This window comes from Cupressus sempervirens, chromosome 7 (assembly GCF_028749045.1).
Source record: "Cupressus sempervirens isolate cs-2001-9-10 chromosome 7, ASM2874904v1, whole genome shotgun sequence".
NCBI lineage: Eukaryota > Viridiplantae > Streptophyta > Pinopsida > Cupressales > Cupressaceae > Cupressus > Cupressus sempervirens.
This window is the reverse complement of record NC_143124.1, coordinates 378,099,685-378,243,863: the sequence shown is the minus strand read 5'-3', so window position 1 is coordinate 378,243,863 and position 144,179 is coordinate 378,099,685. Positions and strand designations below refer to the sequence as shown.

General features: G+C 32.4%; 5 pseudogenes; all 5 read left to right on the top strand.

Annotated features, from left to right (window-relative positions):
- The first annotated feature begins 45,398 nt into the window (after positions 1 to 45,398).
- On the top strand, positions 45,399 to 47,072 carry LOC149547041 (aldehyde oxidase GLOX pseudogene; annotated as a pseudogene).
- Positions 47,073 to 66,405: 19,333 nt separating this feature from the next.
- LOC149547040 (aldehyde oxidase GLOX pseudogene) lies at positions 66,406 to 68,079 on the top strand (annotated as a pseudogene).
- A 19,673-nt stretch (positions 68,080 to 87,752) lies between these two features.
- Positions 87,753 to 89,426, top strand: LOC149547039 (aldehyde oxidase GLOX pseudogene; annotated as a pseudogene).
- Positions 89,427 to 109,099: 19,673 nt separating this feature from the next.
- Positions 109,100 to 110,773, top strand: LOC149547038 (aldehyde oxidase GLOX pseudogene; annotated as a pseudogene).
- Positions 110,774 to 130,452: 19,679 nt separating this feature from the next.
- LOC149547037 (aldehyde oxidase GLOX pseudogene) lies at positions 130,453 to 132,126 on the top strand (annotated as a pseudogene).
- The last annotated feature ends 12,053 nt before the right edge of the window (positions 132,127 to 144,179 follow it).

Sequence of the window (144,179 nt, the reverse complement as noted above, 5' to 3'; positions counted from 1 at the left end):
GTTCCTAATTTCCTTCAGAATATGTGTCTTCCCATTAACTTTAAACTTCATCTCTATCTCCTTGAGATTAAGAGTGTACTCACCAATATTATGCAACCAACTCATCCCAAGGACTATATCTATATTTCCCATGGGAACAACATAGAAATTTTCCTTAAAGGCATAATTATTAACTTCTAATGGGAGTCTAGTGATCTTATGATCACAATTGAGGACATAGCTGTTAGCTACCCTCACTATAATTCCCCCAAACTCCTTTGTTTGTATGTCATGCCTCTCCACCAACCTAGCATCAATAAAATTATGAGTGGCACCAGTATCAACCAAAGTTATATCTTGATGTCCAGCAAGTACTCCTCTCATTCGAAATGATCCTTCTTGCTTAATACTAGTGAGATGAGCTTCCCTAAGTTGCCCATCTCCTTCCCCATCCTTGAACTCCATTTTAGACAAGCTTTCAGCCTTGTCTCCATTTTTTTCACCATCTATTTCCTCCATATTAGATTTTTGGTCTAAATTATCTAATTCTAATTCCTCATAGTATGCCCACATAACTCTGTTAGCTATTCCCTTTGGTCTAAGAGGATAGTCATGGTTTGCATCATAAGTTCCCTTATAGTAGAAAGATATTTTTTCTTTCTCAAATCATTTAATGTTCCCCTGTCAAAAGGTGCTAGAGTTTTATCTTTAGAAGCATTTTAAAAATCCATCCTCTCTAAGTTTTTATAAAATGGTTTGTTATCCTTACTAGAAGATGCTCATTTGGATTGAAAATTTTTTTTGGGACTACATGTTCCATACTTTTTTTCTTTTTCATAGCTTCCTATACTGGTTCTTCTATAACAAAGGTAGGATGTGTGGGCTTGTCTATTGTTTTGGAAAGAGTTCTATGAGCTCTAGGTGATCCCACTATACTCTATTATCCTCTTGTTCGTGATTCTATCTATCCTATGGATTCATGTGCTCAACCATGGTGGTGAGTGTCTACAAAGCCTAAGCCATCTGCTCTTGTCCTATATCCATTACTCCATAAAATTCCCTTATTTCCTGATCCTCATTTCTATTGTCTCTTGGGGGGCTACTCTCTTGCCTATCACCTAGGGTATCTGGTTGCTTGTAAAAATCTTGTTCCCTATCAAATAAAGCTTTCCTATGAGTGGAAAATCTATGAGAGCCAACCCCAAGTGGCTGCATGTGATTGCTAAACCCCCAGGATAGCAGGATTTAGCTCTGATACCAATGTAATAACCCCAATAGGTTATAACTTCTTCAAACATCAAAATCTTCTATAGTTCAGTTGTTCGACATTTTTGTCAAACACTTTGCAAGCAAGCTTTGATACCAATGTAATAATCTCAACAGGTTATAACTTCTTCAAACACCAAAATCTTCTCTAGTTCAGTTATTCAATATTTTGTCAAACACTTTTCAAGAAAGCTCTGATACTAATGTAATATCCTCTTACAAGGAACTAATATGAAAGTGCAATTCTTTTGGTATTTTCAATGCAAATACATGGAAACTAGATATGAAATTGAAAAAAATTGACATATAATAATGATTATAGTAATGCAAAATTTGATTTTGAATTATCAAAACAAAATCATATTCTTATGAAGTAATAGTTACAAGAGAAACCTGATAATAGTGATGCCAAAGAATGGAAATGAATCAAACATAGATACTACAATGTGACATCATGCATGTGTATTGTAGTAGCCCAAAATCTATTCTCCAATTTAAGCACAAATAGAACTCCTAAATTGAAGCTTTCTTGAATACCAAATTCAATGGATATTTCACCACCTCAAATGGTTGCAACACTAAAGAGTTGACATTCTCTAATGGTTGGCTAAAATCGGAAACCTTAGTTTCTTCTCCCAACATAATATCAAATGCAATTCACAATAATTGGATACAATAATTATATGATAAACAATGAAGCTCGCACCTCTATTTATATTTTTCCTTCACCCTTCTACAAGGAAATAAAATATTGAATAATTGAATTCTCTAGAAGTTTCTCCCTTTTGAATAATTAATGTGCTTTTAGGAAATTAAATTACTAGAAGTTTCCCTCTTCGCATAATTAATGCACTCTCAATTAATCAAATATAAAGTCACCTTTTATTTTAATTTATTTAATGACTTTATAAGAAATTAATTTAATCAATTTCTCCTTATTTCTCCACTTAGCCTTCAGAGAATGTTAAGGCTAAGAACTCCACTGAGATGCTAAAAAAATGGGGACATTATAGCTATCCAGCCCCATTGTTTGCCATGACTAGATTTCAGATGCCATCATCCATACCATATCTATGCTTGTGTGTATATACAATACCGATGTCTTTTCCTCATCTTTTTTTCGTGTTGTGTTAGGGTTAAGATGATTAAGGTACAAAAATATTAGATGTAGACATAGATTTCAAGTCATAGTGAATGCATATTTAATGGCACTGTTGGGACTTCTAGAGGTTTGACGTTACAATTGTAGGGAAACGAGTCATCAATACAATTGGAGGGATTTCGAGCAATAAATTTGAGGGAATGAAGAGAATGCATCACTATTGTAGTTTTTAAACCTTGCTTCCTCTATTCTACCTAGATCGACCTATGCACAAGGTAATTCTTATCTTCTTTTAGATTTTTTCTATAGGATTTACATCGCAAATTAATAGTATATATATATTTAAACTTAGATTTGCATTCTAAACTCTTAGTTAATAGTATAAAATAATCAAAATATAGTTATTTAAATTTAGCTAAGATTGCATTTTTTTTATAGAATCTGATATGGCAAAGGACACCATCTAAAATAATCAAAATATAGTTATTTTTAAATTAGTTAAGATTGCATATTTTTTACAGAATCTGATACAATAACCAACACCATCTGCTAAAGTTTCTCTATGTTCTTAAAGGTATGTAGACCCTCCTCTTCTCTTCCATAAATATTCAAATTTAATCCTCCTTTTCAAAAATTTGGTAATAAAGAAGAGTTAGATATCACATCTCTTTAAACATTATCAGTAAGTAGAAATAGTTAGATATCTCTTTAATTTTTTGTCATTAAAATTTTCATAGAAAAGGCCATAATGAATCTTAAAACCAAACAAAGCTCAAAAAATTCCCTCAACCCTTGGATTTATTTTTGTATGCATAATCACATAATCACCTCACAAAAATTATGAAGCATTCTAAGAATCAATATAATAAAAGGTATAAGTAAAATTTTGTTTTTTTATTCAGAGTGGAAGAGTTTGGTTGTTTATGAAATTAGGAAAAACAATTTATTCAACATTCAAATAACACCTTCATAGATCTATTAAAAGATAAATACAATATAATAAGTTTTATTTTATTAAATAATATTAAACAATGAAATGTTTTCTTTTTATTATATTAGCCTACATTTTATATTTAATAATTATGAACTTCAAAAGCAATCAAATTTCTATAAGTTCAAATATATTAAAAGATATAATTAATATTCTCATTATTAAATATCCTTGTATTAGCATTAATAAAAAAATCATTTTGTAACATCAAAGGTATTATGTATTTAATTTTTATCTAAAATGAAAATATAATTTAAAAGAATATATATCATATTTATGTGTTTAATTGATTTTAACAATTAAATTTTAAAATATTTAATTATCTATTTAATATTTAATAATACTCATTTTGTCCAAGTGAGTGTTTATGATTATGCAAGGTCTTTGTATGTCAAGAGGCATTCTATACAATGGAAGCACAAATTCCCACAACAAGATTATGCCAAAAAAAATTCTTCATCGATAAAAAAGAATTGGGAGCAGTTACAAACTTTTAAATCATAAAATACAAAAAACATTCCTGAAATAATAGCTCACTCAAATAACACAAATCTAAACGAATTTAAAGTAAAGTAGAAATAATAGGTGGTCAAATATTAGAAAGCCAAATGGCATGCCTGGATTAATAGGGCCCAAAATAATAGGCCTTCAAAAATTACTTAAAATAAGAAATAAAACTAATAAAAAAAATTAATAGTACAATTTAGGCCACCTATAAAATAATTTAATAATAAAAATATTAATATTTAATGAAAAATGTGTGTGTATATATATATATATATATAATTAAATTAAATTAAATTAAAATTAAAAAATTAAAAAAAAGAAAATTAAAAACAATATTCAAATTATTGAAACCCACAACGACTGTAGGGGTTATACCTTGCATGTCGTGGGTGATGACAGATTGTCACTACTGACAACAAAAGTAACTGTCGCCACTGATATATGTCAGTGGCAGTAGTTACTATCACTGTCAATAGTGATAGTTCTACCAAGGTGGGGTGTGCATGTAGTGATGGTGGGTGTGCGAAGGGTGGTGGGTGTACATGGCACTGCCATGGTTTTTATTTTGTTTCCCATTCACATTCCCTCCTTCATGCATGTGTTATTTTGTTTCCACTTTTTCCAAGATTATGTATGTTTATTTAATGCATTTTATTTTATTGGCTATTCAATTTTTAATAAATGAATATGCCATGCAAAATATTACATGGGGTAGGAGACAAAAAGTTTTTGTGGGGGAGAGGAAGAGTTAGTTTCACTGATTATATAAGAATGTTTCCATTTCATTATTATGTTGCAAAGAAGAGTGCATTTACAGATAGTACAATAGAGATTAGAATTTTTTTTGGAGAGTTTGAGTAGGATAGAAAAGAGAGACAGTGAGTAGACTATAGATTTTTTGTGAAAGATTACAGGTTGCTGAAGAAGAGAAGAAATTTAGAGAAGAAAATTGCATATTTGGAGATCATGATTCAAGAGTCACATCAAATACAAAAGTAAGTTTCTTCTTAGATTTTTAAAATTTATTTTGGATTATGATTGTTTTTTATTGGTAAGAGGCTAAAGCCAAGATTAATTATTATGTGCTGTGATTAATTATTATCATTATTTATTAAGTGTGAATTGATTCAAACTCAAGACCTCTTCGATAAGAGGCTCACAATTTACCATTATGTTGTAGGCTCTTGCCTGATTACGATTGTATTTTATTTAGATTGGTATTTTGATATATAAAAGTAGATATATTTATATTATTTGTTAGATTTACATTACTATTTTCATTTATAATAGTCTTTTAGTTTAGATTACTATTTAGATTTTGAATAATATTTAGATTTACAATAGTATTTTGATTTAGATTATTGTTTACATATTATTTTTATTTAACTTTTATGCAATAATGTTTGAAAAGTGGAAGGCAATGCCACCATTTTTCTCATATTATATTGCTAAGTATTTTATTGAAATATTTTTTATGCATAAATTAATTTAATGTTTGAAATGTGGAATTCAGTGCTACCATTTTCAAAATTTACAATGTAATTTTTTTATAGAATATTAGAATGTAATTTTTATGCATAAATAAATTTAATGTTTGAAATTTCGAAGACAATGTCGCCATTTTCAAACATTACAATGAATTTTTTTCATAGAATGTTAGAATTTAATTTTTATACATAAATAAATTTAATGTTTATGATGTCAAAGGAAATGCCACCATTTTTGAACATTGGAATGTTATTTTTTCTAATGCATATTTCAGTACTAACTATTTCTTTATAATCTCATTTTGAACTAAATACATGTAATTGAAAAGCTTTTATGTATTCTATTTATGTTAAAGGTGAACGTCATGAATTTTAACAATGGAATGAAAGTGAAAGTTTTCTTAGACGATGATGGCTTCTAGGGAGCATGGTTTCCTAGCACCATAATAGGTTGAGTGGAAAATGCTCAAAGGCCAACATTTGTTATTCAATATGATCATTTTATTATAGATGAGTTGACTCGAGAACCTCTTAAAGAGGAGATTTTTCTGATCATGTTAGACCTACACCACCAATTGTTTGACTACCAGGATACATTCCATTAGATTTGGCTGTACATGTCTTTGAGAATGATTGTTGGTGATCTAGTGTGGTTGTTGACAAGTTTCAGTCCCTATTAAGTCAACAATAGCTCTTTTGAAATCTACTTTCCACATACCCAAACTCTTGAAGCCTATTCCTGAGCTCGCTTGCGTCAATCTCATGATTGGGTTAACAAAAGGTGGATATTAAGGTAGTGGTATTAAATATGCTCTTGATTCATTTTGTGTGGAGATCCACATGTGTTTTGGCAATTACTCTACTCTATTAGAAAGTGAATGTTTACTATCTTCTAAAGTGGACTTCCTATTATTTTTGGTATTGGTATTTTGTATCGTAAAATGGTACATCATGTAATTATCTATTTTGTAATAAAATGATTTAATAAATAAGATTATTTATTTCCATGATGTAATAATTTTTTGTGACTATTTATCTTGATGTTGTATATTTCATAATAAAGCTCTACACTTCCATAAATCTTTTAATTTAATTTTTTTTTAAACATTCTTCATGCTCTTTTTTCTTCTTTATTAATATATATTTTAACAATCTAATAAAATTTCTTCAATTTTTCTCTTCATTTATGGATACTCTATGCATACATTTTGATGCTTATATAATCTTATTGATCTACTTGCACAATAACTTTCTCCAATTTTTTTTCTACATTCTAATAGTAAGGTTCATTTGTTGTGTATTTCTCATTTATATACAAACATATGTTACTTTTCCAAGGTTTTTTATCTTCATTCAAGCATACATTATATTAAAAAATTTAATTCACATTTAATGATATTTATTGGTGAAATATTTGTCATCTATATATAGATTAATGTTACTTCATTAATGGTTTTTTTCTACTAGCTATGTTGAGACCTAGGTTCAATTTTGAGATGAAGGAGGAAAGGAGAGAATACAAAAGAGAGTATCATAGAGAATATCGTAGACATCAATAAGAACAAGAAATAGAACCTGAAAGAGAACAACAAAGAGTAGCAAAAAATCAAGGGCATAGGAGAAGATATACTAGAAGAAGTGCAGAAATAATGGTTGAACAATTGGAAACTAAAAATCAAGATCTGGAAAATGTAGAAAGAAACAATCGTCGATTTACTTTTGAGAGGTTTCTTCCTCAAAATGTAGAAAGCTACCAAGTTCAACATCCTCAAGCCCAACTAAGTCACATATATGACCATCCTCCAAATACAAACAATCAACTAAATATTAAGAATGTATGCTTGTCATCCATAGAACATGTACTAGAAACACCACAACATGGAAGTGACATACATGTTGATTTAGAATTGAAAAATGAAAGAGAAAAAATGCCCAATTCAAAAGGTATGCTTCAAAATAATAGAGAAAACATGCCAAACCCAAATTGTATGCCTCAATTCAAATCTAGAAGATTCCAAATACAATTTAGTTATCAGATCTATTTTGAAAACACCAAATATGTGTTATCTTTGTTAGGAATCATATGCAGGAATGAAATTATATCGCACCAGTGAGTGTCCAACATGCAATAGGTATCATCAAGATACACGAATTCATAGGTTTTCATCTTCAAATAATATGGATCCAGGATGTCAAACACAAGAGTTTGCAAATTTAACTCAGGTTGAAGAGATGTTGATTATACGTGTAAACCTATATTGTGACTTACACATGTAACTACCAGTCAGTATAAGTATAAAGTGTTAAACTAACCACCAGCATTTAGCTTCAAGATTTGTGACATGGCTTAACCACCTCATGTGTGTTCTATAAGTCTAGTGGGTAGTATCAGGCATTAATAGGTTGATTTTTTGGTGCAATGACAACTCTAGCTTGTAACAAGTGGTATCAGAGCTTGGTCATAGGTTTGAATCCCCTTGGGTAACATTGAGTGAGGAATTGTTGGACTAACCACCCGTCTTCCCCTTTAGGATTCATAATTCTAAGTGTATTATATAAGTCTTCTTACACACAATTGGTATTAGAGCTTCAAATCCTTGAAGAAAAAGTTTAACAACTTTGAGAGATCCATGGAAAATTTGTTCAGAAAAGAAAGTTTGAGATTTGATGGCACAAACATGAAAGCTAGAAGGAAAAAATGAAGACTCATCTCTTGTGCATGGGTCCAGGATATTGGCTTGTAACCAAGGCATCTTAAAACATTGCAGAAGAAGACAATCTTGAAATTTGTACTGAGGAACAAAGAGAAGTATTCATGTGCAACATAATGGCAAGAGAAGCAATACTATTTGCTCTACCTGAAAGTGAGTAGAACTAGGGAAAACAACTCAAAACCTCTCATGAAATTTGCAAAACCTTAGAAGCTAATTATGAGGGTGATACACATGCAAAAAGGTTTAGATTACAAAATTTGTATTTTGCATTCCAAGATTCTAAGATGATGGAAGATGAATCTATGGGAAACTATATTGGAAGAATATCTGAGATTGTTCCAGGAATCACATCTCTTGGTGGAAAGGAATCTAATGATGAAGTAGTATGGAAGATCTTGAAAAGTCTAACACCACCTTTCAAGACAATAACATAGATGATTTGGGTAATGTTACCTTAAACAACTAATTTCACCAAAGAAGCATTGCTTGGTAGAAAACTATGAAGAATTGGTCAAAATTTCCACCAATGTTTGGTCAAATTTATATTATAATTGGTGGAAATTTTGACCAATTCTTGGTAGAAAACTATCAAGAATTGGTCCAAATTTCCACCAATGTTTGATCAATTTTTTTTAATGCTATATCAAGCAATTGTTTCTTATCGAAGCCATTTAATTTGCAAAATTTTAAATCTCTACAAAGATAAAGTTGGAGCAGGAGAATTTTTCTTCTCAAAGGTGCCTTTGATTGTAAAGCATCCATTCCATTATTTGTTCAACAAACAAGACATATCTAGTTCAACAAATAATGGAATGGATGCTTTACAATCAGAGGACACCTTTGAGAAGAAAAATTCTCCTACTCCAACTTTATCTTTGTAGAGATTTAAAAGGTTTGAAATTAAATGGCTTGGATAAGAAACAATTACTTGATATAGCATGGAAAAATTGGACATTTATGCATAGGGCACCATCAATTATGTAAGTGATGCAAATGTAGCCAAATTTTTTGGGGTCAAAGCCACCAATTAATATAAGGTTTCTAATCTCCATGAGGTTTACATTGTGATTGTAAGGGCTACGGAGAGGGCACTTCTTCATTGTCTGCTTCATCATTAATTAACTTGCACCATAGACTGGCAGTCTTCATCTTTGTTGTGGGCTCATATCCCCTATGTGAGTGCTGATGTAGAAGTTGAAGCAAAAAAAATAAGTGAAAGTGTGTTGAATAAGGTTTCTAATCTCGACTTGGTCAACATTTTTGATTTAAGGGCTATGGACTAGGCAACTCTTCAATGTCCAATTAGGGGTAGCATTGTATCCTCTTTAACTATTACATGTATAGCCCCAGGAGGAAATAGGTTGTTGGCTACTTCTTCTAGCCTTGTAATTTCTTCTTTACCATTTTTTCTTAAACATAACTCTACATCCATCCCCAGTTTCAAGCGATTTGGCAATGCATCTATTTGCTGCAAAAAACAATACCCATTTCTTGTTTTAGTTTCTGATAGGTCTTGCTTAACTCTTTCATTTAGAGAGAAGGTTTTTGTCATGGAAACAGTACATAAAACATCTCAAGGTAAAACTGAAGATGAAAATGAGTACAAGCATATGGTTGACTTACCTCAAACAAGCTTCACCTTTAGAGATTTTCAACTATTTGTTTGAAGATTTATAAGTGTATTTAAAGTCTATGTGTTGTCAATATTCATGTATATTTTCCATTTACAAGTATTTGTTCATTTTTATCACTCATGTACCAATATTATTAATAGTCTTGTGTTATTAATAATTATTCAAATTTTATTTTAGTTACAATTATTTATTTCCTAGAGAGGATTAATTATTTTAAATATAATTATTTACTTTTGAGGAAGTTGCTCCTCTTGTAAGCACAAGAAGATCATCCTTCCAATGATGGTTGATCCAATGTTGCATTGTTTTGTTATTGTCCTTTGGGAAAATTAATGAGGAAAACATAGTGGCAATATTATTTTCTAACAAGGAGAAGGCTCCATTTGAAGAAGACATCAAAAGGAAAGATCAATTGGGAGAATAACATACTATTTTCAAAAACCAACAATGAAAAGTGGTGACTCAGATCTTATGAAGGGTGGTAACCCTTTCACTTGCAAATTATAAAGGGGAGATCATTCCAAGAAAAAATTAATACATCATCACTCATCAATGCATCATCCAATCAAGTAATTTATTAATCAGCAAAGGCTGAATCAAAAAATTTATCAATTGACAAAGATCAGTTCAACAAAGTGTATAAACAAGTAGTCAAATCATCATCATTCAATTCACATCTTTGAACCAAAACACAATCATTTAAGCATCACCCTATCAAGCCCACAATCATTCATTAAATTATTGAAAGGAGAGGATGAGACATAATAAGAGGCATAGATTATAAATTTAGAACTACAACCTAAGTATGAATATTGCGTGAAATGTATATTACATGAAAAATCTATTTGTGACTATCTTGATTGAATTATGATAAATCATGATTGTTCATACATAGAGTCTAGATGCATAGAAATAAATGTGGAGAGATAACCTACATAATTCTAGTTTAATATATTGCATTTCCAATTCAAGAATATTTTATTACAAGATCTTTTTGACTGTTGTAATTAGCCAGGCTAAGGAAAATGAGGGGATCACAAACTAGGGGAATGATGATGAGGTCACATATTAAGAATGTCACTTCATGGTATATATCTAAGAAGGAGTCCCATGGGGCCAAAAGTGGACAAAGGGTTTGCCTTTGGGCTTAGAAAGGAGGGACTATCTAGGCACCTGATTATGAATGTTTCTCATAACCTCTATCATGGTAAATAAATATATAGAGATGCTCATTGGAGGTAAAATAGAAGTAACAAAGATAGGAAATGGTGATAGGATACAACACTAGGTACGCCACCTCATTTAGCTGGCATAGGCCACATGATGCAAAGGGGGATGACATATCCACTGTTGGAACTATGGTAGGGGGTCAATAGGACACCTCATCCAGTCATCCTAGCTTGTAACTTTTATGATTGAGAGATTGAAATATCTTAAATCTGATCCAAGAAAATCTAATGATTTGCTCTGCATTATCAATGAATGTTTAATTCTAACTCAAGAATATATAGTTATGAATTATGTTTACAAATGATTTCTAACATTCTTGCAGGATCTCAATTAAAGAAAAAATATCATCTTGAAACCATACTTGCCTCGAAATAAAGATTGTAATATAGGACAAAATTTGGCTTCTCATTATTTGGGGACATTACAACTTTATGAGGATGTAAAGAAATGTGCAAGGTTGTAGGTCCTACAAGTCCTAAGGTTGGGAGTCCCAAGTCAAAAAAGGCCAATATTGACTTTGCAAAAAGAAAATTTAAAGATAAAATGAGCCCCTATCTATCTTAAATCCATCATCTCCACTAGCACCTCAAGGACTGAAATTTTTAATTCGCACACATCAAGCTTTTCACTACTACTCACTTGTGAAGGCCATTTATCATTGAAAGATTCATTGGGTGATTTTAAGGCCTGCCTTATTTTATTTTCTTTTTTCCTTTATCTTTCTCAACCATTAGGTTCTAAAACTTCAACTCATATCTTGCATTTTTAGGTCTCCTAACTCATATTGGCAAACTATGGTTGACCCCTTTATCATTCTAACTTGCTCCCATCTCCACTTTCAACTCTAGGACTAAAACCAAAATATGTAGCTTGATGACTGGAATATGTCATTTGCAGCCCCCATCAAATGGTTTTTTATTGCTCACCACTAAGGGAGACTCTTTATTGAAGGAGTCCTCTCTAGTTGATGACACCCTTTGTCAAGAGAATTGCTTGATTAGAAAGATTTACTAGATGACTTTGCGGAATTCTGTCTCAAACTTTTCATTTCTAGCCATTTTTCATTTGTGCATGTAGTTATAAAAAATTCATGACCCATTCAAGTGATCTCTTGAAGGCATATTTCTAATCAACTTTCTTTCATCTCATTGTTTTAAACTTTTTTCTCATTCTTTTCTGCTCTACCCTTCTTTTTCGTCTATGCTTCCCCATCCTCTCACCACTTTTTTGAATTCTCCTCTATTCTTATTCATCTTCTAATTTTCCTTTCATACTTTTTTCATTTTTCTCCTTTTTCTTTCTCCAACTTTAATTTCTAAAAATTCTAGATGATGCAGCCATCATGTAGTGCCTCTCCCATTTGACTTCTGTAAGTCATCCTGATGGATGCAACCTTGTTGATCTTTTGTTGTGATGGATCATGATTGTGACCTTGAGTGGTCTACACCGTCAAGGTGTTTAGATTTATATTTTTGTATCAGTTGCTTTATTTATGCTTTTGACTGATCTATGAGATTATGATGTGATTTTTGGTTCACTGAGGTTTGTGCCAATGGTTACCAGGATCGATGTGGTATCATGAGGTTGTTTTGTGATTACCTTGAGATGTGTGCAGAGATTGCACTATGTTCTTTTACCATGCTACACTGGACTAGGTTCCTATAGCAGTGGTTAGTCATGTTTATAACTATGGTTGTTTATATGTTTTAAATGCCTTTTTAATGCAAAGTAATCAATCATTATTAAACGTGTAAGTAATTAAATGGATTGTTCATGTGAGATTATTTGGTTATGTGTTGCAGACATTTACCTTGTTTTATTTTGACCTGAGAGATATTTGTTACTCATGTTATGTTTACATTTGAAAGGACCCGAGGGTCAGATGTTACACTTTGATTCCAGTATCATGGATTTTAGACTACTATGCTATTTAGTTAATCATATTGCATGATGATGCCATTTTGAGATGACAGTGTGTTTTATGACGATATCTGGTTATCTGGTATTTGGATATACCTCTGATTTTGTTATGTGATGGATTTAATGCTATGGTTATTTACTTCATTCCTGCATTGTTATGCTTTATGCGAACGTGAGTGATGTAAATAGATTATTTTAATATAATTAAATAAATGGTTAAATTAGGTGATTAAATACATTTATTGCTTCGGCTATGTTATTATATGCAATTGCACTTGATCATGTTGTTTAGTGTGCAGGATTTATATCCCTGGCAGTGGCACATGGATTTAGTGATTCAGCCTTTCATATTTTACCAATGTTGTCCTTATATGGTCGACGTATCTTTAATTAAATGTTTAATTTAAACCTTTCGGTGATTATTAAATTCGAACTCATTGCATTATGTGATTAGACTAGTAAGCGTGTTTGTGCATTTAGAGGTTCGCATTGTCGCAAAAGTTATTAAGGAGGTTTATGTGTTTTTGGGTTTTTGGGCTTTTTAATTTATTTATTTTATATTTCTGGCAACTTTGCCATAGATGAATTCCTATTTATAGGAATAGCCTATTTTTGTTTGGGTCGATTCGGGGTTTAACTAGATTGGCTAGTTAAATGCCCTAATCGATTATTCACCCAAAAAGTGAATAAGTATCCAAAGAGGAATTTAATTCCTCACTTCTCACTTTCAAATTGGAAAGTTGGAGAGTAAAACCCAAAAATCCTCATCATGAGGATTTACTGTTTTGTTCATTGTGGGAGCTATGAGCGTGGGATCCTCGTGAGGTCGGGCTTGTTGGATCCGGCTCAGGGAAACCTTGGATTGCCGCAATTTTCAACTACTTCTGCATGATATTTATTTTATGGTTCAGATTCCCGTTTTCCCCTTTTGGCTGTGAGGTAGGGCTTTCCCGTTTTACTGTTTCTGCTCCATTTTAGCTTTTGGTTTTGGTAATTGTTTGTTTGGAGGCTGAGAACTAGTGTTCCCCTCCGTTTCTGTATCTTAGTTCTACCCAGTTGGGTGGGTATGAACATTTCCCTATTTTTTGGGATGACGGTTTGGAGTTTTGCACCATTATGCTGGCCGTTTTTGCATACAGTGTCTGATTTCATTTATTTTTGGATTTTTGGAGTTTTTGAACCCAAAGGCCAAATGGGTTTTAATTTTGAAATTTTGCAATTTTTTGGAGTTTTTACCTCGTTTTGCGTGCTACCCTATTTTCGCGGGTTTTCTTGGCACAATGTGGGTCGTGGACCTAGATGATCTATTTGGATATCAGTCAGACCACTTCTACACTTTTATGTTGCATTGGGATGTGTGTCACACCTGTACTTCTGACTTTGTGTTCGGTTGAGTGATTTGTTACTTGTTATGATTTCTTTTGAACCTTTGCCTTTTGTTCGTGAATGATAGGATTCGTGTAGAATCCATACTCTCGGATTGAGGTTGGTTGAGTGAGTTCATGAAGTTTGGTCTTGTTGCATCATTGGGATTTGTGTAGAATCCATACCCTCGGATTGAGGCCGATTGAGTGATTTAATGATGTATGGTTTTATTGGCTTTGGGATTCATGTAGAATCCATCCTTCCCGTGTTGCCTTCAGTTGGGTGTTTTCTTTGCATTGTGTTCTCATTCCTGTCCTTGTGTTATGATCTTCGTGATGGTGGTGCGCCACACACGAGTACGTACGCGTACATTTATTGGGTGACTTGCGAGGCCCGATCTTCCGTGGATTTGCCGAAAGTTATGATCATTGGGGTTGGGATGGGAGTATGCATGCCCACGGGCACTTGTCATAGGATGAGCTTGGGTAGGGTAGGGTAGCATATGGAGGGGGCTTCTATCTCGCAGCCTGGTGACCTTAGTCCCATAGGGTTGGCAGAGGAAGTTTTAAATAAGTGATAATTAAAGAAAATGTGTGATTGTTAATAAAACTTAAGATAAGTAAAATGTGTGAGCACCCGTTTAAGTTTGAGGACACACGATCCAAGCTTGGGCTTTTTGATGCCAAGCGACTCTCCAAGATGTCAGCCCCTACATAGTAGCCTATTGAGTGTCTGACTAGGACCTTTACTCCTTGCATTGTCTTAGGTTCTTGGTTCAGCCATCATACTGTCTAGCGTGAGTGTTAGCCTTGGATGTTGTGCTTTACGTGTATTTGTGGTTGGATCATTATCTCCATCAGCACGGCGGGTGTGGACCTACGGGTGCCACGTGGTTGGGAGGCGTAGCTACCTTCACCACTGCTAGGGACTGGTGTATAGAGACGGTCTCTTATCCTAGTGCGACCATTGCTAGATGTTTTCACTTGGTACTTCGAGTTCCAGAGTATGCTTTCTTGTTATTTATGCTTTCATTGGGATGCTTGTATATCATGTTTAGATGATGTTATTTTATTTGACGCATTCCCTTATTATGATGTTTAGCATATGATTAGATGATGTTATTTGATTTAGTAGTATATCTATTGCTTATTGTTGTTTAGCATGTAATAGGAGATGTTATCTACTGTAGGATTATCTTATGCTTTTCTACTAGCATGTTAGATTTCCTTATGCTTATATGGTTGCATGATTTTAGTAGTGACGTCCCTATTACGACAATACTGACGACCTATTCGGTGGCTTGGGATGTTACACGCAGGGGATGGCTAGGATCCACGATGGTCTTATGATGCTATTGACGGTTGGGAGGAACCGCGCACTTAGTTTGGTTGTTCAGTTCACTGCGATGTTTATTTCAGTGTGTTCTTTGCTACTGTAGTTTAGATGGATAGATGTTCTCCTTTCTATGTTGTTCTTGCACTCGAGTGTTCATTCCTTGAGCCTTTCTGGGTCTAGTACTCCCTGGTGTGGAGGTTCTTTGCTCTAATTTTGGTCTTTTTTGCTTCTGGGAGTGTTTTCATGTTTCTATGGGCGACATTTGTTTAGCATGGTACGACACTTTAAAAAGTATCGTACGCCCATGCAAACTATGTCGTACGACACTGTAAAGTATCACACGCCTTCTTGAGAAATGTTGTACGACACTGGAAGAGTGTCGCACGCCTTCTCGAGAAATGTCGTACGATGCTAAAAAGTGTCGCATGCCTTCTTGAGAAATGTCGTATGACACTAGAAGAGTGTCACACGCAGTAAGGGAGAAGTGTCGCCCTCCCTTAGTGCAAAGTGTCGCACGCCTTTTGGATAAAACCTGCGCGTGCCAACAACGGGCACCTTTTGTTGTGTTCTAATCTTTTTGAGAGTTGATCTGGATACCCTTCTGGGTGTTCTTCAAGCCTATGTTGTTGCATTTTGAATTCAGGAGGTTTCTTTTGAATTTCAGTTTTTGGGTTTCTGTTGTAGTCGTTCGGGGTTTAAAATATATTGTTTAAGTATAAGTTGACGTATATTTAATTCCTTCTTAAGATATATTTTAGTATATGCGAAAAATCATTTGAGATAGGTTTCAGACCTCTCAGAGATAAGTTATGGATTTTAGGAAATTTCAGGACTACAGAAATCCAGACTTAGCCAATTTTTTGGGCTTCAGGATTTCAAGCTTAGCCAAATTTCGGGATTCTGCATTTTACCCCAATTTGGTGTTTTGTTGATTAGTGGTCATTTCTTGTGCCCTCATCTTGTGGTGGTGGTTGTTGGCTTTTGTTTGGGTGTGTTAGTTAGGTAGTGGCATTCGGAGATTCATTGGTTGCCGGGATTGTGTTGAAGTCTTCTGTTGCGATCTTTGTGATCCTTGTATGATGTTGTCTTGTGCATTCATACTTGTAATATATATATATATATATATATATATATATATATATATATATATATGTATATATATATATATATATATATATGTATATATATATATATATATATATGTATATATATATATATATATATGTATATATATATATATATATATATATATATATATATATGTATATATATATCTTGGCTTGATTTGAATCCTTGTTGACAAGGATCTCCGGGTGGGGCATTACACATCACATGAGATCTTATATGGAAGAATGGCTTTTTGCAATAAAAAAATGGAATTTAACATAAAACTATGATAAAATTGTACATTGAAGCCTTAACTGCCTAAAATACTAGCTTGAACACATACTAGGCAAAACAAATTGTCCATGCAAATATGCCGACTAGAAGGCAAAGAGAGATTAGAAGGATTTGGGAAGGAGTAGAAGATGGAGATGGAGGAGTCATTCTCTCTTCATCTTCCATAATATTTAGTGACTCAATCTTCTTATATCCATCATTGGGACCTTGAGTATTTAGATGGTATAGGAATAAATCCATTTATGGTCACTCATTCTAGTCTTGGTTCTCAATCCTCTCTTTAAACTATCAGTTGGAATAAGGAGAAACACAAGGCAGCACAGAGTACAATTAGATCTTTATCGTGGGTAAATAGTTTCTAGATGGCATGTCCTAAACTATGATTTACAAATGTTTTCTTTTAGTAATGAATAGATTTTTGAGCATTTTTTAGTCTTCTTAATCATTTTAGCTAGAAATAGTTGTTCCCATTACAATTCTAACCTGTTCCCATCTCCACTTGTAGCTCCAAAACTAGAACATGTAATTTGTAGCTCCAACCAAACATAAAGCAGGCCTTTAAAATCACCCAATGAATCCTCCAATGATAAATGGCTGATTATTGTATATGAACCCCCTAGACTTGGACTTGTAACACATTAGGGGGATGTATAGATGAAAATCTATGCCTAGAAATGAATGTCCTGAACCTGAATTCCCCAAATCATGCAGTATTCTTAGGAGCAAGGCTCGTCCAAAAGGTTGTTGTCATAGCTCTTACCATGGTAATGTTATTCTCAATTTTCAAATTATATTTTTGCACAAACTAGTGTGTGACTTACCTATTGGCTAAAGGCCTACTTAGGAGTCCTCTACACCAACTAAAGCTGAGGGCCTAGAGCTGTGCAATAACCAACGAAGATTTGAAAACATCTTTTAATGGGGAAAATGAATTATAATGAACCAAAAAATGAGTAAAAAATAAAATAGAACTAATCTATAAAGTATAAACTAACCTAAATTAGACAAAAGAGACTAAGAAAACCCCATTATACTCATATTGCTAGTTAGCAACATTTACAAATTTGGTATCAACTAGAAAACTATATTATCAAAACAAGGTAAAAATGGGTAGGAAAGTAGCAAATACATAGTAGGAAAGAAAAAAATTCAACAAAAAACAATATGATGACTAACTACTTTAAAGAATAAAAACTTTAGTTTATTTGCACACCAGATATGATAAGTGCTCATTGACTAGCACCCAACGTTATCTAATTTCATTCTAGACTCAACCTAAACATCATAAATTTTGAAAGTGTAAACAAGTATAAAGGCAATCCTAACAACTAGTGGTGAGCAGAGCATGTAAAAATTTGTTAGTATGGATAATCATGCATTTCAAACAAAAATCATACTCATTCTCAATTCAATTCCCAAGCTTACCACATAATTCAAAAATATTGAAAGATTTCATTGGAGAAAGGAAACATTGTTCATTTACTTGTAAGGACAACTGCCCTTCAAAACACATAGAAAGTGCACTTTTCAAGGTTAACCAATTACTATGGAGGAAAGCCAAATCATTATCAACATGGGCTAGTTAAATCAAAGCATACGAAATGAAAGATTAGATATCAAACAAAATGCACCATAACTGGGATGAGAGAAACCTTAGCAAACATACTTAGTTTCTTGTAATAGCTTCCAACAATGAATCTTTTTCTTTGTAAGAAGGGAGGCTTTTTTAGAATTTTAGCATCTTTTGGCCTTTAGACATTTCTTGTATAACAAAATGATTTAATTCATCTTTCCACAATATAACCTTGTCATATGTCATTGTCATATTATTCCATGTTCCAAGTTATGGATATGTGCAGTATCATAGCATGCCAAAAAGTGGCGATGTAAAAAACATGAAGTTTTGAAATGCCTAAAAGTGTTTAAAAATGTGCTTTTACTTTCTTCACACCCATCCTAGTACCAAACCAAAAATGTAATACATTGCCTGATCGCGTATTAGATTTGAGAATAGGTATTTGATTTAAGAACAAGTATCTGATTTGAGAATGGGATCCGATTTGGGAATGGGTATCCAATTTATGTTCTCAAATTATGGCACCAAATTCAAATGTAAAGGGAGTGAGGACCAATTTTTAAGTTGTATCAAGTCCTAGTATGATATAGTTATAGCATAATTGGGGGGGACCAATTATTATATCTATTTACTAAGATTGATTATATAGTATTAAATAATAATTATTATTTATTATATAATTATTTATATATAGTTATTACTTATTATATATTATTATATAATTATATATCATATATATTATATATATTACTATTATTTTATATATAGTTATTACTTATTATATATTATTATATAATTATATATCATATATATTATATATATTACTAACCTAAGTTAACAAACTATATGATGATGTATGTTCCTAGGGGTCCCCTTAGGGACATGCATGTCTTCCAATAAGTCCAAATGGGTCATGGGATACCCTAATGATATATCATATATATTATATATATTAGCAACCTAGGTTAATAAACTATATGATGATATATGTTTCTATATGTCTCACTAGGAATATACATGTGTTCCAATGAGTCCAAATGGGTCATGGCATACCCTATGATCCATTTTGACCCATTATATGACAACATATCTTCTTAAGGATTAAATGATGCCTAAGGATATATATCTTGTATCTAAATGGGTAGAAAGGGGTTATGGAGTATCCTATGACCCCTTTCAACTTAATACATGATAACATATGTTCCTAGGGGTCCTAGGACCCTTGTAGACATATATGTTGTGTCCCAATGGGTTGAAAGGGTTCATAGAGTATCTTATGACTCTTTCAAACCATTACATGACATGTTCCTAAGGGTCATAGAACCTTTGGGAACATATGTTGTCATTTAATGGGCCAAAAGGGGTCATACAATATCTAATGACTTCTTTTGACCCATTGGAACACAACATGTATGGCCCTAGGGTATTAGCACGCCTAAGAATATATGTTATCATGTAATGGGTCAAAATTTGACCCATTGGAGCACAACACACATGATGATAAGAGTCCTAGGACCCCTAGCAACATATGCTCCCATGTAATGTGTCAAAAGGGGTCATAGAATAGCCTATGACCCCTTTCTACCTGTTGGAATATAAAAGGCATGTCACTAGGGGCTCTAGGATACCTAGGGACATAAGTTGTCATGTATTTTATTGAAATGGGTCATAGGATATCCTATGATCCCTTTCAACCCATTTAAACACATGTTTGTCCCTAGAGGTCATAGGACCCACAAGAATATGTTTTGTCATGTAAAGGGTCAAAATGGGTCTTAGGATATCATTTAACCCAATTCAACCCATTGGAACACAACATGTATGTCCCTAGGGATCCTACAAATCCTATGAATGTATTTTATCATGTAATAGGTTGAAATGTGTCATGGCATGCACTATGACCCTTTTTTAACCATTATAACACATCATGTATGTCCCTAGGTGTCCTAGGTCCACTAAGAACATACATCATGTGTTTGAATGGGCCTAAAGGGGTCATAGGGTTCCCTATGACCCCTTTTGACCCATTAAATGATAACATATGTTGATAGAGGTCATATAACCCTTAGGAAAATATATCATGTTTTCAAATGAGTCGAAAGGGGTCATAGAGTACCCTGTGACCCTTATCAATACATTAGATGACAATATATGTTCTTAGGGGTCTTAGAAACCCTAGGGACATAAATCATGTGTTTGAATGGGTTAAAAGGAGTCATAGGGTAACCTATGACATATTTTGACGCATTAAATGACAACATGTGTCTCTATGGGTCCTAGAGACATATTATAATCTTTCATATGGGTCAAAAGGGGTCATAGGATAACGTATGACCCCTTTCAACACATTTCATTACAAGATATGTTTCTAGGGGTCCTAGGACCCCTAGAGATATATTATAATCATTAATATGGGTTGAAAGGGATATAGGATAACTTATAACCCCTTTCGACATATTTCATTACAACATATGTCTCTAGGGGTCATGAGGCCCCTAGTACATATTACATTCATTTCTACCATTTAAGGGCGGTCATTGTAAAACCTATGACCCCTTTCAAGACATTTCAATACAACATATGTCTTTAGGGGTCCCAAGACCCCTAGGGACATATTATAATCAATAATATGGGTTGAAAGGGTTTATAGGATAACCTGTGACCCCTTTCGACATGTTTCATTACAACATATTTCTCTAGGGCTCCTACCACCCTTAGGAACATATTATAATCATTTATATGGGTCAAAAAGGGTCATAGGATAACCTATGACCCCTTTTGACACAATTCATGACAAAATATATCTCTAGGGGTCCCAGGAACCTAGGAACATATTATAATCATTTATATGAGTTGAAAGCAGTCATAGGATAACATATGACACCTTTCGACACATCTCATGACAACATATGTCTCTAGGGGTCCCAGAACCCCTAGGGACATATTACAATCTTTTATATGGGTCGAAAGGGGTCATAGGATAACCTATGACTCCTTTCAACACATTTCATTATAACATGTCTTTAGTGGTCCCAAGACCCCTAGGGACCCCCTAGGGACACATTATAATCATTTATCTGAGTCAAAAGGGGTCATAGGATAACCTATGACCCCTTTTGACATATTTCATGACAACATATGTCTCTAACAACCCCTACGGACATATTATAATAATTTATATGGGACAAAAGGAGTCATAGGTTACCTATGACCCCTTTTGACAAATTTCATGACAACATATGTCTCTAGGGGTCGTAGGATCCCTAGGGACATATAAGAATCATATTTCATTACAACATGTCTCTAGGGGCCGTAGGACCCATATAGAAATATTATAATCATTTATATGGGTTGAAATGGGCCATAGGATGTCCTAGGACCCCTAAGAACATATTATAATTGTTTATATCGGTTGAAAGGAGTCATAGGATAACTTATGACCCTTTTCGATACATTTCATTATAACATATGTTTCTAGGGGTCCTAGCACCCCTAGGGACATATTATAATCATTTATATGGGTTGAAAGAACTCATAAGATATCCTTATGACCCCTTTCAACAAGTTTCATGACAACATATGTCCCTAGGGGTCGCAGGTACCCTACGGACATACTATAATCATTTATATGGATCAAAAGAGGTCATAGGATAACCTATGACATCTCGCAATGCATTTCATGACAACATATGTCTCTAGGGGTCCCAAGACCCCTAGGGACATATCAGAATCATTTATATGGGTTGAAAGGGGTCATAGATTATCCTATGACCCCATTCAACATATTTCATTACAACATATGTCTCTAGGGTTAATAAGACCCCTAGAGACATATTATAATCATTTCTATGGTTTGAAAGGGGTCATAGTATAAACTATGACCCCTTTCGACACATTTCATGACAAAATATGTCACTAGAGGTATTAGGACTACTAGGGACATATTATAATTTTTTATATGGTTCGAAAGAAGTCATAGTATAATGTTATGACCCCTTTCAACATGTTTCATGAAAGAATATGCACCTAGGTGTCTTAGGACTCTTAAGAATATATTATAATTATTTATATAGGTCAAAATGGGTCATGGGATAACCTATGACCCCTTTCAACATATTTCATTACAACATATATTTTTAGGAGAATAGAACATTTAGGAATATATTATAATCATTTATATGACTCAAAAGGGGTCACAAGAAAACCTATGACCCCTTTAGGCACATTTCATTACAACATATGTCTCTAGGGATCTTAAGACCCCTAGCGACAGATTATAATAATTTATATGGGTTAAAAGTGGTCATAGGATAACTTATGATGTCTTTCAACATATTTCATGACAACATATGTCTCTAGGGGTCCCAAGACCTATAGGGACATATTATAATCATTTATATGGGTCGAAAAGGGTCATAGGATAACTTATGACCTCTTTCTACATATTTTCTTACAACATATGTTTCTAAGGGACATAGTACCCCAAAGGACATATTATAAGTATTTCTATGGTTGAATGGGGTCATAGTATAATCTATGACCCTTTTTGACACATTTCATGACTACATATGTTTCTAGGGGTCCTAGGACACTTAGGGACATATTAGAATCATTTATATAGGTCAAAAGGGGTGATAGAATAACATATCACCCCTTTCAACACATTTCATTACAACATATGTCTCTAGGGGTCCCAAGACCCCTAGGGAAAAAAAGGTCATAGGATAACCTATGACCTCTTTCAACACATTTTATCACAACATGTGTCTCTACGGGTGCTAGGACCTCTAAAGACTTAATATAATCATTTATATGGGTTGAAATGGGCCATAGGATAACCTATGACCTTTTTTGACACATTTCATGACAAAATCTATCTCTAGGAGTCCCAGGACCCCTAGGAACATATTAGAATCATTTATATGTGTCAAAAGGGGTCATAGGCTATCCTATGACCCCTTTTGACATATTTCATTACAACATATGTCTCTAGGGGTCCCAAGACCCCTAGGGACATATCATAATTAGTTATATGAGTTGAAAGGGGTCATAGGATAACTTATGACCCTTTTTGACACATTTCATTACAACATATGTCTCCACGGGTCATAGTACCCCAAGGACATATTATAATCATTTATATTGGTCAAAATGGGCAACAAGATGTCTTATGACCCATTTTGACACATTCCATGACAACATATGTCTCTAGGGTTCCTAGGACCCCTAGAGACATATTATAATTGCTTATATGGGCCGAAAGGGGTCACACGATAACTTATGACTCTTTTCGACACATTTCATTACAACATATATCTCTAGGGGTCCTAAGAGCCCTAGGGACATATTATAGTTGTTTATATAGATCAAAAGGGGTCATATGATAACGTATGACCCCTCTCGACATATTTTATTACAACATATGTCTCTATGGGACATAGTACCCCTCAAACATATTATAATCATTTCTATGGTTTTAAAGGGTTTATAGTATAACCTATGACCCCTTTTGACACACTTCATGACAACATATGTCTCTAGGGGTCCCATGACCCCTAGGGACATATTAGAATCATTTATATGGGTTGAAAGGGGTCATAGGTTATCCTATGACCCCTTTTGACACATTTCATTATAGCATATGTCTCTAGGGGTCCCAAGAACTTTAGGGACATATTATAATCATTTATATGAGTTGAAAGGGGTCATAGGTTATCCTATTACCCCTTTCGACACATTTCATTATAGCATATGTCTCCAAGGGTCGTCAAACCCCTAATGACATATAATAATCATTTATATGGGTCAAAATGGACCACATTATGTTCTATGACCCCTTTCAACATATTTTATTACAACATATGTCTCCAGGGGTCATAAGACCCATAGGGACATATTATAATTGCTTATATGGGTCGAAAGTGGTCATAAGATAACTTATGACACCTTTCGACACATTTGATTAAAACATATCTCTCTAGGGGTCCTAAGACCCCTAAGGACATATTATAATCATTTATATGGGTCGAAAGGGTTCATAGGATAACCTATGACCCCTTTTGACACATTTCATGACAACATATATCTGTAGGGTTCCGAGGACCCCTAGGGACATATTAGAATTGTTTAAATGGGTTGAAAGTGGTAATCGGATAACCTATGACCCCTTTTGACATATTTTATTACAACATATGTCTCTATAGGTCATAGGATGCCTAGGGACATATTATAATTATTTGTATTGTTTGAAAGTGGTCATAGTATAACATATGCCCACTTTTGGTAAATTTCATTAGAACATATGTCGCTAGAGGTCTTATGACCCCTAGGGACATATTATAATCATTTATATGGGTCAAAAGGAGTCATATGATAACCTTATGACCCCTTTCGACATGTTTCCTAAGACTCCTAGGAACATATTATAATCATTTATATGGCTCATGGGATAATTGATGACCCCTTTCGACATATTTCAGTATGACATGTTCCTTTCGACATATTTCAGTATGACATGTTTCTAGGGGTCCCATGACCCTAGGGAGATATTATAATCATTTATATGGGTCAAAAGAGGTCATAGGAAAATTGATGACCCCTTTCAACACATTTTATTACAATATATGTTTCAAGGTGTCCTAGAACCCCTAGCGACACATTATATTCATTTATATAGATCAAAAGGGGTCATAAGTTCAACACATTTCATGACAACATATGTCTCTAGGGGTGCCATGACTCTAAGAACATATTATAATCATTTACATGGGTTGAAAGGGGTCATAGAATAACCTATGACCCATTTCGACACATCTCATGACAATATATGTGTCTGAGGGTCCTAGGACCACTAGGGACATATTTGAATCATTTATGTGCGTCAAAAGGGGTCATAAAATAAACTATGACCCCTTTCAACACATTTCATTACAACATATGTATCTAGGAGTCCCAAGATCCTTAGAGATATAGTATAATCATTTATATGGGTTGAAAGGGGTCATAAGATAACCTATGACCACTTTCAACACATTTCATTACAACATATGTCTCTAGGGGTTGTAAGACCCTTAGAGACATATTATATTCATTTATATGGGTCGAAATGGGCCATAGGATGTCCTATGACCCCTTTCAACACATTTCATTACAACATATGTCTCTATGGGTCCTAAGATCCCTCGGGACATATTATAATTGTTTATATTGGTTGGAAGGGGTCATAGGATAACTTATGACCCCTTTCAACACATTTCATTACAAAATATGTCTCTAGGGGTCCTAGGGGTCCTAGGACCCCTAGGGACATACTATAATCATTTATATGGGTCAAAAAGAGTCATAGGATAACCTTATGACCCCTTTTGACATGTTTCATTACAACTTATGTCTCAAGGAGTCCTAAGACTCCTTGGAACATATTATAATCATTTATATAGATTGAAAGGATTGTTGGGATAATCTATGACCCCTTTCGACACATTTCATTACAACATAAGTTTGTAGGGTTCTAGGACCCCTAAGGACATATTGTAATCATTTATATGGGTCAAAAGGGGTCATAGGAAAACCTATTCATGACCCCTTTCCACACATGTCATTACAAAAAATGTCTCTAGGGGTCCTAGGACCTTAGGAACATATTATAATCATTTATATGAATTGAAAAGGGTCATAGGACAACCTATGATCCTCTTCGACACATCTCATGACAACATGTCTCTAGGGATCCTAGGACCCCTAGGGACATTATAATATTTTATATAGGTCGAAAGGGGTCATAGGATAACCTATGACCCCTTCCGACACATTGCATTATAACATATGTCTCTAGGGATCCAAGGACCACTAGGGATATGTTATAATCATTTATATGGATTGAAAGGGGTCATAGGATAACCTATGGACCCTTTCAACATATTTCATTACAACATATGTCTCTAAGGGTTCCAAGACCCCTAGAGACATATTATAATTATTTATATGAGACAAAAGGGATCATAGGATAACATATGACCCCTTTCAACACATTTCATTACAACATATGTCTTTACATGTCCGAAGACCCCTGGGGACATATTCTAATCATTTATATGGATTGAAAGGGGTCACAGGATAAGCTATGATTACTTTTGACATATTTTATTATAACATATGTCTTTATGGGTCTTAGGACCCCTAAGGATATATTATAATCATTTATATAGGTCAAAAGGGATCATAGGACAACCTATGACCCCTTTCGACACATTTGATGACAACATATGTCTCTAGGTGTCCTATGATTTCTAGGGACATATTATAATCATTTATAAGGTTCAAATGGGTAGGACCACATATGTTCCTAGGGGTCCTAGGACCCCTAGGGACATATATTATGTCTTTGAATGGGTTGAATGGGATTATAAAGTTCCCTATGACCCCTTCTAACTCATTAAATAAGAAAATACATTCCTAGGGGTCTTAGGAATATATATTATGTGTACGAATGAGTCGAAAGGGATAATAGAGTATCTTATGACCCCAAGCACACTTGATGTCATCAAATGGGTTAGAAGGGGTCATAGGATATTCTAAGGCCATTTTGAGTCATTAGATCATATCATTTATGTGGTTAGGGGTCCTAGAACCATAATCACACATATTGTGATTGAATGAGTTAAAGAGTGTCAAAAGGTACCCTATGACCCCTTTTGATCCTTTGAAACCATTCTATGTATGGTTAAGGGACCTAAAGCCTTTAAAAAACATATTAAGTATCCTAAAAAGGGGTCATACTATTATAAAATAATTTTAAAAAAGAAAAATTTGAAAAGAAAAAAAATTTAAAATATTTTTTTAAAAAAGGGGGAGTATCCAATTTGAGAAGGGGTATCTGATTTGGGAACAAATACCCGATTAGGCTTGGTTTTGCTTTGGATGCCAAGTGTCCATGGTCAATGCCAAAAAGGTCCCAAAAATGTGTTTTTGGTGTGTTTTTGTGTATTTCTAACTTCGGTGATGTAGCTGACAACTTTTTTCATCCAAATTTGATCAAAGGAAAAGAGTTTCTTGAGAATGTTATCAGTTTTCCATTGATATAATGTTTGTCAAATTATGAGTTAAGTAAGTAATTATTACTTATTTTCTAATGGAGTTGGCTACAAAGTGTTGATTGACATACTGATTGAAAAATAGCTATAACTTTCAAACCATATAAGATTTGTGAAATCCAAAAGATGCATCACATTCTATGCTTTGACTAGTATAAGAAAAAATAAATTTAATTTTGATTTTTTTTTTAACTAGTTAAGGTGATCAAACACGAGAAATTTTTTAATTCTAAAAATAGTATAGTAGAAAATTCATTATTAATTATTTATTTGAAATAAAAGTTCCCAACAATATGTGTTGCATCTAGGCATGAGTCTACTTTTTATATCTATAATTATATTTAAAAATATTATAATTTGATTTTGATTGAGGTGGTCAAACATACACCAACTTTTTATTTTCACCCTGAAATTTATATATTACTGTATCAAAATCAAAACTTTTGACCAATCAAATAATATTTTCTTCAGATAAGACCTAGTAGTTTAGAAACTAGATTCACTTTCCTATAGATTATTTTCTTACAACTTTTTGATATAAATTACAGAATCACTTGAAAATTATGTGTCACTTTGACATAACCCTAATTTGTTGGTTTTTCACTACCACTTAAGGCCATAGTTTGGTTGACTATGATCTTGCACATACCCTTATGCTACAATAATATCTAAAAAGTATTGTATCTCGAAATTGATAGGTACAATCATCTTCTATTTAAAACTCAGCCTAAAACCCAAAAATACTATATGTCAAACTTAATAGATGGTATCATATTCTATTTAAAACCCACAATCATTATTACATGTAAAAACCAAAACTATTAGTTACAAGTTGATAGACTAGACCCAAAAAAAAGAGCTTATAAATTATAAGCCTACTTTTCCATAAAATAATGTGTGCTTTGATAATTCAAAACATAATTTAGGAAAAAGAGCTAATGAACAAGCTATCACAAAAGTTAGTCACATGCTCTTTTGTCACTTCATTGCAAAAGTCATTTAAAAGGATTGCAACATTTGCAATGCTAAATCAAATCACAATTTAGGTAATAGAACGAATGAACAAGGTATTAGAAGAGTTATCATCTGTTATTTTCTCACTTTATTGCAGAGATCATAGAAAGGATAATATTACCTTCATGACCAAAGGCATACGAATAAGAAAAAGAAGAAATGAAGCAAGAAATCAATAACTAGTTAAGAAGTATAATTTTAATAATTTTTTTTGGAATGCAAAAAAGAAACTCTTCTACAACCTTGTGAATGTTAACAAACTTACAAGCAGTTAATTTAACATCTAATTTTCAAATTACATATGTTTGATTTTCAAGTAAAATGACATTGAAACTTGCCAGGCTCGCTGCTTATTATGAATTTTAATACTCATGTGCTTAATAATGCTTTCAAGGATAGTCTTCCTAGATGTTTCCCATGCATCTTGCTCCAAAAGCCCATTTTCTTTACAAACCAGACTGTCCCTTGTCCCATATTTATGAGCATTAGGAAACAGGTATCAACTGTTCTATTTACTAAAAGATGTTGTCGAAGAAGTGGTTTTTTTAAAAGAATCCTGTGATTAATAAAACTTGATAAACTGTATATGAAGGTTGAGAAACTAAAACCTCTTGTTGTGGATGCATCTCATCTAAATCCGGTTTACAGTTGCACAATGAGACCTTGCTCACAACAACTACTTTTGTATATTACTGGCTGAAATACAAATTTAAATCTAAATGTTTCTCATTCATCTCAATACAATAAAAAAGATGTAAAACTAAATGCATAGATTTTTCCACATGTCTAAATGAATGGTTTTGATTTGCTACATGTATAAACCCATTCTAGTAGTGATTGTTGCAATTTTCTCATAGTCACGTTTGCTCTTTTTGTCCTTTGATACTATCTCCTACTCTTCCTTGTTGTGGATAAGCATGCTAAGATTTCATTTCCATTCATCAATATTGGAAGTAGAGGAAGAATCCTATTACCAAAAAACATGTTAAAATAGGACTGCACAACTCAAGATGTTAGATGCAAATAAGTAAATAAAAAGTTTTGTTTCAATTCAACAACCATAACTAAGAGACACACATATTACATGGGACATTAAAACATAGATAAATAAATCAATGTCCAAAATGATGAATTTCTAAGAGAATTTATCCAGCCCAGATTAAAATTTAATGAATACATGAATCTTGATAATTAATATGGAATTGTATTTATGTCTTCAAGCGCTTGTATGATTAAAAGTGGACCAATAATGTAATAGTGCTTCAATTCTTATATTTAGGATGTGTGGATCTATCTCACATGGACTCTACCTCATACATCACTGATTTATTAACATGGTCCACTAAGTTTCTAGGATGGTAAAGGTAGAGGCCTTATTTTAAGGAATTAAAAAAATATAGGAAATATCAGATACTCATACGATAAGGTGTTTTACCAAATTCATTATAATTTATCATATCAAGAAATATTAGAGCTAAATTGAGACCTCACATGAATCAAAATTCATATTAATTATATTTCAATGTCTGAATCACTTAACATTAAAATGCACACATAAACATAGAACAAAAAGTGAAGACCAAAATGCTACAAGTGCAAAATGAAAAATGGTTACAAAATTGTATCTACTACCACCATGCCTCTAGCTCATTTAAACCTAAGGGAAAATTAGAATTGGATTTTAAATCTATGTCACTACCAACATTAGGAACTACCTTGTCCAATCATTCCAAAACCAATGCCCTTTGTGCCTCCTCAAGGTCAAGATCCTATCATGAAATCAAAGTCTATCAATCTTGAAGCAGTGAAGCACCATACACTGCCACCAACTTCTCCATGCATTGGAAGGTATGCAGATTCCACTTGAATAAATAAATGAAGTTGTATGTGAACTAGTTCATATCTACAATCAAGGAATTGGCAACCTATAAATGGAAGCAAATGTCAAGTGTCTGCAACTCTAGAGCATCCTTCCCATGCCAAACTCACTATGCAATGAGTTTGATTTGAACTAATTTAGCACTATCTAAATCTTCCTATGGTTTATTAAGTGTTGGAACCTAAAGATTACAAAACACAAGCCACTCCATTCGAAGCAAAGTTGACTCCTTATCATTATAAATCTTTCAAATTTCCTTCATGAAAATTTTTCACATATTTTCATAGGTAGTTTACCCCTATATTCCATGCTAATGATTTTGAAAGCTTTTGTGTTATTGGTAGAGGTTTGTGTTATTGATTTGCACAAACATTATATACTCTTCATTGTTGAAAGGATAACATATTGCACAAATCTAGAAGGGCATATAAATGATATATTTGGATTATTTCTATAGATGCACTTGTTAAGGCTCTCTAGAAAAAAATGGCTTATTCTTTTTAAGAATATAACATTCATATCTAAACTAGAATGATTCTTCATCATGGTGATCATTTGGTCTTTCTTGTAGAAAACAAAGTTTTACACCATAATTACATGAGAATCAAAATTATGTGCATCACCTAGAATTGATGAAAATGTTGCCTTGACCAATAGTGCAGCATCCTTGTCGTGTCAGAAATTTCTTAGCTTTAGTGCAACATTGTATTATCATGTGGATCTCTCTCTTTTTGTTGGCACCTACTTCCTAACAACTCTTGCCTAGAAGATTTAGCTTTTATAGATTCTCAAAAACTTGTGCCACATGATGAGGAGTAGATGAAATTTTGAGAATGGAAAGAGAAATATGTAGATCGATAATTCACACGATAGTGACACCCATCCTTTATTTTTCTAAAGGACCGAATTCACCACAAAGAATCTAGAAAAAGAAAATGAATTTTTTTCCAGAATCATAGGTGAAGGAATGAATAGTGATATGCAGAGCTCTGGACACGTTTGGGAGCTCCTAGTTTTATTTCATTGAAACTATGATTTCTTGTTTCATTAAAAAAACACCTAATTGAGTTTTCTATAATTTCGAAGGGACCATTGTGACCACACTTCATAGGTTTCCAAACAAGACATTTCCTCATTTTATAATGTTGTGAGTTACAAGATCTCAATTTTTTCTATGAGAAATCATGACCTAAATTAAGTTTATGACTAACAAACTTCCATAAGGGATTCTTATCTATAACAAACAAAAACCCAAACCCAAATATAGATCACACTATTTCGTGAGCTTTTTGGAGGAAATCATGTCTGCTGACTATTTTCCTCTTGAAACATTAGAATATCTTTCCATCTTAAAAATGGGGTTACTAGAATTAGGTCAAGATTTGAAGAACAAAGTGGCAACACAAGAAGAGATAGTGGAGATGGAATCTGACATATGGAGCAAGCTGCCACAAGAATTATTAAGGCATGTTATAACTCAACTACCCACTCTCTTCAGTGTAAGATCTAGGGCTATTTGCAAAGGATGGAAACATATTCTTTCTCCTGCCTGCAATTATCATATAATACCATCCACTGTTATTCATGAGTTTCCATTCCTTTCTTTTCTAATTAGTGGTATAGATCACTCTTATTACAAGAAATGATAGTTTCAATGTTGCATATATATTTTTTATTTGAAAGCTCGGGCCTCAATCTTACATTGATTATGACACGTGGAATTAAAATCTCACTAGGTTGTAACCTTCAAATGGAAAATCATGTGGATTCAACTTGTTTGAAGAAGATCAATTACATAAAATTTGTGTTGAACTTTGCAAGAACATGATCTTCCTCGATCACTTCCCCAATATTACTTATGAAGCCCCAATATCACCTACAAATTTCCATAATACCCTATACAAGAATGAAATAACATAAAATAATATCATGATATTACTATAAGCTCACACAAATAGACAAGATTAAATTTTAACATACTAAAATTTTAGAGCATATGTCACTATCTAAAATTTTTCGTAATATACTATTTCATTTCCAATTGCATGTGTACTATCCATATGTTGACAAGTTGATAAAAGTTGAAAAGAACCACAAAATAAGCATGTACCATCCAAGCATGATGTCTTGTAAAATTTTTGGTTGTCCCCTATTTCACATAAAATATTGGAAATGAATTCCCTTGAAGATCTTGGTGGCTCATTCATGTCACAATCCTGCAAAACAAACTGAGAATGAAAAACTATGCATATATGCCTAAAACCATCAAAATGGTTAGAAAATTCAATATGTATCCTATAACAACAAGCTGTGCCTGTGTGATTTATCTTCACATAAAAAGGTTTACACATCTCAAAAAATATTTAACTTATTCGAATTTGAGGATACATACCAATAAATTTTACAAAAAATTGTGTTTGAGTTGAGTCCAAAAAATGTTTCACATGTGGGTTGTGATTTTTGCTACCAATCCTCCTTCTTACAACATCTTTTTGATTAGGGAAAACACGTGTGTTATTTTTCCAAAAATCTTCAATCAATGATTTCAAGGCTTCACTAATTTCTTTATCCTTTCGTGGTAGTCTACCACTAAATGTCCATAACTCATTTTTTTTTGGATATTCCAATCTCTCATGCCTTAGCATGGCTCTCCTTAGAGTACCTCTACCAATTTTTAATGTTTTGATTGTCTTTCTCATGAGTCTAGCTTTCTTCATTTGAATCGTCCATCGTTCTTAGCCCAAGAATCTTTATGATAGGCCTAAATTTCAAATTCTTCATCATTTCAACAAATAATTGGCATTGACCTATAATATTTAATTCTTCAAAAAATAATCTCCACATATGATTAACTTTTCTTTGACTAGTATGCTTGCTAATCTTGTAAGGCATTGATTTCAAAATGTTAGTATTAATATCAATCAAATATTTTGGTCTTCTAAAATGAATTCTAGAAGGTGTTCTAATATATGTAAGGTGACATAAGATACTCTAGCATGTGCTAATGTATAAACTAGAGCATGCACCACTAGCCAAGGATTCATGAAGTCTTTGAATCTCTTAGTTAGTATGATCATAGAGCTCATGAGGTGAGATAGGTTGTTGATCTGGGGGAATAGGTCATTTCTAGGGGGGAATAGGTTGTTGCTCAGGACGGACAGGTTGTTGCTACTCAATTGGATAGGTTGCTACTCAGGGGGGATAGGAGGTTGTTGATTTGCCATGTTGAGGTCAATGTATGTAGTATGCATGCGTATAATGTGTAAACCTGAAATTTAAATTAGAATATGACATTGAATAAACTTGAAATTTATTACAATGACATTTAGGAAACTAGAATCTCATAAACATGAAATTAAACTTATAATATGTGTAAATGTTAAATGAACATAACATACATACTACTTGGGTGTTTTACTTCCTAAATTAAAATATGACATTTAATAAACTTGAAATTTATTACAATGACATTTAAGAAACTAGAATTTCATAAAGATGAAATTAAACATATAATACATGTAAACATGAAATGAACATAACATACACATGTACATAGAATTTTGTAAACATGAAATAAGCATAACACACATCTACATGTGTGTTAAATTACTTCCTAAAAGTCTCAAATTTGAATGTTGTATGTGTGCATATATGAACCCTAATAAAACCCTAATAAAATCCTAATCTAAAGTCAACAAAAAGTGTAATCAAAACCCTAACCATAGAAGCTTAATTGTAGTCCAAATGTAATTCTAATCCTAACCTAGATACTCACTCTAGAACCCTAACCATTATTTAATTTTTCATCAATTTATATCATGTGTCTGTGTGACAAATTCATTAAATTGTTGATTAATTCTATAGAGTCTAGATCACATGGGTGGACTACCTAACACATAACTAGGTTAAATATAGAACTAGATTGAATAATAAATTAAGGGGTCCTAATATAAATTGTTTTAAACTTGGGCCTATGTTTAGGATCTGTTCATAAATAAAGCCTAGAGCTTAGAGAATCTATAATCTAATGTATTGAAATTTCTATATATACACATGAAAATATAGTTCAAGCTCAATCTTTAAATGGTGGCTTAAGGGTCCAAAATATCAAAATTTCTATATAAATATATCAATTAATTTCTAAATTACAAACAAGTGTTGTGGTCTCTAGTTTTAAATATATGCATACATTTAAAGGGCTAATAGACTAGAGCTAGGTTCATGTTATTCATTAATATGGTTTACTAATACAATGTTTTCTAAAGGGTTTTAAGTTATGTGAAAATTATTTATATGAATTATGGAGATTTATATATTTAATATTGACTATTCACTTTACATTGATTTAGAATTATCATTCAAATTTTTTAGTTTAAGTCAAGTGTAATTTAGGTGAAGTACTTAAAAACAAATTGTGTACATTCAATTTCAAAGTTTTCATTGGTGTACAATTTAAGTGTTAGTATTAAAAACATATATTTAACAAATTTACATTGCATTAAACATATAAAATGTACATACATGTTACTAGTATGTATTTATATATGTACAAATTAAAACTACTACATGTTAATTTAACACACACACACACACACACACACACACACACACACATGAACTTAAAATTAATATATTACAAGTTCATGTGTGTATATTAAAAATTTAAAAATATGTGTATATCCACAATATTCATGTATACATACATACATACATACATACATATATGCATATATACACATACACATGTACATATGTATGTGCATGAATACACACACACACACGCACACACACACACACACATGTACATATATACACACATGATATATGTATATAACATATATATGTGCACACACACACACACATATATATTTATGTGTGTATATATATACACACATGTGCATATACATATACATGTACATGTACATGTACATATATGTATATACATATGGTGTATATATATGTATATATACATATAAAAAACATATAAAATTAAACTAAAAGCATATAAAATGAAACTAAAATCATATAAAATTTAACTAAAATAATATAAAATAGGTAAAAGAACCAAAAATTCATACCCTTTTCGAAGTTTGATGGGTTGGATGCCTCTACTTGTGAACATCTGATCGAAATTGTAGTCTCCACTATCAAAAATGATATGTGGGGTCAAAGATGACCTCTTTTAAAATTCCAAAATTTTAAAGAGTTTTGATCAAAACTAAATTAAGTAGTTTCGATCAAAACTAGCAAGCTTGAGACCAAGGTTAACAAACCCCGTCTGGGCTTGGTAGTTTCGATAGAAACTACCTAGATTGTTTCAATTAAGACTATTTAGGTAGATTCTATTGAAACTATGTGACACCCATAGTTTCTATCAAAACATGACTCATACTTTGTTCTGATGGAAACTAAATAGTTTCTATCAAAAGTATGAAATCAAGAATTGGTTGTTGTATGATTTTGGAGGAATTTCTTCCTCCAAAAAAGTGTCACCCACTATTGTGGGTTCACCCTCTTACTGATTTTATTTCATGCTCTATTTAATTCTATGACGTCATCATTCAAAATATTGTTCTTCTCCAATATGTCTATTATTGTTGTATCACTTTCACTAGAATTGCCATCTTCGAACATTCCTTTGGTGTCCAACTCATGATAGAGTGTGAAATTTTTTTGAATAGCCATCTCTTTTCTTTTCTTCAAGGATTTCTTTAACTCCTCTCTAGTTGCTTCAAGCTACTACACTATGATCTGGATGTCAACCATATGATTTTCAATGATTTTCCTAATTTTTCAGCCTCCATCTCTAAGATCATAACTCTGAATTCATTAGACTTCTTCTAAGAGAACAAGGCTCCATTACCAATTATTGGAAGTCTTATTGGAAAGAAAGATAATGAAAGGGGGGTGAATTAGGATATTCAAAACTTTTAACACCTTGAAACCAATAATATAAATGAATTGCATTTACCACTAATCCATCTCATATCTAAATCATGTACCATATAACTTAAACTTGAAAAACTAAAATATATCTAACTATGCATCACATCCATAAGTAAAATGTAAACACATAATACAAATATTTGGTTACCCATAAGCCCTCCAAGATTAAGGTGAAACTAGGGTGGAGATGACACCCATTAATCTTCACTACTATAAATAAGTCTATGAATACTTGCCCTTCATTAGATGGCTCAGTCATAATGATGGCCAACCAACTTTTCCTAGAAAATGATTAAGTGTTGAGCATTAATACACAACATGGCATAGATATCAACAATTTTCCTTTGTGAATTTTAGAAAATGGAGAGAACCTTGAGTTGCTACCTAGGTACAAACATAGTTTCCATGTGGATTGTGTTGATATGTGGTTTTTTTACCCCTCTTTCTAGAGCCAAATTGGATACTCATCCATTCGATGTGCAAATGATAGCTATTGAAGAAGAAGTTGTTGTAGCAAACTGATAAGGTGTTCATAAGAAAATTATGAACCCTTTGGCATTATGAATATTTTTAATATATTCATAAGTTAAATTAATCTAATTTTTTAAAGAATATCTATTATAATATTTTACAAGAAATTATCATCAATATTTTAGATTTAATCAATATGTAATTTTTAATTTTAAATGATTATGTTTCTTATCATATTTTTGCCTCTACATATTATCTAGGTCATTGTGTTTATGATATTGTCTTCCAATCTAAGTTGTTCAAACCATGTTGAATTTAATTATTTATAAATATTTATATGGTACTTTTAAAAACCTTGATTGGTTTTGGTTTTTAGTTTTGCCTACAAGTCTAGTACTGTTACTATTAAAAGTCTAGTACTGTTAAATTTAATTTCAGACAATTGTAACTATAAATTCTATTTAGTTTCTAAATAAACTAAATACTTTTAGTTCTATAGAAGGTTCCCTAATAGGGCTTAACCATAACCAATGTGAATTGTATTAAATTTTATGTTAACTTCTTCATGCTTCTAGATGAGCAATTATCATAAAATAAATGTATCATGGGCATAAGGCTTGATTGATGGTTTGACAATAAAGAATTATTTCTTAAAACACCCTTATATGGTTTGACAAAAATGGAAATGAGAAGCAGAGAAAGAGAATTCAAAATAAATATTTTGAAAATGGTTTCAGGATGAGTTTTGTGAGCGAGAAAATTTAAAATTTAAAACATTTTCTGATGTCACCATCTATCATGTCATCGCCATGTGTTTTCCTCCATATTGTCTGTCATTGATGTTACCATCTATCTTCCTCTATTTTTTTTATCATCGTCACCTTTGTATGACATATATGTATGGTATATCTTCTTCATCTTTTGTCGGGAGATTAGCTAGTGGAAATTTTATGTTTCTTCACAACAATAAATCAAAGGAATTTCACATGAGTTTGTCTTATTACCATAATGCTTCCACAAGTATTCTTAGTCTCACACTATTTTTTATACTGTAGAATTGAAATAATTCATAAGAAATCATAAATTGGTGACTTGTATACGAAGATAGATATGAATGATAATGTATCTATATTCATAATATTTGTATTTTTGGTTGAAAATTGCATTGATTTATGCGTATAGTGGACAAATAGTTTACTTTAAGACTAAGAAAGCTATGTAGTGAAAAAACAACTTTAATAAAAATGGATTTATAAGGAAAGGGCTTAAAAATTATATTTGAGTTTTCTAATAGGGTTTTCTAAAAGAGGACATAGTATTTAAAGAGTAAATAAATAATATTAAAATTTGTGTTACAATTTTTACTATTATTAAAATAATTAATAAAATGTTAATTAAAGTAATATGAATATTTTAGTAATAGTAAGTTTAATGTTAGAGTATGTTTGAAATTTTATAGAATAATAAATTAAACTAATAAACATTTATATAAATCTATTTATCTTTAATGATGAACTCTATGTGTGTTATTAGCTTGAACAAAAATTAATAAATATTTATAATCATGTTAATGTCATATTCTATGTAATAGCTATATGAAAAATTCAACCAATAAAATAAAGATATTGTAGTGGTATTAAACATCTATCACATCAAAATGAATAGATTTTTCCAATCCATAATTTGTTTGGATGTTATTTTTGGATCTGATTACATAAGTGTTTGTTTCTTTACATCATTGTTTCCCATCATAATCCATTATTCATCATTAGAATGGTATAGAGCAATAAGAAAAAATAATTACTAACTTAAATGTATATGAAAAAGAGGGGAGGTGGAAGAAGAGAAAAATGGTCTCTTTTAGATAGGTTTTGGTCTTCACCTTTTTTATTTTTCTCCTATTAATCTCTAGCATCATAATGGTGAATTACACCCATTTTGGTAATGTTTAGAAATTTCATAGTTGGTAAATCTTTACTTGAAGGTCATTCTTTGACAATTTGTGTAGCTCTATATAAACTTCACCCTAATTTTTATTTTTTAATAAAATTTTTGAACTGGTAAAATAAACATGATTTGAACTGGGCTTCTTGCTTCAAAACAATAGCTCTTCTATTCCCCTTGTCATGTCTTATGAACACCCTTAAGTACGAGGAACAAAAGAGAAAATTTATGATTGTCATTATCGATTTCTTGAAGATGATGTCACTCACAATTACATATAAGTTTTTAACCTTTTATAAGATATTTGAAATTTCAATTTCCCTTGTTACGTCTCATGACAATTTCTAGAATTTCTAAAATTTGCAAGAGATGTATTTGTGCCTTATTTCATTCAAGCACTTCCACATAGGTCTACTTAGATATCACCTAATTTTGAAAAAGAAATGAAGTTGTAGTTAGTGTGTTTCTTACATATTTCACACCAACGCATTTCCATGATTTTATGTAAACATCACCTAGCTTGCTAACATTATTTAGAATTTTTTTTTTATAGCAGTGCAAGAGGTGCATTTCCTACATGTTTAATTATGAAAATTAATTGAGTTTTTAGAGAAAAAATGAAGTCAGTATGGGTTCATTTTATGCACATTCCATTACAAAAGGTTTGCATGGCTCTTCTTAACCATCACCCAGCTTGGAAATGTTTAGAAATTTTACACTTTTCTATTAGCTTTACTTAAACATTACCCTCTAAAAATAATTTTGTAGGTCCATTTTTTCAGATTGTGGGAATCTAGTAGCCCCCCTAAACTGTAATGTGCTTGGTAAACTATTTAACATGACTAGTGATGCTACCACAACATGCCCTACAAAATTGGGTGGGTTGGGGAGAGAGTGGACCTCATGACCTCATGGTTATCACATGAATCTTTTTTTGTCTCTATTAAAGTGTTACTAATTGATAGTTTTTAGAATTTTTGAACTGGTAAAATAATATGACTTGAACTTGGAAGTCTTGCTTCAAAATAATAGATATGCCACTCCCCTTACTATGGATATCATGTGTGTGATTTCATAAATAGTTGAAGTTGAGGTAACCTGCATTATGTATGGCATCTTCTTAGATCGGTTTCCTAGTATTTTCTAATGTCTCTAGGTTAGAGGATTTCATTTCTTCTTGAGCGTTATTGGTTTATTGAAAAAAAATCCATAAAGCATATGAAGAACTTGTATATAAAATGATCTACAATCTTTTCTTATCAATGCATTTGAAACTTGAAATCAAGGATAAATTTAGCACATAGTCTACTTATAGGGCTAACAAATAATTAACCTATTAAGGAAAGAGAACAACAAACGGAGTGGCACTCTTAAGAGATTTACTACATGTCCATGAATAAGTAAGATGAAATTTATTGATGGAAACTTCATCATTTGTGACTAGAATTTGGATTTATGCCATGGGCAATAAATTTTTTAAACTATAAATTATGTTGTTGCCCATTCCTAAAGAGATTATATTCCAGTAGGTATTATGCATAGATGTTTGTTTGATATTTGTATACATTAGAAAACTAATTTCTTTTTAGGAATTATTAATTCGTACTAAACAAAATTCAACAAACCATCTTAGGAAATAGTAGATCTAAACATGTGATGTAAGTCCTCCATTATGGTTATAAATTATGAAACTTGAAACCAAGATGTAGCACACAACCCATAGGTTACTTATGAGGCTAACATGTAAGGCACTAGGGAAAGTGAACAACACAAGGAGTGACACTATTAGGGGATATGTCAAATGTACATGAAAGACTAAGATGGAATTTCATCGTCAATAAGTGAAATCTTGATTTATACTATGGAATCGTGGATGACTTAAAATTTTAAATTACAAGTTATGTTTCTACCCATTCTAGAATAGTTTTTATTCTAGATAGAACTATGCAAAGATGCTAGTTGGACTTTTGCATACATTAGAATGTTATCCAGTTGGTTGAAAATTCAATATGAAAAGTGCTCTTATTTGGGAAGTGTAAAATGAATCAGTGGGTCACTTCACTAGAGGAATAATATTACATGAATTTTTTTTGTGATACTATTTTCTTCATTTAGTTTCTTTTTCAATTAAATCAACCAAGCATATTGTAGAATTCAAAAACTTAAATACAATTTTGCTAAATATAAGTTTCCCAAACATTCTTAAATGTAATTCATAAAATTTAAATAAAAAGCATTTACTAAAAAAGGTTCTCCAAACATTCTTAAACACAATTTAAAATTTTCAAATTAAAACTATTTACAAAAACAATTGTTCAAACATTCTAAAATGGAATTCACAATATTCAAATTAAAAATATTTACTCAATAAGTTGTCCAAACATTATTAAAATTCTTAAATATTATTCAAAAGACACAAAACCTAAAATAAATGAGATACATATATATAATTTAGTATTCATCTATTTTATGCTTAAAGGAAGATATACTAAAAAAAAAAATTCAAATTTATTTTAAATTTATTGAAAAATATGCATCAAAGAAATTGTTTGAAAAATATTTTATTTTAGAAGATTTTATTTTTTTAACTTAGATCAATATATTTTAATTTTTGTCAACTTTATTTTAAATTTGTTGCAAAAATGTGCATTTAAAAAATTGAAATTTTTTTTATAATACATATTAGAAGACGTGGTAAAAATTTAATTGTTGCATTTTAATGTATGATAAATAGTAAGAGTTTAATTTTTCTTTTGAATTTTTTTGATTGATTAAATGTTAAACAAAATAAATCATTCAAAATAACCCTATCAAAAAAATATTAAAATAATGTTCAAAATGTGTGAAAGCATCAACCTCACTAAAGTCTTCCTTATTGCTAGCTAGTACTCAAATTTCATTTGTATGTAGCAGAATATGTCAACAAGCATAGTGGTGTATGAGGGAAAATGTCTTTTACATAACATTGTCTATATATTCAAAATTCAAAAGACTTAAGAGATGTGAATAGGATTGTATCTAATGACTACACTTTTTTTAGTGTTTGCAAAAGTAGAAGATACATAAGTTAAATTATACATGCATGTTAGTGCATTGGTTTATTATTATGTCTTTTTGGATGCATTGGTCTGTAGAATAGCCATACCCTCATGATATTGTAAATTATATCAAGTGATCTCAATACAGTGGATCAACAATCCATGAAACTCTATCAAATGATCTCAATACAGTGGATCAACAATCAATGAAACTCTTGGGCCTTCTAGGTACAAGTGCTAGTAAATACATTTAAATTCTATTACATGTAAAAATAAAAGTAAATGTGTGCAAAATTTCCTCTCGGTGGACTAAAAGGGAAAGAGTAAAAAATATATGAATTTGGTTTTTAAGAAACTTATGTGTCAATTTCATGTTGTGCAAATTGAGCTCACACATTAGAATATACTCAACACTATTAAATTCTAAGGTTAATATAAGTAATAAAATTATATGCATCAAAGGTTATAGTATACATACCAAACATGAAACTCATAGTAGAATATGCATAGACACAAACAAGAAAAGATTTGTTAAGTACAATAGTATTCATGGTAATGAGATAAGTACAAAAGATAAGAAAATGAGTCCAAAATTGCATTGACCATACAATTTATTGTCATGTTACTACACATTAATAAAATGTAACATGTAATTATGATAATCATTCGAATGTGTTTTTCTATTGAAATAAGTAATCATACAAATAAATGAAAATTAAAAAGAAGCTAAAATAAATTTTACTAGAATTTTATTTCTAAAAGCATTTTTATTTTCCAATTTAATATTTCATTACTTTACTACATCTTTGACCGCCATTTGATATACACCTTTTGTGCATATTTTCCTTTGTCCAATATTCTATCATGAATTGCTTGCAAACCCAACATAACTTGATAATTAGGGAGCCTGGATATTCTTGTGTCTTGAAAATTAGTCTTTTATCTTAATCTAGGTAGTTGGTTCATTATACGATCTATGTCTCTAAGCTACTAACTTTTTATTGGTTTCTAGCCATTGTTTTGTAGTGTTTCTTCCTTTGTGTCTTGAAAATTAGTCTTTTATCTTAATCTAGGTATTTGGTTCATTATACAATCTATGTCTCTAAGCTACTAACTTTTTATTGGTTTCTAGGTATTGTTTTGTAGTGTTTCTTCCTTTCTAATTGGTTGGGGTTCAAGTCCTCCTTAAAATCTTTTTGTAAAGACTTTCATGTCCCTTCAAACCCTATTTTTATCCTAATAAAAAATGTACTATCATGAAATTTAAGCTAGGACTTATTTGAGTTCTTGAAATACTAATTGTTTCTTCCTAAAAATATATCTATACTAAAAATATTTGTATGAATGCAAATATACATTTTTTACACATAGACAAGGTGAGTAAATATAAGTCTAGATACCTTTTCTAATTATTATCCTTTGTCCAAAGTGCAATCTTGGAATTTAACTCTGGATTTATTGAAAATTTGAAATATTCATTCTCACTTTTAAAAATAAATGTTTGATTAAAATACTCATGTGAATTCAAATATTCATCCTTTACACATGGGAAAAGAGTTTCAATATAAAAGACCTAGGGATTGACTTTATTATAATGTAATGGAAAATAAGATACTCATTATAATAAATAGACCTATATACATCAACATGTGTACTTGAATGTGCACAAATACACACAAATGTATAGTTGTGATCTTATCTATCATAATATTTTAAATAGGAAATGTGTTGAGTTCTACTTCATAAAGATTATCAAACTTTATTACAATAAAAATCAAAATATATTACAATAATTTTTAATTCAATAGTAAATTATACTTGTGTAAATTAACAGTCAATCAAGTTTTAATCTACAAAGTGCAACTTAAATTTGTAATGAAATAACTTTTTCATGAAAAATTGTGATTAATAGTGCAATCTTTTGAAAATAGTTTTGGAGGATGGAATATGAAGAGGAAAAAACTAGTTAAAAATAATCAAAACTATAGGAGGACACATTCTTTTTTATTGCATTGACTCTAGGTGGGAGAAATCTAATTATTGAAAGTCACAATTAGCATTTTGAATATTTGAATAGTTGAAGTATCATTATCTATGTGTTGTGAATGAGATGAACTAAATAAAATTAATAATCTCCTAAAGAATCTACATTGGATGCATTAAATTTTACAATGAGCTAGATTATAAAGTAACATTAAAAATGAAATCATTTAAGGATTGATGTATGAAAGCATAATTTGAGATCTAAAATTGCTTAAAGGTAAGACAATGTTTTCAATTAATGTTTGAAATTGTTATTTGAAATAGTTTTGAAATTATTTTATGTAAACATTATAAAAACACACTTCTCTACTGTACTTAACCAACGTCTTCTAACTTGGACAACTAAAACATCATTACACTAAGACTTTATTTCTAAGTAAAAATATTAAATAGTTGAAATTGACTTACTTTTTCTAAACTTAATTTTTTCCTTAATAGATAATATTTAAGAATAGCTTGTGGTTATCTAGCCAATTATTTAGACAACTTACAAAAGAGAACTTAATTTTTTCTCTATAAAAGAATCTCCTAGATAAATTATCTAAATGACTGACTTATAAGTTATCTAAATAAGTAACTGACTTATAAATTATCTAAATAAATAACTGGCTTATAAATTATGTAAATACATGACTTATAAGTTATCTAAATAAGTAACCAGATAAAAATATCCCATTATAAATTATCTAAATAACTGACAAGATAGCGACTATCCCCCTTCTGACCTTGCCCCTACCGCATAGGTAAGAATGGGTTGACTTTGTTTCCACATAACCGGACGCAATGACTCTATTTATAAAGGACGAGGAAGGACAATTATAATACATTTCCAAAAGTCCTCTGCTCGAAAGAGGTGTTGTTCGAAATGACGTCGTGGTGACGCTACATCATTAGACTCAAGCTTAATGAGAATACTGTCATTTAATTGCTTGTCGTACGCTGCCTTCTTTGGAATTGAGTGAGAGAAAAACACGTTCATTTATTGGGTTCGGAATATCCTTTAAAAATCAGATGTAGGATGAGAGATGGTCGAAAGAGAGACATTATAATAATGGAAGCATTTGTGTGTTTATCTCGGATTTTAATCAGATTGCAGAGCAGGTAGATGTTGAGGTTGACCATTATCGCGATCTGCAGTTGGTGGAGAAAATAGCAGCACGTTGCGCTTCACTTGCGGAGGAGATGAGTAATCAAAGTACAAGGTGTTCAAATGCTGCGCGGGCCGAGAAGTTTACAGGGCTAATGTAGTCTGCAAACGCAACCAGAAATCAAAAGCGAGGCTGTTACTGTTCTTGACACGGGATAAGCCAGGCGGGTCTATCGATCCCATCCTATTTCAATTGACCTCCAATGTGCAGAACGGCAAGAAGGAGAAGCCTATAAATGCCAATCAAACCATGAGGCTTTCATCATCAATGTGGCGCTTGAAAGAGAAAGAGAGAGATAAAGATATAAGTAGTGAGAATGTCGCTGGGGAATGGAATTGGGTGTGTCTGGGCTGCGACGCTCGTGGTGTTGAGCATATGGGTCTGGAGCGCAGCCGGGCAACTGGCAGTGAAGGTGGGGAGATGGAATCTTCTGGTAGAGAAGGGCGGGGTGTCGGCCATGCACATGGTCACCACGTACAAGAACACGGTGGTCATGTTCGACAGGACCAACTTCGTGCCCTCGCAGCTGCTGCTAGCGAATGGGACGTGCCGTGACAATCCACAGGACCAGTACCTGACCCACGACTGCTATGCTCACTCCATCGAGTACAACATCGCCACCAACACCATCAGGCCGCTCATGATCTTCACTGACACCTGGTGCTCCTCTGCTGCTTTCGCTGCCAACGGTACCCTCGTTCAGACTGGCGGGTGGCGGGACGGAGCAACAGATATCCGCTACTTTGTTCCTTGCTCCGACGCCTCCTGCGACTGGGATAACTCTACGCCTGTCAAGCTTCTCAACAACCGCTGGTACGCCGCCAACCAGATCCTTCCCGACAACCGCATCATCGTCGTCGGGGGCACGGGCGTGTTTAACTACGAGTTCGTTCCCAGGAAGGCCGGGGAGGGAACTTACAACCTGCCCTTCCTCACCCAGACCCGAACCAGCTCCTCAGTGGAGAACAACTTATATCCCTTCCTCCACCTCTCCTCCGACGGCAATCTCTTCATCTTCGCCAACAAGGACTCCATTCTCCTCGACTACAAGAACAACGTCGTGCTGAAGACATTCCCCACGATGCCCGGCGACGGCCCGCGGAACTACCCTTCCACGGGGTCCTCCGTGATGCTGCCGCTCTCGGCCTCCGATGGGTTTACCAAGGTGGAAATCCTCGTCTGCGGTGGCTGCCCCGACGATGGCTACGCCGCCGCCAAGGCCGGCAACTTCACGGCCGCCCTGCGCAGCTGTGGAAGAATGGTCATCTCGGACGCCAACCCCTCGTGGAGCATGGAGGACATGCCCGGGCCTAGGACCATGTCGGACATGCTCATTCTCCCCAACGGTGAGATTCTCATCATCAACGGAGCGGCGAGGGGTGTGGCCGGGTGGGACATGGCCGACACACCCGTCTTCACGCCCTACCTCTACAGACACAGCCTCCCTGCCACCCAGAAGCGCTGGTACGTTCTCGCGGCTACCGCTATTGCCCGAATGTACCACTCCACTGCCAATGTCCTGCCTGATGGCAGAGTTATGGCCGGTGGCTCCAACCCCCACTTCGATTACAAATTCACCGGAACGCAATTCCCCACGGAGCTCCGGTTGGACGCCTACAGTCCTTACTATCTGGAGAGCGTCTACGCCGTCCTCCGCCCCAAGATCATCACGGTCTCTGCCCCTGCACCCAACGTCGCCTACGGCGCCACCTTCACCGTCACCTTCTCCGTCGCCTACGGTCTCACCAGCAGCAACGTGGTAAAGTTCAACGTCTACGCCCCGCCCTTCACGACCCATACCACCTCCATGAGCCAGAGGATGCTCTCCCTCTCCACATCCACACCCCTCGCCGCCCCAAACTCCAACACCGTCTATTCCTTCACGGTCACCGCTCCCCCATCGGCCGTCGCTGCTCCTCCCGGGTACTACATGTTCTTCGTCGTCAACGGCGAGATCCCGAGCGCTGGCCAGTGGCTCCACTTCTCCTAGAATTGCCACCATGCACCGAATAGAATGTGGTATTCCATTCTCTAATAACAGTGCAGCTGCGCATAATGCAAAGATAACATGTATGGCAACCTTTTAATAAAACAAATGATGAAGCATGTCGATTCTTTCTGTGAATGTGCTTCATGAGGCTTCCACAATTCCTCTCTGCATGGCGTGCTTGATTTCGAATACATCTGAATACATTAATATACCACGTATACTTTTATATTTCAATTTGGCATCTTACATGTTTTGCATATTTTACCACAACGAACATATATCTGTAATTGTAAAAAGGTGGGTTGATGCAGCAGGTCAATTTCAACTCACATAGAAATTGATAATTCCATAACAGAATATAGAATTCAAAAACTTTCAATTCATCATTCCTCCCAAAAATTGCTTCTATATGGTTCTCAAACTCTATTAAATAATACTAATACAAAAAATAGGAAATTTCAGAAATTTGGCAGATTTCGGCAACAAGAGAAATATGCCATTTTTGATAAGTTCTTAAAAACCCCGGAAAGCAATTTTGAAGATTCGTAAATCTACCCTTTAATCTAAAAAGGTGAATTGCCAACTAATCTCGAAAATTTAGAAAGAAATTTCAAAGTTATTACAAACCCAAAAAATCAAAAAAACACCTAAGCTATTTAAAAGTGAAATTCGGAGGTCAAGATGGAATATCTGGCTCTCAAAAAAATAGTCGAAACAACCCCAACAAAGCTAGCTTAGCTGGAATCCACCTCAACTATATATTTTTAAAAAAACCTAGAAAAATCTAAGAAAACACATATTCAAGTCAAAAGTTATGACTCTCCAAACTCCCTGCATCAATAGGGAACTAATCCTTGTTTCACTAAATTAATTTTTATAACCATGTATTTCTAATTTTAAAATAAATTAATTTTTTAGTCATTAATTCTTCTTTTGGATTGGCAAGCTTGTATTTTCCTAGGGGTGTATTTGTTTTTTAATTAAAAAAATATTAAAAATATAATATCTTCTTAATTTTTGAAAAAGTTTCGGTCTTTTTTCAACTGCTCCTCTCTTGCATGATCACCCTTAAACATCACACACTAAGTCAATTTTGATTTTTTAAGACTTTTAGTTTAGGAATCAAGACTTAGTTTGTGACGATTAAGTTGTCCCTTGTTGGCATCAGCTTGTACATACTATGAACACAACAAGTCATAGTTTTCTAGCTAAATGTCTCTGATAATGGCAGTATTACTATGTATTTTGGCACCGTCATAACCTATGATGCTTTGTGTGATGTCTAGTGTTGGTGGATTCTGCCAGAACTTTCAGCAACTAGTTGGAATCCAAATACTTCACAAGTAACGGTGGTCATTTTCTAGAAACAACAACGAATGGAGAAGCAAGAGATTGTTCTTCACTTGGCCAATTTTCAAGATGAAATTTGCAATAGAACATAAATACAGCCAAGCTTAACCGACACACTGGAACCATTGACTAATATTGGGTAGGAGTGGGCCTAGCCACTCTTAGCTAATAGCTTGGGGCCACTGTTATGCATTGGTCTTATGGTATTGGTTAAGAGTGGTTGAGCCTACTCCTAACCACTGTTAGTCAATGGTTCGAGTGTGTCAGTTAAGCCACTCGCATAAATACAGGTAGTGCCTAAAATTTCATTCATCCCCAATTTGAACAAAAGAATCAGGGAATACTAAAGCAAGTCTGGCCCCTCCATTGTTTTTAAACTCCTTTTCAAATCCGCAACTCTTTTCATCTATCTGTGTGCTCAATATGCTTTATATACTAATTTGAAAATGTTTGGAAAAAGTTCTAATTTTTTTATTCTTCTAAAATGGCCCATTCATTTGTCTTCCTTGACTTTTAATTCAAACTTTTTTTTTAATTGTAAAAGTCTTGCCCACATTTTGGGGGTGGGTAAACACACTCTTATTTAGAAAAGCAATGGTTCTAAATATATTATCTCAGTGATAATATTAGTATACTAAGTTCTATCAAACTTTTAATTAATATTGTTAGTTGTAATTGTTAATAAATATATAATTTTTTCCATTATACAACATAAGGATTTGTAGGTCAATTTCAAAGTATAATATATTATTAAGTTTCTTATGACAGGTAATAAAAATATATAATCTAAATTATTTATGATAAACAATAAAGAAATTATTTTGATAATTCAAATTGTAGTAACTATTTAGTTTTTCTTTCATAATTAAGATGAATAATTTTGTACAAGAGTAAGTAAAAATAATTTAAAATGAAGTAAAAATCAATGAGCTACTAGTTTTATTTTAATGTAAAAATATTATTTTCAATTTTTTTTGGAAGGTTCAACCCTCATCTCTTTTAGATGTTGGGGGCTCATTGTGAGCCTTTCAACTTCACCATTAGATTCTTTTACTATTTTTAAATTGTAAATAAATTATTAGTAAGTTTTGAATTTATTTATATACCATTTTAATTTTTAAATTTGAAAAATAAAAATAATTGAGATGGAATATAAAAAAAGATTTCATATATTTATTATTTTTCTTCCTAAATATTGTTAACATGATATTTTTCATATTTTTTGTCTTATTATATTGTTCTTGTATTCTTCATCTTTTATAAATATTATTAATGATTTGACCATGCTATTTATTTAGTTTCTAAATTAAAAAATTACTTGAGAAAGCAATAAATGATTTATTCTTAATTGAATTCAAAATAATGAACAACATTCTAGTTTAATTATTATAGGAAATTATATCTAGTTAAAGGAAAAGTTAACTCACACCAATTCAAATTCAAAGAAATCTTCATACGGTGCTCAAATGTAAGCCTCATGCTTCACCCATTGAATATCACCACAATATAATAATCTAAAAAACTTCTCAAATCCTATTCCATTTATAAATTCTTCTAAATTAATATTATTCAAGTTCTTGGCATTAGCACCACTAATGTAAATTGAGTTGTTAACACCTCACAGTATGTGTTGTACAATGACAACTACCACCTACTCCCATAACTTCAAATTGTTGCTCAACGAAGGGACTCAAGCTCTCCTAGAGCTCTCGTTCTCAGTTATAGGGGATTTTCATCTTACTAACAATATAATCAATAAAAATAAAGACAGATGCCTTAGCAACGTTTTATTTGATGAATTTAAGCATGAGAAGTAAAAGATTGTATTAATATATGTAATCTTTAAAATTACACAACATAAAGTTAAATGTAGAAGCAATGCATTACAATATGATTAAATCACAAACCATGTTCTTGAAAATCCATTAAATCACTATGCCATGGACCTTTGATTAAATATTTAAAAGTATAGTTTTTCATTGCCAAGTAGTTTCTTAATATGATGTCTACATTAAATCTATTTTCCAAACTATCACACAACATCAACTACCCCCACCCTATTGACAAAGTTGATGCTTCAACTAATCTTCAACGCCATGCATTCAATGTTAATGTGTTGATCACCATTGTAATATGTAGGCTTCAACATGCATAGTTACTTTGGTCATAGCTTATAATTTTAGATTGCATGTTACCATTGGTTTTTGTAATTAGTAAGCTAGTTTGAATTGATAACCAGAAAATGTATTTGTTGATTTTATATAGCAAATGCATGAAGGAAAAAATCCTCCATTCACTGCCTACTTTTAGAGAACACATTTCTTAGATAGAATTATGTCCATGGTATTTGAGTTGTTTGTGTCATAGCCAACAATGATTGTAAAATTTCTTTTAACTAAGGAATTATTTAATAGATTTCTAATATGAATAAAAGTCAAATAGTGTTTGTGTGTTAAGAATTTTTTTTCTCTATTTTCTTTGTTTTGTCTTAATTTGATCCATGTTTTAGATTATAGAAATGGTATCAAAGCATCAAGATTGGGACTTGCCAAAGACAAGAGCATGGGAATTGGATTATTCTAGAGGCAATTTGAATAAATTATCTAGTTTGAAGAACTATGGAAGAAGAAAATTGAGGGAAAATCTAGATGTCTTCTGTAAAGTAGTCGAAAGAAATCAAGGGTCTCTAAAAAGTTTGAAAGAAATATGTTTTCATAGATAGTTGAGATAAAAAGAGAAACCAAATTGTTTGATGTGCCCATGGTCAAAATAAATAAGGTAGAGCACATGGTAGACGATATCCCCATCCACGATTCAAGGAGGAATGTTGAGTTTGGAGTTCCAAATTTAATAGAATTGTCCATATTTGTTGCCATCAAAGAGAATACATCAAAACTAGAGAGTGTAATTAACATTTAAAATTGAAGGTTGTTGAAACAAGAAGATTTTGATTTAAAGCATATCCAATGAAGAGTTTTAAATTCTTGGGAGAGAAAAGATCACAAGTAGTATTGGAAAATATGGGTACAAGAAAATGATATCAATACTTTTATTTTTCATTTGAATATTGAAGATTCATAAATATTAAAGGAGATCTATTTCATTCCAAGAATAGTTCCCACTAGTATAGGTAATGCATTTGTGTAAATAAATTATTTAATGAACAATAAGAAATCCAAGAGAAAGGGTAAAGAAAGAGAATAAAATTTTGACTTGTGATTTAAAGATGTATTGAATGATGAATTAATTAAATTGGAATAGTCAAATTTAAAATTGTTAAATACTATTAAGAATTTGAGAAAGGATATTTCTAAGAAAGTTTGAAAAAGTAAAAATTTTGAGAAGGATAATTAAAAGAGGATTGGTTAGAATTAGTGCAAGAAAATAAACTAAGTGTAAGAGATATAGGGATTGATTTTGTTATAGTGCAATATAAGAGTAGATAGTTCATTATGAGAAATTGGAGTGTATCAACATGTGCATTTGAGTGTCTAGATGTGCACACACACATAATTGAAAAAAATTCTATGAATCATATATAAGTTTTATTTTGAAGAGGAAAATTGGTTGAGTTTTATCCAATTGTATTGTAAAGAATGTCAATTTTAATTACAATAGAACAAAAAATACATTAGAATAATTTGTAGTTAAGATCATAATTTTATTGCACTCAAAATTAACACATGTTGAGTGACAACTAATACTTGAATAAATATTATTTTACTTTACATAATGTAACTATACAAACTATAGTTAGTGACCTATATTTGTTAGTGACTTTAAAATATAGGTTGAAAAGAGACTATGATAATATATACTAGATTTCAATCTTCTAAAAGAATATTAGCTCATTGACCAAATTATTTGGTACTTCATGACATCCTTCAAAACCATTTGAAATATACATTTTGCAATTAGTATCCTTTTCCCAAAGTGTTGTTATGGAATTTAAGTCTAGATTTATTAAAGGTTTCTGAAATATTCATTCTCATTTTAACAAATTTATGTCTTATTAAAATATTTATAGGAAATAATTGTTCTTTACATATGGGAGAAGAGACAAAATTTAAACTACCTAGGAATTGATTTTCTTACCATATAATAGAAAATAAGACATGTCATCATAATAAATAGACATATATGAATCGACATGTGTACTTGAATGTGTACAGAGATACACAAAAATTTGTAGTTTTGATTATCAACCATATATTGTTTCTATTTTGAATAGGGAAAGATGTTGAATTCAACTTGATTTCATCATTAGGATTGTCAAATTTTAATACAATGAAATTAGACTATATTATAGTAATTTATAGATGATATGCATGTAAACTAGCGATCAATGGGATTATAATCTACATTGTGTAGCTTAAATTTGTAATGAAATAACTTTATCAAGGAAAAATGTGATCAAATAATAGTACAATCTTTTGAAATTAGTGTTTGAGGGTGCAATATAAAAGGCCAAAGAAATGGTTAAAACTAATTGACACTATAGGAGGACACATTCTTTGTTATTGCATAAACTATAGTGGAAAGAAATCTAACGATTGAACGTGATAATTAGGGCTCTCTAAATTTTAATAGTTGAAATATTATCAAATTCAAAGATGAACTAGTTTCAATAAAATTGATAATCTCCTAAAGAATTTTCATTAGATACCTTAAATTTGACGATGAACTAAAGTGGAAGGTAAGTAAAAATGAGATTATTGAGGGCTTCATCTTAGAAAGCATAATACAATCAATGTATAAAATTGGTTAAAGGTAAGACAATGGTTACAGAGATTAATGTTATTTATAACTATTTTCAATCATATTATGAGAATATTGTAAGAATTGAATTGACGCCTTCTAGGCAATTGCTATTGTAATAACCCCAACAAGTTATAACTTCTTCAAACACCAAAATCTTCTCTACTTTAGTTGTTTGATATTTTTGTCAAATAGTTTGCAAGCAAGCTCTGATACCAATGTAATAACCTCAACAAGTTATAACTTCTTCAAACACCAAAATCTTCTCTAGTTCAATTGTTTGACATTTTGTCAAACACTTTTTAAGAAAGCTTTGATAAGAATGTAATATCCTCTTACAAGGAACTAATATGCAAGTGCAATTCTTTTGGTATTTTCAATGCAAATACATGGAAACTAGATATGAAATGCAAAACAATTGACATATAATAATAACTACAATAATGCCAAAATTTGATTCTGAAATATCATAGAAAAATCATATCCTTGTGAAGTAATAGTTACAAGAGGAACCTAATAATAGTAATGCAAAAGAATGGAAATGAATCAAACAAAGATACTGTAGTGCAACATCATGCATGCATATTGTAACAGCCCAAAATCTATTCTCCAATTTAAGCACAAATAGAACTCTTGAATTGAAGCTCTCCTGAATACCAAATTCAATGGATATTTCACCACCTCAAATGGTTGCAACACTCAAGAGTTGACATTCTCCAATGGCTAACTAAAATCAGAAACCTTATTTACTTCTCCCAACTTAATATCAAATACAATTCACAATAATTATATACAATAATCGGATGATAAACAATGAAGCTCTCACCTCTATTTATACTTTTCCTTCACCCTTCTAGAAGGAAATAAAATATTTAATAATTGCATTCTCTAGAAGTTTCTCCCTTTCCAATAATTAATGTATGAAATTAAATTACTAGAAGTTCCCCCCTTCCAATAATTAATGCACTCACTAGAAGCTTCTCTCTTGCAATACAATAATTATTTGTGCTTCTAGAAAATTAAATTACTTAAAGTTTCCCCCTTCCAATAATTTATGCACTCTTAATTAATTAAATTAATTAAATATAAAGTCACCTTTTATTTTAATTTATTTAATGACTTTATAAGAAATTAATTTAATCAATTTCTCCTTATTTCTCCACTTAGCCTTCAGAGAATGTCAAGGCTAAGAACTCCACTGAGATGCTAAAATGATGGGGACGTTATAATTTGCCCTCCCTAAAATTGCTTGTCCTCAAGCAACTTCAAGTCCAGATGCTGCAAAATCTCCTCATTCTCCCATGTTGCATCCTCTACTGGCAAGTTCTTCCATTTCACAAAATACTCCCTTATAGTGCACTACCTCAAGTTCCTTTCCCTAAAATTAATGATAGCCTCTAGCACCAATATTAATTTTCCCTCATCATCAGATGGTGGGAACATTGTAGAAGGAAAAATATGATGCCCTAGTGCCTTCTTGAAGTGTGACACATGAAAAAAAATTTGTCCCTTGCTCTCTACTGGCAAATCTAACTCATAAGCTACCTCTCCCATTTTCCTAATAATCCTGAATGGACTATAGTATTATGGCTTAAGTTTCTCGGCACCACTCTTCTTGAGAGTAGATTGATGGTAAGGCTGCAACATAAGATATACCATATCTCCAACCTCAAAAGTCAACTCTATCATCTTCTAGTCTACATACTGCTTTTGCTGAATTCTATGCCTTGGTTATATTATCCTTGAGAGTCTTAACAATGTCTTGACTCTCCTACAAAAAATCACCTGCATTGGGCACTCTACTGTTACTCAAAAGTATATCTATAAAATTGGGTGCTTCATACCCATACAGGGCCATAAAGAGTGACATCTGAATATACATGTGATAAGTGGTGTTGTAGAAATACTCATAGAGATAAATCCATTTTACCCATACCTTTTTTTGCCCTACTATATAATTTATGAGATATCCCTCCACCCATTTATTCACTATCTTTTTCTGACCATTTGTTTGAGGGTGGTGGCTAGTACTCAGAGTGAGATCTATTGCACACAACCTAAATAGCTCCTACTAAAAATGGCTCATAACCCTATTGTCTCTGTCACTCACAATGCTCTGAGGTAAGTCATGTAGTCTAAATATCTCCTTAAAGAACAACTCTACCACCTATGTGGCAGTGTATGTAGTAGTGATCGGAAAGAAGTGTGCAAACTTCATAAGGTGATCCACAACCACATATATGCAGACCCTATCTTGGGCTCTAGGCAGTCCTATGATGAAGTCCATAGATAAACACTCCCACTTCCTATCAGGAATCAAAAGTGGCTGAAGTAAACCACCTAGATAGGAGTGTTCCTTCTTATTCTACTGGTAGGTGAGACACTCCCTAATATACTTAAGTACTTCTACTTTGAGCCCTTTCCATGTGAAGTTCTCTCTAATTTGCTGGTATGTCTTGTAGAAATCAGGATGTCCTACCATAGGTGAATTACATGAAAATATTTTAGAACCATCCTCCTCATGGTTGAGCCTGGAACCAAAAATATTCACCCTTTGTAAATGATGGGCTGATTCACAAGGGTGTAACTACTATCTTGAATAGTTCCATCTATGAATCTGGTGGTCTATGCATCCTTTGCATATTCTACAAGGATCAAGTGTCTCCAATCCTGCGATATGTATGTCAATAAGCTCAAATGGGGCCTATGTGATAAATCATCAGCAACTACATTCTGTGTCCCTTTAAAATATGTAATATCAAGATCATTAGATAGAAACTTGCTCACCCACTTCTACTGCCTATCATTGAGATCTTGCTACCCTAAAAAGTGTTTTAGGATATTATGGTTGGTTTTGATACAAAATTTGCTAACTACCAAATATTTCCTGAATTTAGCCAAAGCATGTATAATAGCTAACATCTCGTTATCATATATGCTGAAGGTCAGCTTTGGCCCTCTTAATTTCCTACTCTCATAAGTAATAGGGTGCTTCTTCTGCATAAGCATTGCTCCAATGCCCTCTCCAAAAGAATCATAGTGTAGCTCAAAAGGTTTTCTAAAATTTGGTAACACTAACACTAGACAGGAAGTCATCAACTCCTTAAATTTCTCAAAACACTGTTGTGCCTCAGGATTCCACAAGAAAGCTCCCTTTCTCATCAAATCTATCAAGGGAAAATCTATTTTTGAGAAGAAGCAAGCTCCATGAAGTTCATCTATCAACTCATCAATCCTTGTAATGGGGTACCTATTTTTAATTGGCTTCCTATTAAGCACCCTATAATCAATGCACATCCTTAATGTCCCATCCTTCTTCTTCACCAACACCACTGAACAAGTGAAAGGAGACTTACTTGGTCTAATGTGGCCCATAGCAAGTAACCCCTTTATGGTTTTTTCAATTTTATCCTTCAACTTCTTTAGATGCTTATAAGATGTAATCATGATGGGCTTAGCACCCTCCTCTAACTCAATGATGTGCTTAATACCCATATCTGGTGGTCTACCTAGTGGAATGTAGTGTTTAACTCTAAGCTTCTGAATATCAGGAGGATATTCAATCTTTTGTTGTCCCTCCTGTAATGGCATTAACATGCACTCTGTTGTCCACTCTACCTGATCATGTCGAATCAATATAGCCATCCTCTAGAAAGAGACCATTTTGGAATCATTGTTCCTAATTGCCTTAAGAATATGTGTCTTCCCATTAACTTTAAACTTCATCTCTATCTCCTTGAGATTAAGAGTGTACTCACCAATATTATGCAACCAACTCATCCCAAGGACTATATCTATATTTCCCATGGGAACAACATAGAAATTTTCCTTAAAGGCATAATTATTAACTTCTAATGGGAGTCTAGTGATCTTATGATCACAATTGAGGACATAGCTATCAGCTACCCTCACTATAATTCCCCCAAACTCCTTTGTTTGTATTTCATGCCTCTCCACCAACCTGGCATCAATAAAATTATGAGTGGCACCAGTATCAACCAAAGTTATATCTTGATGTCTAGCAAGTACTCCTCTCATTCAAAATGATCCTTCTTGTTTAATACTAGTGAGATGAGCTTCCCTAAGTTGCCCATCTCCTTCCCCATCCTTGAACTCCATTTTAGACAAGTTTTCAGCCTTGTCTCCATTTTTTTCACCATCTATTTCCTCCATATTAGATTTTGGGTCTAAATTATCTAATTCTAATTCCTCATAGTATGCCCACATAACTCTGTTAGCTATTCCCTTTGGTCTAAGAGGATAGTCATGGTTTGCATCATAAGTTCCCTTATAGTAGAAACATATTTTTTTTTTCTCAAATCATTTAATGTTCCCCTGTCAAAAGGTGCTAGAGTTTTATCTTTAGAAGCATTTTAAAAATCCATCCTCTCTAGTTTTTTATAAAATGGTTTGTTATCCTTACTAGAAGATGCTCCTTTGGATTGAAATTTGTTTTTTGGGACTACATGTTCCATACTTCTTTTCTTTTCCATAGCTTCCTATACTGGTTCTTCTGTAACAAAGGTAGGATGTGTGGGCCTGTCTATTATTTTTGAAAGAGTTCTATGAGCTCTAGGTTATCCCACTATACTCCTATTATCCTCTTGTTCGTGATTCTATCTATCCTATGGATTCATGTGCTCAACCATGGTGGTGAGTGTCTACAAAGCCTAAGCCATCTGCTCTTGTCCTATAACCATTACTCTATAAAATTCCCTTATTTCCTGATCCTCATTTCTATTGTCTCTTGGGGGGCTACTCTTTTGCCTATCACCTAGGGTATCTGGTTGCTTGTAAAAATCTTGTTCCCTATCAAATAAAGCTTTCCTATAAGTGGAAAATCTATGAGAGCCAACCCCAAGTGGCTGCATGTGATTGCTAAACCCGCAAGATAGCAGGATTTAGCTCTGATACCAATGTAATAACCCCAGTAGGTTATAACTTCTTCAAACATCAAAATTTTCTATAGTTCAGTTGTTCGACATTTTTGTCAAACACTTTGCAAGCAAGCTTTGATACCAATGTAATAATCCCAACAGGTTATAACTTCTTCAAACACCAAAATCTTCTCTAGTTTAGTTATTCAATATTTTTTCAAACACTTTTCAAGAAAGCTCTGATACCAATGTAATATCCTCTTACAAGGAACTAATATGGAAGTACAATTCTTTTGGTATTTTCAATGCAAATACATGGAAACTAGATATTAAATGCAAAACAATTGACATATAATAATGATTATAGTAATGCAAAATTTGATTTTGAATTATCACAACAAAATCATATTCTTATGAAGTAATAATTACAAGAGAAACTTGATAATAGTGATGCCAAAGAATGGAAATGAATCAAACATAGATACTACAATGTGACATCATGCATGTGTATTGTAGTAGCCCAAAATCTATTCTCCAATTTAAGCACAAATAGAACTCCTAAATTGAAGCTTTCTTGAATACCAAATTCAATGGATATTTCACCACCTCAAATGGTTGCAACACTAAAGAGTTGACATTCTCTAATGGTTGGCTAAAATCAGAAACCTTAGTTTCTTCTCCCAACATAATATCAAATGCAATTCACAATAATTGGATACAGTAATTATATGATAAACAATGAAGCTCTCACCTCTATTTATATTTTTCCTTCACCCTTCTAGAAGGAAATAAAATATTGAATAATTGAATTCTCTAGAAGTTTCTCCCTTTCCAATAATTAATGTGCTTTTAGGAAATTAAATTACTAGAAGTTTCCCCCTTCGCATAATTAGTGCACTCTCAATTAATCAAATATAAAGTCACCTTTTATTTTAATTTATTTAATGACTTTATAAGAAATTAATTTAATCAATTTCTCCTTATTTCTCCACTTAGCCTTCAGAGAATGTTAAGGGTAAGAACTCCACTGAGATGCTAAAAACATGGGGACATTATAGCTATCCAGCCCCATTGTTTGCCATGGCTAGATTTCAGATGCCATCATCCATACCATATCTATGCTTGTGTGTATATACCATCCTGATGTCTTTTCCTCATCTTTTTTTTGTGTTGTGTTAGGGTTAAGATGATTAAGGTACAAAAATATTGGATGTAGACATAGATTTCATGTCATAGTGAATGCATATTTAACGCCATTGTTGGGACTTCTAGAGATTTGACGTTACAATTGTAGGGAAACGAGTCATCAATACAATTGGAGGGATTTCGAGAAATAAATTTGAGGTAATGAAGAGAATGCATCAGTATTGTAGTTTTTAAACCTTGCTTCCTCTATTCTACCTAGATCGACCTATGCACAAGGTAATTCTTATCTTCTTTTAGATTTTTTCTATAGGATTTACATCGCAAATTAATAGTATATATATTTAAACTTAGATTTTCATTCTAAACTCTTAGTTAATAGTCTAAAATAATCAAAATATAGTTATTTAAATTTAGCTAAGATTACATTTTTTTTATAGAATCTGATATGGCAATGGACACCATCTAAAATAATCAAAATATAGTTATTTTAAAATTAGTTAAGATTGCATATTTTTTACAGAATCTGATACAATAACCAACACCATCTGCTAAAGTTTTTCTATGTTCTTAAAGGTACGTAGACCCTCCTCTTCTCTTCCATAAATATTCAAATGTAATCCTCCTTTTCAAAAATTTGGTAATAAAGAAGAGTTAGATATCACATCTCTTTAAACATTATCAGTAAGTAGAAACAGTGAGATATCTCTTTAATTTTTTGTCATTAAAATTTTCATAGAAAAGGCCATAATGAATCTTAAAACCAAAAAAAGCTCAAAAAATTCCCTCAACCCTTGGATTTATTTTTGTATGCATAATCACATAATCACCTCACAAAAATTATGAAGCATTCTAAGAATCAATATAATAAAAGGTATAAGTAAAATTTTGTTTTTTTATTCAGAGTGGAAGAGTTTGATTGTTTATGAAATTAGGAAAAACAATTTATTCAACATTCAAATAACACTTTCATAGATCTATTAAAAGATAAATACAATATAATAAGTTTTATTTTATTAAATAATATTAAACAATGAAATGTTTTCTTTTTATTATATTAGCCTACATTTTATATTTAATAATTATGAACTTCAAAAGCAATCAAATTTCTATAAGTTCAAATATATTAAAAGATATAATTAATATTCTCATTATTAAATATCCTTGTATTAGCATTAATAAAAAAATCATTTTGTAACATCAAAAGTATTATGTATTCAATTTTTATCTAAAATAAAAATATAATTTAAAAGAATATATATCATATTTATGTGTTTAATTGATTTTATCAATAAAATTTTAAAATATTTAATTATCTATTTAATATTTAATAATACTCATTTTGTCCAAGTGAGTGTTTATGATTATGCAAGGTCTTTGTATGTCAAGAGACATTCTATACAATGGAAGTACAAATGCCCACCACAAGATTATGCCAAAAAAAGTTCTTCATCGATAAAAAAGAATTGGGAGCAGTTACAAACTTTTAAATCATAAAATACCAAAAACATTCATGAAATAATAGCTCACTCAAATAACACAAATCTAAATGAATTTAAAGTAAAGTAGAAATAATAGGTGGTCAAATATTAGAAAGCCAAACGGCATGCCTGGATTAATAGGGCCCAAAATAATAGGCCTTCAAAAATTACTTAAAATAAGAAATAAAACTAATAAAAAAAATTAATAGTACAATTTAGGCCACCTATAAAATAATTTAATAATAAAAATATTAATATTTAATGAAAAATGTGTGTGTGTGTGTGTGTGTGTGTATATATATATATAATTAAATTAAAATTAAATTTTTTAAAAAAAAAATTAAAAACAATATTCAAATTATTGAAACCCACAGCGACTGTAGGGGTTATACCTTGCATGTCGTGGGTGATGACAGATTGTCACTACTGACAATAAAAGTAACTGTCGCCACTGACATATGTCAGTGGCAGTAGTTACTATCACTGTCAATCTTGATAGTTCTACCAAGGTGGTGTGTGCATGTAGTGATGGTGGGTGTACATGGCACTGCCATGGTTTTTATTTTGTTTCCCATTCACATTCCCTCCTTCATGCATGTGTCATTTTGTTTCCACTTTTTCCAAGATTGTTTATGTTTATTTAATGCATTTTATTTTATTGGCTATTCAATTTTTAATAAATGAATATGCCATGCAAAATATTACATGGCGTAGGAGACAAAAAGTTTTTGTGGGGGAGAGGAAGAGTTAGTTTCACTGATTATATAAGAATGTTTCCATTTCATTCTTATGTTGCAAAGAAGAGTGCATTTACAGATAGTACAATAGAGATTAGAATTTTTTTTGGAGAGTTTGAGTAGGATAGAAAAGAGAGACAGTGAGTAGACTATAGATTTTTTGTGAAAGATTACAGGTTGCTGAAGAAGAGAAGAAAATTGCATATTTTGAGATCATGATTCAAGAGTCACATCAAATACAAAAGTAAGTTTCTTCTTAGATTTTTAAAATTTATTTTGGATTATGATTTTTTTTTATTGGTAAGAGGCTAAAGCCAAGATTAATTATTATGTGTTGTGATTAATTATTATCATTATTTATTAAGTGTGAATTGATTCAAACTCAAGACCTCTTCGATAAGAGGCTCACAATTTACCGTTATGTTGTAGGCTCTTGCCTTATTACGATTTTATTTTATTTAGATTGGTATTTTGATATATAAAAGTAGATATATTTATATTATTTGTTAGATTTACATTACTATTTTCATTTATAATAGTCTTTTAGTTTAGATTACTATTTAGATTTTGAATAATATTTAGATTTACAATAGTATTTTGATTTAGATTATTGTTTACATATTATTTTTATTTAACTTTTATGCAATAATTTTTGAAAAGTGGAAGGAAATGCCACCATTTTTCTCATATTATATTGCTAAGTATTTTATTGAAATATTTTTTATGCATAAATTAATTTAATGTTTGAACAATTGTTCAAACATTCTAAAATGGAATTCACAATATTCAAATTAAAAATATTTACTCAATAAGTTGTCCAAACATTATTAAAATTCTTAAATATTATTCAAAAGACACAAAACCTAAAATAAATGAGATACATATATATAATTTAGTATTCATCTATTTTATGCTTAAAGGAAGATATACTAAAAAAAAAAAATTCAAATTTATTTTAAATTTATTGAAAAATATGCATCAAAGAAATTGTTTGAAAAATATTTTATTTTAGAAGATTTTATTTTTTTAACTTAGATCAATATATTTTAATGTTTGTCAACTTTATTTTAAATTTGTTGCAAAAATGTGCATTTAAAAAATTGAAATTTTTTTTATAATACATATTAGAAGACGTGGTAAAAATTTAATTGTTGCATTTTAATGTATGATAAATAGTAAGAGTTTAATTTTTCTTTTGAATTTTTTTGATTGATTAAATGTTAAACAAAATAAATCATTCAAAATAACCCTATCAAAAAAATATTAAAATAATGTTCAAAATGTGTGAAAGCATCAGCCTCACTAAAGTCTTCCTTATTGCTAGCTAGTACTCAAATTTCATTTGTATGTAGCAGAATATGTCAACAAGCATAGTGGTGTATGAGGGAAAATGTCTTTTACATAACATTGTCTATATATTCAAAATTCAAAAGACTTAAGAGATGTGAATAGGATTGTATCTAATGACTACACTTTTTTTAGTGTTTGAAAAAGTAGAAGATACATAAGTTAAATTATACATGCATGTTAGTGCATTGGTTTATTATTATTTCTTTTTGGATGCATTGGTCTGTAGAATAGCCATACCCTCATGATATTGTAAATTATATCAAGTGATCTCAATACAGTGGATCAACAATCCATGAAACTCTATCAAATGATCTCAATACAGTGGATCAACAATCAATGAAACTCTTGGGCCTTCTAGGTACAAGTGCTAGTAAATACATTTAAATTCTATTACATGTAAAAATAAAAGTAAATGTGTGCAAAATTTCCTCTCAGTGGACTAAAAGGGAAAGAGTAAAAAATATATGAATTTGGTTTTTAAGAAACTTATGTGTCAATTTCATGTTGTGCAAATTGAGCTCACACATTAGAATATACTCAACACTATTAAATTCTAAGGTTAATATAAGTGTTAAAATTATATGCATCAAAGGTTATAGTATACATACCAAACATGAAACTCATAGTAGAATATGCATAGACACAAACAAGAAAAGATTTGTTAAGTACAATAGTATTCATGGTAATGAGATAAGTACAAAAGATAAGAAAATGAGTCCAAAATTGCATTGACCATACAATTTATTGTCATGTTACTACACATTAATAAAATGTAACATGTAATTATGATAATCATTCGAATGTGTTTTTCTATTGAAATAAGTAATCATACAAATAAATGCAAATTAAAAAGAAGCTAGAATAAATTTTACTAGAATTTTATTTCTAAAAGCATTTTTATTTTCCAATTTAATATTTCATTACTTTACTACATCTTTGACCGCCATTTGATATACACCTTTTGTGCATATTTTTCTTTGTCCAATATTCTATCATGAATTGCTTGCAAACCCAACATAACTTGATAATTAGGGAGCCTGGATATTCTTGTGTCTTGAAACTTAGTCTTTTATCTTAATCTGGGTAGTTGGTTCATTATACGATCTATGTCTCTAAGCTACTAACTTTTTATTGGTTTCTAGCCATTGTTTTGTAGTGTTTCTTCCTTTGTGTCTTGAAAATTAGTCTTTTATCTTAATCTAGGTATTTGGTTCATTATACAATCTATGTCTCTAAGCTACTAACTTTTTATTGGTTTCTAGCTATTGTTTTGTAGTGTTTCTTCCTGTCTAATTGGTTGGGGTTCAAGTCCTCCTTAAAATCTTTTTGTAAAGACTTTCATGTCCCTTCAAACCCTATTTTTATCCTAATAAAAAATGTACTATCATGAAATTTAAGCTAGGACTTATTTGAGTTCTTGAAATATTAATTATTTCTTCCTAAAAATATATCTATACTAAAAATATTTGTATGAATGCAAATATACATTTTTTACACATAGACAAGGTGAGTAAATATAAGTCTAGATACCTTTTCTAATTATTATCCTTTGTCCAAAGTGCAATCTTGGAATTTAACTCTGGATTTATTGAAAATTTGAAATATTCATTCTCACTTTTAAAAATAAATGTTTGATTAAAATACTCATGTGAATTCAAATATTCATCCTTTACACATGGGAAAAGAGTTTCAATATAAAAGACCTAGGGATTGACTTTATTATAATGTAATGGAAAATAAGATACTCATTATAATAAATAGACCTATATACATCAACATGTGTACTTGAATGTGCACAAATACACACAAATGTATAGTTGTGATCTTATCTATCATAATATTTTAAATAGGAAATGTGTTGAGTTCTACTTCATAAAGATTATCAAACTTTATTACAATAAAAATCAAAATATATTACAATAATTTTTAATTCAATAGTAAATTATACTTGTGTAAATTAACAGTCAATCAAGTTTTAATCTACAAAGTGCAACTTAAATTTGTAATGAAATAACTTTTTCATGAAAAATTGTGATTAATAGTGCAATCTTTTGAAAATAGTTTTGGAGGATGGAATATGAAGAGGAAAAAACTAGTTTAAAATAATCAAAACTATAGGAGGACACATTCTTTTTTATTGCATTGACTCTAGGTGGGAGAAATCTAATTATTGAAAGTCACAATTAGCATTTTGAATATTTGAATAGTTGAAGTATCATTATCTATGTGTTGTGAATGAGATGAACTAAATAAAATTAATAATCTCCTAAAGAATCTACATTGGATGCATTAAATTTTACAATGAGCTAGATTATAAAGTAACATTAAAAATGAAATCATTTAAGGATTGATGTATGAAAGCATAATTTGAGATTTAAAATTGCTTAAAGGTAAGACAATGTTTTCAATTAATGTTTGAAATTGTTATTTGAAATAGTTTTGAAATTATTTTATGTAAACATTATAAAAACACACTTCTCTACTGTACTTAACCAACGTCTTCTAACTTGGACAACTAAAACATCATTACACTAAGACTTTATTTCTAAGTAAAAATATTAAATAGTTGAAATTGACTTACTTTTTCTAAACTTAATTTTTTCCTTAATAGATAATATTTAAGAATAGCTTGTGGTTATCTAGCCAATTATTTAGACAACTTACAAAAGAGAACTTAATTTTTTCTCTATAAAAGAATCTCCTAGATAAATTATCTAAATGACTGACTTATAAGTTATCTAAATAAGTAACTGACTTATAAATTATCTAAATAAATAACTGGCTTATAAATTATGTAAATACATGACTTATAAGTTATCTAAATAAGTAACCAGATAAAAGTATCCCATTATAAATTATCTAAATAACTGACAAGATAGCGACTATCCCCCTTCTGACCTTGCCCCTACCGCATAGGTAAGAATGGGTTGACTTGCTTTCCACATAACCGGACGCAATGACTCTATTTATAAAGGACGAGGAAGGACAATTATAATACATTTCCAAAAGTCCTCTGCTCGAAAGAGGTGTTGCTCGAAATGACGTCGTGGTGACGCTACATCATTAGACTCAAGCTTAATGAGAATACTGTCATTTAATTGCTTGTCGTACGCTGCCTTCTTTGGAATTGAGTGAGAGAAAAACACGTTCATTTATTGGGTTCGGAATATCCTTTAAAAATCAGATGTAGGATGAGAGATGGTCGAAAGAGAGACATTATAATAATGGAAGCATTTGTGTGTTTATCTCGGATTTTAATCAGCTTGCAGAGCAGGTAGATGGTGAGGTTGACCATTATCGCGATCTGCAGTTGGTGGAGAAGATAGCAGCACGTTGCGCTTCACTTGCGGAGGAGATGAGTAATCAAAGTACAAGGTGTTCAAATGCTGCGCGGGCCGAGAAGTTTACAGGGCTAATGTAGTCTGCAAACGCAACCAGAAATCAAAAGCGAGGCTGTTACTGTTCTTGACACGGGATAAGCCAGGCGGGTCTATCGATCCCATCCTATTTCAATTGACCTCCAATGTGCAGAACGGCAAGAAGGAGAAGCCTATAAATGCCAATCAAACCATGAGGCTTTCATCATCAATGTGGCGCTTGAAAGAGAAAGAGAGAGATAAAGATATAAGTAGTGAGAATGTCGCTGGGGAATGGAATTGGGTGTGTCTGGGCTGCGACGCTCGTGGTGTTGAGCATATGGGTCTGGAGCGCAGCCGGGCAACTGGCAGTGAAGGTGGGGAGATGGAATCTTCTGGTAGAGAAGGGCGGGGTGTCGGCCATGCACATGGTCACCACGTACAAGAACACGGTGGTCATGTTCGACAGGACCAACTTCGGGCCCTCGCAGCTGCTGCTAGCGAATGGGACGTGCCGTGACAATCCGCAGGACCAGTACCTGACCCACGACTGCTATGCTCACTCCATCGAGTACAACATCGCCACCAACACCATCAGGCCGCTCATGATCTTCACTGACACCTGGTGCTCCTCTGCTGCTTTCGCTGCCAACGGTACCCTCGTTCAGACTGGCGGGTGGCGGGACGGAGCAACAGATATCCGCTACTTTGTTCCTTGCTCCGACGCCTCCTGCGACTGGGATAACTCTACGCCTGTCAAGCTTCTCAACAACCGCTGGTACGCCGCCAACCAGATCCTTCCCGACAACCGCATCATCGTCGTCGGGGGCACGGGCGTGTTTAACTACGAGTTCGTTCCCAGGAAGGCCGGGGAGGGAACTTACAACCTGCCCTTCCTCACCCAGACCCGAACCAGCTCCTCAGTGGAGAACAACCTATATCCCATCCTCCACCTCTCCTCCGACGGCAACCTCTTCATCTTCGCCAACAAGGACTCCATTCTCCTCGACTACAAGAACAACGTCGTGCTGAAGACATTCCCCACGATGCCCGGCGACGGCCCGCGGAACTACCCTTCCACGGGGTCCTCCGTGATGCTGCCGCTCTCGGCCTCCGATGGGTTTACCAAGGTGGAAATCCTCGTCTGCGGTGGCTGCCCCGACGATGGCTACGCCGCCGCCAAGGCCGGCAACTTCACGGCCGCCCTGCGCAGCTGTGGAAGAATGGTCATCTCGGACGCCAACCCCTCGTGGAGCATGGAGGACATGCCCGGGCCAAGGACCATGTCGGACATGCTCATTCTCCCCAACGGTGAGATTCTCATCATCAACGGAGCGGCGAGGGGTGTGGCCGGGTGGGAGATGGCCGACACACCCGTCTTCACGCCCTACCTCTACAGACACAGCCTCCCTGCCACCCAGAAGCGCTGGTACGTTCTCGCGGCTACCGCTATTGCCCGAATGTACCACTCCACTGCCAATGTCCTGCCTGATGGCAGAGTTATGGCCGGTGGCTCCAACCCCCACTTCGATTACAAATTCACCGGAACGCAATTCCCCACGGAGCTCCGGTTGGACGCCTACAGCCCTTACTATCTGGAGAGCGTCTACGCCGTCCTCCGCCCCAAGATCATCACGGTCTCTGCCCCTGCACCCAACGTCGCCTACGGCGCCACCTTCACCGTCACCTTCTCCGTCGCCTACGGTCTCACCAGCAGCAACGTGGTAAAGTTCAACGTCTACGCCCCGCCCTTCACGACCCATACCACCTCCATGAGCCAGAGGATGCTCTCCCTCTCCACATCCACACCCCTCGCCGCCCCAAACTCCAACACCGTCTATTCCTTCACGGTCACCGCTCCCCCATCGGCCGTCGCTGCTCCTCCCGGGTACTACATGTTCTTCGTCGTCAACGGCGAGATCCCGAGCGCTGGCCAGTGGCTCCACTTCTCCTAGAATTGCCACCATGCACCGAATAGAATGTGGTATTCCATTCTCTAATAACAGTGCAGCTGCGCATAATGCAAAGATAACATGTATGGCAACCTTTTAATAAAACAAATGATGAAGCATGTCGATTCTTTCTGTGAATGTGCTTCATGAGGCTTCCACAATTCCTCTCTGCATGGCGTGCTTGATTTCGAATACATCTGAATACATTAATATACCACGTATACTTTTATATTTCAATTTGGCATCTTACATGTTTTGCATATTTTACCACAACGAACATATATCTGTAATTGTAAAAAGGTGGGTTGATGCAGCAGGTCAATTTCAACTCACATAGAAATTAATAATTCCATAACAGAATATAGAATTCAAAAACTTTCAATTCATCATTCCTTCCAAAAATTGCTTCTATATGGTTCTCAAATTCTATTAAATAACACTAATACAAAAAATAGGAAATTTCAGAAATTTGGCAGATTTCGACAACAAGAGAAATATGCCATTTTTGATAAGTTCTTAAAAACCCCGGAAAGCAATTTTGAAGATTCCTAAATCTACCCTTTAATCTAAAAAGGTGAATTGCCAACTAATCTCCAAAATTTAGAAAGAAATTTCAAAGTTATTACAAACCCAAAAAATCAAAAAAACACCTAAGCTATTTAAAAGTGAAATTCGGAGGTCAAGATGGAATATCTGGCTCTCAAAAAAATAGTCGAAACAACCCCAACAAAGCTAGCTTAGCTGGAATCCACCTCAACTATATATTTTTAAAAAAACCTAGAAAAATCTAAGAAAACTCATATTCAAGTCAAAAGTTATGACTCTCCAAACTCCCTGCATCAATAGGGAACTAATCCTTGTTTCACTAAATTAATTTTTATAACCATGTATTTCTAATTTTAAAATAAATTAATTTTTTAGTCGTTAATTCTTCTTTTGGATTGCCAAGCTTGTATTTTCCTAGGGGTGTATTTGTTTTTTAATTAAAAAAATATTAAAAATATAATATCTTCTTAATTTTTGAAAAAGTTTCGGTCTTTTTTCAACTGCTCCTCTCTTGCATGATCACCCTTAAACATCACACACTAAATCAATTTTGATTTTTTAAGACTTTTAGTTTAGGAATCAAGACTTAGTTTGTGATGATTAAGTTGTCCCTTGTTGGCATCAGCTTGTACATACTATGAACACAACAAGTCATAGTTTTCTAGCTAAATGTCTCTGATAATGGCAGTATTATTATGTATTTTGGCACCGTCATAACCTATGATGCTTTGTGTGATGTCTAGTGTTGGTGGATTCTGCCAGAACTTTCAGCAACCAGTTGGAATCCAAATACTTCACAAGTAACGGTGGTCATTTTCTAGAAACGACAACGAATGGAGAAGCAAGAGATTGTTCCTCACTTGGCCAATTTTCAAGATGAAATTTGCAATAGAACATAAATACAACCAAGCTTAACCGACACACTGGAACCATTGACTAATATTGGGTAGGAGTGGGCCTAGCCACTCTTAGCTAATAGCTTGGGGCCACTGTTATGCATTGGTCTTATGGTATTGGTTAAGAGTGGTTGAGCCTACTCCTAACCACTATTAGTCAATGGTTCGAGTGTGTCGGTTAAGCCACTCGCATAAATACAGGTAGTGTGTAAAATTTCATTCATCCCCAATTTGAACAAAAGAATCAGGGAATACTAAAGCAAGTCTGGCCCCTCCACTGTTTTTTAACTCCTTTTCAAATCCGCAACTCTTTTCATCTATCTGTGTGCTCAATATGCTTTATATACTAATTTGAAAATGTTTGGAAAAAGTTCTAATTTTTTTATTCTTCTAAAATGGCCCATTCATTTGTCTTCCTTGACTTTTAATTCAAACTTGTTTTTTAATTGTAAAAGTCTTGCCCACATTTTGGGGGTGGGTAAACACACTCTTATTTAGAAACGCAATGGTTCTAAATATATTATCTCAGTGATAATATTAGTATACTAAGTTCTATCAAACTTTTAATTAATATTGTTAGTTGTAATTGTTAATAAATATATAATTTTTTCCATTATACAACATAAGGATTTGTAGGTCAATTTCAAAGTATAATATATTATTAAGTTTCTTATGACAAGTAATAAAAATATATAATCTAAATTATTTATGATAAACAATAAAGAAATTATTTTGATAATTCAAATTGTAGTAACTATTTAGTTTTTCTTTCATAATTAAGATGAATAATTTTGTACAAGAGTAAGTAAAAATAATTTAAAATGAAGTAAAAATCAATGAGCTACTAGTTTTATTTTAACGTAAAAATATTATTTTCAATCTTTTTTGGAAGGTTCAACCCTCATCTCTTTTAGATGTTGGGGGCTCATTGTGAGCCTTTCAACTTCACCATTAGATTCTTTTACTATTTTTAAATTGTAAATAAATTATTAGTAAGTTTTGAATTTATTTATATACCATTTTAATTTTTAAATTTGAAAAATAAAAATAATTGAGATAAAATATAAAAAAAATTTCATATATTTATTATTTTTCTTCCTAAATATTGTTAACATGATATTTTTCATATTTTTTGTCTTATTATATTGTTCTTGTATTCTTCATCTTTTATAAATATTATTAATGATTTGACCATGCTATTTATTTAGTTTCTAAATTAAAAAATTACTTGAGAAAGCAATAAATGATTTATTCTTAATTGAATTCAAAATAATGAACAACATTCTAGTTTAATTATTATAGGAAATTATATCTAGTTAAAGGAAAAGTTAACTCACACCAATTCAAATTCAAAGAAATCTTCATACGGTGCTCGAATGTAAGCCTCATGCTTGACCCATTGAATATCACCACAATATAATAATCTAAAACACTTCTCAAATCCTATTCCATTTATAAATTCTTATAAATTAATATTATTCAAGTTCTTGGCATTAGCACCACTATTGTAAATTGAGTTGTTAACACCTCACAGTATGTGTTGTACAATGACAACTACCACCTACTCCCATAACTTCAAACCGTTGCTCAACGAAGGGACTCAAGCTCTCCTAGAGCTCTCGTTCTTAGTTATAGGGGATTTTCATCTTACTAACAATATAATCAATAAAAATAAAGACAGAGGCCTTAGCAACATTTTATTTGATGAATTTAAGCATGAGAAGTAAAAGATTGTATTAATATATGTAATCTTCAAAATTACACAACATAAAGTTAAATGTAGAAGCAATGCATTACAATATGATTGTAAGGTTAAAACAATAGGTCTACACTATGATTACAAAAATCCAAAATTTATATTAAATATAAAATATGACCTTTGGAGTAGAATCAACTAAGAAAATGGTGGGAATTTTAAAATGAGGCTCTTTATGTAATAGAACATAGAAGATATACCCACACATCTCAATTCATGCTTCCTCTAGTCACCTATACAATAACGAGAGTGTCTTAATATAATCTTACCAAAAAATAAAAAGATTGTATAAGGCATGGACTCAATAGCCACTCATGCCTATTTGTATTAAATTAAGCTTATACAAAATGTCTATGTATTATTACACAAACCATTTTCTTGAAAATCCATTAAATCACTATGCCATGGATCTTTGATTAAATATTTAAAAGTATATTTTTTCATTGCCAAGTAGTTTCTTAATATGATGTCTACATTAAATCTATTTTCCAAACTATCACACAACATCAACTACCCCCACCCTATTGACAAAGTTGATGCTTCAACTAATCTTCAACGCCATGCATTCAATGTTAATGTGTTGATCACCATTGTAATATGTAGGCTTCAACATGCATAGTTACTTTGGTCATTGCTTATAATTTTAGATTGCATGTTACCATTGGTTTTTGTAATTAGTTAGCTAGTTTGAATTGATAACCAGAAAATGTAATTGTTGATTTTATATAACAAATGCATGAAGGAAAAAATCCTCTATTCAGTACCTACTTTTAGAGAACACATTTCTTAGACAGAATTATGTCCATGGTATTTGAGTTGTTTGTGTCATAGCCAACAATGATTGTAAAATTTCTTTTAACTAAGGAATTATTTAAAAGATTTCTAATATGAATAAAAATCAAATAGCGTTTGTGTGTTAAGAATTTTTTTTCTCTATTTTCTTTGTTTTGTCTTAATTTGATCCATGTTTTAGATTATAGAAATGGTATCAAAGCATCAAGATTGGGACCTGCCAAAGACAAGAGCATGGGAATTGGATTATTCTAGAGGCATTTTGAATAAATTATCTAGTTTGAAGAACTATGGAAGAAGAAAATTGAGGGAAAATTTAGATGTCTTCTGTAAAGTAGTCAAAAGAAATCAAGGGTCTCTAAAAAGTTTGAAAGAAATATGTTTTCATAGATAGTTGAGATAAAAATAGAAACCAAATTGTTTGATGTGCCCATGGTCAAAATAAAGAAGGTAGAGCACATGGTAGACGATATCCCCATCCACGATTCAAGGAGGAATGTTGAGTTTGGAGTTCCAAATTTAATAGAATTGTCCATATTTGTTGCCATCAAAGAGAATACACCAAAACTAGAGAGTGTGATTAACATTTAAAATTGAAGGTTGTTGAAACAAGAAGATTTTGATTTAAAGCATATCGCAAAAGAAAAAGTAAGTATTGAAAAGGATCCAATGAAGAGTTTTAAATTCTTGGGAGAGAAAAGATCACAAGTAGTATTGGAAAATATGGGTACAAGAAAATGATATCAATACTTTTATTTTTCATGGGAATATTGAAGATTCATAAATATTAAAGGAGATCTATTTCATTTCAAGAATAGTTCCCACTAGTATAGGTAATACATTTGTGTAAATAAATTATTTAATGAACAATAAGAAATCCAAGAGAAAGGGTAAAGAAAGAGAATAAAATTTTGACTTGTGATTTAAAGATGTATTGAATGATGAATTAATGAAATTGGAATAGTCAAATTTAAAATTGTTAAATACTATTAAGAATTTGAGAAAGGATATTTCTAAGAAAGTTTGAAAAAGTAAAAATTTTGAGAAGGATAATTAAAAGAGGATTGGTTAGAATTAGTGCAAGAAAATAAACTAAGTGTAAGAGATATAGGGATTGATTTTGTTATAGTGCAATATAAGAGTAGATAGTTCATTATGAGAAATTGGAGTGTATCAACATGTGCACTTGAGTGTCTAGATGTGCACACGCACATAATTGAAAAAAATTCTATGAATCATATATAAGTTTTATTTTGAAGAGGAAAATTGGTTGAGTTTTATCCAATTGTATTGTAAAGAATGTCAATTTTAATTACAATAGAACAAAAAATACATTAGAATAATTTGTAGTTAAGATCATAATTTTATTGCACTCAAAATTAACACATGTTGAGTGACAACTAATACTTGAATAAATATTATTTTACTTTACATAATGTAACTATACAAACTATAGTTAGTGACCTATATTTGTTAGTGACTTTAAAATATAGGTTGAAAAGAGACTATGATAATATATACTAGATTTCAATCTTCTAAAAGAATATTAGCTCATTGACCAAATTATTTGGTACTTCATGACATCCTTCAAAACCATTTGAAATATACATTTTGCAATTAGTATCATTTTCCCAAAGTGTTGTTATGGAATTTAAGTCTAGATTTATTAAAGGTTTCTGAAATATTCATTCTCATTTTAACAAATTTATGTCTTATTAAAATATTTATAGGAAATAATTGTTCTTTACATATGGGAGAAGAGACAAAATTTAAACTACCTAGGAATTGATTTTCTTACCATATAATAGAAAATAAGACATGTCATCATAATAAATAGACATATATGAATCGACATGTGTACTTGAATGTGTACAGAGATACACAAAAATTTGTAGTTTTGATTATCAACCATATATTGTTTCTATTTTGAATAGGGAAAGATGTTGAATTCAACTTGATTTCATCATTAGGATTGTCAAATTTTAATACAATGAAATTAGACTATATTATAGTAATTTATAGATGATATGCATGTAAACTAGCAATCAATGGGATTATAATCTACATTGTGTAGCTTAAATTTGTAATGAAATAACTTTATCGAGGAAAAATGTGATCAAATAATAGTACAATCTTTTGAAATTAGTGTTTGAGGGTGCAATATAAAAGGCCAAAGAAATGGTTAAAACTAATTGACACTATAGGAGGACACATTCTTTGTTATTGCATAAACTATAGTGGAAAGAAATCTAACGATTGAACGTGATAATTAGGGCTCTCTAAATTTTAATAGTTGAAATATTATCAAATTCAAAGATGAACTAGTTTCAATAAAATTGATAATCTCCTAAAGAATTTTCATTAGATACCTTAAATTTGACGATGAACTAAAGTGGAAGGTAAGTAAAAATGAGATTATTGAGGGCTTCATCTTAGAAAGCATAATACAATCAATGTATAAAATTGGTTAAAGGTAAGACAATGGTTACAGAGATTAATGTTATTTATAACTATTTTCAATCATATTATGAGAATATTGTAAGAATTGAATTGACGCCTTCTAGGCAATTGCTATTGTAATAACCCCAACAAGTTATAACTTCTTCAAACACCAAAATCTTCTCTACTTTAGTTGTTTGATATTTTTGTCAAATAGTTTGCAAGCAAGCTCTGATACCAATGTAATAACCTCAACAAGTTATAACTTCTTCAAACACCAAAATCTTCTCTAGTTCAATTGTTTGACATTTTGTCAAACACTTTTTAAGAAAGCTTTGATAAGAATGTAATATCCTCTTACAAGGAACTAATATGCAAGTGCAATTCTTTTGGTATTTTCAATGCAAATACATGGAAACTAGATATGAAATGCAAAACAATTGACATATAATAATAACTACAATAATGCCAAAATTTGATTCTGAAATATCATAGAAAAATCATATCCTTGTGAAGTAATAGTTACAAGAGGAACCTAATAATAGTAATGCAAAAGAATGGAAATGAATCAAACAAAGATACTGTAGTGCAACATCATGCATGCATATTGTAACAGCCCAAAATCTATTCTCCAATTTAAGCACAAATAGAACTCTTGAATTGAAGCTCTCCTGAATACCAAATTCAATGGATATTTCACCACCTCAAATGGTTGCAACACTCAAGAGTTGACATTCTCCAATGGCTAACTAAAATCAGAAACCTTATTTACTTCTCCCAACTTAATATCAAATACAATTCACAATAATTATATACAATAATCGGATGATAAACAATGAAGCTCTCACCTCTATTTATACTTTTCCTTCACCCTTCTAGAAGGAAATAAAATATTTAATAATTGCATTCTCTAGAAGTTTCTCCCTTTCCAATAATTAATGTATGAAATTAAATTACTAGAAGTTCCCCCCTTCCAATAATTAATGCACTCACTAGAAGCTTCTCTCTTGCAATACAATAATTATTTGTGCTTCTAGAAAATTAAATTACTTAAAGTTTCCCCCTTCCAATAATTTATGCACTCTTAATTAATTAAATTAATTAAATATAAAGTCACCTTTTATTTTAATTTATTTAATGACTTTATAAGAAATTAATTTAATCAATTTCTCCTTATTTCTCCACTTAGCCTTCAGAGAATGTCAAGGCTAAGAACTCCACTGAGATGCTAAAATGATGGGGACGTTATAATTTGCCCTCCCTAAAATTGCTTGTCCTCAAGCAACTTCAAGTCCAGATGCTGCAAAATCTCCTCATTCTCCCATGTTGCATCCTCTACTGGCAAGTTCTTCCATTTCACAAAATACTCCCTTATAGTGCACTACCTCAAGTTCCTTTCCCTAAAATTAATGATAGCCTCTAGCACCAATATTAATTTTCCCTCATCATCAGATGGTGGGAACATTGTAGAAGGAAAAATATGATGCCCTAGTGCCTTCTTGAAGTGTGACACATGAAAAAAAATTTGTCCCTTGCTCTCTACTGGCAAATCTAACTCATAAGCTACCTCTCCCATTTTCCTAATAATCCTGAATGGACTATAGTATTATGGCTTAAGTTTCTCGGCACCACTCTTCTTGAGAGTAGATTGATGGTAAGGCTGCAACATAAGATATACCATATCTCCAACCTCAAAAGTCAACTCTATCATCTTCTAGTCTACATACTGCTTTTGCTGAATTCTATGCCTTGGTTATATTATCCTTGAGAGTCTTAACAATGTCTTGACTCTCCTACAAAAAATCACCTGCATTGGGCACTCTACTGTTACTCAAAAGTATATCTATAAAATTGGGTGCTTCATACCCATACAGGGCCATAAAGAGTGACATCTGAATATACATGTGATAAGTGGTGTTGTAGAAATACTCATAGAGATAAATCCATTTTACCCATACCTTTTTTTGCCCTACTATATAATTTATGAGATATCCCTCCACCCATTTATTCACTATCTTTTTCTGACCATTTGTTTGAGGGTGGTGGCTAGTACTCAGAGTGAGATCTATTGCACACAACCTAAATAGCTCCTACTAAAAATGGCTCATAACCCTATTGTCTCTGTCACTCACAATGCTCTGAGGTAAGTCATGTAGTCTAAATATCTCCTTAAAGAACAACTCTACCACCTATGTGGCAGTGTATGTAGTAGTGATCGGAAAGAAGTGTGCAAACTTCATAAGGTGATCCACAACCACATATATGCAGACCCTATCTTGGGCTCTAGGCAGTCCTATGATGAAGTCCATAGATAAACACTCCCACTTCCTATCAGGAATCAAAAGTGGCTGAAGTAAACCACCTAGATAGGAGTGTTCCTTCTTATTCTACTGGTAGGTGAGACACTCCCTAATATACTTAAGTACTTCTACTTTGAGCCCTTTCCATGTGAAGTTCTCTCTAATTTGCTGGTATGTCTTGTAGAAATCAGGATGTCCTACCATAGGTGAATTACATGAAAATATTTTAGAACCATCCTCCTCATGGTTGAGCCTGGAACCAAAAATATTCACCCTTTGTAAATGATGGGCTGATTCACAAGGGTGTAACTACTATCTTGAATAGTTCCATCTATGAATCTGGTGGTCTATGCATCCTTTGCATATTCTACAAGGATCAAGTGTCTCCAATCCTGCGATATGTATGTCAATAAGCTCAAATGGGGCCTATGTGATAAATCATCAGCAACTACATTCTGTGTCCCTTTAAAATATGTAATATCAAGATCATTAGATAGAAACTTGCTCACCCACTTCTACTGCCTATCATTGAGATCTTGCTACCCTAAAAAGTGTTTTAGGATATTATGGTTGGTTTTGATACAAAATTTGCTAACTACCAAATATTTCCTGAATTTAGCCAAAGCATGTATAATAGCTAACATCTCGTTATCATATATGCTGAAGGTCAGCTTTGGCCCTCTTAATTTCCTACTCTCATAAGTAATAGGGTGCTTCTTCTGCATAAGCATTGCTCCAATGCCCTCTCCAAAAGAATCATAGTGTAGCTCAAAAGGTTTTCTAAAATTTGGTAACACTAACACTAGACAGGAAGTCATCAACTCCTTAAATTTCTCAAAACACTGTTGTGCCTCAGGATTCCACAAGAAAGCTCCCTTTCTCATCAAATCTATCAAGGGAAAATCTATTTTTGAGAAGAAGCAAGCTCCATGAAGTTCATCTATCAACTCATCAATCCTTGTAATGGGGTACCTATTTTTAATTGGCTTCCTATTAAGCACCCTATAATCAATGCACATCCTTAATGTCCCATCCTTCTTCTTCACCAACACCACTGAACAAGTGAAAGGAGACTTACTTGGTCTAATGTGGCCCATAGCAAGTAACCCCTTTATGGTTTTTTCAATTTTATCCTTCAACTTCTTTAGATGCTTATAAGATGTAATCATGATGGGCTTAGCACCCTCCTCTAACTCAATGATGTGCTTAATACCCGTATCTGGTGGTCTACCTAGTGGAATGTAGTGTTTAACTCTAAGCTTCTGAATATCAGGAGGATATTCAATCTTTTGTTGTCCCTCCTGTAATGGCATTAACATGCACTCTGTTGTCCACTCTACCTGATCATGTCGAATCAATATAGCCATCCTCTAGAAAGAGACCATTTTGGAATCATTGTTCCTAATTGCCTTAAGAATATGTGTCTTCCCATTAACTTTAAACTTCATCTCTATCTCCTTGAGATTAAGAGTGTACTCACCAATATTATGCAACCAACTCATCCCAAGGACTATATCTATATTTCCCATGGGAACAACATAGAAATTTTCCTTAAAGGCATAATTATTAACTTCTAATGGGAGTCTAGTGATCTTATGATCACAATTGAGGACATAGCTATCAGCTACCCTCACTATAATTCCCCCAAACTCCTTTGTTTGTATTTCATGCCTCTCCACCAACCTGGCATCAATAAAATTATGAGTGGCACCAGTATCAACCAAAGTTATATCTTGATGTCTAGCAAGTACTCCTCTCATTCAAAATGATCCTTCTTGTTTAATACTAGTGAGATGAGCTTCCCTAAGTTGCCCATCTCCTTCCCCATCCTTGAACTCCATTTTAGACAAGTTTTCAGCCTTGTCTCCATTTTTTTCACCATCTATTTCCTCCATATTAGATTTTGGGTCTAAATTATCTAATTCTAATTCCTCATAGTATGCCCACATAACTCTGTTAGCTATTCCCTTTGGTCTAAGAGGATAGTCATGGTTTGCATCATAAGTTCCCTTATAGTAGAAACATATTTTTTTTTTCTCAAATCATTTAATGTTCCCCTGTCAAAAGGTGCTAGAGTTTTATCTTTAGAAGCATTTTAAAAATCCATCCTCTCTAGTTTTTTATAAAATGGTTTGTTATCCTTACTAGAAGATGCTCCTTTGGATTGAAATTTGTTTTTTGGGACTACATGTTCCATACTTCTTTTCTTTTCCATAGCTTCCTATACTGGTTCTTCTGTAACAAAGGTAGGATGTGTGGGCCTGTCTATTATTTTTGAAAGAGTTCTATGAGCTCTAGGTTATCCCACTATACTCCTATTATCCTCTTGTTCGTGATTCTATCTATCCTATGGATTCATGTGCTCAACCATGGTGGTGAGTGTCTACAAAGCCTAAGCCATCTGCTCTTGTCCTATAACCATTACTCTATAAAATTCCCTTATTTCCTGATCCTCATTTCTATTGTCTCTTGGGGGGCTACTCTTTTGCCTATCACCTAGGGTATCTGGTTGCTTGTAAAAATCTTGTTCCCTATCAAATAAAGCTTTCCTATAAGTGGAAAATCTATGAGAGCCAACCCCAAGTGGCTGCATGTGATTGCTAAACCCGCAAGATAGCAGGATTTAGCTCTGATACCAATGTAATAACCCCAGTAGGTTATAACTTCTTCAAACATCAAAATTTTCTATAGTTCAGTTGTTCGACATTTTTGTCAAACACTTTGCAAGCAAGCTTTGATACCAATGTAATAATCCCAACAGGTTATAACTTCTTCAAACACCAAAATCTTCTCTAGTTTAGTTATTCAATATTTTTTCAAACACTTTTCAAGAAAGCTCTGATACCAATGTAATATCCTCTTACAAGGAACTAATATGGAAGTACAATTCTTTTGGTATTTTCAATGCAAATACATGGAAACTAGATATTAAATGCAAAACAATTGACATATAATAATGATTATAGTAATGCAAAATTTGATTTTGAATTATCACAACAAAATCATATTCTTATGAAGTAATAATTACAAGAGAAACTTGATAATAGTGATGCCAAAGAATGGAAATGAATCAAACATAGATACTACAATGTGACATCATGCATGTGTATTGTAGTAGCCCAAAATCTATTCTCCAATTTAAGCACAAATAGAACTCCTAAATTGAAGCTTTCTTGAATACCAAATTCAATGGATATTTCACCACCTCAAATGGTTGCAACACTAAAGAGTTGACATTCTCTAATGGTTGGCTAAAATCAGAAACCTTAGTTTCTTCTCCCAACATAATATCAAATGCAATTCACAATAATTGGATACAGTAATTATATGATAAACAATGAAGCTCTCACCTCTATTTATATTTTTCCTTCACCCTTCTAGAAGGAAATAAAATATTGAATAATTGAATTCTCTAGAAGTTTCTCCCTTTCCAATAATTAATGTGCTTTTAGGAAATTAAATTACTAGAAGTTTCCCCCTTCGCATAATTAGTGCACTCTCAATTAATCAAATATAAAGTCACCTTTTATTTTAATTTATTTAATGACTTTATAAGAAATTAATTTAATCAATTTCTCCTTATTTCTCCACTTAGCCTTCAGAGAATGTTAAGGGTAAGAACTCCACTGAGATGCTAAAAACATGGGGACATTATAGCTATCCAGCCCCATTGTTTGCCATGGCTAGATTTCAGATGCCATCATCCATACCATATCTATGCTTGTGTGTATATACCATCCTGATGTCTTTTCCTCATCTTTTTTTTGTGTTGTGTTAGGGTTAAGATGATTAAGGTACAAAAATATTGGATGTAGACATAGATTTCATGTCATAGTGAATGCATATTTAACGCCATTGTTGGGACTTCTAGAGATTTGACGTTACAATTGTAGGGAAACGAGTCATCAATACAATTGGAGGGATTTCGAGAAATAAATTTGAGGTAATGAAGAGAATGCATCAGTATTGTAGTTTTTAAACCTTGCTTCCTCTATTCTACCTAGATCGACCTATGCACAAGGTAATTCTTATCTTCTTTTAGATTTTTTCTATAGGATTTACATCGCAAATTAATAGTATATATATTTAAACTTAGATTTTCATTCTAAACTCTTAGTTAATAGTCTAAAATAATCAAAATATAGTTATTTAAATTTAGCTAAGATTACATTTTTTTTATAGAATCTGATATGGCAATGGACACCATCTAAAATAATCAAAATATAGTTATTTTAAAATTAGTTAAGATTGCATATTTTTTACAGAATCTGATACAATAACCAACACCATCTGCTAAAGTTTTTCTATGTTCTTAAAGGTACGTAGACCCTCCTCTTCTCTTCCATAAATATTCAAATGTAATCCTCCTTTTCAAAAATTTGGTAATAAAGAAGAGTTAGATATCACATCTCTTTAAACATTATCAGTAAGTAGAAACAGTGAGATATCTCTTTAATTTTTTGTCATTAAAATTTTCATAGAAAAGGCCATAATGAATCTTAAAACCAAAAAAAGCTCAAAAAATTCCCTCAACCCTTGGATTTATTTTTGTATGCATAATCACATAATCACCTCACAAAAATTATGAAGCATTCTAAGAATCAATATAATAAAAGGTATAAGTAAAATTTTGTTTTTTTATTCAGAGTGGAAGAGTTTGATTGTTTATGAAATTAGGAAAAACAATTTATTCAACATTCAAATAACACTTTCATAGATCTATTAAAAGATAAATACAATATAATAAGTTTTATTTTATTAAATAATATTAAACAATGAAATGTTTTCTTTTTATTATATTAGCCTACATTTTATATTTAATAATTATGAACTTCAAAAGCAATCAAATTTCTATAAGTTCAAATATATTAAAAGATATAATTAATATTCTCATTATTAAATATCCTTGTATTAGCATTAATAAAAAAATCATTTTGTAACATCAAAAGTATTATGTATTCAATTTTTATCTAAAATAAAAATATAATTTAAAAGAATATATATCATATTTATGTGTTTAATTGATTTTATCAATAAAATTTTAAAATATTTAATTATCTATTTAATATTTAATAATACTCATTTTGTCCAAGTGAGTGTTTATGATTATGCAAGGTCTTTGTATGTCAAGAGACATTCTATACAATGGAAGTACAAATGCCCACCACAAGATTATGCCAAAAAAAGTTCTTCATCGATAAAAAAGAATTGGGAGCAGTTACAAACTTTTAAATCATAAAATACCAAAAACATTCATGAAATAATAGCTCACTCAAATAACACAAATCTAAATGAATTTAAAGTAAAGTAGAAATAATAGGTGGTCAAATATTAGAAAGCCAAACGGCATGCCTGGATTAATAGGGCCCAAAATAATAGGCCTTCAAAAATTACTTAAAATAAGAAATAAAACTAATAAAAAAAATTAATAGTACAATTTAGGCCACCTATAAAATAATTTAATAATAAAAATATTAATATTTAATGAAAAATGTGTGTGTGTGTGTGTGTGTGTGTATATATATATATAATTAAATTAAAATTAAATTTTTTTTTAAAAAAATTAAAAACAATATTCAAATTATTGAAACCCACAGCGACTGTAGGGGTTATACCTTGCATGTCGTGGGTGATGACAGATTGTCACTACTGACAATAAAAGTAACTGTCGCCACTGACATATGTCAGTGGCAGTAGTTACTATCACTGTCAATCTTGATAGTTCTACCAAGGTGGTGTGTGCATGTAGTGATGGTGGGTGTACATGGCACTGCCATGGTTTTTATTGTGTTTCCCATTCACATTCCCTCCTTCATGCATGTGTCATTTTGTTTCCACTTTTTCCAAGATTGTTTATGTTTATTTAATGCATTTTATTTTATTGGCTATTCAATTTTTAATAAATGAATATGCCATGCAAAATATTACATGGCGTAGGAGACAAAAAGTTTTTGTGGGGGAGAGGAAGAGTTAGTTTCACTGATTATATAAGAATGTTTCCATTTCATTCTTATGTTGCAAAGAAGAGTGCATTTACAGATAGTACAATAGAGATTAGAATTTTTTTTGGAGAGTTTGAGTAGGATAGAAAAGAGAGACAGTGAGTAGACTATAGATTTTTTGTGAAAGATTACAGGTTGCTGAAGAAGAGAAGAAAATTGCATATTTTGAGATCATGATTCAAGAGTCACATCAAATACAAAAGTAAGTTTCTTCTTAGATTTTTAAAATTTATTTTGGATTATGATTTTTTTTTATTGGTAAGAGGCTAAAGCCAAGATTAATTATTATGTGTTGTGATTAATTATTATCATTATTTATTAAGTGTGAATTGATTCAAACTCAAGACCTCTTCGATAAGAGGCTCACAATTTACCGTTATGTTGTAGGCTCTTGCCTTATTACGATTTTATTTTATTTAGATTGGTATTTTGATATATAAAAGTAGATATATTTATATTATTTGTTAGATTTACATTACTATTTTCATTTATAATAGTCTTTTAGTTTAGATTACTATTTAGATTTTGAATAATATTTAGATTTACAATAGTATTTTGATTTAGATTATTGTTTACATATTATTTTTATTTAACTTTTATGCAATAATTTTTGAAAAGTGGAAGGAAATGCCACCATTTTTCTCATATTATATTGCTAAGTATTTTATTGAAATATTTTTTATGCATAAATTAATTTAATGTTTGAACAATTGTTCAAACATTCTAAAATGGAATTCACAATATTCAAATTAAAAATATTTACTCAATAAGTTGTCCAAACATTATTAAAATTCTTAAATATTATTCAAAAGACACAAAACCTAAAATAAATGAGATACATATATATAATTTAGTATTCATCTATTTTATGCTTAAAGGAAGATATACTAAAAAAAAAAAATTCAAATTTATTTTAAATTTATTGAAAAATATGCATCAAAGAAATTGTTTGAAAAATATTTTATTTTAGAAGATTTTATTTTTTTAACTTAGATCAATATATTTTAATTTTTGTCAACTTTATTTTAAATTTGTTGCAAAAATGTGCATTTAAAAAATTGAAATTTTTTTTATAATACATATTAGAAGACGTGGTAAAAATTTAATTGTTGCATTTTAATGTATGATAAATAGTAAGAGTTTAATTTTTCTTTTGAATTTTTTTGATTGATTAAATGTTAAACAAAATAAATCATTCAAAATAACCCTATCAAAAAAATATTAAACTAATGTTCAAAATGTGTGAAAGCATCAGCCTCACTAAAGTCTTCCTTATTGCTAGCTAGTACTCAAATTTCATTTGTATGTAGCAGAATATGTCAACAAGCATAGTGGTGTATGAGGGAAAATGTCTTTTACATAACATTGTCTATATATTCAAAATTCAAAAGACTTAAGAGATGTGAATAGGATTGTATCTAATGACTACACTTTTTTTAGTGTTTGCAAAAGTAGAAGATACATAAGTTAAATTATACATGCATGTTAGTGCATTGGTTTATTATTATTTCTTTTTGGATGCATTGGTCTGTAGAATAGCCATACCCTCATGATATTGTAAATTATATCAAGTGATCTCAATACAGTGGATCAACAATCCATGAAACTCTATCAAATGATCTCAATACAGTGGATCAACAATCAATGAAACTCTTGGGCCTTCTAGGTACAAGTGCTAGTAAATACATTTAAATTCTATTACATGTAAAAATAAAAGTAAATGTGTGCAAAATTTCCTCTCAGTGGACTAAAAGGGAAAGAGTAAAAAATATATGAATTTGGTTTTTAAGAAACTTATGTGTCAATTTCATGTTGTGCAAATTGAGCTCACACATTAGAATATACTCAACACTATTAAATTCTAAGGTTAATATAAGTGTTAAAATTATATGCATCAAAGGTTATAGTATACATACCAAACATGAAACTCATAGTAGAATATGCATAGACACAAACAAGAAAAGATTTGTTAAGTACAATAGTATTCATGGTAATGAGATAAGTACAAAAGATAAGAAAATGAGTCCAAAATTGCATTGACCATACAATTTATTGTCATGTTACTACACATTAATAAAATGTAACATGTAATTATGATAATCATTCGAATGTGTTTTTCTATTGAAATAAGTAATCATACAAATAAATGCAAATTAAAAAGAAGCTAGAATAAATTTTACTAGAATTTTATTTCTAAAAGCATTTTTATTTTCCAATTTAATATTTCATTACTTTACTACATCTTTGACCGCCATTTGATATACACCTTTTGTGCATATTTTTCTTTGTCCAATATTCTATCATGAATTGCTTGCAAACCCAACATAACTTGATAATTAGGGAGCCTGGATATTCTTGTGTCTTGAAACTTAGTCTTTTATCTTAATCTGGGTAGTTGGTTCATTATACGATCTATGTCTCTAAGCTACTAACTTTTTATTGGTTTCTAGCCATTGTTTTGTAGTGTTTCTTCCTTTGTGTCTTGAAAATTAGTCTTTTATCTTAATCTAGGTATTTGGTTCATTATACAATCTATGTCTCTAAGCTACTAACTTTTTATTGGTTTCTAGCTATTGTTTTGTAGTGTTTCTTCCTGTCTAATTGGTTGGGGTTCAAGTCCTCCTTAAAATCTTTTTGTAAAGACTTTCATGTCCCTTCAAACCCTATTTTTATCCTAATAAAAAATGTACTATCATGAAATTTAAGCTAGGACTTATTTGAGTTCTTGAAATATTAATTATTTCTTCCTAAAAATATATCTATACTAAAAATATTTGTATGAATGCAAATATACATTTTTTACACATAGACAAGGTGAGTAAATATAAGTCTAGATACCTTTTCTAATTATTATCCTTTGTCCAAAGTGCAATCTTGGAATTTAACTCTGGATTTATTGAAAATTTGAAATATTCATTCTCACTTTTAAAAATAAATGTTTGATTAAAATACTCATGTGAATTCAAATATTCATCCTTTACACATGGGAAAAGAGTTTCAATATAAAAGACCTAGGGATTGACTTTATTATAATGTAATGGAAAATAAGATACTCATTATAATAAATAGACCTATATACATCAACATGTGTACTTGAATGTGCACAAATACACACAAATGTATAGTTGTGATCTTATCTATCATAATATTTTAAATAGGAAATGTGTTGAGTTCTACTTCATAAAGATTATCAAACTTTATTACAATAAAAATCAAAATATATTACAATAATTTTTAATTCAATAGTAAATTATACTTGTGTAAATTAACAGTCAATCAAGTTTTAATCTACAAAGTGCAACTTAAATTTGTAATGAAATAACTTTTTCATGAAAAATTGTGATTAATAGTGCAATCTTTTGAAAATAGTTTTGGAGGATGGAATATGAAGAGGAAAAAACTAGTTTAAAATAATCAAAACTATAGGAGGACACATTCTTTTTTATTGCATTGACTCTAGGTGGGAGAAATCTAATTATTGAAAGTCACAATTAGCATTTTGAATATTTGAATAGTTGAAGTATCATTATCTATGTGTTGTGAATGAGATGAACTAAATAAAATTAATAATCTCCTAAAGAATCTACATTGGATGCATTAAATTTTACAATGAGCTAGATTATAAAGTAACATTAAAAATGAAATCATTTAAGGATTGATGTATGAAAGCATAATTTGAGATTTAAAATTGCTTAAAGGTAAGACAATGTTTTCAATTAATGTTTGAAATTGTTATTTGAAATAGTTTTGAAATTATTTTATGTAAACATTATAAAAACACACTTCTCTACTGTACTTAACCAGCGTCTTCTAACTTGGACAACTAAAACATCATTACACTAAGACTTTATTTCTAAGTAAAAATATTAAATAGTTGAAATTGACTTACTTTTTCTAAACTTAATTTTTTCCTTAATAGATAATATTTAAGAATAGCTTGTGGTTATCTAGCCAATTATTTAGACAACTTACAAAAGAGAACTTAATTTTTTCTCTATAAAAGAATCTCCTAGATAAATTATCTAAATGACTGACTTATAAGTTATCTAAATAAGTAACTGACTTATAAATTATCTAAATAAATAACTGACTTATAAATTATGTAAATACATGACTTATAAGTTATCTAAATAAGTAACCAGATAAAAGTATCCCATTATAAATTATCTAAATAACTGACAAGATAGCGACTATCCCCCTTCTGACCTTGCCCCTACCGCATAGGTAAGAATGGGTTGACTTGCTTTCCACATAACCGGACGCAATGACTCTATTTATAAAGGACGAGGAAGGACAATTATAATACATTTCCAAAAGTCCTCTGCTCGAAAGAGGTGTTGTTCGAAATGACGTCGTGGTGACGCTACATCATTAGACTCAAGCTTAATGAGAATACTGTCATTTAATTGCTTGTCGTACGCTGCCTTCTTTGGAATTGAGTGAGAGAAAAACACGTTCATTTATTGGGTTCGGAATATCCTTTAAAAATCAGATGTAGGATGAGAGATGGTCGAAAGAGAGACATTATAATAATGGAAGCATTTGTGTGTTTATCTCGGATTTTAATCAGCTTGCAGAGCAGGTAGATGGTGAGGTTGACCATTATCGCGATCTGCAGTTGGTGGAGAAGATAGCAGCACGTTGCGCTTCACTTGCGGAGGAGATGAGTAATCAAAGTACAAGGTGTTCAAATGCTGCGCGGGCCGAGAAGTTTACAGGGCTAATGTAGTCTGCAAACGCAACCAGAAATCAAAAGCGAGGCTGTTACTGTTCTTGACACGGGATAAGCCAGGCGGGTCTATCGATCCCATCCTATTTCAATTGACCTCCAATGTGCAGAACGGCAAGAAGGAGAAGCCTATAAATGCCAATCAAACCATGAGGCTTTCATCATCAATGTGGCGCTTGAAAGAGAAAGAGAGAGATAAAGATATAAGTAGTGAGAATGTCGCTGGGGAATGGAATTGGGTGTGTCTGGGCTGCGACGCTCGTGGTGTTGAGCATATGGGTCTGGAGCGCAGCCGGGCAACTGGCAGTGAAGGTGGGGAGATGGAATCTTCTGGTAGAGAAGGGCGGGGTGTCGGCCATGCACATGGTCACCACGTACAAGAACACGGTGGTCATGTTCGACAGGACCAACTTCGGGCCCTCGCAGCTGCTGCTAGCGAATGGGACGTGCCGTGACAATCCGCAGGACCAGTACCTGACCCACGACTGCTATGCTCACTCCATCGAGTACAACATCGCCACCAACACCATCAGGCCGCTCATGATCTTCACTGACACCTGGTGCTCCTCTGCTGCTTTCGCTGCCAACGGTACCCTCGTTCAGACTGGCGGGTGGCGGGACGGAGCAACAGATATCCGCTACTTTGTTCCTTGCTCCGACGCCTCCTGCGACTGGGATAACTCTACGCCTGTCAAGCTTCTCAACAACCGCTGGTACGCCGCCAACCAGATCCTTCCCGACAACCGCATCATCGTCGTCGGGGGCACGGGCGTGTTTAACTACGAGTTCGTTCCCAGGAAGGCCGGGGAGGGAACTTACAACCTGCCCTTCCTCACCCAGACCCGAACCAGCTCCTCAGTGGAGAACAACCTATATCCCTTCCTCCACCTCTCCTCCGACGGCAACCTCTTCATCTTCGCCAACAAGGACTCCATTCTCCTCGACTACAAGAACAACGTCGTGCTGAAGACATTCCCCACGATGCCCGGCGACGGCCCGCGGAACTACCCTTCCACGGGGTCCTCCGTGATGCTGCCGCTCTCGGCCTCCGATGGGTTTACCAAGGTGGAAATCCTCGTCTGCGGTGGCTGCCCCGACGATGGCTACGCCGCCGCCAAGGCCGGCAACTTCACGGCCGCCCTGCGCAGCTGTGGAAGAATGGTCATCTCGGACGCCAACCCCTCGTGGAGCATGGAGGACATGCCCGGGCCAAGGACCATGTCGGACATGCTCATTCTCCCCAACGGTGAGATTCTCATCATCAACGGAGCGGCGAGGGGTGTGGCCGGGTGGGACATGGCCGACACACCCGTCTTCACGCCCTACCTCTACAGACACAGCCTCCCTGCCACCCAGAAGCGCTGGTACGTTCTCGCGGCTACCGCTATTGCCCGAATGTACCACTCCACTGCCAATGTCCTGCCTGATGGCAGAGTTATGGCCGGTGGCTCCAACCCCCACTTCGATTACAAATTCACCGGAACGCAATTCCCCACGGAGCTCCGGTTGGACGCCTACAGCCCTTACTATCTGGAGAGCGTCTACGCCGTCCTCCGCCCCAAGATCATCACGGTCTCTGCCCCTGCACCCAACGTCGCCTACGGCGCCACCTTCACCGTCACCTTCTCCGTCGCCTACGGTCTCACCAGCAGCAACGTGGTAAAGTTCAACGTCTACGCCCCGCCCTTCACGACCCATACCACCTCCATGAGCCAGAGGATGCTCTCCCTCTCCACATCCACACCCCTCGCCGCCCCAAACTCCAACACCGTCTATTCCTTCACGGTCACCGCTCCCCCATCGGCCGTCGCTGCTCCTCCCGGGTACTACATGTTCTTCGTCGTCAACGGCGAGATCCCGAGCGCTGGCCAGTGGCTCCACTTCTCCTAGAATTGCCACCATGCACCGAATAGAATGTGGTATTCCATTCTCTAATAACAGTGCAGCTGCGCATAATGCAAAGATAACATGCATGGCAACCTTTTAATAAAACAAATGATGAAGCATGTCGATTCTTTCTGTGAATGTGCTTCATGAGGCTTCCACAATTCCTCTCTGCATGGCGTGCTTGATTTCGAATACATCTGAATACATTAATATACCACGTATACTTTTATATTTCAATTTGGCATCTTACATGTTTTGCATATTTTACCACAACGAACATATATCTGTAATTGTAAAAAGGTGGGTTGATGCAGCAGGTCAATTTCAACTCACATAGAAATTAATAATTCCATAACAGAATATAGAATTCAAAAACTTTCAATTCATCATTCCTCCCAAAAATTGCTTCTATATGGTTCTCAAACTCTATTAAATAACACTAATACAAAAAATAGGAAATTTCAGAAATTTGGCAGATTTCGACAACAAGAGAAATATGCCATTTTTGATAAGTTCTTAAAAACCCCGGAAAGCAATTTTGAAGATTCCTAAATCTACCCTTTAATCTAAAAAGGTGAATTGCCAACTAATCTCCAAAATTTAGAAAGAAATTTCAAAGTTATTACAAACCCAAAAAATCAAAAAAACACCTAAGCTATTTAAAAGTGAAATTCGGAGGTCAAGATGGAATATCTGGCTCTCAAAAAAATAGTCGAAACAACCCCAACAAAGCTAGCTTAGCTGGAATCCACCTCAACTATATATTTTTAAAAAAACCTAGAAAAATCTAAGAAAACTCATATTCAAGTCAAAAGTTATGACTCTCCAAACTCCCTGCATCAATAGGGAACTAATCCTTGTTTCACTAAATTAATTTTTATAACCATGTATTTCTAATTTTAAAATAAATTAATTTTTTAGTCGTTAATTCTTCTTTTGGATTGCCAAGCTTGTATTTTCCTAGGGGTGTATTTGTTTTTTAATTAAAAAAATATTAAAAATATAATATCTTCTTAATTTTTGAAAAAGTTTCGGTCTTTTTTCAACTGCTCCTCTCTTGCATGATCACCCTTAAACATCACACACTAAATCAATTTTGATTTTTTAAGACTTTTAGTTTAGGAATCAAGACTTAGTTTGTGATGATTAAGTTGTCCCTTGTTGGCATCAGCTTGTACATACTATGAACACAACAAGTCATAGTTTTCTAGCTAAATGTCTCTGATAATGGCAGTATTATTATGTATTTTGGCACCGTCATAACCTATGATGCTTTGTGTGATGTCTAGTGTTGGTGGATTCTGCCAGAACTTTCAGCAACCAGTTGGAATCCAAATACTTCACAAGTAACGGTGGTCATTTTCTAGAAATGACAACGAATGGAGAAGCAAGAGATTGTTCTTCACTTCGCCAATTTTCAAGATGAAATTTGCAATAGAACATAAATACAGCCAAGCTTAACCGACACACTGGAACCATTGACTAATATTGGGTAGGAGTGGGCCTAGCCACTCTTAGCTAATAGCTTGGGGCCACTGTTATGCATTGGTCTTATGGTATTGGTTAAGAGTGGTTGAGCCTACTCCTAACCACTATTAGTCAATGGTTCGAGTGTGTCGGTTAAGCCACTCGCATAAATACAGGTAGTGTGTAAAATTTCATTCATCCCCAATTTGAACAAAAGAATCAGGGAATACTAAAGCAAGTCTGGCCCCTCCACTGTTTTTTAACTCCTTTTCAAATCCGCAACTCTTTTCATCTATCTGTGTGCTCAATATGCTTTATATACTAATTTGAAAATGTTTGGAAAAAGTTCTAATTTTTTTATTCTTCTAAAATGGCCCATTCATTTGTCTTCCTTGACTTTTAATTCAAACTTTTTTTTTAATTGTAAAAGTCTTGCCCACATTTTGGGGGTGGGTAAACACACTCTTATTTAGAAACGCAATGGTTCTAAATATATTATCTCAGTGATAATATTAGTATACTAAGTTCTATCAAACTTTTAATTAATATTGTTAGTTGTAATTGTTAATAAATATATAATTTTTTCCATTATACAACATAAGGATTTGTAGGTCAATTTCAAAGTATAATATATTATTAAGTTTCTTATGACAAGTAATAAAAATATATAATCTAAATTATTTATGATAAACAATAAAGAAATTATTTTGATAATTCAAATTGTAGTAACTATTTAGTTTTTCTTTCATAATTAAGATGAATAATTTTGTACAAGAGTAAGTAAAAATAATTTAAAATGAAGTAAAAATCAATGAGCTACTAGTTTTATTTTAACGTAAAAATATTATTTTCAATCTTTTTTGGAAGGTTCAACCCTCATCTCTTTTAGATGTTGGGGGCTCATTGTGAGCCTTTCAACTTCACCATTAGATTCTTTTACTATTTTTAAATTGTAAATAAATTATTAGTAAGTTTTGAATTTATTTATATACCATTTTAATTTTTAAATTTGAAAAATAAAAATAATTGAGATAAAATATAAAAAAAATTTCATATATTTATTATTTTTCTTCCTAAATATTGTTAACATGATATTTTTCATATTTTTTGTCTTATTATATTGTTCTTGTATTCTTCATCTTTTATAAATATTATTAATGATTTGACCATGCTATTTATTTAGTTTCTAAATTAAAAAATTACTTGAGAAAGCAATAAATGATTTATTCTTAATTGAATTCAAAATAATGAACAACATTCTAGTTTAATTATTATAGGAAATTATATCTAGTTAAAGGAAAAGTTAACTCACACCAATTCAAATTCAAAGAAATCTTCATACGGTGCTCGAATGTAAGCCTCATGCTTGACCCATTGAATATCACCACAATATAATAATCTAAAACACTTCTCAAATCCTATTCCATTTATAAATTCTTATAAATTAATATTATTCAAGTTCTTGGCATTAGCACCACTATTGTAAATTGAGTTGTTAACACCTCACAGTATGTGTTGTACAATGACAACTACCACCTACTCCCATAACTTCAAACCGTTGCTCAACAAAGGGACTCAAGCTCTCCTAGAGCTCTCGTTCTTAGTTATAGGGGATTTTCATCTTACTAACAATATAATCAATAAAAATAAAGACAGAGGCCTTAGCAACATTTTATTTGATGAATTTAAGCATGAGAAGTAAAAGATTGTATTAATATATGTAATCTTCAAAATTACACAACATAAAGTTAAATGTAGAAGCAATGCATTACAATATGATTGTAAGGTTAAAACAATAGGTCTACACTATGATTACAAAAATCCAAAATTTATATTAAATATAAAATATGACCTTTGGAGTAGAATCAACTAAGAAAATGGTGGGAATTTTAAAATGAGGCTCTTTATGTAATAGAACATAGAAGATATACCCACACATCTCAATTCATGCTTCCTCTAGTCACCTATACAATAACGAGAGTGTCTTAATATAATCTTACCAAAAAATAAAAAGATTGTATAAGGCATGGACTCAATAGCCACTCATGCCTATTTGTATTAAATTAAGCTTATACAAAATGTCTATGTATTATTACACAAACCATTTTCTTGAAAATCCATTAAATCACTATGCCATGGATCTTTGATTAAATATTTAAAAGTATATTTTTTCATTGCCAAGTAGTTTCTTAATATGATGTCTACATTAAATCTATTTTCCAAACTATCACACAACATCAACTACCCCCACCCTATTGACAAAGTTGATGCTTCAACTAATCTTCAACGCCATGCATTCAATGTTAATGTGTTGATCACCATTGTAATATGTAGGCTTCAACATGCATAGTTACTTTGGTCATTGCTTATAATTTTAGATTGCATGTTACCATTGGTTTTTGTAATTAGTTAGCTAGTTTGAATTGATAACCAGAAAATGTAATTGTTGATTTTATATAACAAATGCATGAAGGAAAAAATCCTCTATTCAGTACCTACTTTTAGAGAACACATTTCTTAGACAGAATTATGTCCATGGTATTTGAGTTGTTTGTGTCATAGCCAACAATGATTGTAAAATTTCTTTTAACTAAGGAATTATTTAAAAGATTTCTAATATGAATAAAAATCAAATAGCGTTTGTGTGTTAAGAATTTTTTTTCTCTATTTTCTTTGTTTTGTCTTAATTTGATCCATGTTTTAGATTATAGAAATGGTATCAAAGCATCAAGATTGGGACCTGCCAAAGACAAGAGCATGGGAATTGGATTATTCTAGAGGCATTTTGAATAAATTATCTAGTTTGAAGAACTATGGAAGAAGAAAATTGAGGGAAAATTTAGATGTCTTCTGTAAAGTAGTCAAAAGAAATCAAGGGTCTCTAAAAAGTTTGAAAGAAATATGTTTTCATAGATAGTTGAGATAAAAATAGAAACCAAATTGTTTGATGTGCCCATGGTCAAAATAAAGAAGGTAGAGCACATGGTAGACGATATCCCCATCCACGATTCAAGGAGGAATGTTGAGTTTGGAGTTCCAAATTTAATAGAATTGTCCATATTTGTTGCCATCAAAGAGAATACACCAAAACTAGAGAGTGTGATTAACATTTAAAATTGAAGGTTGTTGAAACAAGAAGATTTTGATTTAAAGCATATCGCAAAAGAAAAAGTAAGTATTGAAAAGGATCCAATGAAGAGTTTTAAATTCTTGGGAGAGAAAAGATCACAAGTAGTATTGGAAAATATGGGTACAAGAAAATGATATCAATACTTTTATTTTTCATGGGAATATTGAAGATTCATAAATATTAAAGGAGATCTATTTCATTTCAAGAATAGTTCCCACTAGTATAGGTAATACATTTGTGTAAATAAATTATTTAATGAACAATAAGAAATCCAAGAGAAAGGGTAAAGAAAGAGAATAAAATTTTGACTTGTGATTTAAAGATGTATTGAATGATGAATTAATGAAATTGGAATAGTCAAATTTAAAATTGTTAAATACTATTAAGAATTTGAGAAAGGATATTTCTAAGAAAGTTTGAAAAAGTAAAAATTTTGAGAAGGATAATTAAAAGAGGATTGGTTAGAATTAGTGCAAGAAAATAAACTAAGTGTAAGAGATATAGGGATTGATTTTGTTATAGTGCAATATAAGAGTAGATAGTTCATTATGAGAAATTGGAGTGTATCAACATGTGCACTTGAGTGTCTAGATGTGCACACGCACATAATTGAAAAAAATTCTATGAATCATATATAAGTTTTATTTTGAAGAGGAAAATTGGTTGAGTTTTATCCAATTGTATTGTAAAGAATGTCAATTTTAATTACAATAGAACAAAAAATACATTAGAATAATTTGTAGTTAAGATCATAATTTTATTGCACTCAAAATTAACACATGTTGAGTGACAACTAATACTTGAATAAATATTATTTTACTTTACATAATGTAACTATACAAACTATAGTTAGTGACCTATATTTGTTAGTGACTTTAAAATATAGGTTGAAAAGAGACTATGATAATATATACTAGATTTCAATCTTCTAAAAGAATATTAGCTCATTGACCAAATTATTTGGTACTTCATGACATCCTTCAAAACCATTTGAAATATACATTTTGCAATTAGTATCATTTTCCCAAAGTGTTGTTATGGAATTTAAGTCTAGATTTATTAAAGGTTTCTGAAATATTCATTCTCATTTTAACAAATTTATGTCTTATTAAAATATTTATAGGAAATAATTGTTCTTTACATATGGGAGAAGAGACAAAATTTAAACTACCTAGGAATTGATTTTCTTACCATATAATAGAAAATAAGACATGTCATCATAATAAATAGACATATATGAATCGACATGTGTACTTGAATGTGTACAGAGATACACAAAAATTTGTAGTTTTGATTATCAACCATATATTGTTTCTATTTTGAATAGGGAAAGATGTTGAATTCAACTTGATTTCATCATTAGGATTGTCAAATTTTAATACAATGAAATTAGACTATATTATAGTAATTTATAGATGATATGCATGTAAACTAGCGATCAATGGGATTATAATCTACATTGTGTAGCTTAAATTTGTAATGAAATAACTTTATCGAGGAAAAATGTGATCAAATAATAGTACAATCTTTTGAAATTAGTGTTTGAGGGTGCAATATAAAAGGCCAAAGAAATGGTTAAAACTAATTGACACTATAGGAGGACACATTCTTTGTTATTGCATAAACTATAGTGGAAAGAAATCTAACGATTGAACGTGATAATTAGGGCTCTCTAAATTTTAATAGTTGAAATATTATCAAATTCAAAGATGAACTAGTTTCAATAAAATTGATAATCTCCTAAAGAATTTTCATTAGATACCTTAAATTTGACGATGAACTAAAGTGGAAGGTAAGTAAAAATGAGATTATTGAGGGCTTCATCTTAGAAAGCATAATACAATCAATGTATAAAATTGGTTAAAGGTAAGACAATGGTTACAGAGATTAATGTTATTTATAACTATTTTCAATCATATTATGAGAATATTGTAAGAATTGAATTGACGCCTTCTAGGCAATTGCTATTGTAATAACCCCAACAAGTTATAACTTCTTCAAACACCAAAATCTTCTCTACTTTAGTTGTTTGATATTTTTGTCAAATAGTTTGCAAGCAAGCTCTGATACCAATGTAATAACCTCAACAAGTTATAACTTCTTCAAACACCAAAATCTTCTCTAGTTCAATTGTTTGACATTTTGTCAAACACTTTTTAAGAAAGCTTTGATAAGAATGTAATATCCTCTTACAAGGAACTAATATGCAAGTGCAATTCTTTTGGTATTTTCAATGCAAATACATGGAAACTAGATATGAAATGCAAAACAATTGACATATAATAATAACTACAATAATGCCAAAATTTGATTCTGAAATATCATAGAAAAATCATATCCTTGTGAAGTAATAGTTACAAGAGGAACCTAATAATAGTAATGCAAAAGAATGGAAATGAATCAAACAAAGATACTGTAGTGCAACATCATGCATGCATATTGTAACAGCCCAAAATCTATTCTCCAATTTAAGCACAAATAGAACTCTTGAATTGAAGCTCTCCTGAATACCAAATTCAATGGATATTTCACCACCTCAAATGGTTGCAACACTCAAGAGTTGACATTCTCCAATGGCTAACTAAAATCAGAAACCTTATTTACTTCTCCCAACTTAATATCAAATACAATTCACAATAATTATATACAATAATCGGATGATAAACAATGAAGCTCTCACCTCTATTTATACTTTTCCTTCACCCTTCTAGAAGGAAATAAAATATTTAATAATTGCATTCTCTAGAAGTTTCTCCCTTTCCAATAATTAATGTATGAAATTAAATTACTAGAAGTTCCCCCCTTCCAATAATTAATGCACTCACTAGAAGCTTCTCTCTTGCAATACAATAATTATTTGTGCTTCTAGAAAATTAAATTACTTAAAGTTTCCCCCTTCCAATAATTTATGCACTCTTAATTAATTAAATTAATTAAATATAAAGTCACCTTTTATTTTAATTTATTTAATGACTTTATAAGAAATTAATTTAATCAATTTCTCCTTATTTCTCCACTTAGCCTTCAGAGAATGTCAAGGCTAAGAACTCCACTGAGATGCTAAAATGATGGGGACGTTATAATTTGCCCTCCCTAAAATTGCTTGTCCTCAAGCAACTTCAAGTCCAGATGCTGCAAAATCTCCTCATTCTCCCATGTTGCATCCTCTACTGGCAAGTTCTTCCATTTCACAAAATACTCCCTTATAGTGCACTACCTCAAGTTCCTTTCCCTAAAATTAATGATAGCCTCTAGCACCAATATTAATTTTCCCTCATCATCAGATGGTGGGAACATTGTAGAAGGAAAAATATGATGCCCTAGTGCCTTCTTGAAGTGTGACACATGAAAAAAAATTTGTCCCTTGCTCTCTACTGGCAAATCTAACTCATAAGCTACCTCTCCCATTTTCCTAATAATCCTGAATGGACTATAGTATTATGGCTTAAGTTTCTCGGCACCACTCTTCTTGAGAGTAGATTGATGGTAAGGCTGCAACATAAGATATACCATATCTCCAACCTCAAAAGTCAACTCTATCATCTTCTAGTCTACATACTGCTTTTGCTGAATTCTATGCCTTGGTTATATTATCCTTGAGAGTCTTAACAATGTCTTGACTCTCCTACAAAAAATCACCTGCATTGGGCACTCTACTGTTACTCAAAAGTATATCTATAAAATTGGGTGCTTCATACCCATACAGGGCCATAAAGAGTGACATCTGAATATACATGTGATAAGTGGTGTTGTAGAAATACTCATAGAGATAAATCCATTTTACCCATACCTTTTTTTGCCCTACTATATAATTTATGAGATATCCCTCCACCCATTTATTCACTATCTTTTTCTGACCATTTGTTTGAGGGTGGTGGCTAGTACTCAGAGTGAGATCTATTGCACACAACCTAAATAGCTCCTACTAAAAATGGCTCATAACCCTATTGTCTCTGTCACTCACAATGCTCTGAGGTAAGTCATGTAGTCTAAATATCTCCTTAAAGAACAACTCTACCACCTATGTGGCAGTGTATGTAGTAGTGATCGGAAAGAAGTGTGCAAACTTCATAAGGTGATCCACAACCACATATATGCAGACCCTATCTTGGGCTCTAGGCAGTCCTATGATGAAGTCCATAGATAAACACTCCCACTTCCTATCAGGAATCAAAAGTGGCTGAAGTAAACCACCTAGATAGGAGTGTTCCTTCTTATTCTACTGGTAGGTGAGACACTCCCTAATATACTTAAGTACTTCTACTTTGAGCCCTTTCCATGTGAAGTTCTCTCTAATTTGCTGGTATGTCTTGTAGAAATCAGGATGTCCTACCATAGGTGAATTACATGAAAATATTTTAGAACCATCCTCCTCATGGTTGAGCCTGGAACCAAAAATATTCACCCTTTGTAAATGATGGGCTGATTCACAAGGGTGTAACTACTATCTTGAATAGTTCCATCTATGAATCTGGTGGTCTATGCATCCTTTGCATATTCTACAAGGATCAAGTGTCTCCAATCCTGCGATATGTATGTCAATAAGCTCAAATGGGGCCTATGTGATAAATCATCAGCAACTACATTCTGTGTCCCTTTAAAATATGTAATATCAAGATCATTAGATAGAAACTTGCTCACCCACTTCTACTGCCTATCATTGAGATCTTGCTACCCTAAAAAGTGTTTTAGGATATTATGGTTGGTTTTGATACAAAATTTGCTAACTACCAAATATTTCCTGAATTTAGCCAAAGCATGTATAATAGCTAACATCTCGTTATCATATATGCTGAAGGTCAGCTTTGGCCCTCTTAATTTCCTACTCTCATAAGTAATAGGGTGCTTCTTCTGCATAAGCATTGCTCCAATGCCCTCTCCAAAAGAATCATAGTGTAGCTCAAAAGGTTTTCTAAAATTTGGTAACACTAACACTAGACAGGAAGTCATCAACTCCTTAAATTTCTCAAAACACTGTTGTGCCTCAGGATTCCACAAGAAAGCTCCCTTTCTCATCAAATCTATCAAGGGAAAATCTATTTTTGAGAAGAAGCAAGCTCCATGAAGTTCATCTATCAACTCATCAATCCTTGTAATGGGGTACCTATTTTTAATTGGCTTCCTATTAAGCACCCTATAATCAATGCACATCCTTAATGTCCCATCCTTCTTCTTCACCAACACCACTGAACAAGTGAAAGGAGACTTACTTGGTCTAATGTGGCCCATAGCAAGTAACCCCTTTATGGTTTTTTCAATTTTATCCTTCAACTTCTTTAGATGCTTATAAGATGTAATCATGATGGGCTTAGCACCCTCCTCTAACTCAATGATGTGCTTAATACCCGTATCTGGTGGTCTACCTAGTGGAATGTAGTGTTTAACTCTAAGCTTCTGAATATCAGGAGGATATTCAATCTTTTGTTGTCCCTCCTGTAATGGCATTAACATGCACTCTGTTGTCCACTCTACCTGATCATGTCGAATCAATATAGCCATCCTCTAGAAAGAGACCATTTTGGAATCATTGTTCCTAATTGCCTTAAGAATATGTGTCTTCCCATTAACTTTAAACTTCATCTCTATCTCCTTGAGATTAAGAGTGTACTCACCAATATTATGCAACCAACTCATCCCAAGGACTATATCTATATTTCCCATGGGAACAACATAGAAATTTTCCTTAAAGGCATAATTATTAACTTCTAATGGGAGTCTAGTGATCTTATGATCACAATTGAGGACATAGCTATCAGCTACCCTCACTATAATTCCCCCAAACTCCTTTGTTTGTATTTCATGCCTCTCCACCAACCTGGCATCAATAAAATTATGAGTGGCACCAGTATCAACCAAAGTTATATCTTGATGTCTAGCAAGTACTCCTCTCATTCAAAATGATCCTTCTTGTTTAATACTAGTGAGATGAGCTTCCCTAAGTTGCCCATCTCCTTCCCCATCCTTGAACTCCATTTTAGACAAGTTTTCAGCCTTGTCTCCATTTTTTTCACCATCTATTTCCTCCATATTAGATTTTGGGTCTAAATTATCTAATTCTAATTCCTCATAGTATGCCCACATAACTCTGTTAGCTATTCCCTTTGGTCTAAGAGGATAGTCATGGTTTGCATCATAAGTTCCCTTATAGTAGAAACATATTTTTTTTTTCTCAAATCATTTAATGTTCCCCTGTCAAAAGGTGCTAGAGTTTTATCTTTAGAAGCATTTTAAAAATCCATCCTCTCTAGTTTTTTATAAAATGGTTTGTTATCCTTACTAGAAGATGCTCCTTTGGATTGAAATTTGTTTTTTGGGACTACATGCTCCATACTTCTTTTCTTTTCCATAGCTTCCTATACTGGTTCTTCTGTAACAAAGGTAGGATGTGTGGGCCTGTCTATTATTTTTGAAAGAGTTCTATGAGCTCTAGGTTATCCCACTATACTCCTATTATCCTCTTGTTCGTGATTCTATCTATCCTATGGATTCATGTGCTCAACCATGGTGGTGAGTGTCTACAAAGCCTAAGCCATCTGCTCTTGTCCTATAACCATTACTCTATAAAATTCCCTTATTTCCTGATCCTCATTTCTATTGTCTCTTGGGGGGCTACTCTTTTGCCTATCACCTAGGGTATCTGGTTGCTTGTAAAAATCTTGTTCCCTATCAAATAAAGCTTTCCTATAAGTGGAAAATCTATGAGAGCCAACCCCAAGTGGCTGCATGTGATTGCTAAACCCGCAAGATAGCAGGATTTAGCTCTGATACCAATGTAATAACCCCAGTAGGTTATAACTTCTTCAAACATCAAAATTTTCTATAGTTCAGTTGTTCGACATTTTTGTCAAACACTTTGCAAGCAAGCTTTGATACCAATGTAATAATCCCAACAGGTTATAACTTCTTCAAACACCAAAATCTTCTCTAGTTTAGTTATTCAATATTTTTTCAAACACTTTTCAAGAAAGCTCTGATACCAATGTAATATCCTCTTACAAGGAACTAATATGGAAGTACAATTCTTTTGGTATTTTCAATGCAAATACATGGAAACTAGATATTAAATGCAAAACAATTGACATATAATAATGATTATAGTAATGCAAAATTTGATTTTGAATTATCACAACAAAATCATATTCTTATGAAGTAATAATTACAAGAGAAACTTGATAATAGTGATGCCAAAGAATGGAAATGAATCAAACATAGATACTACAATGTGACATCATGCATGTGTATTGTAGTAGCCCAAAATCTATTCTCCAATTTAAGCACAAATAGAACTCCTAAATTGAAGCTTTCTTGAATACCAAATTCAATGGATATTTCACCACCTCAAATGGTTGCAACACTAAAGAGTTGACATTCTCTAATGGTTGGCTAAAATCAGAAACCTTAGTTTCTTCTCCCAACATAATATCAAATGCAATTCACAATAATTGGATACAGTAATTATATGATAAACAATGAAGCTCTCACCTCTATTTATATTTTTCCTTCACCCTTCTAGAAGGAAATAAAATATTGAATAATTGAATTCTCTAGAAGTTTCTCCCTTTCCAATAATTAATGTGCTTTTAGGAAATTAAATTACTAGAAGTTTCCCCCTTCGCATAATTAGTGCACTCTCAATTAATCAAATATAAAGTCACCTTTTATTTTAATTTATTTAATGACTTTATAAGAAATTAATTTAATCAATTTCTCCTTATTTCTCCACTTAGCCTTCAGAGAATGTTAAGGGTAAGAACTCCACTGAGATGCTAAAAACATGGGGACATTATAGCTATCCAGCCCCATTGTTTGCCATGGCTAGATTTCAGATGCCATCATCCATACCATATCTATGCTTGTGTGTATATACCATCCTGATGTCTTTTCCTCATCTTTTTTTTGTGTTGTGTTAGGGTTAAGATGATTAAGGTACAAAAATATTGGATGTAGACATAGATTTCATGTCATAGTGAATGCATATTTAACGCCATTGTTGGGACTTCTAGAGATTTGACGTTACAATTGTAGGGAAACGAGTCATCAATACAATTGGAGGGATTTCGAGAAATAAATTTGAGGTAATGAAGAGAATGCATCAGTATTGTAGTTTTTAAACCTTGCTTCCTCTATTCTACCTAGATCGACCTATGCACAAGGTAATTCTTATCTTCTTTTAGATTTTTTCTATAGGATTTACATCGCAAATTAATAGTATATATATTTAAACTTAGATTTTCATTCTAAACTCTTAGTTAATAGTCTAAAATAATCAAAATATAGTTATTTAAATTTAGCTAAGATTACATTTTTTTTATAGAATCTGATATGGCAATGGACACCATCTAAAATAATCAAAATATAGTTATTTTAAAATTAGTTAAGATTGCATATTTTTTACAGAATCTGATACAATAACCAACACCATCTGCTAAAGTTTTTCTATGTTCTTAAAGGTACGTAGACCCTCCTCTTCTCTTCCATAAATATTCAAATGTAATCCTCCTTTTCAAAAATTTGGTAATAAAGAAGAGTTAGATATCACATCTCTTTAAACATTATCAGTAAGTAGAAACAGTGAGATATCTCTTTAATTTTTTGTCATTAAAATTTTCATAGAAAAGGCCATAATGAATCTTAAAACCAAAAAAAGCTCAAAAAATTCCCTCAACCCTTGGATTTATTTTTGTATGCATAATCACATAATCACCTCACAAAAATTATGAAGCATTCTAAGAATCAATATAATAAAAGGTATAAGTAAAATTTTGTTTTTTTATTCAGAGTGGAAGAGTTTGATTGTTTATGAAATTAGGAAAAACAATTTATTCAACATTCAAATAACACTTTCATAGATCTATTAAAAGATAAATACAATATAATAAGTTTTATTTTATTAAATAATATTAAACAATGAAATGTTTTCTTTTTATTATATTAGCCTACATTTTATATTTAATAATTATGAACTTCAAAAGCAATCAAATTTCTATAAGTTCAAATATATTAAAAGATATAATTAATATTCTCATTATTAAATATCCTTGTATTAGCATTAATAAAAAAATCATTTTGTAACATCAAAAGTATTATGTATTCAATTTTTATCTAAAATAAAAATATAATTTAAAAGAATATATATCATATTTATGTGTTTAATTGATTTTATCAATAAAATTTTAAAATATTTAATTATCTATTTAATATTTAATAATACTCATTTTGTCCAAGTGAGTGTTTATGATTATGCAAGGTCTTTGTATGTCAAGAGACATTCTATACAATGGAAGTACAAATGCCCACCACAAGATTATGCCAAAAAAAGTTCTTCATCGATAAAAAAGAATTGGGAGCAGTTACAAACTTTTAAATCATAAAATACCAAAAACATTCATGAAATAATAGCTCACTCAAATAACACAAATCTAAATGAATTTAAAGTAAAGTAGAAATAATAGGTGGTCAAATATTAGAAAGCCAAACGGCATGCCTGGATTAATAGGGCCCAAAATAATAGGCCTTCAAAAATTACTTAAAATAAGAAATAAAACTAATAAAAAAAATTAATAGTACAATTTAGGCCACCTATAAAATAATTTAATAATAAAAATATTAATATTTAATGAAAAATGTGTGTGTGTGTGTGTGTGTGTGTATATATATATATAATTAAATTAAAATTAAATTTTTTTTTAAAAAAATTAAAAACAATATTCAAATTATTGAAACCCACAGCGACTGTAGGGGTTATACCTTGCATGTCGTGGGTGATGACAGATTGTCACTACTGACAATAAAAGTAACTGTCGCCACTGACATATGTCAGTGGCAGTAGTTACTATCACTGTCAATCTTGATAGTTCTACCAAGGTGGTGTGTGCATGTAGTGATGGTGGGTGTACATGGCACTGCCATGGTTTTTATTGTGTTTCCCATTCACATTCCCTCCTTCATGCATGTGTCATTTTGTTTCCACTTTTTCCAAGATTGTTTATGTTTATTTAATGCATTTTATTTTATTGGCTATTCAATTTTTAATAAATGAATATGCCATGCAAAATATTACATGGCGTAGGAGACAAAAAGTTTTTGTGGGGGAGAGGAAGAGTTAGTTTCACTGATTATATAAGAATGTTTCCATTTCATTCTTATGTTGCAAAGAAGAGTGCATTTACAGATAGTACAATAGAGATTAGAATTTTTTTTGGAGAGTTTGAGTAGGATAGAAAAGAGAGACAGTGAGTAGACTATAGATTTTTTGTGAAAGATTACAGGTTGCTGAAGAAGAGAAGAAAATTGCATATTTTGAGATCATGATTCAAGAGTCACATCAAATACAAAAGTAAGTTTCTTCTTAGATTTTTAAAATTTATTTTGGATTATGATTTTTTTTTATTGGTAAGAGGCTAAAGCCAAGATTAATTATTATGTGTTGTGATTAATTATTATCATTATTTATTAAGTGTGAATTGATTCAAACTCAAGACCTCTTCGATAAGAGGCTCACAATTTACCGTTATGTTGTAGGCTCTTGCCTTATTACGATTTTATTTTATTTAGATTGGTATTTTGATATATAAAAGTAGATATATTTATATTATTTGTTAGATTTACATTACTATTTTCATTTATAATAGTCTTTTAGTTTAGATTACTATTTAGATTTTGAATAATATTTAGATTTACAATAGTATTTTGATTTAGATTATTGTTTACATATTATTTTTATTTAACTTTTATGCAATAATTTTTGAAAAGTGGAAGGAAATGCCACCATTTTTCTCATATTATATTGCTAAGTATTTTATTGAAATATTTTTTATGCATAAATTAATTTAATGTTTGAACAATTGTTCAAACATTCTAAAATGGAATTCACAATATTCAAATTAAAAATATTTACTCAATAAGTTGTCCAAACATTATTAAAATTCTTAAATATTATTCAAAAGACACAAAACCTAAAATAAATGAGATACATATATATAATTTAGTATTCATCTATTTTATGCTTAAAGGAAGATATACTAAAAAAAAAAAATTCAAATTTATTTTAAATTTATTGAAAAATATGCATCAAAGAAATTGTTTGAAAAATATTTTATTTTAGAAGATTTTATTTTTTTAACTTAGATCAATATATTTTAATTTTTGTCAACTTTATTTTAAATTTGTTGCAAAAATGTGCATTTAAAAAATTGAAATTTTTTTTATAATACATATTAGAAGACGTGGTAAAAATTTAATTGTTGCATTTTAATGTATGATAAATAGTAAGAGTTTAATTTTTCTTTTGAATTTTTTTGATTGATTAAATGTTAAACAAAATAAATCATTCAAAATAACCCTATCAAAAAAATATTAAAATAATGTTCAAAATGTGTGAAAGCATCAGCCTCACTAAAGTCTTCCTTATTGCTAGCTAGTACTCAAATTTCATTTGTATGTAGCAGAATATGTCAACAAGCATAGTGGTGTATGAGGGAAAATGTCTTTTACATAACATTGTCTATATATTCAAAATTCAAAAGACTTAAGAGATGTGAATAGGATTGTATCTAATGACTACACTTTTTTTAGTGTTTGCAAAAGTAGAAGATACATAAGTTAAATTATACATGCATGTTAGTGCATTGGTTTATTATTATTTCTTTTTGGATGCATTGGTCTGTAGAATAGCCATACCCTCATGATATTGTAAATTATATCAAGTGATCTCAATACAGTGGATCAACAATCCATGAAACTCTATCAAATGATCTCAATACAGTGGATCAACAATCAATGAAACTCTTGGGCCTTCTAGGTACAAGTGCTAGTAAATACATTTAAATTCTATTACATGTAAAAATAAAAGTAAATGTGTGCAAAATTTCCTCTCAGTGGACTAAAAGGGAAAGAGTAAAAAATATATGAATTTGGTTTTTAAGAAACTTATGTGTCAATTTCATGTTGTGCAAATTGAGCTCACACATTAGAATATACTCAACACTATTAAATTCTAAGGTTAATATAAGTGTTAAAATTATATGCATCAAAGGTTATAGTATACATACCAAACATGAAACTCATAGTAGAATATGCATAGACACAAACAAGAAAAGATTTGTTAAGTACAATAGTATTCATGGTAATGAGATAAGTACAAAAGATAAGAAAATGAGTCCAAAATTGCATTGACCATACAATTTATTGTCATGTTACTACACATTAATAAAATGTAACATGTAATTATGATAATCATTCGAATGTGTTTTTCTATTGAAATAAGTAATCATACAAATAAATGCAAATTAAAAAGAAGCTAGAATAAATTTTACTAGAATTTTATTTCTAAAAGCATTTTTATTTTCCAATTTAATATTTCATTACTTTACTACATCTTTGACCGCCATTTGATATACACCTTTTGTGCATATTTTTCTTTGTCCAATATTCTATCATGAATTGCTTGCAAACCCAACATAACTTGATAATTAGGGAGCCTGGATATTCTTGTGTCTTGAAACTTAGTCTTTTATCTTAATCTGGGTAGTTGGTTCATTATACGATCTATGTCTCTAAGCTACTAACTTTTTATTGGTTTCTAGCCATTGTTTTGTAGTGTTTCTTCCTTTGTGTCTTGAAAATTAGTCTTTTATCTTAATCTAGGTATTTGGTTCATTATACAATCTATGTCTCTAAGCTACTAACTTTTTATTGGTTTCTAGCTATTGTTTTGTAGTGTTTCTTCCTGTCTAATTGGTTGGGGTTCAAGTCCTCCTTAAAATCTTTTTGTAAAGACTTTCATGTCCCTTCAAACCCTATTTTTATCCTAATAAAAAATGTACTATCATGAAATTTAAGCTAGGACTTATTTGAGTTCTTGAAATATTAATTATTTCTTCCTAAAAATATATCTATACTAAAAATATTTGTATGAATGCAAATATACATTTTTTACACATAGACAAGGTGAGTAAATATAAGTCTAGATACCTTTTCTAATTATTATCCTTTGTCCAAAGTGCAATCTTGGAATTTAACTCTGGATTTATTGAAAATTTGAAATATTCATTCTCACTTTTAAAAATAAATGTTTGATTAAAATACTCATGTGAATTCAAATATTCATCCTTTACACATGGGAAAAGAGTTTCAATATAAAAGACCTAGGGATTGACTTTATTATAATGTAATGGAAAATAAGATACTCATTATAATAAATAGACCTATATACATCAACATGTGTACTTGAATGTGCACAAATACACACAAATGTATAGTTGTGATCTTATCTATCATAATATTTTAAATAGGAAATGTGTTGAGTTCTACTTCATAAAGATTATCAAACTTTATTACAATAAAAATCAAAATATATTACAATAATTTTTAATTCAATAGTAAATTATACTTGTGTAAATTAACAGTCAATCAAGTTTTAATCTACAAAGTGCAACTTAAATTTGTAATGAAATAACTTTTTCATGAAAAATTGTGATTAATAGTGCAATCTTTTGAAAATAGTTTTGGAGGATGGAATATGAAGAGGAAAAAACTAGTTTAAAATAATCAAAACTATAGGAGGACACATTCTTTTTTATTGCATTGACTCTAGGTGGGAGAAATCTAATTATTGAAAGTCACAATTAGCATTTTGAATATTTGAATAGTTGAAGTATCATTATCTATGTGTTGTGAATGAGATGAACTAAATAAAATTAATAATCTCCTAAAGAATCTACATTGGATGCATTAAATTTTACAATGAGCTAGATTATAAAGTAACATTAAAAATGAAATCATTTAAGGATTGATGTATGAAAGCATAATTTGAGATTTAAAATTGCTTAAAGGTAAGACAATGTTTTCAATTAATGTTTGAAATTGTTATTTGAAATAGTTTTGAAATTATTTTATGTAAACATTATAAAAACACACTTCTCTACTGTACTTAACCAACGTCTTCTAACTTGGACAACTAAAACATCATTACACTAAGACTTTATTTCTAAGTAAAAATATTAAATAGTTGAAATTGACTTACTTTTTCTAAACTTAATTTTTTCCTTAATAGATAATATTTAAGAATAGCTTGTGGTTATCTAGCCAATTATTTAGACAACTTACAAAAGAGAACTTAATTTTTTCTCTATAAAAGAATCTCCTAGATAAATTATCTAAATGACTGACTTATAAGTTATCTAAATAAGTAACTGACTTATAAATTATCTAAATAAATAACTGGCTTATAAATTATGTAAATACATGACTTATAAGTTATCTAAATAAGTAACCAGATAAAAGTATCCCATTATAAATTATCTAAATAACTGACAAGATAGCGACTATCCCCCTTCTGACCTTGCCCCTACCGCATAGGTAAGAATGGGTTGACTTGCTTTCCACATAACCGGACGCAATGACTCTATTTATAAAGGACGAGGAAGGACAATTATAATACATTTCCAAAAGTCCTCTGCTCGAAAGAGGTGTTGTTCGAAATGACGTCGTGGTGACGCTACATCATTAGACTCAAGCTTAATGAGAATACTGTCATTTAATTGCTTGTCGTACGCTGCCTTCTTTGGAATTGAGTGAGAGAAAAACACGTTCATTTATTGGGTTCGGAATATCCTTTAAAAATCAGATGTAGGATGAGAGATGGTCGAAAGAGAGACATTATAATAATGGAAGCATTTGTGTGTTTATCTCGGATTTTAATCAGCTTGCAGAGCAGGTAGATGGTGAGGTTGACCATTATCGCGATCTGCAGTTGGTGGAGAAGATAGCAGCACGTTGCGCTTCACTTGCGGAGGAGATGAGTAATCAAAGTACAAGGTGTTCAAATGCTGCGCGGGCCGAGAAGTTTACAGGGCTAATGTAGTCTGCAAACGCAACCAGAAATCAAAAGCGAGGCTGTTACTGTTCTTGACACGGGATAAGCCAGGCGGGTCTATCGATCCCATCCTATTTCAATTGACCTCCAATGTGCAGAACGGCAAGAAGGAGAAGCCTATAAATGCCAATCAAACCATGAGGCTTTCATCATCAATGTGGCGCTTGAAAGAGAAAGAGAGAGATAAAGATATAAGTAGTGAGAATGTCGCTGGGGAATGGAATTGGGTGTGTCTGGGCTGCGACGCTCGTGGTGTTGAGCATATGGGTCTGGAGCGCAGCCGGGCAACTGGCAGTGAAGGTGGGGAGATGGAATCTTCTGGTAGAGAAGGGCGGGGTGTCGGCCATGCACATGGTCACCACGTACAAGAACACGGTGGTCATGTTCGACAGGACCAACTTCGGGCCCTCGCAGCTGCTGCTAGCGAATGGGACGTGCCGTGACAATCCGCAGGACCAGTACCTGACCCACGACTGCTATGCTCACTCCATCGAGTACAACATCGCCACCAACACCATCAGGCCGCTCATGATCTTCACTGACACCTGGTGCTCCTCTGCTGCTTTCGCTGCCAACGGTACCCTCGTTCAGACTGGCGGGTGGCGGGACGGAGCAACAGATATCCGCTACTTTGTTCCTTGCTCCGACGCCTCCTGCGACTGGGATAACTCTACGCCTGTCAAGCTTCTCAACAACCGCTGGTACGCCGCCAACCAGATCCTTCCCGACAACCGCATCATCGTCGTCGGGGGCACGGGCGTGTTTAACTACGAGTTCGTTCCCAGGAAGGCCGGGGAGGGAACTTACAACCTGCCCTTCCTCACCCAGACCCGAACCAGCTCCTCAGTGGAGAACAACCTATATCCCTTCCTCCACCTCTCCTCCGACGGCAACCTCTTCATCTTCGCCAACAAGGACTCCATTCTCCTCGACTACAAGAACAACGTCGTGCTGAAGACATTCCCCACGATGCCCGGCGACGGCCCGCGGAACTACCCTTCCACGGGGTCCTCCGTGATGCTGCCGCTCTCGGCCTCCGATGGGTTTACCAAGGTGGAAATCCTCGTCTGCGGTGGCTGCCCCGACGATGGCTACGCCGCCGCCAAGGCCGGCAACTTCACGGCCGCCCTGCGCAGCTGTGGAAGAATGGTCATCTCGGACGCCAACCCCTCGTGGAGCATGGAGGACATGCCCGGGCCAAGGACCATGTCGGACATGCTCATTCTCCCCAACGGTGAGATTCTCATCATCAACGGAGCGGCGAGGGGTGTGGCCGGGTGGGACATGGCCGACACACCCGTCTTCACGCCCTACCTCTACAGACACAGCCTCCCTGCCACCCAGAAGCGCTGGTACGTTCTCGCGGCTACCGCTATTGCCCGAATGTACCACTCCACTGCCAATGTCCTGCCTGATGGCAGAGTTATGGCCGGTGGCTCCAACCCCCACTTCGATTACAAATTCACCGGAACGCAATTCCCCACGGAGCTCCGGTTGGACGCCTACAGCCCTTACTATCTGGAGAGCGTCTACGCCGTCCTCCGCCCCAAGATCATCACGGTCTCTGCCCCTGCACCCAACGTCGCCTACGGCGCCACCTTCACCGTCACCTTCTCCGTCGCCTACGGTCTCACCAGCAGCAACGTGGTAAAGTTCAACGTCTACGCCCCGCCCTTCACGACCCATACCACCTCCATGAGCCAGAGGATGCTCTCCCTCTCCACATCCACACCCCTCGCCGCCCCAAACTCCAACACCGTCTATTCCTTCACGGTCACCGCTCCCCCATCGGCCGTCGCTGCTCCTCCCGGGTACTACATGTTCTTCGTCGTCAACGGCGAGATCCCGAGCGCTGGCCAGTGGCTCCACTTCTCCTAGAATTGCCACCATGCACCGAATAGAATGTGGTATTCCATTCTCTAATAACAGTGCAGCTGCGCATAATGCAAAGATAACATGTATGGCAACCTTTTAATAAAACAAATGATGAAGCATGTCGATTCTTTCTGTGAATGTGCTTCATGAGGCTTCCACAATTCCTCTCTGCATGGCGTGCTTGATTTCGAATACATCTGAATACATTAATATACCACGTATACTTTTATATTTCAATTTGGCATCTTACATGTTTTGCATATTTTACCACAACGAACATATATCTGTAATTGTAAAAAGGTGGGTTGATGCAGCAGGTCAATTTCAACTCACATAGAAATTAATAATTCCATAACAGAATATAGAATTCAAAAACTTTCAATTCATCATTCCTTCCAAAAATTGCTTCTATATGGTTCTCAAATTCTATTAAATAACACTAATACAAAAAATAGGAAATTTCAGAAATTTGGCAGATTTCGACAACAAGAGAAATATGCCATTTTTGATAAGTTCTTAAAAACCCCGGAAAGCAATTTTGAAGATTCCTAAATCTACCCTTTAATCTAAAAAGGTGAATTGCCAACTAATCTCCAAAATTTAGAAAGAAATTTCAAAGTTATTACAAACCCAAAAAATCAAAAAAACACCTAAGCTATTTAAAAGTGAAATTCGGAGGTCAAGATGGAATATCTGGCTCTCAAAAAAATAGTCGAAACAACCCCAACAAAGCTAGCTTAGCTGGAATCCACCTCAACTATATATTTTTAAAAAAACCTAGAAAAATCTAAGAAAACTCATATTCAAGTCAAAAGTTATGACTCTCCAAACTCCCTGCATCAATAGGGAACTAATCCTTGTTTCACTAAATTAATTTTTATAACCATGTATTTCTAATTTTAAAATAAATTAATTTTTTAGTCGTTAATTCTTCTTTTGGATTGCCAAGCTTGTATTTTCCTAGGGGTGTATTTGTTTTTTAATTAAAAAAATATTAAAAATATAATATCTTCTTAATTTTTGAAAAAGTTTCGGTCTTTTTTCAACTGCTCCTCTCTTGCATGATCACCCTTAAACATCACACACTAAATCAATTTTGATTTTTTAAGACTTTTAGTTTAGGAATCAAGACTTAGTTTGTGATGATTAAGTTGTCCCTTGTTGGCATCAGCTTGTACATACTATGAACACAACAAGTCATAGTTTTCTAGCTAAATGTCTCTGATAATGGCAGTATTATTATGTATTTTGGCACCGTCATAACCTATGATGCTTTGTGTGATGTCTAGTGTTGGTGGATTCTGCCAGAACTTTCAGCAACCAGTTGGAATCCAAATACTTCACAAGTAACGGTGGTCATTTTCTAGAAACGACAACGAATGGAGAAGCAAGAGATTGTTCCTCACTTGGCCAATTTTCAAGATGAAATTTGCAATAGAACATAAATACAACCAAGCTTAACCGACACACTGGAACCATTGACTAATATTGGGTAGGAGTGGGCCTAGCCACTCTTAGCTAATAGCTTGGGGCCACTGTTATGCATTGGTCTTATGGTATTGGTTAAGAGTGGTTGAGCCTACTCCTAACCACTATTAGTCAATGGTTCGAGTGTGTCGGTTAAGCCACTCGCATAAATACAGGTAGTGTGTAAAATTTCATTCATCCCCAATTTGAACAAAAGAATCAGGGAATACTAAAGCAAGTCTGGCCCCTCCACTGTTTTTTAACTCCTTTTCAAATCCGCAACTCTTTTCATCTATCTGTGTGCTCAATATGCTTTATATACTAATTTGAAAATGTTTGGAAAAAGTTCTAATTTTTTTATTCTTCTAAAATGGCCCATTCATTTGTCTTCCTTGACTTTTAATTCAAACTTGTTTTTTAATTGTAAAAGTCTTGCCCACATTTTGGGGGTGGGTAAACACACTCTTATTTAGAAACGCAATGGTTCTAAATATATTATCTCAGTGATAATATTAGTATACTAAGTTCTATCAAACTTTTAATTAATATTGTTAGTTGTAATTGTTAATAAATATATAATTTTTTCCATTATACAACATAAGGATTTGTAGGTCAATTTCAAAGTATAATATATTATTAAGTTTCTTATGACAAGTAATAAAAATATATAATCTAAATTATTTATGATAAACAATAAAGAAATTATTTTGATAATTCAAATTGTAGTAACTATTTAGTTTTTCTTTCATAATTAAGATGAATAATTTTGTACAAGAGTAAGTAAAAATAATTTAAAATGAAGTAAAAATCAATGAGCTACTAGTTTTATTTTAACGTAAAAATATTATTTTCAATCTTTTTTGGAAGGTTCAACCCTCATCTCTTTTAGATGTTGGGGGCTCATTGTGAGCCTTTCAACTTCACCATTAGATTCTTTTACTATTTTTAAATTGTAAATAAATTATTAGTAAGTTTTGAATTTATTTATATACCATTTTAATTTTTAAATTTGAAAAATAAAAATAATTGAGATAAAATATAAAAAAAATTTCATATATTTATTATTTTTCTTCCTAAATATTGTTAACATGATATTTTTCATATTTTTTGTCTTATTATATTGTTCTTGTATTCTTCATCTTTTATAAATATTATTAATGATTTGACCATGCTATTTATTTAGTTTCTAAATTAAAAAATTACTTGAGAAAGCAATAAATGATTTATTCTTAATTGAATTCAAAATAATGAACAACATTCTAGTTTAATTATTATAGGAAATTATATCTAGTTAAAGGAAAAGTTAACTCACACCAATTCAAATTCAAAGAAATCTTCATACGGTGCTCGAATGTAAGCCTCATGCTTGACCCATTGAATATCACCACAATATAATAATCTAAAACACTTCTCAAATCCTATTCCATTTATAAATTCTTATAAATTAATATTATTCAAGTTCTTGGCATTAGCACCACTATTGTAAATTGAGTTGTTAACACCTCACAGTATGTGTTGTACAATGACAACTACCACCTACTCCCATAACTTCAAACCGTTGCTCAACGAAGGGACTCAAGCTCTCCTAGAGCTCTCGTTCTTAGTTATAGGGGATTTTCATCTTACTAACAATATAATCAATAAAAATAAAGACAGAGGCCTTAGCAACATTTTATTTGATGAATTTAAGCATGAGAAGTAAAAGATTGTATTAATATATGTAATCTTCAAAATTACACAACATAAAGTTAAATGTAGAAGCAATGCATTACAATATGATTGTAAGGTTAAAACAATAGGTCTACACTATGATTACAAAAATCCAAAATTTATATTAAATATAAAATATGACCTTTGGAGTAGAATCAACTAAGAAAATGGTGGGAATTTTAAAATGAGGCTCTTTATGTAATAGAACATAGAAGATATACCCACACATCTCAATTCATGCTTCCTCTAGTCACCTATACAATAACGAGAGTGTCTTAATATAATCTTACCAAAAAATAAAAAGATTGTATAAGGCATGGACTCAATAGCCACTCATGCCTATTTGTATTAAATTAAGCTTATACAAAATGTCTATGTATTATTACACAAACCATTTTCTTGAAAATCCATTAAATCACTATGCCATGGATCTTTGATTAAATATTTAAAAGTATATTTTTTCATTGCCAAGTAGTTTCTTAATATGATGTCTACATTAAATCTATTTTCCAAACTATCACACAACATCAACTACCCCCACCCTATTGACAAAGTTGATGCTTCAACTAATCTTCAACGCCATGCATTCAATGTTAATGTGTTGATCACCATTGTAATATGTAGGCTTCAACATGCATAGTTACTTTGGTCATTGCTTATAATTTTAGATTGCATGTTACCATTGGTTTTTGTAATTAGTTAGCTAGTTTGAATTGATAACCAGAAAATGTAATTGTTGATTTTATATAACAAATGCATGAAGGAAAAAATCCTCTATTCAGTACCTACTTTTAGAGAACACATTTCTTAGACAGAATTATGTCCATGGTATTTGAGTTGTTTGTGTCATAGCCAACAATGATTGTAAAATTTCTTTTAACTAAGGAATTATTTAAAAGATTTCTAATATGAATAAAAATCAAATAGCGTTTGTGTGTTAAGAATTTTTTTTCTCTATTTTCTTTGTTTTGTCTTAATTTGATCCATGTTTTAGATTATAGAAATGGTATCAAAGCATCAAGATTGGGACCTGCCAAAGACAAGAGCATGGGAATTGGATTATTCTAGAGGCATTTTGAATAAATTATCTAGTTTGAAGAACTATGGAAGAAGAAAATTGAGGGAAAATTTAGATGTCTTCTGTAAAGTAGTCAAAAGAAATCAAGGGTCTCTAAAAAGTTTGAAAGAAATATGTTTTCATAGATAGTTGAGATAAAAATAGAAACCAAATTGTTTGATGTGCCCATGGTCAAAATAAAGAAGGTAGAGCACATGGTAGACGATATCCCCATCCACGATTCAAGGAGGAATGTTGAGTTTGGAGTTCCAAATTTAATAGAATTGTCCATATTTGTTGCCATCAAAGAGAATACACCAAAACTAGAGAGTGTGATTAACATTTAAAATTGAAGGTTGTTGAAACAAGAAGATTTTGATTTAAAGCATATCGCAAAAGAAAAAGTAAGTATTGAAAAGGATCCAATGAAGAGTTTTAAATTCTTGGGAGAGAAAAGATCACAAGTAGTATTGGAAAATATGGGTACAAGAAAATGATATCAATACTTTTATTTTTCATGGGAATATTGAAGATTCATAAATATTAAAGGAGATCTATTTCATTTCAAGAATAGTTCCCACTAGTATAGGTAATACATTTGTGTAAATAAATTATTTAATGAACAATAAGAAATCCAAGAGAAAGGGTAAAGAAAGAGAATAAAATTTTGACTTGTGATTTAAAGATGTATTGAATGATGAATTAATGAAATTGGAATAGTCAAATTTAAAATTGTTAAATACTATTAAGAATTTGAGAAAGGATATTTCTAAGAAAGTTTGAAAAAGTAAAAATTTTGAGAAGGATAATTAAAAGAGGATTGGTTAGAATTAGTGCAAGAAAATAAACTAAGTGTAAGAGATATAGGGATTGATTTTGTTATAGTGCAATATAAGAGTAGATAGTTCATTATGAGAAATTGGAGTGTATCAACATGTGCACTTGAGTGTCTAGATGTGCACACGCACATAATTGAAAAAAATTCTATGAATCATATATAAGTTTTATTTTGAAGAGGAAAATTGGTTGAGTTTTATCCAATTGTATTGTAAAGAATGTCAATTTTAATTACAATAGAACAAAAAATACATTAGAATAATTTGTAGTTAAGATCATAATTTTATTGCACTCAAAATTAACACATGTTGAGTGACAACTAATACTTGAATAAATATTATTTTACTTTACATAATGTAACTATACAAACTATAGTTAGTGACCTATATTTGTTAGTGACTTTAAAATATAGGTTGAAAAGAGACTATGATAATATATACTAGATTTCAATCTTCTAAAAGAATATTAGCTCATTGACCAAATTATTTGGTACTTCATGACATCCTTCAAAACCATTTGAAATATACATTTTGCAATTAGTATCATTTTCCCAAAGTGTTGTTATGGAATTTAAGTCTAGATTTATTAAAGGTTTCTGAAATATTCATTCTCATTTTAACAAATTTATGTCTTATTAAAATATTTATAGGAAATAATTGTTCTTTACATATGGGAGAAGAGACAAAATTTAAACTACCTAGGAATTGATTTTCTTACCATATAATAGAAAATAAGACATGTCATCATAATAAATAGACATATATGAATCGACATGTGTACTTGAATGTGTACAGAGATACACAAAAATTTGTAGTTTTGATTATCAACCATATATTGTTTCTATTTTGAATAGGGAAAGATGTTGAATTCAACTTGATTTCATCATTAGGATTGTCAAATTTTAATACAATGAAATTAGACTATATTATAGTAATTTATAGATGATATGCATGTAAACTAGCGATCAATGGGATTATAATCTACATTGTGTAGCTTAAATTTGTAATGAAATAACTTTATCGAGGAAAAATGTGATCAAATAATAGTACAATCTTTTGAAATTAGTGTTTGAGGGTGCAATATAAAAGGCCAAAGAAATGGTTAAAACTAATTGACACTATAGGAGGACACATTCTTTGTTATTGCATAAACTATAGTGGAAAGAAATCTAACGATTGAACGTGATAATTAGGGCTCTCTAAATTTTAATAGTTGAAATATTATCAAATTCAAAGATGAACTAGTTTCAATAAAATTGATAATCTCCTAAAGAATTTTCATTAGATACCTTAAATTTGACGATGAACTAAAGTGGAAGGTAAGTAAAAATGAGATTATTGAGGGCTTCATCTTAGAAAGCATAATACAATCAATGTATAAAATTGGTTAAAGGTAAGACAATGGTTACAGAGATTAATGTTATTTATAACTATTTTCAATCATATTATGAGAATATTGTAAGAATTGAATTGACGCCTTCTAGGCAATTGCTATTGTAATAACCCCAACAAGTTATAACTTCTTCAAACACCAAAATCTTCTCTACTTTAGTTGTTTGATATTTTTGTCAAATAGTTTGCAAGCAAGCTCTGATACCAATGTAATAACCTCAACAAGTTATAACTTCTTCAAACACCAAAATCTTCTCTAGTTCAATTGTTTGACATTTTGTCAAACACTTTTTAAGAAAGCTTTGATAAGAATGTAATATCCTCTTACAAGGAACTAATATGCAAGTGCAATTCTTTTGGTATTTTCAATGCAAATACATGGAAACTAGATATGAAATGCAAAACAATTGACATATAATAATAACTACAATAATGCCAAAATTTGATTCTGAAATATCATAGAAAAATCATATCCTTGTGAAGTAATAGTTACAAGAGGAACCTAATAATAGTAATGCAAAAGAATGGAAATGAATCAAACAAAGATACTGTAGTGCAACATCATGCATGCATATTGTAACAGCCCAAAATCTATTCTCCAATTTAAGCACAAATAGAACTCTTGAATTGAAGCTCTCCTGAATACCAAATTCAATGGATATTTCACCACCTCAAATGGTTGCAACACTCAAGAGTTGACATTCTCCAATGGCTAACTAAAATCAGAAACCTTATTTACTTCTCCCAACTTAATATCAAATACAATTCACAATAATTATATACAATAATCGGATGATAAACAATGAAGCTCTCACCTCTATTTATACTTTTCCTTCACCCTTCTAGAAGGAAATAAAATATTTAATAATTGCATTCTCTAGAAGTTTCTCCCTTTCCAATAATTAATGTATGAAATTAAATTACTAGAAGTTCCCCCCTTCCAATAATTAATGCACTCACTAGAAGCTTCTCTCTTGCAATACAATAATTATTTGTGCTTCTAGAAAATTAAATTACTTAAAGTTTCCCCCTTCCAATAATTTATGCACTCTTAATTAATTAAATTAATTAAATATAAAGTCACCTTTTATTTTAATTTATTTAATGACTTTATAAGAAATTAATTTAATCAATTTCTCCTTATTTCTCCACTTAGCCTTCAGAGAATGTCAAGGCTAAGAACTCCACTGAGATGCTAAAATGATGGGGACGTTATAATTTGCCCTCCCTAAAATTGCTTGTCCTCAAGCAACTTCAAGTCCAGATGCTGCAAAATCTCCTCATTCTCCCATGTTGCATCCTCTACTGGCAAGTTCTTCCATTTCACAAAATACTCCCTTATAGTGCACTACCTCAAGTTCCTTTCCCTAAAATTAATGATAGCCTCTAGCACCAATATTAATTTTCCCTCATCATCAGATGGTGGGAACATTGTAGAAGGAAAAATATGATGCCCTAGTGCCTTCTTGAAGTGTGACACATGAAAAAAAATTTGTCCCTTGCTCTCTACTGGCAAATCTAACTCATAAGCTACCTCTCCCATTTTCCTAATAATCCTGAATGGACTATAGTATTATGGCTTAAGTTTCTCGGCACCACTCTTCTTGAGAGTAGATTGATGGTAAGGCTGCAACATAAGATATACCATATCTCCAACCTCAAAAGTCAACTCTATCATCTTCTAGTCTACATACTGCTTTTGCTGAATTCTATGCCTTGGTTATATTATCCTTGAGAGTCTTAACAATGTCTTGACTCTCCTACAAAAAATCACCTGCATTGGGCACTCTACTGTTACTCAAAAGTATATCTATAAAATTGGGTGCTTCATACCCATACAGGGCCATAAAGAGTGACATCTGAATATACATGTGATAAGTGGTGTTGTAGAAATACTCATAGAGATAAATCCATTTTACCCATACCTTTTTTTGCCCTACTATATAATTTATGAGATATCCCTCCACCCATTTATTCACTATCTTTTTCTGACCATTTGTTTGAGGGTGGTGGCTAGTACTCAGAGTGAGATCTATTGCACACAACCTAAATAGCTCCTACTAAAAATGGCTCATAACCCTATTGTCTCTGTCACTCACAATGCTCTGAGGTAAGTCATGTAGTCTAAATATCTCCTTAAAGAACAACTCTACCACCTATGTGGCAGTGTATGTAGTAGTGATCGGAAAGAAGTGTGCAAACTTCATAAGGTGATCCACAACCACATATATGCAGACCCTATCTTGGGCTCTAGGCAGTCCTATGATGAAGTCCATAGATAAACACTCCCACTTCCTATCAGGAATCAAAAGTGGCTGAAGTAAACCACCTAGATAGGAGTGTTCCTTCTTATTCTACTGGTAGGTGAGACACTCCCTAATATACTTAAGTACTTCTACTTTGAGCCCTTTCCATGTGAAGTTCTCTCTAATTTGCTGGTATGTCTTGTAGAAATCAGGATGTCCTACCATAGGTGAATTACATGAAAATATTTTAGAACCATCCTCCTCATGGTTGAGCCTGGAACCAAAAATATTCACCCTTTGTAAATGATGGGCTGATTCACAAGGGTGTAACTACTATCTTGAATAGTTCTATCTATGAATCTGGTGGTCTATGCATCCTTTGCATATTCTACAAGGATCAAGTGTCTCCAATCCTGCGATATGTATGTCAATAAGCTCAAATGGGGCCTATGTGATAAATCATCAGCAACTACATTCTGTGTCCCTTTAAAATATGTAATATCAAGATCATTAGATAGAAACTTGCTCACCCACTTCTACTGCCTATCATTGAGATCTTGCTACCCTAAAAAGTGTTTTAGGATATTATGGTTGGTTTTGATACAAAATTTGCTAACTACCAAATATTTCCTGAATTTAGCCAAAGCATGTATAATAGCTAACATCTCGTTATCATATATGCTGAAGGTCAGCTTTGGCCCTCTTAATTTCCTACTCTCATAAGTAATAGGGTGCTTCTTCTGCATAAGCATTGCTCCAATGCCCTCTCCAAAAGAATCATAGTGTAGCTCAAAAGGTTTTCTAAAATTTGGTAAGACTAACACTAGACAGGAAGTCATCAACTCCTTAAATTTCTCAAAACACTGTTGTGCCTCAGGATTCCACAAGAAAGCTCCCTTTCTCATCAAATCTATCAAGGGAAAATCTATTTTTGAGAAGAAGCAAGCTCCATGAAGTTCATCTATCAACTCATCAATCCTTGTAATGGGGTACCTATTTTTAATTGGCTTCCTATTAAGCACCCTATAATCAATGCACATCCTTAATGTCCCATCCTTCTTCTTCACCAACACCACTGAACAAGTGAAAGGAGACTTACTTGGTCTAATGTGGCCCATAGCAAGTAACCCCTTTATGGTTTTTTCAATTTTATCCTTCAACTTCTTTAGATGCTTATAAGATGTAATCATGATGGGCTTAGCACCCTCCTCTAACTCAATGATGTGCTTAATACCCGTATCTGGTGGTCTACCTAGTGGAATGTAGTGTTTAACTCTAAGCTTCTGAATATCAGGAGGATATTCAATCTTTTGTTGTCCCTCCTGTAATGGCATTAACATGCACTCTGTTGTCCACTCTACCTGATCATGTCGAATCAATATAGCCATCCTCTAGAAAGAGACCATTTTGGAATCATTGTTCCTAATTGCCTTAAGAATATGTGTCTTCCCATTAACTTTAAACTTCATCTCTATCTCCTTGAGATTAAGAGTGTACTCACCAATATTATGCAACCAACTCATCCCAAGGACTATATCTATATTTCCCATGGGAACAACATAGAAATTTTCCTTAAAGGCATAATTATTAACTTCTAATGGGAGTCTAGTGATCTTATGATCACAATTGAGGACATAGCTATCAGCTACCCTCACTATAATTCCCCCAAACTCCTTTGTTTGTATTTCATGCCTCTCCACCAACCTGGCATCAATAAAATTATGAGTGGCACCAGTATCAACCAAAGTTATATCTTGATGTCTAGCAAGTACTCCTCTCATTCAAAATGATCCTTCTTGTTTAATACTAGTGAGATGAGCTTCCCTAAGTTGCCCATCTCCTTCCCCATCCTTGAACTCCATTTTAGACAAGTTTTCAGCCTTGTCTCCATTTTTTTCACCATCTATTTCCTCCATATTAGATTTTGGGTCTAAATTATCTAATTCTAATTCCTCATAGTATGCCCACATAACTCTGTTAGCTATTCCCTTTGGTCTAAGAGGATAGTCATGGTTTGCATCATAAGTTCCCTTATAGTAGAAACATATTTTTTTTTTCTCAAATCATTTAATGTTCCCCTGTCAAAAGGTGCTAGAGTTTTATCTTTAGAAGCATTTTAAAAATCCATCCTCTCTAGTTTTTTATAAAATGGTTTGTTATCCTTACTAGAAGATGCTCCTTTGGATTGAAATTTGTTTTTTGGGACTACATGCTCCATACTTCTTTTCTTTTCCATAGCTTCCTATACTGGTTCTTCTGTAACAAAGGTAGGATGTGTGGGCCTGTCTATTATTTTTGAAAGAGTTCTATGAGCTCTAGGTTATCCCACTATACTCCTATTATCCTCTTGTTCGTGATTCTATCTATCCTATGGATTCATGTGCTCAACCATGGTGGTGAGTGTCTACAAAGCCTAAGCCATCTGCTCTTGTCCTATAACCATTACTCTATAAAATTCCCTTATTTCCTGATCCTCATTTCTATTGTCTCTTGGGGGGCTACTCTTTTGCCTATCACCTAGGGTATCTGGTTGCTTGTAAAAATCTTGTTCCCTATCAAATAAAGCTTTCCTATAAGTGGAAAATCTATGAGAGCCAACCCCAAGTGGCTGCATGTGATTGCTAAACCCGCAAGATAGCAGGATTTAGCTCTGATACCAATGTAATAACCCCAGTAGGTTATAACTTCTTCAAACATCAAAATTTTCTATAGTTCAGTTGTTCGACATTTTTGTCAAACACTTTGCAAGCAAGCTTTGATACCAATGTAATAATCCCAACAGGTTATAACTTCTTCAAACACCAAAATCTTCTCTAGTTTAGTTATTCAATATTTTTTCAAACACTTTTCAAGAAAGCTCTGATACCAATGTAATATCCTCTTACAAGGAACTAATATGGAAGTACAATTCTTTTGGTATTTTCAATGCAAATACATGGAAACTAGATATTAAATGCAAAACAATTGACATATAATAATGATTATAGTAATGCAAAATTTGATTTTGAATTATCACAACAAAATCATATTCTTATGAAGTAATAATTACAAGAGAAACTTGATAATAGTGATGCCAAAGAATGGAAATGAATCAAACATAGATACTACAATGTGACATCATGCATGTGTATTGTAGTAGCCCAAAATCTATTCTCCAATTTAAGCACAAATAGAACTCCTAAATTGAAGCTTTCTTGAATACCAAATTCAATGGATATTTCACCACCTCAAATGGTTGCAACACTAAAGAGTTGACATTCTCTAATGGTTGGCTAAAATCAGAAACCTTAGTTTCTTCTCCCAACATAATATCAAATGCAATTCACAATAATTGGATACAGTAATTATATGATAAACAATGAAGCTCTCACCTCTATTTATATTTTTCCTTCACCCTTCTAGAAGGAAATAAAATATTGAATAATTGAATTCTCTAGAAGTTTCTCCCTTTCCAATAATTAATGTGCTTTTAGGAAATTAAATTACTAGAAGTTTCCCCCTTCGCATAATTAGTGCACTCTCAATTAATCAAATATAAAGTCACCTTTTATTTTAATTTATTTAATGACTTTATAAGAAATTAATTTAATCAATTTCTCCTTATTTCTCCACTTAGCCTTCAGAGAATGTTAAGGGTAAGAACTCCACTGAGATGCTAAAAACATGGGGACATTATAGCTATCCAGCCCCATTGTTTGCCATGGCTAGATTTCAGATGCCATCATCCATACCATATCTATGCTTGTGTGTATATACCATCCTGATGTCTTTTCCTCATCTTTTTTTTGTGTTGTGTTAGGGTTAAGATGATTAAGGTACAAAAATATTGGATGTAGACATAGATTTCATGTCATAGTGAATGCATATTTAACGCCATTGTTGGGACTTCTAGAGATTTGACGTTACAATTGTAGGGAAACGAGTCATCAATACAATTGGAGGGATTTCGAGAAATAAATTTGAGGTAATGAAGAGAATGCATCAGTATTGTAGTTTTTAAACCTTGCTTCCTCTATTCTACCTAGATCGACCTATGCACAAGGTAATTCTTATCTTCTTTTAGATTTTTTCTATAGGATTTACATCGCAAATTAATAGTATATATATTTAAACTTAGATTTTCATTCTAAACTCTTAGTTAATAGTCTAAAATAATCAAAATATAGTTATTTAAATTTAGCTAAGATTACATTTTTTTTATAGAATCTGATATGGCAATGGACACCATCTAAAATAATCAAAATATAGTTATTTTAAAATTAGTTAAGATTGCATATTTTTTACAGAATCTGATACAATAACCAACACCATCTGCTAAAGTTTTTCTATGTTCTTAAAGGTACGTAGACCCTCCTCTTCTCTTCCATAAATATTCAAATGTAATCCTCCTTTTCAAAAATTTGGTAATAAAGAAGAGTTAGATATCACATCTCTTTAAACATTATCAGTAAGTAGAAACAGTGAGATATCTCTTTAATTTTTTGTCATTAAAATTTTCATAGAAAAGGCCATAATGAATCTTAAAACCAAAAAAAGCTCAAAAAATTCCCTCAACCCTTGGATTTATTTTTGTATGCATAATCACATAATCACCTCACAAAAATTATGAAGCATTCTAAGAATCAATATAATAAAAGGTATAAGTAAAATTTTGTTTTTTTATTCAGAGTGGAAGAGTTTGATTGTTTATGAAATTAGGAAAAACAATTTATTCAACATTCAAATAACACTTTCATAGATCTATTAAAAGATAAATACAATATAATAAGTTTTATTTTATTAAATAATATTAAACAATGAAATGTTTTCTTTTTATTATATTAGCCTACATTTTATATTTAATAATTATGAACTTCAAAAGCAATCAAATTTCTATAAGTTCAAATATATTAAAAGATATAATTAATATTCTCATTATTAAATATCCTTGTATTAGCATTAATAAAAAAATCATTTTGTAACATCAAAAGTATTATGTATTCAATTTTTATCTAAAATAAAAATATAATTTAAAAGAATATATATCATATTTATGTGTTTAATTGATTTTATCAATAAAATTTTAAAATATTTAATTATCTATTTAATATTTAATAATACTCATTTTGTCCAAGTGAGTGTTTATGATTATGCAAGGTCTTTGTATGTCAAGAGACATTCTATACAATGGAAGTACAAATGCCCACCACAAGATTATGCCAAAAAAAGTTCTTCATCGATAAAAAAGAATTGGGAGCAGTTACAAACTTTTAAATCATAAAATACCAAAAACATTCATGAAATAATAGCTCACTCAAATAACACAAATCTAAATGAATTTAAAGTAAAGTAGAAATAATAGGTGGTCAAATATTAGAAAGCCAAACGGCATGCCTGGATTAATAGGGCCCAAAATAATAGGCCTTCAAAAATTACTTAAAATAAGAAATAAAACTAATAAAAAAAATTAATAGTACAATTTAGGCCACCTATAAAATAATTTAATAATAAAAATATTAATATTTAATGAAAAATGTGTGTGTGTGTGTGTGTGTGTGTGTGTGTGTATATATATATAATTAAATTAAAATTAAATTTTTTTTTAAAAAAATTAAAAACAATATTCAAATTATTGAAACCCACAGCGACTGTAGGGGTTATACCTTGCATGTCGTGGGTGATGACAGATTGTCACTACTGACAATAAAAGTAACTGTCGCCACTGACATATGTCAGTGGCAGTAGTTACTATCACTGTCAATCTTGATAGTTCTACCAAGGTGGTGTGTGCATGTAGTGATGGTGGGTGTACATGGCACTGCCATGGTTTTTATTGTGTTTCCCATTCACATTCCCTCCTTCATGCATGTGTCATTTTGTTTCCACTTTTTCCAAGATTGTTTATGTTTATTTAATGCATTTTATTTTATTGGCTATTCAATTTTTAATAAATGAATATGCCATGCAAAATATTACATGGCGTAGGAGACAAAAAGTTTTTGTGGGGGAGAGGAAGAGTTAGTTTCACTGATTATATAAGAATGTTTCCATTTCATTCTTATGTTGCAAAGAAGAGTGCATTTACAGATAGTACAATAGAGATTAGAATTTTTTTTGGAGAGTTTGAGTAGGATAGAAAAGAGAGACAGTGAGTAGACTATAGATTTTTTGTGAAAGATTACAGGTTGCTGAAGAAGAGAAGAAAATTGCATATTTTGAGATCATGATTCAAGAGTCACATCAAATACAAAAGTAAGTTTCTTCTTAGATTTTTAAAATTTATTTTGGATTATGATTTTTTTTTATTGGTAAGAGGCTAAAGCCAAGATTAATTATTATGTGTTGTGATTAATTATTATCATTATTTATTAAGTGTGAATTGATTCAAACTCAAGACCTCTTCGATAAGAGGCTCACAATTTACCGTTATGTTGTAGGCTCTTGCCTTATTACGATTTTATTTTATTTAGATTGGTATTTTGATATATAAAAGTAGATATATTTATATTATTTGTTAGATTTACATTACTATTTTCATTTATAATAGTCTTTTAGTTTAGATTACTATTTAGATTTTGAATAATATTTAGATTTACAATAGTATTTTGATTTAGATTATTGTTTACATATTATTTTTATTTAACTTTTATGCAATAATTTTTGAAAAGTGGAAGGAAATGCCACCATTTTTCTCATATTATATTGCTAAGTATTTTATTGAAATATTTTTTATGCATAAATTAATTTAATGTTTGAACAATTGTTCAAACATTCTAAAATGGAATTCACAATATTCAAATTAAAAATATTTACTCAATAAGTTGTCCAAACATTATTAAAATTCTTAAATATTATTCAAAAGACACAAAACCTAAAATAAATGAGATACATATATATAATTTAGTATTCATCTATTTTATGCTTAAAGGAAGATATACTAAAAAAAAAAAATTCAAATTTATTTTAAATTTATTGAAAAATATGCATCAAAGAAATTGTTTGAAAAATATTTTATTTTAGAAGATTTTATTTTTTTAACTTAGATCAATATATTTTAATTTTTGTCAACTTTATTTTAAATTTGTTGCAAAAATGTGCATTTAAAAAATTGAAATTTTTTTTATAATACATATTAGAAGACGTGGTAAAAATTTAATTGTTGCATTTTAATGTATGATAAATAGTAAGAGTTTAATTTTTCTTTTGAATTTTTTTGATTGATTAAATGTTAAACAAAATAAATCATTCAAAATAACCCTATCAAAAAAATATTAAAATAATGTTCAAAATGTGTGAAAGCATCAGCCTCACTAAAGTCTTCCTTATTGCTAGCTAGTACTCAAATTTCATTTGTATGTAGCAGAATATGTCAACAAGCATAGTGGTGTATGAGGGAAAATGTCTTTTACATAACATTGTCTATATATTCAAAATTCAAAAGACTTAAGAGATGTGAATAGGATTGTATCTAATGACTACACTTTTTTTAGTGTTTGCAAAAGTAGAAGATACATAAGTTAAATTATACATGCATGTTAGTGCATTGGTTTATTATTATTTCTTTTTGGATGCATTGGTCTGTAGAATAGCCATACCCTCATGATATTGTAAATTATATCAAGTGATCTCAATACAGTGGATCAACAATCCATGAAACTCTATCAAATGATCTCAATACAGTGGATCAACAATCAATGAAACTCTTGGGCCTTCTAGGTACAAGTGCTAGTAAATACATTTAAATTCTATTACATGTAAAAATAAAAGTAAATGTGTGCAAAATTTCCTCTCAGTGGACTAAAAGGGAAAGAGTAAAAAATATATGAATTTGGTTTTTAAGAAACTTATGTGTCAATTTCATGTTGTGCAAATTGAGCTCACACATTAGAATATACTCAACACTATTAAATTCTAAGGTTAATATAAGTGTTAAAATTATATGCATCAAAGGTTATAGTATACATACCAAACATGAAACTCATAGTAGAATATGCATAGACACAAACAAGAAAAGATTTGTTAAGTACAATAGTATTCATGGTAATGAGATAAGTACAAAAGATAAGAAAATGAGTCCAAAATTGCATTGACCATACAATTTATTGTCATGTTACTACACATTAATAAAATGTAACATGTAATTATGATAATCATTCGAATGTGTTTTTCTATTGAAATAAGTAATCATACAAATAAATGCAAATTAAAAAGAAGCTAGAATAAATTTTACTAGAATTTTATTTCTAAAAGCATTTTTATTTTCCAATTTAATATTTCATTACTTTACTACATCTTTGACCGCCATTTGATATACACCTTTTGTGCATATTTTTCTTTGTCCAATATTCTATCATGAATTGCTTGCAAACCCAACATAACTTGATAATTAGGGAGCCTGGATATTCTTGTGTCTTGAAACTTAGTCTTTTATCTTAATCTGGGTAGTTGGTTCATTATACGATCTATGTCTCTAAGCTACTAACTTTTTATTGGTTTCTAGCCATTGTTTTGTAGTGTTTCTTCCTTTGTGTCTTGAAAATTAGTCTTTTATCTTAATCTAGGTATTTGGTTCATTATACAATCTATGTCTCTAAGCTACTAACTTTTTATTGGTTTCTAGCTATTGTTTTGTAGTGTTTCTTCCTGTCTAATTGGTTGGGGTTCAAGTCCTCCTTAAAATCTTTTTGTAAAGACTTTCATGTCCCTTCAAACCCTATTTTTATCCTAATAAAAAATGTACTATCATGAAATTTAAGCTAGGACTTATTTGAGTTCTTGAAATATTAATTATTTCTTCCTAAAAATATATCTATACTAAAAATATTTGTATGAATGCAAATATACATTTTTTACACATAGACAAGGTGAGTAAATATAAGTCTAGATACCTTTTCTAATTATTATCCTTTGTCCAAAGTGCAATCTTGGAATTTAACTCTGGATTTATTGAAAATTTGAAATATTCATTCTCACTTTTAAAAATAAATGTTTGATTAAAATACTCATGTGAATTCAAATATTCATCCTTTACACATGGGAAAAGAGTTTCAATATAAAAGACCTAGGGATTGACTTTATTATAATGTAATGGAAAATAAGATACTCATTATAATAAATAGACCTATATACATCAACATGTGTACTTGAATGTGCACAAATACACACAAATGTATAGTTGTGATCTTATCTATCATAATATTTTAAATAGGAAATGTGTTGAGTTCTACTTCATAAAGATTATCAAACTTTATTACAATAAAAATCAAAATATATTACAATAATTTTTAATTCAATAGTAAATTATACTTGTGTAAATTAACAGTCAATCAAGTTTTAATCTACAAAGTGCAACTTAAATTTGTAATGAAATAACTTTTTCATGAAAAATTGTGATTAATAGTGCAATCTTTTGAAAATAGTTTTGGAGGATGGAATATGAAGAGGAAAAAACTAGTTTAAAATAATCAAAACTATAGGAGGACACATTCTTTTTTATTGCATTGACTCTAGGTGGGAGAAATCTAATTATTGAAAGTCACAATTAGCATTTTGAATATTTGAATAGTTGAAGTATCATTATCTATGTGTTGTGAATGAGATGAACTAAATAAAATTAATAATCTCCTAAAGAATCTACATTGGATGCATTAAATTTTACAATGAGCTAGATTATAAAGTAACATTAAAAATGAAATCATTTAAGGATTGATGTATGAAAGCATAATTTGAGATTTAAAATTGCTTAAAGGTAAGACAATGTTTTCAATTAATGTTTGAAATTGTTATTTGAAATAGTTTTGAAATTATTTTATGTAAACATTATAAAAACACACTTCTCTACTGTACTTAACCAACGTCTTCTAACTTGGACAACTAAAACATCATTACACTAAGACTTTATTTCTAAGTAAAAATATTAAATAGTTGAAATTGACTTACTTTTTCTAAACTTAATTTTTTCCTTAATAGATAATATTTAAGAATAGCTTGTGGTTATCTAGCCAATTATTTAGACAACTTACAAAAGAGAACTTAATTTTTTCTCTATAAAAGAATCTCCTAGATAAATTATCTAAATGACTGACTTATAAGTTATCTAAATAAGTAACTGACTTATAAATTATCTAAATAAATAACTGGCTTATAAATTATGTAAATACATGACTTATAAGTTATCTAAATAAGTAACCAGATAAAAGTATCCCATTATAAATTATCTAAATAACTGACAAGATAGCGACTATCCCCCTTCTGACCTTGCCCCTACCGCATAGGTAAGAATGGGTTGACTTGCTTTCCACATAACCGGACGCAATGACTCTATTTATAAAGGACGAGGAAGGACAATTATAATACATTTCCAAAAGTCCTCTGCTCGAAAGAGGTGTTGTTCGAAATGACGTCGTGGTGACGCTACATCATTAGACTCAAGCTTAATGAGAATACTGTCATTTAATTGCTTGTCGTACGCTGCCTTCTTTGGAATTGAGTGAGAGAAAAACACGTTCATTTATTGGGTTCGGAATATCCTTTAAAAATCAGATGTAGGATGAGAGATGGTCGAAAGAGAGACATTATAATAATGGAAGCATTTGTGTGTTTATCTCGGATTTTAATCAGCTTGCAGAGCAGGTAGATGGTGAGGTTGACCATTATCGCGATCTGCAGTTGGTGGAGAAGATAGCAGCACGTTGCGCTTCACTTGCGGAGGAGATGAGTAATCAAAGTACAAGGTGTTCAAATGCTGCGCGGGCCGAGAAGTTTACAGGGCTAATGTAGTCTGCAAACGCAACCAGAAATCAAAAGCGAGGCTGTTACTGTTCTTGACACGGGATAAGCCAGGCGGGTCTATCGATCCCATCCTATTTCAATTGACCTCCAATGTGCAGAACGGCAAGAAGGAGAAGCCTATAAATGCCAATCAAACCATGAGGCTTTCATCATCAATGTGGCGCTTGAAAGAGAAAGAGAGAGATAAAGATATAAGTAGTGAGAATGTCGCTGGGGAATGGAATTGGGTGTGTCTGGGCTGCGACGCTCGTGGTGTTGAGCATATGGGTCTGGAGCGCAGCCGGGCAACTGGCAGTGAAGGTGGGGAGATGGAATCTTCTGGTAGAGAAGGGCGGGGTGTCGGCCATGCACATGGTCACCACGTACAAGAACACGGTGGTCATGTTCGACAGGACCAACTTCGGGCCCTCGCAGCTGCTGCTAGCGAATGGGACGTGCCGTGACAATCCGCAGGACCAGTACCTGACCCACGACTGCTATGCTCACTCCATCGAGTACAACATCGCCACCAACACCATCAGGCCGCTCATGATCTTCACTGACACCTGGTGCTCCTCTGCTGCTTTCGCTGCCAACGGTACCCTCGTTCAGACTGGCGGGTGGCGGGACGGAGCAACAGATATCCGCTACTTTGTTCCTTGCTCCGACGCCTCCTGCGACTGGGATAACTCTACGCCTGTCAAGCTTCTCAACAACCGCTGGTACGCCGCCAACCAGATCCTTCCCGACAACCGCATCATCGTCGTCGGGGGCACGGGCGTGTTTAACTACGAGTTCGTTCCCAGGAAGGCCGGGGAGGGAACTTACAACCTGCCCTTCCTCACCCAGACCCGAACCAGCTCCTCAGTGGAGAACAACCTATATCCCTTCCTCCACCTCTCCTCCGACGGCAACCTCTTCATCTTCGCCAACAAGGACTCCATTCTCCTCGACTACAAGAACAACGTCGTGCTGAAGACATTCCCCACGATGCCCGGCGACGGCCCGCGGAACTACCCTTCCACGGGGTCCTCCGTGATGCTGCCGCTCTCGGCCTCCGATGGGTTTACCAAGGTGGAAATCCTCGTCTGCGGTGGCTGCCCCGACGATGGCTACGCCGCCGCCAAGGCCGGCAACTTCACGGCCGCCCTGCGCAGCTGTGGAAGAATGGTCATCTCGGACGCCAACCCCTCGTGGAGCATGGAGGACATGCCCGGGCCAAGGACCATGTCGGACATGCTCATTCTCCCCAACGGTGAGATTCTCATCATCAACGGAGCGGCGAGGGGTGTGGCCGGGTGGGACATGGCCGACACACCCGTCTTCACGCCCTACCTCTACAGACACAGCCTCCCTGCCACCCAGAAGCGCTGGTACGTTCTCGCGGCTACCGCTATTGCCCGAATGTACCACTCCACTGCCAATGTCCTGCCTGATGGCAGAGTTATGGCCGGTGGCTCCAACCCCCACTTCGATTACAAATTCACCGGAACGCAATTCCCCACGGAGCTCCGGTTGGACGCCTACAGCCCTTACTATCTGGAGAGCGTCTACGCCGTCCTCCGCCCCAAGATCATCACGGTCTCTGCCCCTGCACCCAACGTCGCCTACGGCGCCACCTTCACCGTCACCTTCTCCGTCGCCTACGGTCTCACCAGCAGCAACGTGGTAAAGTTCAACGTCTACGCCCCGCCCTTCACGACCCATACCACCTCCATGAGCCAGAGGATGCTCTCCCTCTCCACATCCACACCCCTCGCCGCCCCAAACTCCAACACCGTCTATTCCTTCACGGTCACCGCTCCCCCATCGGCCGTCGCTGCTCCTCCCGGGTACTACATGTTCTTCGTCGTCAACGGCGAGATCCCGAGCGCTGGCCAGTGGCTCCACTTCTCCTAGAATTGCCACCATGCACCGAATAGAATGTGGTATTCCATTCTCTAATAACAGTGCAGCTGCGCATAATGCAAAGATAACATGTATGGCAACCTTTTAATAAAACAAATGATGAAGCATGTCGATTCTTTCTGTGAATGTGCTTCATGAGGCTTCCACAATTCCTCTCTGCATGGCGTGCTTGATTTCGAATACATCTGAATACATTAATATACCACGTATACTTTTATATTTCAATTTGGCATCTTACATGTTTTGCATATTTTACCACAACGAACATATATCTGTAATTGTAAAAAGGTGGGTTGATGCAGCAGGTCAATTTCAACTCACATAGAAATTAATAATTCCATAACAGAATATAGAATTCAAAAACTTTCAATTCATCATTCCTTCCAAAAATTGCTTCTATATGGTTCTTAAATTCTATTAAATAACACTAATACAAAAAATAGGAAATTTCAGAAATTTGGCAGATTTCGACAACAAGAGAAATATGCCATTTTTGATAAGTTCTTAAAAACCCCGGAAAGCAATTTTGAAGATTCCTAAATCTACCCTTTAATCTAAAAAGGTGAATTGCCAACTAATCTCCAAAATTTAGAAAGAAATTTCAAAGTTATTACAAACCCAAAAAATCAAAAAAACACCTAAGCTATTTAAAAGTGAAATTCGGAGGTCAAGATGGAATATCTGGCTCTCAAAAAAATAGTCGAAACAACCCCAACAAAGCTAGCTTAGCTGGAATCCACCTCAACTATATATTTTTAAAAAAACCTAGAAAAATCTAAGAAAACTCATATTCAAGTCAAAAGTTGTGACTCTCCAAACTCCCTGCATCAATAGGGAACTAATCCTTGTTTCACTAAATTAATTTTTATAACCATGTATTTCTAATTTTAAAATAAATTAATTTTTTAGTCGTTAATTCTTCTTTTGGATTGCCAAGCTTGTATTTTCCTAGGGGTGTATTTGTTTTTTAATTAAAAAAATATTAAAAATATAATATCTTCTTAATTTTTGAAAAAGTTTCGGTCTTTTTTCAACTGCTCCTCTCTTGCATGATCACCCTTAAACATCACACACTAAATCAATTTTGATTTTTTAAGACTTTTAGTTTAGGAATCAAGACTTAGTTTGTGATGATTAAGTTGTCCCTTGTTGGCATCAGCTTGTACATACTATGAACACAACAAGTCATAGTTTTCTAGCTAAATGTCTCTGATAATGGCAGTATTATTATGTATTTTGGCACCGTCATAACCTATGATGCTTTGTGTGATGTCTAGTGTTGGTGGATTCTGCCAGAACTTTCAGCAACCAGTTGGAATCCAAATACTTCACAAGTAACGGTGGTCATTTTCTAGAAACGACAACGAATGGAGAAGCAAGAGATTGTTCCTCACTTGGCCAATTTTCAAGATGAAATTTGCAATAGAACATAAATACAACCAAGCTTAACCGACACACTGGAACCATTGACTAATATTGGGTAGGAGTGGGCCTAGCCACTCTTAGCTAATAGCTTGGGGCCACTGTTATGCATTGGTCTTATGGTATTGGTTAAGAGTGGTTGAGCCTACTCCTAACCACTATTAGTCAATGGTTCGAGTGTGTCGGTTAAGCCACTCGCATAAATACAGGTAGTGTGTAAAATTTCATTCATCCCCAATTTGAACAAAAGAATCAGGGAATACTAAAGCAAGTCTGGCCCCTCCACTGTTTTTTAACTCCTTTTCAAATCCGCAACTCTTTTCATCTATCTGTGTGCTCAATATGCTTTATATACTAATTTGAAAATGTTTGGAAAAAGTTCTAATTTTTTTATTCTTCTAAAATGGCCCATTCATTTGTCTTCCTTGACTTTTAATTCAAACTTGTTTTTTAATTGTAAAAGTCTTGCCCACATTTTGGGGGTGGGTAAACACACTCTTATTTAGAAACGCAATGGTTCTAAATATATTATCTCAGTGATAATATTAGTATACTAAGTTCTATCAAACTTTTAATTAATATTGTTAGTTGTAATTGTTAATAAATATATAATTTTTTCCATTATACAACATAAGGATTTGTAGGTCAATTTCAAAGTATAATATATTATTAAGTTTCTTATGACAAGTAATAAAAATATATAATCTAAATTATTTATGATAAACAATAAAGAAATTATTTTGATAATTCAAATTGTAGTAACTATTTAGTTTTTCTTTCATAATTAAGATGAATAATTTTGTACAAGAGTAAGTAAAAATAATTTAAAATGAAGTAAAAATCAATGAGCTACTAGTTTTATTTTAACGTAAAAATATTATTTTCAATCTTTTTTGGAAGGTTCAACCCTCATCTCTTTTAGATGTTGGGGGCTCATTGTGAGCCTTTCAACTTCACCATTAGATTCTTTTACTATTTTTAAATTGTAAATAAATTATTAGTAAGTTTTGAATTTATTTATATACCATTTTAATTTTTAAATTTGAAAAATAAAAATAATTGAGATAAAATATAAAAAAAATTTCATATATTTATTATTTTTCTTCCTAAATATTGTTAACATGATATTTTTCATATTTTTTGTCTTATTATATTGTTCTTGTATTCTTCATCTTTTATAAATATTATTAATGATTTGACCATGCTATTTATTTAGTTTCTAAATTAAAAAATTACTTGAGAAAGCAATAAATGATTTATTCTTAATTGAATTCAAAATAATGAACAACATTCTAGTTTAATTATTATAGGAAATTATATCTAGTTAAAGGAAAAGTTAACTCACACCAATTCAAATTCAAAGAAATCTTCATACGGTGCTCGAATGTAAGCCTCATGCTTGACCCATTGAATATCACCACAATATAATAATCTAAAACACTTCTCAAATCCTATTCCATTTATAAATTCTTATAAATTAATATTATTCAAGTTCTTGGCATTAGCACCACTATTGTAAATTGAGTTGTTAACACCTCACAGTATGTGTTGTACAATGACAACTACCACCTACTCCCATAACTTCAAACCGTTGCTCAACGAAGGGACTCAAGCTCTCCTAGAGCTCTCGTTCTTAGTTATAGGGGATTTTCATCTTACTAACAATATAATCAATAAAAATAAAGACAGAGGCCTTAGCAACATTTTATTTGATGAATTTAAGCATGAGAAGTAAAAGATTGTATTAATATATGTAATCTTCAAAATTACACAACATAAAGTTAAATGTAGAAGCAATGCATTACAATATGATTGTAAGGTTAAAACAATAGGTCTACACTATGATTACAAAAATCCAAAATTTATATTAAATATAAAATATGACCTTTGGAGTAGAATCAACTAAGAAAATGGTGGGAATTTTAAAATGAGGCTCTTTATGTAATAGAACATAGAAGATATACCCACACATCTCAATTCATGCTTCCTCTAGTCACCTATACAATAACGAGAGTGTCTTAATATAATCTTACCAAAAAATAAAAAGATTGTATAAGGCATGGACTCAATAGCCACTCATGCCTATTTGTATTAAATTAAGCTTATACAAAATGTCTATGTATTATTACACAAACCATTTTCTTGAAAATCCATTAAATCACTATGCCATGGATCTTTGATTAAATATTTAAAAGTATATTTTTTCATTGCCAAGTAGTTTCTTAATATGATGTCTACATTAAATCTATTTTCCAAACTATCACACAACATCAACTACCCCCACCCTATTGACAAAGTTGATGCTTCAACTAATCTTCAACGCCATGCATTCAATGTTAATGTGTTGATCACCATTGTAATATGTAGGCTTCAACATGCATAGTTACTTTGGTCATTGCTTATAATTTTAGATTGCATGTTACCATTGGTTTTTGTAATTAGTTAGCTAGTTTGAATTGATAACCAGAAAATGTAATTGTTGATTTTATATAACAAATGCATGAAGGAAAAAATCCTCTATTCAGTACCTACTTTTAGAGAACACATTTCTTAGACAGAATTATGTCCATGGTATTTGAGTTGTTTGTGTCATAGCCAACAATGATTGTAAAATTTCTTTTAACTAAGGAATTATTTAAAAGATTTCTAATATGAATAAAAATCAAATAGCGTTTGTGTGTTAAGAATTTTTTTTCTCTATTTTCTTTGTTTTGTCTTAATTTGATCCATGTTTTAGATTATAGAAATGGTATCAAAGCATCAAGATTGGGACCTGCCAAAGACAAGAGCATGGGAATTGGATTATTCTAGAGGCATTTTGAATAAATTATCTAGTTTGAAGAACTATGGAAGAAGAAAATTGAGGGAAAATTTAGATGTCTTCTGTAAAGTAGTCAAAAGAAATCAAGGGTCTCTAAAAAGTTTGAAAGAAATATGTTTTCATAGATAGTTGAGATAAAAATAGAAACCAAATTGTTTGATGTGCCCATGGTCAAAATAAAGAAGGTAGAGCACATGGTAGACGATATCCCCATCCACGATTCAAGGAGGAATGTTGAGTTTGGAGTTCCAAATTTAATAGAATTGTCCATATTTGTTGCCATCAAAGAGAATACACCAAAACTAGAGAGTGTGATTAACATTTAAAATTGAAGGTTGTTGAAACAAGAAGATTTTGATTTAAAGCATATCGCAAAAGAAAAAGTAAGTATTGAAAAGGATCCAATGAAGAGTTTTAAATTCTTGGGAGAGAAAAGATCACAAGTAGTATTGGAAAATATGGGTACAAGAAAATGATATCAATACTTTTATTTTTCATGGGAATATTGAAGATTCATAAATATTAAAGGAGATCTATTTCATTTCAAGAATAGTTCCCACTAGTATAGGTAATACATTTGTGTAAATAAATTATTTAATGAACAATAAGAAATCCAAGAGAAAGGGTAAAGAAAGAGAATAAAATTTTGACTTGTGATTTAAAGATGTATTGAATGATGAATTAATGAAATTGGAATAGTCAAATTTAAAATTGTTAAATACTATTAAGAATTTGAGAAAGGATATTTCTAAGAAAGTTTGAAAAAGTAAAAATTTTGAGAAGGATAATTAAAAGAGGATTGGTTAGAATTAGTGCAAGAAAATAAACTAAGTGTAAGAGATATAGGGATTGATTTTGTTATAGTGCAATATAAGAGTAGATAGTTCATTATGAGAAATTGGAGTGTATCAACATGTGCACTTGAGTGTCTAGATGTGCACACGCACATAATTGAAAAAAATTCTATGAATCATATATAAGTTTTATTTTGAAGAGGAAAATTGGTTGAGTTTTATCCAATTGTATTGTAAAGAATGTCAATTTTAATTACAATAGAACAAAAAATACATTAGAATAATTTGTAGTTAAGATCATAATTTTATTGCACTCAAAATTAACACATGTTGAGTGACAACTAATACTTGAATAAATATTATTTTACTTTACATAATGTAACTATACAAACTATAGTTAGTGACCTATATTTGTTAGTGACTTTAAAATATAGGTTGAAAAGAGACTATGATAATATATACTAGATTTCAATCTTCTAAAAGAATATTAGCTCATTGACCAAATTATTTGGTACTTCATGACATCCTTCAAAACCATTTGAAATATACATTTTGCAATTAGTATCATTTTCCCAAAGTGTTGTTATGGAATTTAAGTCTAGATTTATTAAAGGTTTCTAAAATATTCATTCTCATTTTAACAAATTTATGTCTTATTAAAATATTTATAGGAAATAATTGTTCTTTACATATGGGAGAAGAGACAAAATTTAAACTACCTAGGAATTGATTTTCTTACCATATAATAGAAAATAAGACATGTCATCATAATAAATAGACATATATGAATCGACATGTGTACTTGAATGTGTACAGAGATACACAAAAATTTGTAGTTTTGATTATCAACCATATATTGTTTCTATTTTGAATAGGGAAAGATGTTGAATTCAACTTGATTTCATCATTAGGATTGTCAAATTTTAATACAATGAAATTAGACTATATTATAGTAATTTATAGATGATATGCATGTAAACTAGCGATCAATGGGATTATAATCTACATTGTGTAGCTTAAATTTGTAATGAAATAACTTTATCGAGGAAAAATGTGATCAAATAATAGTACAATCTTTTGAAATTAGTGTTTGAGGGTGCAATATAAAAGGCCAAAGAAATGGTTAAAACTAATTGACACTATAGGAGGACACATTCTTTGTTATTGCATAAACTATAGTGGAAAGAAATCTAACGATTGAACGTGATAATTAGGGCTCTCTAAATTTTAATAGTTGAAATATTATCAAATTCAAAGATGAACTAGTTTCAATAAAATTGATAATCTCCTAAAGAATTTTCATTAGATACCTTAAATTTGACGATGAACTAAAGTGGAAGGTAAGTAAAAATGAGATTATTGAGGGCTTCATCTTAGAAAGCATAATACAATCAATGTATAAAATTGGTTAAAGGTAAGACAATGGTTACAGAGATTAATGTTATTTATAACTATTTTCAATCATATTATGAGAATATTGTAAGAATTGAATTGACGCCTTCTAGGCAATTGCTATTGTAATAACCCCAACAAGTTATAACTTCTTCAAACACCAAAATCTTCTCTACTTTAGTTGTTTGATATTTTTGTCAAATAGTTTGCAAGCAAGCTCTGATACCAATGTAATAACCTCAACAAGTTATAACTTCTTCAAACACCAAAATCTTCTCTAGTTCAATTGTTTGACATTTTGTCAAACACTTTTTAAGAAAGCTTTGATAAGAATGTAATATCCTCTTACAAGGAACTAATATGCAAGTGCAATTCTTTTGGTATTTTCAATGCAAATACATGGAAACTAGATATGAAATGCAAAACAATTGACATATAATAATAACTACAATAATGCCAAAATTTGATTCTGAAATATCATAGAAAAATCATATCCTTGTGAAGTAATAGTTACAAGAGGAACCTAATAATAGTAATGCAAAAGAATGGAAATGAATCAAACAAAGATACTGTAGTGCAACATCATGCATGCATATTGTAACAGCCCAAAATCTATTCTCCAATTTAAGCACAAATAGAACTCTTGAATTGAAGCTCTCCTGAATACCAAATTCAATGGATATTTCACCACCTCAAATGGTTGCAACACTCAAGAGTTGACATTCTCCAATGGCTAACTAAAATCAGAAACCTTATTTACTTCTCCCAACTTAATATCAAATACAATTCACAATAATTATATACAATAATCGGATGATAAACAATGAAGCTCTCACCTCTATTTATACTTTTCCTTCACCCTTCTAGAAGGAAATAAAATATTTAATAATTGCATTCTCTAGAAGTTTCTCCCTTTCCAATAATTAATGTATGAAATTAAATTACTAGAAGTTCCCCCCTTCCAATAATTAATGCACTCACTAGAAGCTTCTCTCTTGCAATACAATAATTATTTGTGCTTCTAGAAAATTAAATTACTTAAAGTTTCCCCCTTCCAATAATTTATGCACTCTTAATTAATTAAATTAATTAAATATAAAGTCACCTTTTATTTTAATTTATTTAATGACTTTATAAGAAATTAATTTAATCAATTTCTCCTTATTTCTCCACTTAGCCTTCAGAGAATGTCAAGGCTAAGAACTCCACTGAGATGCTAAAATGATGGGGACGTTATAATTTGCCCTCCCTAAAATTGCTTGTCCTCAAGCAACTTCAAGTCCAGATGCTGCAAAATCTCCTCATTCTCCCATGTTGCATCCTCTACTGGCAAGTTCTTCCATTTCACAAAATACTCCCTTATAGTGCACTACCTCAAGTTCCTTTCCCTAAAATTAATGATAGCCTCTAGCACCAATATTAATTTTCCCTCATCATCAGATGGTGGGAACATTGTAGAAGGAAAAATATGATGCCCTAGTGCCTTCTTGAAGTGTGACACATGAAAAAAAATTTGTCCCTTGCTCTCTACTGGCAAATCTAACTCATAAGCTACCTCTCCCATTTTCCTAATAATCCTGAATGGACTATAGTATTATGGCTTAAGTTTCTCGGCACCACTCTTCTTGAGAGTAGATTGATGGTAAGGCTGCAACATAAGATATACCATATCTCCAACCTCAAAAGTCAACTCTATCATCTTCTAGTCTACATACTGCTTTTGCTGAATTCTATGCCTTGGTTATATTATCCTTGAGAGTCTTAACAATGTCTTGACTCTCCTACAAAAAATCACCTGCATTGGGCACTCTACTGTTACTCAAAAGTATATCTATAAAATTGGGTGCTTCATACCCATACAGGGCCATAAAGAGTGACATCTGAATATACATGTGATAAGTGGTGTTGTAGAAATACTCATAGAGATAAATCCATTTTACCCATACCTTTTTTTGCCCTACTATATAATTTATGAGATATCCCTCCACCCATTTATTCACTATCTTTTTCTGACCATTTGTTTGAGGGTGGTGGCTAGTACTCAGAGTGAGATCTATTGCACACAACCTAAATAGCTCCTACTAAAAATGGCTCATAACCCTATTGTCTCTGTCACTCACAATGCTCTGAGGTAAGTCATGTAGTCTAAATATCTCCTTAAAGAACAACTCTACCACCTATGTGGCAGTGTATGTAGTAGTGATCGGAAAGAAGTGTGCAAACTTCATAAGGTGATCCACAACCACATATATGCAGACCCTATCTTGGGCTCTAGGCAGTCCTATGATGAAGTCCATAGATAAACACTCCCACTTCCTATCAGGAATCAAAAGTGGCTGAAGTAAACCACCTAGATAGGAGTGTTCCTTCTTATTCTACTGGTAGGTGAGACACTCCCTAATATACTTAAGTACTTCTACTTTGAGCCCTTTCCATGTGAAGTTCTCTCTAATTTGCTGGTATGTCTTGTAGAAATCAGGATGTCCTACCATAGGTGAATTACATGAAAATATTTTAGAACCATCCTCCTCATGGTTGAGCCTGGAACCAAAAATATTCACCCTTTGTAAATGATGGGCTGATTCACAAGGGTGTAACTACTATCTTGAATAGTTCCATCTATGAATCTGGTGGTCTATGCATCCTTTGCATATTCTACAAGGATCAAGTGTCTCCAATCCTGCGATATGTATGTCAATAAGCTCAAATGGGGCCTATGTGATAAATCATCAGCAACTACATTCTGTGTCCCTTTAAAATATGTAATATCAAGATCATTAGATAGAAACTTGCTCACCCACTTCTACTGCCTATCATTGAGATCTTGCTACCCTAAAAAGTGTTTTAGGATATTATGGTTGGTTTTGATACAAAATTTGCTAACTACCAAATATTTCCTGAATTTAGCCAAAGCATGTATAATAGCTAACATCTCGTTATCATATATGCTGAAGGTCAGCTTTGGCCCTCTTAATTTCCTACTCTCATAAGTAATAGGGTGCTTCTTCTGCATAAGCATTGCTCCAATGCCCTCTCCAAAAGAATCATAGTGTAGCTCAAAAGGTTTTCTAAAATTTGGTAAGACTAACACTAGACAGGAAGTCATCAACTCCTTAAATTTCTCAAAACACTGTTGTGCCTCAGGATTCCACAAGAAAGCTCCCTTTCTCATCAAATCTATCAAGGGAAAATCTATTTTTGAGAAGAAGCAAGCTCCATGAAGTTCATCTATCAACTCATCAATCCTTGTAATGGGGTACCTATTTTTAATTGGCTTCCTATTAAGCACCCTATAATCAATGCACATCCTTAATGTCCCATCCTTCTTCTTCACCAACACCACTGAACAAGTGAAAGGAGACTTACTTGGTCTAATGTGGCCCATAGCAAGTAACCCCTTTATGGTTTTTTCAATTTTATCCTTCAACTTCTTTAGATGCTTATAAGATGTAATCATGATGGGCTTAGCACCCTCCTCTAACTCAATGATGTGCTTAATACCCGTATCTGGTGGTCTACCTAGTGGAATGTAGTGTTTAACTCTAAGCTTCTGAATATCAGGAGGATATTCAATCTTTTGTTGTCCCTCCTGTAATGGCATTAACATGCACTCTGTTGTCCACTCTACCTGATCATGTCGAATCAATATAGCCATCCTCTAGAAAGAGACCATTTTGGAATCATTGTTCCTAATTGCCTTAAGAATATGTGTCTTCCCATTAACTTTAAACTTCATCTCTATCTCCTTGAGATTAAGAGTGTACTCACCAATATTATGCAACCAACTCATCCCAAGGACTATATCTATATTTCCCATGGGAACAACATAGAAATTTTCCTTAAAGGCATAATTATTAACTTCTAATGGGAGTCTAGTGATCTTATGATCACAATTGAGGACATAGCTATCAGCTACCCTCACTATAATTCCCCCAAACTCCTTCGTTTGTATTTCATGCCTCTCCACCAACCTGGCATCAATAAAATTATGAGTGGCACCAGTATCAACCAAAGTTATATCTTGATGTCTAGCAAGTACTCCTCTCATTCAAAATGATCCTTCTTGTTTAATACTAGTGAGATGAGCTTCCCTAAGTTGCCCATCTCCTTCCCCATCCTTGAACTCCATTTTAGACAAGTTTTCAGCCTTGTCTCCATTTTTTTCACCATCTATTTCCTCCATATTAGATTTTGGGTCTAAATTATCTAATTCTAATTCCTCATAGTATGCCCACATAACTCTGTTAGCTATTCCCTTTGGTCTAAGAGGATAGTCATGGTTTGCATCATAAGTTCCCTTATAGTAGAAACATATTTTTTTTTTCTCAAATCATTTAATGTTCCCCTGTCAAAAGGTGCTAGAGTTTTATCTTTAGAAGCATTTTAAAAATCCATCCTCTCTAGTTTTTTATAAAATGGTTTGTTATCCTTACTAGAAGATGCTCCTTTGGATTGAAATTTGTTTTTTGGGACTACATGTTCCATACTTCTTTTCTTTTCCATAGCTTCCTATACTGGTTCTTCTGTAACAAAGGTAGGATGTGTGGGCCTGTCTATTATTTTTGAAAGAGTTCTATGAGCTCTAGGTTATCCCACTATACTCCTATTATCCTCTTGTTCGTGATTCTATCTATCCTATGGATTCATGTGCTCAACCATGGTGGTGAGTGTCTACAAAGCCTAAGCCATCTGCTCTTGTCCTATAACCATTACTCTATAAAATTCCCTTATTTCCTGATCCTCATTTCTATTGTCTCTTGGGGGGCTACTCTTTTGCCTATCACCTAGGGTATCTGGTTGCTTGTAAAAATCTTGTTCCCTATCAAATAAAGCTTTCCTATAAGTGGAAAATCTATGAGAGCCAACCCCAAGTGGCTGCATGTGATTGCTAAACCCGCAAGATAGCAGGATTTAGCTCTGATACCAATGTAATAACCCCAGTAGGTTATAACTTCTTCAAACATCAAAATTTTCTATAGTTCAATTGTTCGACATTTTTGTCAAACACTTTGCAAGCAAGCTTTGATACCAATGTAATAATCCCAACAGGTTATAACTTCTTCAAACACCAAAATCTTCTCTAGTTTAGTTATTCAATATTTTTTCAAACACTTTTCAAGAAAGCTCTGATACCAATGTAATATCCTCTTACAAGGAACTAATATGGAAGTACAATTCTTTTGGTATTTTCAATGCAAATACATGGAAACTAGATATTAAATGCAAAACAATTGACATATAATAATGATTATAGTAATGCAAAATTTGATTTTGAATTATCACAACAAAATCATATTCTTATGAAGTAATAATTACAAGAGAAACTTGATAATAGTGATGCCAAAGAATGGAAATGAATCAAACATAGATACTACAATGTGACATCATGCATGTGTATTGTAGTAGCCCAAAATCTATTCTCCAATTTAAGCACAAATAGAACTCCTAAATTGAAGCTTTCTTGAATACCAAATTCAATGGATATTTCACCACCTCAAATGGTTGCAACACTAAAGAGTTGACATTCTCTAATGGTTGGCTAAAATCAGAAACCTTAGTTTCTTCTCCCAACATAATATCAAATGCAATTCACAATAATTGGATACAGTAATTAT